The sequence below is a fragment of the Megalops cyprinoides genome, chromosome 20, assembly GCF_013368585.1.
Source record: "Megalops cyprinoides isolate fMegCyp1 chromosome 20, fMegCyp1.pri, whole genome shotgun sequence".
Classification (NCBI taxonomy): Eukaryota; Metazoa; Chordata; class Actinopteri; order Elopiformes; family Megalopidae; genus Megalops; species Megalops cyprinoides.
The window spans coordinates 28,245,286-28,385,005 of record NC_050602.1 but is presented as its reverse complement, the minus strand read 5'-3'; the positions used below and the strand labels follow the sequence as shown (position 1 = coordinate 28,385,005).

Below are 139,720 nucleotides of genomic sequence, written 5' to 3'. Positions count from 1 at the left end.
GGCCTAAATCTTAGCGTTTTGTAAGTATGGGGTATGTCCTGCCACTCATAAGTTGGATGATGAATACTTCACCTTGAGTGCAAGTTTTCCTGGAATATGTGCTTTAACAACTAAATCTGTTTATACATATCTTTTTGCTATCAGTGGCATTACTCCTACATAGAGGCTTTTAGAACAATAAAGGGCGGATTTCAAATATTCATCGTTTTGGTTGTAGTTTGATTAACTGTGATGGTTGTTATAATCAGTCTTTTAAAAACCCAGAGATGTTGAAATGAGTCGTCAGTGTGAAATAAACTTTGCATCACTTTAGTAGAGCACTTTAGTAGAGCAAAGTTGGGTACTAGTGATGAGGGGATTTAACACAGTGAAAACTACAGGAAGAGAAACAGGGAGAGAGCCCACGGGCGGAGCGTGCCGAGCAGCAGCTGACTGCCCTGCTCTTCCTGGACGCCGTGCCGCCAGCACATCACTGCTCTCCATCTTGGGTTTTCACACCCAGTCATTTCTAACCTGGCAAACTGTACAGGCAAACAGTCCATTACATCACACTATATTTACATAGCAGATGCTCTGTTCCAGAGAAACCTACAGAGCTTATGATATTCACACACTATCCATATATACAACTGGATAACATTCCCTCAGTGGTCGGCCATGATCTGCATGGTGAAAAGCGATAGGCCATCAGCTGGAGACCTGTTCAGTGCTCCCCTTCCCATTGGCTGTTACTCGCAGCGACAGAACAGCTGCAACCTCCCCTCTGGCCAGAAAGAGGATTTTGTTGCTCTAGTGTCTAATTTTGGAACAAAGTTGATGGGTAGTTGAGGATGAAATAATGGTGCTCCTCTACTGAGTATTTATGACAGTCTCACATAATTATGAAAAAACTCTTATGAGACGTTGTAGAGTTCTGTGATGTGCACTTTCAGGGTCATCAATGGAAACTTTATGATGAACAATGTGCTGCTTGTGGGTGAGGATGTGGTTCAGAAAAAAAACTAGTTAGCTAGCTGGCAAGCTAGCAATATAATACATACTTCACAATCACAGAGTTATATTGTATGGAAATTCATATAAAGGGAGAAACAAGGACTGCATGAATATAGACAAGCGCTTGCTGGTGCGGAACTTGGAGAAACAACCAATGAAAATGCAGACATTAAACAGGACCAATCAGGACACAATGTGGTTATAGGCCAAAGAGGTGGCTTTTATGTAACCAGCAGGTATTCTGCAGCCATTTCCTGAAGAATTAGCGCTGCAGTCACAGTTAGAGCTGAATAAACTAAAGTCATTAACCAGGGAGATGAGAGCCGGCAGCTGCAACTCCCTCCGAGGTTTGCTGTGGTCAGTGCTGTTAGCGCAGACGGGTGGTAAGTATAGAGGGACACCAATGTCACAGTACAGATTTATACTCTCTCATGTTATTATTTAAACTTTTTTACATTAGTCATATCATTCAAGCTATGTCTTTGCTCAGATTTCATTATATTCTTTAAAGCTGTTTTTTGATGTTATTTACATTGCGTCAGCAGGGTGTAGTGTATTAATTCCTGAATAGAAAAAGATTAAATTACCCATGACAAACAAAACCATTCTAATTATTTGCTTATAATTACTAATTATTACTCACTATTTATTACTATTTATTATGTTTACTAATTATATTCATTTTGATTGATTCAGATGAGTTAATTATTAATTACATTGAACTCAGTGTGAAATAGTGGTGCTCTGGACTAATTAAAGCCAATTATTTATAAAGGGTTTAAATTAAAGTTAAAACTGAAGATAGGCCAGCACTCTGGAGGCAAATCTGTCTGTCACAGTCCTGCAGTGTTTCAACTGATGAGGTATGTGCATGTGCGTGTCTGTATTTGTGTATGTGTGTGTTTGTGTGTGTGTGTGTGTGTGTGTGTGTGTGTGTGTGTGTGTGTGTGTGTGTGTGTGTGTGTGTGTGTGTGTTTGTGTGTGTGTGTATTAACACAGACAGCTGCAGCACCACTATCACAATGTTCCGGGACGAGAGGTATGTGGGACTGGGTCAGAACTTCTCGCTGATGTGCGAGTTCATCTGCATCCGGCCCTCCATCCGTCTGCAGTGGTACAAGGATAACCAATCACTGTCCAGCACCAGCAGCAACCAGCCCACCTACACCCTCCCCCTGCATGTGACCGGCGCCAGGCAGAACCACAGCGGCATCTACTACTGCCAGACCCAGCCGCCCGTCGCCACCGGCAACAACATGGTCATCGAGGTGGTGGGTGAGTCCTCGGCAACCTGCCCTAGAGTAATGCCGGGCCTGTGATATTATGCAACGTAATCAGAAGTTGATTAAATGTGTTCCATGTAGATTAAGTTCAGTATTCAAATATGTTTCTGCGGTGTGTAAATCTATATGGTCGTATATGTTTTATGATGATGAAGATTCTTCTTTTATTGTTATAAATCATTAATTTAATGGGTGAGTGGTTAAACTGTCCCTATGATTCACTAGAACGGGGGAGACAGTAGTACCCCAAGCTGTATCACCCCAAAGGAATAAAGACCTGGGACCCCGAGTGAAGCTCACACGCTCGCGCTGCAGGGCTCGCGCTGCAGGGCTCGCGCTGTCCGTCTCAGCTCTCACCCCTCCCTTTGCTCTCAGACCTGGCTCTGCATGTGTCCCACACGCTGGTGGAGCTGCTGGAGGGAGAGGCGCTGGAGCTCAACTGCACGGCTGTGTCTCCACTCAACGCCACCCTCTTCTGGGCGCGAGGAGACTGTGTCGACGGCCACAATGTTAGCAGCCGCAAGACGCTCCTCCTGTCCCCCGTCAGCGTGCAGGACAGCGGTGACTACCACTGCTGCGGCTCCATCCCAACCTTCACCCCCCTGCGCAAGGCCAGCAGGGTGCGGGTCACGGTCCACAGTGAGTGAGGAAGCCCTGGCTGCGTTCAGCCCTGCTTTCAGGCTGCGTTCAGCGCTGTGTTCAGGCTGCATTCAGGCTGTGTTCAGGCTGCATTCAGGCTGTGTTCAGCGCTGTGTTCAGGCTGCGTTCAGCGTTGTGTTCAGTCTGCGTTCAGGCTGCGTTCAGTCTGCGTTCAGCGTTGTGTTCAGTCTGTGTTCAGTCTGCGTTCAGGCTGCGTTCAGCGTTGTGTTCAGTCTGCGTTCAGTCTGCGTTCAGCATTGTGTTCAGTCTGCGTTCAGCGCTGTGTTCAGTCTGCGTTCAGTCTGCGTTCAGCGTTGTGTTCAGGCTGCGTTCAGCGTTGTGTTCAGGCTGCGTTCAGCGTTGTGTTCAGTCTGCGTTCAGGCTGCGTTCAGTCTGCGTTCAGCGCTGTGTTCAGTCTGCGTTCAGTCTGCGTTCAGGCTGCGTTCAGTCTGCGTTCAGCGCTGTGTTCAGTCTGCGTTCAGGCTGCGTTCAGTCTGCGTTCAGCGTTGTGTTCAGTGCTGCGTCTCAGCTCTCACCCCTCCCTTTGCTCTCAGACCTGGCTCTGCATGTGTCCCACACGCTGGTGGAGCTGCTGGAGGGAGAGGCGCTGGAGCTCAACTGCACGGCTGTGTCTCCACTCAACGCCACCCTCTTCTGGGCGCGAGGAGACTGTGTCGACGGCCACAATGTTAGCAGCCGCAAGACGCTCCTCCTGTCCCCCGTCAGCGTGCAGGACAGCGGTGACTACCACTGCTGCGGCTCCATCCCAACCTTCTCCCCCCTGCGCAAGGCCAGCAGGGTGCGGGTCACGGTCCACAGTGAGTGAGGAAGCCCTGGCTGCGTTCAGCCCTGCTTTCAGGCTGCGTTCAGCGCTGTGTTCAGTCTGCGTTCAGTCTGCGTTCAGCGTTGTGTTCAGTCTGTGTTCAGTCTGCGTTCAGGCTGCGTTCAGTCTGCGTTCAGCGTTGTGTTCAGTCTGCGTTCAGTCTGCGTTCAGTCTGCGTTCAGTCTGCGTTCAGTCTGCGTTCAGCGCTGTGTTCAGTCTGCGTTCAGTCTGCGTTCAGCGTTGTGTTCAGTCTGTGTTCAGTCTGTGTTCAGTCTGCGTTCAGCGCTGTGTTCAGTCTGCGTTCAGCGTTGTGGTCAGTCTGCGTTCAGGCTGCGTTCAGTCTGCGTTCAGCGTTGTGTTCAGTCTGCGTTCAGTCTGCGTTCAGTCTGCGTTCAGCGCTGTGTTCAGTCTGCGTTCAGGCTGCGTTCAGCCCTGCGTTCAGTCTGCGTTCAGCGTTGTGTTCAGTCTGCGTTCAGGCTGCGTTCAGGCTGCGTTCAGGCTGCGTTCAGGCTGCGTTCAGCGCTGTGTTCAGCCCTGCATTCAGGCTGCATTCAGCCCTGTGTTCAGGCTGCGTTCAGGCTGTGTGAATGTGAATAGTGAGTGTTTTGGCAGGAGGTTTGCTGTGTGATAGCCTGCAGCATGTTTGCTAACACTGGGCTCCTGTTTCTCCCCCTCAGGGTGCGGCTTCCTGCCCCATCAGCTGCTGCTGTATCTGCTGTCCAAAGCCCTTTGTGCTGCCGCTGTCATGCTGCTCGTGTTGTGCAGGGGGCGCTGTAGAGCTGTAAAATCTTCCAGTGCCTAGAATAGTTTCACCTGCACACACACACACACACACACACACACCCCAAAACACAACAGAGAGCAGAGACTTTCCGTTTCTTCCGTTCATTTCTGTAATTAGTTTAATTCTGCTGTAAATGTGTTTTATTATGTATAGAATTTGATCTTGACATTTATTGTTGCCATTTTGGAAAAATGTGAAATGACATTTTCTTCAGATTGTGATTCAAGAGTGTTTTGTCCTCCTCAGCACTGCACACCTTCAGCACTGCACACCTCCTCACTGCACACCTCAGCACTGTACACCTCCTCACTGTACACCTCCTCACTGCACACCTCAGCACTGCACACCTCCTCACTGCACACCTCCTCACTGCACACCTCCTCACTGTACACCTCCTCACTGCACACCTTCAGCACTGCACACCTCCTCACTGCACACCTCAGCACTGCACACCTCCTCACTGTACACCTCCTCACTGCACACCTCCTCACTGCACACCTCAGCACTGCACACCTCCTCACTGCACACCTCCTCACTGTACACCTCCTCACTGCACACCTCAGCACTGCCCTGCGTACTGACTTGGCAATGCATGACCACACACCGAAGACATGCTCAGGTGAAAGGTGCTGTAGGGCTGCACTCACACCTGGAAGGCAGGTGATGTTTCTGGGACTTAGTTTCATAGTTCTGTTTAATTCATTTTGAGCGGTCTTTAAGCAATGATAATGTTACTGTGCTGAGCACCAGGAGACCACAGTTTGGGTCCTTGTGGTTTCATAGTTTGAAATGAATTATCTGAACCTCTTCAGCCTATCAGCCATTTTGTCTCCACGAATTGATAATGAACACATACATTTTCAACCACAAATGACCAACTACTGGAATCATGACAGTTTTTATCCATTCAATTCATTGCAGAGACTAGCGTTTCTTCTTACTTCCACTAGAGGGCGAATTTAGTCCTTATTTATTTCTAAACAGCGATCGGTGACTTATCACCGTCAGCACTGGGTGGGGTTTTAGTTATGCAATCACCCTTGAGTGTTTTTACTTGTTTTATGTGAAAAGGAAAACAAAAAAAAATTGACAAATTGTGTTGAAAATTATAAAACAAGAATTTATTTTGAGACTTCAAACACAACTCTCAAGCACGTTAGAATTATGTACTACACTGAATATCACTGTAATTAAAATTATTTTATGCCACGTAGCTACCACCAGTGGCTATGTGGAATAAAATAACTTTAATTAATACCAAGAAGATGTAGTCACCGCGTAGCTACGACACCTTTTTCTCACCAATAACTCCCACCGTGGCAAAAATATTTAGGAAACTTTAAAAACAATTACGAACAACTTAGCCGTTATGCTTGTCTTTCAGTTTGGACATAAAATGATAAGGTGCTGTTTCCCCGTTTCCATGGCCACAGTTGATTCGCCGGTACGTACGCAGCAAACACCGCATGCGGGGCAAGGTTAGAAATACCGGAGGCATCCGCAGAAATACACACCGCCTAAGTATCCCTCACCGACCCTCCCAAACGTCAATCGTGCATGATCCTCTACAGACCTTTACAGAATAGGGCCGTGGGGCGATGAGTATCCCTCACCGACCCTCCCAAACGTCAATCGTGCATGATCCTCTACAGACCTTTACAGAATAGGGCCGTGGGGCGATGAGTATCCCTCACCGACCCTCCCAAACGTCAATCGTGCATGATCCTCTACACACCTTTACAGAACAGGGCCGTGGGGGCGATGAGTATCCCTCACCGACCCTCCCAAACGTCAATCGTGCATGATCCTCTACAGACCTTTACAGAATAGGGCCGTGGGGGCGATGGGCGGTGTGCCCCACGCGCCAGCCAGAGCCACACTGAGGAGAGAAACTCAGAGACTCAACCAACCCATGTGATCCAGCAACACAAAGAATATTCTCTAAGCCAAATAATGCCAGGCAGGCAGCAGTATGACTAGCCTGGTCAGTGTCACAGATTATATTGCCTAAAATTATATTGTTGCAGCCAGTGATATAGTGTTCATGTTTTTGCAAAATAGCACCATCTTCTGGTGGGGCCCGGCCCTATCGGCCCATAATATTAAAAAGCGTCGCTGAAAACCAAAAATCATACCCAACCCGAAATGCACCAAATTGTCGATCATCCAATTTAACAAAAATAAAATGATGACCTAGACTTCACTCGCCAGACAAATTACTCTTACTTCCCGTCTTTCAATCAACACATTGGTGGATGTGGTGTTGTCGAAAAGGCGTCTGGACTTCGGCTGCGATCCATCGGTCATCGTAAGGCGCTGCGTTAACGCCCCTGCAGATGGTTTTGTGCAGATAGATCTGATAGACCTGAAGCTGTACCACCGGGTGAGGCTGAAGCAGCGGCAGTTTCGAAGGGCTTCGCCTGGACTTAGCGAAAACCCGGGGTACAGACGCTGTGACGCAGGCGGATTCATTTCTCATGAATCATTCCGTGCTTTAAACATCACAGATCACACAAACTGCATTAGACAACGTCAATCTCTCTGCAGAATCTGTAGTATCCACCCATCAGAGCCGAACAAAGCATCGCATTGACTTCTACTGAAATCCATTTTTCTAATAGATTTCAATAGGAACTCAGCTGCCAAAGGCCGACTGGGACAAGCGAAGGGAGTTTTATAATGTTCGATAGGTGGCGCAATTTCGCCAAATATTTCAAATCAAAACGACAACAGTGAGCGCATACAGCGCTGCGTAACATCCACGCATTTAAATCTATGCAACAAGTAACAGTATGGAGTATTTATAAAAATATTCTTCAGGCAGGGTTTCCTGCTCCCTCGGGCAGCTGCAGCAAGGAGAGCAGCTCTTTAACACCCGAATGAGAAACATTACGCCGCTGCCATGACGTCACGCCGCAGGTTTTTGTGGAAATTGCTGGATTTGCTGCCCTAATTCTGCTCGAAACCTGCTGCAGCAGAGGGCGCAGACATTCCGAACATCAACACATCAAACGTCAAGCAGTGACAAAACAATGATTATGTATATAATCCAATATTGATTTTTATCGATTTAAGTGTCAGCAGCGTGGTGTTTCACATGCTGAGCGGGACTCACTCCTGCAGGGGGTCTGTAGCTTGGCGCAGCAGGCATTGGCAGGTGCGCAGGTATTGCAGAATTGGGATAACAACCTTTAAACGTGTACCTAATATGTTACTCTATGCTCTTTTTACTCGGGGTCAGTTCGTATTATAGAAATGTTATGAAACATTAATATACCCATGAATCACTGTGTTAGCCCATGACCGGTGCTGGTTCTCCGGCAGTACTGGGCGGAGTGGGGGAGAGGCCACCTGAGGGACAGGGTCACCTGCGCTGTCACTGGGGGTGTGGACACCTGCACGTGCCTGTTCACTCACCTGGCAGGTATCTGCTCCACACGTCTGCACACACACACACACACACACACACACACACGCACACACACTCACACACACGCACACACGCACACACACACGCACACACACACACACACACAGCAGGGAGGAATGCAAACCCTCCTGAAACCGCCGGAGGGGTGTCGTCAGTGCAGCCCTTGCATCAGTTTCATCGGCGACTCGTCATTTCCCGTTCACAGGTTAATGCACGTTTCCACTGTCTGCTGCTCCACCTCAGTAAGAGCGCTAACACAGGGCGCTAACGCAGGGAGCTAACACAGAGCACTAACGAACAGCGCTAACACAGGAAGCTAACGCAGGGAGCTAACACAGGGCACTAACGAACAGCGCTAACGCAGAGCACTAACACAGGGCGCTAACGAACACGCTAACGCAGGGAGCTAACACAGGGCATTAACGACACACATTAAAGAGAGATGAGAGTGGAAGATAGGGGATGGCTGTGGGGTAACACACTTGACTTTGGTGCAACAGGAGTGTGTGGAAACTAAACGAGTGTGTGTGAGTTTGGAGGGGGGTCTTCTGCAGTGTGTACTCAGTTTACCGCACGTGATTCTTCACTCTTGATCAGAACCTGGTCCTGCAGCCTGATGTTAAAGCACTTCTGAAGCAAAGCCAGGTGTGTGAGCAGCGTTTGTCACAGGTGTGTGCAACACTCCGAGCATGTGAAACTCAGGTGTTTTGAAGGACAGCAAAATGATGACAGACTGGGGGATTCTGGTTCAATGCCATTTTATTTTAAGTCTCAGAAAAATACCATACAAAATCCTGGCAACAGCGGTCTTAAATTTTGCTTGGAGTGACCTGCCATCAGTCACACGGTAGAGTTAAAGTGCTTTTTGAATAACTGCAAGTTGGGCATTGAAAATTGCATTTCCTTTTCCAACTTCTGCCCTGCACATGCCTTTGGAAACTGGGGGTGTAGAGGTAGTGGGGATACAGCAACAGAGATTAATACAAAAGGGCATTTTACACCCAAGAGAAGGGCAGGAGTCAGAGTGAGAAACACACACACACCTGTGTCCCCTTCCAAACAAACCACTTAAGGTAGAAACACGTCTGCAGAGAGTAGCTGTCCTGATGCTTTTCACCAGGGCAGAGGAACTGCAGTGTGAGCTTTGATGGAGAGCTGACCTCCATGACTTCACTGAACATTTGCTTTACCTGCTTAATTTACATGAGAAAATACAGTCTGGTGGTTTACACTGTCTCCTCCAGCCCCCCCCAAGCAAATGTACTGGACCAAAAAAAGAAAAAGCAGGTTTGTGGTAGCTGACCTACAGCCAGCCCCCCCTCTGAGGAGAGCTGCTTGTGTGGGTTGGGCAGGTTTACAATATGTCATTCATAACTAAAGAAAACATTAGTCTTTTTGAGAGCAAAGACCACTTAAACCAGTTTGTGCTTTGTCTAATTTTAGGGTAGTTTGGATTTTCTTTTGCACAAGGTAGTTTCCAAAACAAAACATGAGGAAACAACTGCTCATATATTAAAAAGTCTTACTATAAGACATAAATGACCCACAGAAATGCACTTGTAGAAATATTACAAAAAATAACAATCAGCATCCTCTTATCGTCACAGCTCGTTTTCACAGGAAACCTCTGACACGGCTGTGTGTCTGAGCACCGCGCTGAAATGCTGGCTACCCCACTTTAGAGTACTGGGGTGACCGAGACTTCACAGAGAACATTAGCATGAATCACACGGGCTTTTGGGGTGCCCCCCCCTACAGCCTCATCTCCCAAAACTCAGCCTTCCTCAGCAGGTACCATGCAGAAACTGCCTGAAGCCAGATGTAGAGGAAATAAGCTTCTGCTCAGAGTTAACGGCCCAAATCTATACACAAGAACAACTGGAAAACCAAAAATAGTCTGCCATGTTTTTTATCTTTTCTTCCTCTGCTGTCCTTCACTTACTTTCGCACTCAGTCTCTCCAGCCATATAAACACAGTTCATCAACATGAACCTTTTAAAACAACTTTTTTAAAAAAGGAAAAAACATCCGGTCTTCCACCCGAACAATTACAACAGTCCAAAATAAAAGCTTAGTAACAAACCATAGAAACAGCAGTGTGGCACATTGAATTTGACTTGGAGTTAACCATAGACAAAAATAAAAGTAAACATTTTTTAAAAACTTCTGTATTCCGACAGCTACACTTCCATAGAGGTTTATTTTCCTTCTGGAATGCTGTTTTCTCTTTAAATATAACACCCAATATCTCTCATACCATTTTAAATTTTTCCTCGATTATTATTGGGTCTTATTTTTGCAGGCTTCTGGAGACTGCAGGGCTTTAAGGACTGGCCATTTTGTGCCAAAATGAGCCACCATCTACCAACAATTATTGGCCCATGACTGTCAAAATGTGATTTGTCCTGGATTACAGCCAATCAGGGTCTGTGAAATACTCCTTCAGTTTTTTTTAAAGAAGCTGTTCCCTGAAGTAGTCATGTTTTCTTTTTTTTAACACCAACCAGTCTATGTGCCTACTGAGGTCAGAACCTTTCACATAAACAGAGATGAGACCAAACACAGGATTTTGACGTTCACTTTCACACCAACTGAAGCCACTCCGCGAGTGAAGTCAGGTTTCACACACCCAGCCAATCATCACTAGTCTTTGTGCGCTATGGAGAAGCATGGCCACGCCTCTAAGCCCTCATGCATTCATGGGCTGCATAGGTGATACAGGATGATACAGCAGCTCTTTGTACAACAGCCTGAGATTGGCTTCTGTTCCATTTCCAATTACCCTGAATATTTACCAAACAAGGTGTAGCTGAGTCAAATGAAAACAGAAGAGGCTCCAGTGAGCTGCGTGGCTCTGCCGGCTCAGTGCGACAGCCCTGCAGGTGTCCGGGGTTCGGGTGACTCCACTGCAGCCAAACAGACAGGAAGGGCAGGAGGTGGGGCGGGGAGGGAGTCTCCTCCCGCCGTGAGGATCCCGAGACCCGACACTGAGGCTGCGCCCGCGGCGCTCAGCTGCTGGGAAGTTCCAGCACGTTCCGGCACATTCCCCCTGCGATGGCAGCAGCTGGCAGCTGGTCAGCAGCTCATCGGGACACAGGCAGCAGGGGGGTGGGGGGGGGGGGGGGGTCACTCTCTGAGCAGTGAATCTGCCCAGTGGGGAAGACGTGATGGGAGTTAATGACCTTCAGGAGCGCAGGGGGTCCCAGCAACCCAGCGCCACGGCGATCAGAGGGTAGCGGCAGCCACAGTCCCTGCTGACCAAGGCAAGCGGAGCTCCTGCATCCCAGCCGCTGCATAAGAGAGGTGTCCATGCAGAGGGAGTCCACACGCCAACATACAAACATGACAACATTCCTGATGCTTTGCAAAACAGATTTTTTCTCTCAGTGTGAAATTCACAGTGGATCCAGTTACAACACATGGAAGCAGCACAACAGTTAGTCCTTTGGTGACTGAGCTCGCTTTAATTCTGTTTCTGTTGTCAAAAAAAAAAAAAAATGCACTTGTTAACCCCTCCCCCGCCTGGGCCAGTGTTTGTCAGTGTTCCGTGTGGTTGATTGGCTGCCGCTGAGAGCGTAGCTTCGAGATCCAGGCTGAGCTGTCCGCAGGCGGAGAGGGCGGGGCTCAGGCGCAGTCCCCGACGATGACCAGGGGTGCGAGGAGCTGGTGCAGCTGCGAGGCGGAGACCGGCGCCCCCTTCAGGACGCTGCTCCTCTGCCTGCGCTGGGCCAGCTTGGAGGTGGAGGGCGGGGACAGGCGCATGGAGCAGGAGCTCGCCGTGACGACCAGCGCAGCCTGCTGCTGCTCCGCCTCCTTCTCGCTCTCCTCTCGCTCGGCCAGCTGCCGCTTCACCGCCACCGCCTTCCCTGCGAAGTCCGTCAGGTCCCTGGCACTGCTGTTCCTGCAAGAGCAGAGAAGAGCTGTCACACCCAGCGCCCGCCTCAGATTACGCCCCGCCTCGGATTACGCCACCCAGCACCCGCCTCTGATTACGCCCCGCCTCTGATTACGCCACCCAGCGCCCGCCTCGGATTACGCCACCCAGCGCCCGCCTCGGATTACGCCACCCAGCGCCCGCCTCTGATTACGCCCCGCCTCGGATTACGCCACCCAGCGCCCGCCTCTGATTACGCCCCGCCTCTGATTACGCCACCCAGCGCCCGCCTCTGATTACGCCCCGCCTCTGATTACGCCACCCAGCGCCCGCCTCTGATTACGCCCCGCCTCTGATTACACCACCCAGCGCCCGCCTCGGATTACGCCACCCAGCGCCCGCCTCGGATTACGCCACCCAGCGCCCGCCTCTGATTACGCCCCGCCTCGGATTACGCCACCCAGCGCCCGCCTCGGATTACGCCACCCAGCGCCCGCCTCGGATTACGCCACCCAGCGCCCGCCTCTGATTACACCACCCAGCGCCCGCCTCTGATTACGCCCCGCCTCGGATTACGCCACCCAGCGCCCGCCTCTGATTACGCCACCCAGCACCCGCCTCTGATTACGCCACCCAGCACCCGCCTCTGATTACGCCACCCAGCGCCCGCCTCGGATTACGCCACCCAGCGCCCGCCTCGGATTACGCCACCCAGCGCCCGCCTCGGATTACGCCACCCAGCGCCCGCCTCTGATTACGCCCCGCCTCTGATTACGCCACCCAGCGCCCGCCTCGGATTACGCCACCCAGCGCCCGCCTCGGATTACGCCACCCAGCGCCCGCCTCGGATTACGCCCCGCTTCAGCAACAATAGAGCTGTGTCTTACCTCTGAAGCAGGTTGGATGTTGGCAGGGTGTTGGGAGCACACTGAAAGGAAGAAAAAACATTACATTAATAAAAAGCTGGTAGGCAGCAAGCAGTCTCACATAGACACACACACACACACACACACACACACACACACAGTGAGGACTACAGACACTCACCCCCTGGACCCACGGGTGCTGCAGCACCTGTGCTGCACTCAGCCGGTTCTTGGCGTCCCGCACCAGCAGCCGGGAGATGAGGTCTTTGGCAGAGGCAGAGATGTGGGCCCAGTCCTTCTCCGGAAACTCGTACTTCCCCTCCTGGATGCTCTCGAACAGCATGTTCTGCAGGAGAGGCGGCCTGTTAGCTCCCACTCACAGACGCGCTCTGAACGGCAGCGTGTGCGTGTGTGTGTGTGTGTGCATCGCCCGTACCTGGCAGCCGGCGCAGGGCTCGCCCCACTCCCAGCCGCAATTCCCCCCACAGCGGCCCACGAAGGGGGGGTAGCCGCTCAGCATGATGTACAGGATCACCCCCAGACTCCACAGGTCGCAGCGCTTGTCGTAGATGCTAGCCTCCTCGCTAAACGCCTCCACCACCTCCGGCGCCATGTACTCCGCCGAGCCACACTGCACAGAGAGAGAGTGCTGTCAGAGAGACACTCACTCACACTCACACTCACACTCACACTCACACTCACACTCACACTGCACAGAGAGAGCGTGCTGTCAGAGAGACACTCACTCACACTCACACACACACACGTGCGCGCACACTCACACTGCACAGAGAGAGAGTGCTGTCAGAGAGACACTCACTCACACTCACACTCACACTGCACAGAGAGAGCGTGCTGTCAGAGAGACACTCACTCACACTCACACACACACACGTGCGCGCACACTCACACTGCACAGAGAGAGAGTGCTGTCAGAGAGCGACACGCACACACACACACTCACTCTCACACACACTCTCACACACACTCTCACACACACTGCACAGAGAGAGCGCGCTGTCAGAGAGACACACACACACTAAACTAAACTAACTGGAACTAAAACTAAGAACCGTTTTTACTGCATCACACAGAAATTAGGCCAAGCATTCTGTGGCAAAACAGCAGCAAATCATAGCCCCAACTGCAGGGAGCTGTTACATAACACACAGACACACACACAGACATACACACACACACACACACAGCGCAAGGCGTGGCTTCACCGCTGGGCCTGAGAGTGGGTCAGGAGTTCAGCAGGGCACTGAGACACAGCCCTGCTTTCAGGCCGGCTGTGATTGGCTGGCCCCAGAGGGAGGAAACATTCCTGCTCCGTACTCCACTGCCGTCACCGTAACACACTGCCGTCACCGTAACACACTGCCGTCACCGTAACACACTGCCGTCACTGACAGTCCTGCTGCTGTCTCTCTCACCGCGGAACTGCCTCTCTCAGTATAAACCAGCACCTCAGGAGCATCAGAGCACCTGGCATTACCTTATGCGTCTGTTTAATCCAAGGTAAATAAGACTGAGAAACAAAGCAGAAGGGGTGTGTGTGTGTGTGTGTGTGTGTGTGTGTGTGTGTGTGTGTGTGTGTGTGTGTGTGTCCGTGTTCGCATAGCTGAATCTGAGGATCGGCAGCAGTGCCACTCCCTCAGAGAGGAGGCTGACATGCAGCAGAAAGCCCCCCCGCGACGCCGAGCCGCCAAAGCCCCCAGGCTGCGGGATCTGTGGGGCTTTCCTGGCCACTCTGACTCATGTGACCGAGTCACGCCACACTCTGCCCCGCTGACTCCGCCCCGCTGACTCCACCCTGCTGACAGGCAGAGTTTCCCCTGCTCGGCACAAACAGTGATTCCCAGAAACTCAGCCGTGGCTGGCGCAGCACCGCCTCATTACGTACCGCTCTGCAGGAAACAGCCTGCATGCACAGCCTTTCTTGCACCGGATCACTCTTTACAACACTTTCACAGCAGCTGCAGGAAGGTGAAACAGAACAAGCGTCTGGAAATATAGGAATAAAAGACTACAGCAGTGAAAGGAAAAGACGAAACGGAGATAAGATCAGGCGTGTGACAGAGTCAGAGCCCTGAACAAACAGCCCCACAGCCCCGCCCACACACCCACCCTCCTGCTGGCCAGCCAATCACAGCACAGTTGCTAGGCAGGGGAGAAGTGCTGGTGAAAGGGCTGATCTGTCTTTCTAACAACAAAGAAAAAATGCAGACATGCTCAGATCAGAGCGAGAGAGAAAGGGGGAGAGGGAGGCAGAGCGAGCGAGGGAGCGACACATTCAAACCACCCTAGCAAAAAAGCTTTGAAGTGGGCAGACGAGAGGGTAGCCTTAGCAGGCATTCAGAGCTGAGGCAGGGGAGTTAAACAGCTGCCTCTGTCACCCACACTCCAAACACACAAAGCCCCCCCGGTGCCGGGACACTCTCAGCCCCCCGACTGCAGACAGGGGAAAGTCAGTTCAGTATCACATTCTCCAGTCCACTTCTTAATGCCTCATTGACGAGCCACTGGTCCACAGGGATTAATGCATGTGTGCATTCACATCTGGTGGCTCAGTTCCCCTCACCTCACTCATTCACAGTTTTACTTGATTGAATTCTATCTAAAATCTGTTGTGAAATCCACAGGTGAAACTGCAGCTAAGACCCTGCAGACCTCTGCCTCTCACTGAGGGTGAGTAGCAGCCCTTTATGCTGGGAAATGCTATATTGGTAGTGGATCCAGTCAATCACTATCATAAGAGTAATGAACAGTTGGGGTCTCGTCCCTGCCATGTAAACCCCCCCACTACTACTAAGAGCCAAGAACAGTTCAGAGCCACAGCCTCCGAACGCCCGGTCCCAGCCACAAAATGCACCCCCGGAGCCCCAATACGCCCCCCCCCCCCCCCAGAGCCCCGCCCCATGGCTCACTCCTGCCTCTTCCCTCCTCAAGCTCAGTTTTCAAAGCCTTTAGGCCCACAGTTACATGAACTTCGCCCTTGGCAATCTGTGGGATAGATAATCACATGCATAAACCCATAAAACTTCAGATCTAACCTTGCAAAGACAGAAGAGATAAGACCAGGTGAGATATGGCAACACAGGCTGCCATTCCAACTCCCAGAGCTGCCAGGTGAGAACGGGGCAGCCTGGTTCTGACAGCCGTGACCCTGACCTGAGCCCTGCAGACTCCCTGAGCTGGCCAATGGAAAGGCTCCCCTCAGATGACACCAGCACAGGCGATAAGGACACCCTGTAAACATGCTGGGCTTATCTTCTGGAGAGGGACTGAGGACATCTGACCGCAGGTAACCTGCAGTACAGCCTGTCAGCATCACACTCTGCACCGGACCCGGACCCGGACACACACACACACACACACACACACACACACACACACACACACACACACACACACACACACACACACGCACAGCCGCACAGCACAGGGCTGCTGCAGCAGACTTACTGGGGTCAGCAGCTCTGGGGTGGAGATGGGAGAGCTGTCACTGTTCAGCTTGATCCCGCTGCCCAGGTCGAAATCACAGATCTTCACAGGAGAGATCTGCCCAGGAGGGAGAGAGACTCTTACAATGGAACTGCAATAACACGACCAGTGTGTAATCAGCCATACAGCTCAGACGGCCAAGCTTTACATGCCTGGATTGTTCCCTGCATACAGAGCTCTTCTCTGTGTTAAAGGCTCAGTTTCAGTCACTGAAGCCCAGGCGTGACTCACCCCCCGGGACTCACCCCCCGGGACTCACCCTGTCCTCGTGCTCACACAGGATGTTCTCTGGCTTCAGGTCTCTGTGCGCCATTCCTGCCAAGAGAAGTGAGGCAGTGTGTGAGCGGGAGAGAGGGAGAGGAAGAGAGAGGGAGAGAGGGAGGGAAAGAGAGAGAGAGAGAGAGAGAGAGAGAGAGAGGGAGGGAGGGAGAGGGAGGGAGAGGGAGGGAGAGGAAGAGAGAGGAAGAGAGAGGAAGAGAGAGGAAGAGAGAGGAAGAGAGAGGAAGAGAGAGGAAGAGAGAGAGAGGGAGAGAGAGGGAGAGAGAGGGAGAGAGAGGGAGAGAGAGGGAGAGAGAGGGAGAGAGAGGGAGAGAGAGAGAGAGAGAGGAAGAGAGAGAGAGGAAGAGAGAGAGAGGAAGAGAGAGAGAGGAAGAGAGAGCGCACAGGCTACACTCTAGGGCACAGGAGCGGGCCAGTGCTGGCCAGATATGTGCAGCTCACCCTTAGTGTGCAGGAAGTCGAGAGCGCTGGCGATGTCCTGCACCACAATGCTGGCCTCCTGCTCACTGAAGTGCCTCCTCTTATGGATGTGAGTCAAAACGGAGCCTGAGAAAGCGAGGTAGAGAGAGAGAGGTAGAGTGAGAGGGAATTCACTTCTTACCGTGTCAAACACCTGTGTCAAACATTTCACCTTAGCAGGAAAACATCTGCAGAAACAGGTGCTACACCAACATTTGTCGTTTTCACATCGAGTTTAATGTTAGATTTTGTTGTTCCAAATTAATCACTGAACAATTTTCTGTTCAGCAGACTCCAGCATGCTCAATATGGTGGTAAAAATGAGTTTCGGATTTGTGCGACGGAAGCTCACCTCCCCTCAGCTTCTCAAACACCAAGTAAAACTTATCTTCCTCCTCGAAGAACTCGACAAGCTCCAGAATGTTCCTGTGCAGAACAGATAGGAGTGGGAGTCAGACGAGCACGCCAGCGGGCAGCGAAAATCATCACACACATGTAACAAGCGTATGACTGCCTATAGCATGCATATCACACGCATGTAACGAGTGTATGACTGCCTATAGCGTGCATATCACACGCATGTAACGAGTGTATGACTGCCTATAGCGTGCATATCACACGCATGTAACTAGTGTATGACTGCCTATAGCGTGCATATCACACGCATGTAACTAGTGTATGACTGCCTATAGCGTGCATATCACACGCATGTAACGAGTGTATGACTGCCTATAGCGTGCATCCACGAGCACATGTTCAAACGATCCTGATGATATATGCGAGTCGCTGGCACAGTTTGCTGGTATGTAGCCTTTATATTTACAGCAGAAAGATATCCTCAGTGTCGTGCAACAGGAAGTTATTTAACCATCAACACATACATCAGCTGTAAGCTGTTTCACTGTAAATGTCAGCTAAGGAAAGTAAGCGAGTGTTAGAATGTGACTTGCTTGGTTCAGTGTGTCACTGTGACTCGCAGTTCTGTGTGTCACTGACTCGCAGTTCTGCGCTTGGTGTAGTGTGTTACTGTGACAGTGGCGTCGTACCTGTGACCCTGGCACTGGTACAGCATCTCCACCTCTCTGAATACACGGCTGCGACTGTGTCCGGGTCTCTTCTCGATGATCTGAAACACACAGGCAGAGCTCAGGGCAGCCGAAACACAGGCCTGGGGCCTCGGCTCCCACAGCCTAAAACTTTGAGGAGAAAAAATGTTTGTACATGAATGACAAGCCTATACTGCCAGACTTCTGCCTGCCTAGCGGCCGGTGTGTGTGTGCTGCGTGGGTGGCTCGGGCTGCCAGCTGGATTAGCGATGCCTTTGAAAAGCATCCGAGTGGCACAGAGCAGCAGAAGCCACCCCTGAGTCAGCAGGCCAGAGCCCGGCCCAGGCGGGGAAACACCGGCGGCACTCTGCAGAGGCTCAGACCGGCTCTGCGCTGCCCCACAATGCCTCCGGGTCCGGCTTTCGTTGCAGACACTAAGACCACGGCTACCCTGGTTTCTTTGACAGCTGGCAGGCCAGGTCTGCAGTCTCCAGGGAGACGCTGCAGGACACCCAGCCGGGCCTCCCGACACCCAGCCGGGCCAGCAGAGCCTCCCAGCACCCAGCCGAGACCAGCGAAGACCAGTAACCTGCCCTGAAACGCGTTGAGGCAACATCAACACAAACTGATCAAACAGCAGTACAAAGGAGCCTCCCAACGGGAAACGGGTTTGAGGAGGAGTCAGTGCAGCGTAACTCTGCGCTGGCGCTCCGAGGCCATCCGGCCAGTTCCCTTCATGCGCTGAGAAAAACAATGTCAAAGGAATTTCACAAGAAATCGCTTGAGGCATGAGAAGTTAGGCAAGCTGCCAGGAATGTGTAACGGCTGCCGTTCGGTCCCCAGTCCGTTTTAAAGGTGTTCAGATGGAGCAGAGAGAGGCCGTGTAACCCCACCCCCCCACACTTTGTGTTCTGGCAGAGCTACCAGTACATACTGTTCCCGCCATTGGAGGCCCTGCTGTCGAATGAGAGTAATGTGAGGGGGGTGGAGGGTGCCGCCCCTCGCATTTGATTGGTTGGCACACAGGGAGGCTGACATTTTATAAAGGAAGTTTCTGTGCTGAGCTAGCAGCATGTGCACACGCACAACAACAACAGTGAGCACATCGGCGCTGTGGGGCAGAGTCACACACCCCTGCTCTAACCACCATACAGTGCATACAGTGCATTCCCTACACTGCAGGCCACGAAGCACCCAACATTACATTCTTACATTACATTACTGGCATTTAGCTGACACTCTTACCCAGAGCGACTTCATCAGTTACAATGTTATCCATTTATACAGCTGGATATTTACTGAGGCAATTGGGAGTTAAGTACCTTGCCCAAGGGTACAACAGCAGTGCCCTGACGGGGAATCGAAGCGGCAACCTTTTGGTCACGAGTCCTGCTCCTTAACCACTACGCTTGAGCCATGAGTGGCTTATAAAATGTCAGATCTTCCTATTGATCGCCAGTGAGAAGGGCCAGCGTGTGTCAGGCCAGTTTAACCCGAGATGCCACCAGTGAGAAGGGCCAGCGTGAGGCCCTTGTGTCCGCAGTGCATGCTCCCGTGTGCTGCCACGTGAGTTACTCCACTCCACACGTTTGCAGAGGCTGATAAGAACCTTCCCTACAATGAAACCCACTGCATCAATCTGCCAGATACACTGGCTGATACTGATACACCTATCATCAAGTCAGTATAGAAACAATGCAAGTACTTGCTGAAGTTCACACTAGTTTCATTCCTGCCCTATATAGCAAACTCCCAACAAAAGGCCTTTGAGAATATTGCCCCATCTTACACCCTGTTCCACAGCCCCTCTACTAAGCGTGTGAATTCAATGCTGACATAGTGCGACTTGAGGCCGGGCCTACCTTCACTGCGTACTCTTTGTTGGTGATCAGGTTAATGCAGGTCTGGACTCTGGCATAGGCCCCCTCCCCCAAAACCTCCTCCTGTAGCCTGTACACATCTGAGAGCACAGAGCGAAACGCAGTCAGGAAACTGCCTTGCACAGCACCAGCAGTTATGCACAGGGAGATGGGGGAGAGTCATTTTCGGGACACAGACTTGCCTTCAAACCGTCCAGAGAAGCTGTCAGTCGCCCTGCATCTCTTCTTCTTCTTGTTCCTCTTTCTGGCGTCGGGGATGTCGATAGGCTGGCTGGAGGGCATATCTGCACCCAAAGGGAGAGCAGTGAGGCGCTGACAGAGAGCAGCAGATGCTGGAAGGTGGCAGCATTTCCTGAATCACAGACCAGCAGAACTGAAAAGCTGCTCACACTGACCTCAGACCTGCCAGCCCAAACGGATCACCTGCACTGGGTCTGGGCAGCAGAACTGAAAAGCTGCTCACACTGACCTCAGACCTGCCAGCCCAAACGGATCACCTGCACTGGGTCTGGGCTGAGAGAGCAGCCATGGGGGCCCCATCCCACCCCCACCCCAGCCCCCACCCCAGCCTCGTCTGTCTAACACCAAAGGTGATAAACAAGCAGGCAGTGCCAGCTCCACACCCTCAGCACAGCCTGGGCTGTGACACCGCAGGCCTTCAAGTTCCAACACATGGAAAGATGCCTGCGGTCAACAGCTGATTATCAATAAAACATCATTCTAAAAGGAAACTAACGCACACTTTCAAACTCACAAGAGCTTACCAGGTCTGGTGGGGCAGTCAAAATTGAAGGCTGACTCAAGGAGGTGTGACCCCGTTTTTGTGAATTCATCCGACTCGAAGGGGTTTTGACCCTGTAAATGAAAGGGCGAGCATTGTTCTGAAATGTGTTGCCTTCAGTTCAAAGCCTGCATCAGCTCCCCTTCAGCCATCACAACAACCGCACAGAAAGCTGAAGAGCCACTGGAGTTCACTTCAGTTTCACTGCAGCCTGGGTTTGATTGTTTAAGACACAATGACACTCCACAGTGGCCGAGTTCAGTTTGTAAATTAAATCCAGCATTTTCATAAACGGAATTATTTCAATTAATCATCTGAAATCAACACTATGTTACTATCTGATGTCTAACATCGTCACTATCAGCAAGGGGACTGAGGAACAGATAACAGGAACCAGAGCAAATCTGGACATGTCCATAACTCCCACTACAGCAGTTCCAAAGGAAAAACGAAAAGCGATGAGCAGGCCTGTCCCGGCACGGAAAGCGCTGATGTGCGGCTCACCTTAAAGGAACGGTGAAATCCCGTCATTTCCGTGATTTTGTTGTGGACCATTTTTTCCGAACTCTCCGGCTTCGTTACGCTGTGGGTGGCAAAAACTGCAACTGCTCCGAAATCACAATTTCAGAGAGACCGCAGAAATGCTCCCGGCGACGTCTGGACGATAGATGTTTGAGATGTTTTAACGGGATTCCTGCAGAAACCCAACAAAATGAAATTAGCTGGCGAACTGAAAGGTGTGCGGCAGCTCGCTGCGCTGGTCGGTTACAGTGTTGATGCAACCCGATAGCAATATTGCGCATTTAACTGCCTACTGTAGCTAACTCCCGTTAGCCAGCTAAGCTGACACACTGACCGTTACTGCCAGCGAACTAACTAAGGATACGCCATCAGCACTCATCATAAGATTTATTTTATTACAAGCAGGTAGTCGTTATCAACAAAGCAGATCTGCCAACTAATATTCATAAAGCGTGTTTATGTGCCGCTAGCCGCTACAGGCAGCTTCACAAAGCCGACAGCACTGTGCCTCTCAAGCATCCCTTTAAAACCCTCTGACTTTAGCCGATTCAATACAAAATGCTTTTTTTACCAGATAGGAAACGTTAGTTAGCTGCTAAACGCTGACCTGCAAGCTGACCTACCAGCTTTTGGCTTATAGGAAGCCAGTTAGCCAAGTTAGCCTGATCCTCAGTGCTATCCAGCTAACCTGTGCGCTTCGCGTTCTCACTGCAATCGGCTCCATGTCCAGCCGGACCGCCGAACATTCTCGCCAGGCGGCGTCACATAACGCCTGTCTTCCACTTTAGGTCTAAGTTGACTCATGGCAGTAACATACATTTAGGCTAGCTAACATTAGTTGCATAATTAAACGTTTAGTTTAGAGCGATCAGTACGTGTGTCTCACCCCGTTGCTATCCGTGTAGCTCCAGCCTTAACGCCGTTTGTTGATCCACTGCTTTAAAGCGCAGTTGGTGATGCTTCACAGTAAGTCCCGATGTTATGGAAGCTTCTACACGCCGTCGGACGGCCTTTATATAAGCTCCGTCCCATTCCCCGCCCACCCTCCGCAATAGCCCCGCCCTCTTTACGGTAAACACGCTCGAGACACTGGCAGAAGCGCACGTAGCGGTACACTGATGACGTCAGTGCGCGAGCTGGCCGAGCCCGGGCACAGCGCGTGCGCGCGCGGTGATTGGCTGCGGGGAGGGACAGAGTTTACAACCACAACAACACAGCCGAGTGCGTCGAGGAGACAACACACCTGCAGCTCAGTCATCAGTGCGTTTTAATTAAGAAACAAACATCTGTGCATCTGCGTTTGTTTCATACATCTGTAAATATATGCAGAATAATCACAGGTCAAGCCAGGGAAGAAAAACAAATTTCACTAAAGCCATGCGCAAACTATTGCATAACATTGCAGCCTGTGAAAACGTTGAAGTGCAAGTTACTGTCATTAATATTTCATTTCATTAGCATGGGTGGTAGGTGTGTACATATATGTAATAATTTAGATAAGGATTATGCTTACAGTCCTGTGTCAACTGCTCTTGCGGGACATATGTCAAAATATTAACTTGCATTAATAGTACAGTGTGTTATTTAGAAAAAATAAACAATTATACTGACAAGCTCTCTCCATCTACACACATCTATGTACAGTTCAATTATAGATATTTATGGGAAGTGTCTAACACTGCCTGCATTTTATACATGTTTGTTATTGCATTGGTTTTCTGTATTTTGCCATGGATACAGGGTTAAATTTTAGGCCTAACTTAATATATGGATTATATGATTAATATTTTTCTTGGTATACAATTGGAATCCACATCTGCGTTGAAGCTGTCTGTTCGAAACACTGTTAGACGTAATCTTTGTTTATTCCAGACAACAGTTTTTGCACACAAATGAATGATAACTAAAAACATTACCAACTTATCCACGAGGCCCACTATAAGCAGCTTATTTTAAACTGTGGTGATTGCCAATAAAAAGTGTCGTTCTTTCCCTTCCCTTTTTCCTCTTTTGTTTCTTGCATCACAGATGCATTTAACATAAGATGGAGAAACAGGGCAAGAAAAATGGACTGATCTGGGTCAGTTTCATAAGCGGATAAAAAATCAGAAAGACAAAATCCGAAAAGAGCCAGCTTTACTTCGAAATGCTACTGAATGCTTAAATTTCATACCGACAAACAAAACCCTGCTGGAGAGACAGCCAACATACACAGCCATGGAAACCCATTCATTTCACAGCATTAATGCAAAAAAAACAGCCCCTGATTTCATAATCCCAGCATAAGACGTTCAGGTCCTGCACTGCAGTGAGGTCCATGTGGCAGCAGGGGTTAACTGTTACGGTCTGTTTTCAGTCAAACTCACTCGGAGTTAATCTATAAATCCCTGCTGCCCTGCTAACATTGACCTATATTTCTGTTCTACACAGACCTGCTGTGAGCCATTACTCAGTGCATTCATGGATTTGAGGGGGAGAACATCTTGTGACCCCCTCCCTCCTTCTCCCCGATGGATACTGGCTGATGTACAGAGGTCATAAAACAGCAGCAGCTATTGCACAACCCCTGACTGCAGCATCAGATACAATTCCTGCATTGGACAAAAACAATAACCAGGTGCGCTGGCACAGCAGAGGACACCATTTTACAAAAGTTAATTTGGGAAACACTGAAATTTAATTTTGAAAGAATTCCTCTGAGTAAAAACTAGCAGCTGAGTTTAGAAGGAACGGGGGTTCAGAGGAATGGATTGGGGTGTCCAACAGCATTAGATGCAGTTTACCCCAGGACCCCCAAACTTGATCATTTTCGCTGAAAATATTGTCAAAGCTCTTAAGGGTAGGGTCCCAAAGAGACAACTTCAGCTGATGACATATGATTTTCCTGGGTCATTTCTGTGCTGAGAGATATTGTGACAGGCACAGAGAGTGCATGCCTGAGTGAGGAGCGCCAGGGAAGTCTGTGTATATTGAGTTTCCTCCCGTGCTGCACACAGCCTCCCCAGCTGACAGCCACTCATGGCCTTTTATGCAAATGTCTGCACTGCTTCGGACTTTCCTGGAAGTGAGCTGTCAGTGCGGAGAATTACAGCAGGGCCAGGCGGCCTCTCTTTAAGGGAACACCTCCCTCTCTTTTCAAAGCCCAGCTTATCTCTGTCCTTGGTAGAATATCACAGTTTTTGTTGTGTACATTAGCTTTTCAGTCAGTTTATCTGCACGGGACACCAAGTGTTGTCTGTGTCTGCAAAACACATTCCCTCGTGATATCACATGTGATAAGCAAATGGAATGTGTGTACTTGGGTGGGGCTTGCCCCCCACCCCCACCCCCACCCCTTACCTCCAATGTAACTGTAGCCAAGGGAACAACCCCTGCACAAACCAGACAAACAGCCAAACAAACAAAATAGCAATCCTCCATCTCACAACAGGTCTCCTTAATGTTGTGGACTGCATGCGCCCCAAAAAGCGTCATATGTTTGGACGGTAGATGAGGGATGAAAGTCACGCTCTTGTCTTCCTTTTTTGCTGTCTTTAATGTGTTTCCCTGCATCACGCGGCAGCACTGCTCCTCACCTTTTAAAGGTGTGATCCCAGCCGCATCAATGATGCTGGAAAAATCAACTTCAAGTGACAGGAGTGCATGTCAATAAATACAAAATGTCTGAGATTATTGTGTTTCGAGTTAGAAAAATGCTATTTGAAACTGTCCTCTTCATATATTTCACGTGTCAATGTATGGACTCTTTTCTTTAAAATGAAAAGTAGTGATATGAAAATAGTCACCGTACCAAACTGAACAAACAACATTCTAAACACGCACTTAATCAAAACACTTACATTTAATATTTTGACGATTTTTATACGTTCCAGAAACCGCATTTTGCCAGAGGGATATGTGCGCGCAATCAATATTGTATAACTGTACTTCTGAATTTTATTACCGTATAAAGAAAGGAATTTACGCATTACAAAAGGATTCAGACAACACAAACAAAGGCTTCTTTATTGTAGATCAGTGTGATGCAAGTCTGTGGCATTACGCTCCGGCCAGAGCATCAGAGCTTATGCGCCGATTCGGTATTCAAAAGTGGAAATGTACTACCTTTTCCGTAGTGAATATGAAAATCTACCCCTTTACGACCACTGAGATCCTGCCATTTAAAATCCCAGAAAGCGCATATATAATAACCACATTAACTGACAAACAGTAAATATGCATTAAATTGTACTGTGTAACTGAACCGTGAGCCGAAATGACCATTTAATGTCAATGGATATGCACTTCATGTCACGTAGCGCGTGCCATCAGGGGCGCAGTTGTGCTCCTTCACCGAGTTACATTACACATAAACATGGGTGTGCGGATGCGGCGCCTGGAAACCTCCCCGGCTTCCGCTGCTTTTTCTGCATGCATGCTGCACGGTGGGCGCTGGAGACACGCCTCTCGATGTATTGCTTTTATTTCTTCTTGAATATTCAGGAACATTCTGTTTGAGGAGGAAAACTGTGCCCCGACACGTCGCGCACGGACAAAGCCGAGGAGGGGGGTGGGGGGTTGGGGGGGGGGGGGGGGGCGGAGCGAGGCTCTTGGCAGAACATCCGCTTTGCTTAATCCGTTCCACATGCCTTTGACCTCCCCTGCAGTCATGAGTTAAAAGTGACACGCAGTTCAGGAATCCTCCTGAGCGAGGCAGCCGCCGCTCTCTGCAATGGAGCCACCACATTGCATCATATTGCATCAGTATTAGTCTGTCACGCTTGTCAGTATTATGTAATTCGCCACCCGGCAGTCAATGAAGACAGAATAAAGACACCTTATTATATCAACATCGGTCACAATGTTGCATATATAACAACAACAGCATATATAAAACAAAGTTTTACAAAGTTTTTTTGAGAGAATGAATGCGAAAATAATGGATAAGTTATGGGTTGATAGCACGCGGTTGTGTGACTGGCTGTGTGTGAGTTTGGGAGGACTCTTGAAGGAGGTGTGGAGTGTCTCTGTCTCTCAATTTCAGGCATGAAAAAGGGCTTTCCCATTTTTATTGAAAAAGTCAATGTATTATGTACATTTGCAATGAATTGGTGAAGTCAGACATGGTCTGCAAAGGGGTCCATCTTTGGTTTATGTAGTATTGTTTCAAAGCAGAGGTGATGGAAATGTCTTTGATGTTGCAGGTGATGGGTTCAGTGATGTTTGGAGTGTGTTGCTGAGATGTGAGAACTGCAGGTGGAAGCTGGAGGTTGCTGCTTCACTCTGGTCTTTCCTTTATTCTTGTGTGTTTCTGCAGTGAATGTGTCTGATCCATGTGTTGCTGGATCAGGGCTGGGGAGCAGTGCGGTGATGGTGGTGCAGGCAGGCCCTGCAGAGCAGAGAGGTGGGGCTGTTTGTGAGGTCTGCTGCAGGGGGGATACAGGTGCGGACTGGAGGTCAGCGTGGGGGGTGGTGAGCAGGTCTGGGCTGAGCCGTCCCACCCGCTTCATTAGAAAAACACCTGAAATGTTCTAGTTACTGCTCTAAAACAGATCTGGTTTTGAATTTAGTCATTTGATTGTGTTTTGTATATAATATTTGTATAAAATCAAACTTTGTTCTGTTGCTCCTGTTTCCTGTGTCTTTTGAATGCAGGAGTGTCGAGTGGTTCAATGGAGAGGAAAAATAGTCATGGTGAATCTTATTGGCTCAGATTTGTGTGGTTTGTGTTTATGGATGCTGTGGGAGGTTGACATAGTCTTCATGCAACAAGTGAATCTGGGGTCTACTGCTTCTCATTGCTTCCATCTTATATCACAAAATAAAGCTGAATCTAGAGATTTTGAATCTAAAGATGGTTATTATTTTGACAAATTCCAGGGATCTCTTGCTTCTGAGGTGCAACACCATGTAACACGAGTCCTCCATGTTTATTTTGGCTGTCTGGTGCTTTTGCAGATTTGTTATTTAAGAGGAGTACCAGGCACTGAACAAGTTTTCATCCACATTCAGTTCTGCATTGAGTCATCCAATGGGACACTATGAATACACATGGCGCCATCTTCTGGAGATATGTATATATATTTTTACCTTGAATTGTTTACATTCTATAGGCCAGTGACACAAACTGCTCAGGATCAATTTCTAAAATATGTTTTTTCAATAAAATATAATGTGAATACAACAGCAGTGAAGGTTTAAAGGAGGAAACCATCTTACTTTCCAATCTATTGGAAGGAGAAAGGGAGTGAATGGAGAGCAGTTACATCATTTAAATCACAGTTTGAAAGCAGTGAAAAAAATCTTTCAGTACTGATGTCTCTAGCAACTAAAGTGAAATATCTGAAATCGTCTAATCTGGAGGAAATATAATGAGTAACGATGAACACAAAATCTAGGCGACGTTTACAAGGCGTTACATCAATATAAGAAACAAAAAAAATACGTTTTGCTTTGCCATCCTCTCGCGATGATTGGATCCAAAATGGTGGCCAAACATCAGTGTGTGAAACACAGATGGACCTGCTCCCTTTCTGTTTAAATAATTGTTCTCTTTAAATAATCTTCCTTATTCAGCATAGTGTCGCGTACTAACCGAGCCGTGGAAATCGTTGTAAACGGTCTATGGTGAGTGATTCTGGATAAATGCCAATAATGTAATGTTATTAGCATTAGCGGTTTAGCCTATTAAATATTACAACGGTTGCCATAGATGTTATTGGCGTGATATTATTGTATTATTATTCTATTTCGCTGGATAACTAGCGATCAGCTACTCGCTGACTGCTACGAGAGCTGTTTAGCCATCTGGCTAGATGGCAGTTAGTAGCCACAGCAGTAAAGCTTTGACTGTATTGCAACAATGGAAACACCAGCTAACTTCTTGTCCCCGTCGTTAGCCTGCTAGCTGCTCACCATCCCTTTGTTTCCGCGTTAGCTGTGGGCCTGTGCACCTCTTACGCAGCTTTGTTTCAGATAATGACTCCGGTAGTTAGCTACTAACTTAGTAAGTTAGCTCGCTAGCTAGCCGGCTATTTAGCTTGGTGGTCTGAGAGTCACACCACCAGATCCACACCCACCTACCAGTTATACCGTTGCAGTTGGATGTAGTGCTGTTGTTTCCGTAAAAAGATCCATGTGTTTCAGATAGTCTGAGCTGGAGAAGCTGCTTTCCTGCCCCGGTTCTTCCCCCAGGTCCTCCCTGCCGGTGGCTACCCGGGCTGCAGGGATGTCTGCCGGCATCGCCGCCTGTGAACCCGCCCCCGCTCCGGGACCGCAAGCCTCCGCCAGCACGGCGGGTATGACAGCGACATAGAACACAGCTGCATGTTTGATCTGGTTAGGTTATCACAGAGCTAATGCTGCTCAGTTATGTCATTTTCTTTATTTTAGTGATTATATGTGTACTTAGCTTTAACCTTTCATTAATGCTCATTTTGTATCCGTGTGGGAACATCTTTGTATCAATCAACCAGATTCTAACCATGGTATAGAATTCCCCTAACTTTATATGACAAAATCAAGTTAATATTGCTTTTCTCTTACTTTAATAATACTCTGAGTTTTCCATTCACTGAAATTAAATGTGTTAATTGAAGTAAATGACAAAGGGGATTGTGTATACTGTTACTATCACCTGGCCCTCCATAGGATATTTATGATGTTGCCTACAGGAAGCCGATTGCCCTGTTCATTCTATGGCTGCAAGCAGTCCTTTACCGACATACAGCACCTGAACAAACACGCACAGAGCCACCAGATCCCCACACAGTCCCTCCCAGGTGAGTTTATATGAGCCCAGTTCCACAGTTCAGGGATGGAGAACTGTTCACATTGATTTCCAAAGGGTCCTCAGTGGTCTTCTCTGTAAAATGGGATTATGTCCTGATTTGGATATATTTAGAGCATTAGGTTGGGTGTTCTGTGCAAGCTAAATGAATGGATTTTGTTGATAACACTATCTCTCACTCAGCAACACATTCAGAGAAATGAGACTTGGTGGCTTGTAACTTGTCAGTGCACTAAGCCATAGGTTCTAGCCCAGTCAAACTAAGTCAGTGGTAAATATTTTAGGATCCTACTAACTGTAAATAGACCAATGCACAGTCATATGACAGTTTGCTTTCGCTCTAATGGACTGCTGTTCTCGGGCTCTTCGTCCAGGGAAGGTGTTCCACTGCTCATCCCTGGGCTGCAATGGCACTTTTCCCAGCATGCAACACCTGATGGAGCACATGAGGCACCACTACAAACCAAACCATTACTTCCTGTGAGTGATAACAGTGCCAGCAGCCGCTATGTCAGATTCAGCTCATTGCACACTGTGTTGTCAGGATTAAAGATGGGTTAGCTGATCCTGGATCAGGGCTCAGGGCACTTCCTCTCCCCTGTATGTGTGAACAGGTCAGTGGCATTGCTGCAGTGTGTGTTGGTGCCTTGTTAGTTAGTGTAGAGACTCGAGGTGTAGTTTGAAAAGCATTGATAAAGTCCTTGTGCAATGTTAATGCCAGTGCTTTATGTGGCTGTTGTCGTTGTTGTTGTCATGCTCCACCTGCAGGTGTGAGAGCTGCAGGGCCAAGCTGCGCTCCTACCGCGCTCTCTTCAAACACCTCCACACCTGTGCAAAGGTGGCCAAGAGCAAGGCTGCCAGAGCCGAGGAGCTGAACCCGGCCGTCTCGGCGCCGGAAGCAGCCGAGTCTGTGTCTGTATCTGCCGCTCCTGCCCTCGTCACCCCACACGCCGCTGACCCCTCCGGCGCCTTCCACAGCAGTGCGGAGGAGGAGCCGATGGATTTAGACCACGCCCCTCCCCCTGCCGTAGCCAGCCCTGTGGCCGCAGCCCCGCCCATCCCCAGTTTCCAGGCTCCGGTCAGCAGCCTCCTGCAGGACGCTGCCTCCACCCCTCCTCCCGGTTCCTTCTCTCTCCTGGAGCCCACAGTGTTCCCTGAGGACCCTCAGCACTTCCTCACGCAGACGCAGCCCGGAGCTCCGCCCAGCTCCCTCCCACCCGGCCCTGCCGCGCCCGGCCAGCAGCAGCGGCCAATCCGAGCTGTCGCCCCCATCTCCCCGGCCCCGCCCACTCCCCTGGGCTCCAATGCCGTCTGGAAGAAGAACCAAGGTGAATGAGTTGCATGCGTTTTTGCTGTTTCTGATTGGCTGGAATCAGAGCTGCATTTCTGCAGTCAGCAGCCTCCTCTAGCTGGAGGCAGTTCTCACAGTGCCTGAATGTGTGTGGGAGATGGAGTGCAGAGATTAGGCTGACCTCCTCCTTCTGTAATTCTCTCCTGATGTTTGATTTGTGCACACTTATACAGTACCTTATAGCTCTCAGTAGCTCTTTTTTTAAAAGTAACCCAGTTTAATTACTCATACTGTGTTTTCCCCAGCACGTGTTCTGAGATGGGGCAGCATCAGTCATTTCGGTGTTGAGTGAACTGTGTGTTTTGTCGTGTGCACTGTCCTGCCAGACACGCCCGGGCCCCTAGTGATCAGAAGGAACAGTCCTCCCAGCAGTCAGAGTATAAGTACAGGTGAAGTCCAGGTGAGGCACGGAGACCGCACACGCACAGACAGGGACAGCAGCTCGCTGTGCGGGGGCTTCGGGGGGGGGGGGGGGCGGGGCGCAGAACCCTCCCCCCTCTGCTTGGGTGCTCTGGGTCCTCCTCTGCCGCAGGGCTCCCGCCCATTCCCTGCAGAAGCCAATCGCTGCACTTTCCATCCTAAAGCCACTCCCCTGGGGAACGGGGCAACTCGCTGACCCCTGGCTGACCCGATAACAGCAGGGCCCCCGCCCTCCCCAGCCGCTCTCCAGGGCAGAGCCTGTGTGTTTGGGAGGGGTGCAGGGTGTGTGGCTTTGTGCTGGATGTCTGGCAGGTCCCGGCAGGAGTCTGCCTGCTGCCACCGCTTGCTATACACAGTTTCTGTTTACTAACAAAGAGAACGGCTGCAGAGAAACCACAGCTTAATCCTCAGCTTCAGTTAGTGTAGGACAACCCAACTGTTTCACAACAACTAACACTTCTACCTCTTTACCAAATCATTCATTATCAACCACTGTTTGCTTCTGTGAATGGATTAGCTGTGTTTCTCCACAGGCCAGGAAGACTTTTTTCTTGTTGCCTTAAGAATTCAGTACATAAGATGAATAGATGATGGTGAATCAGGGGAATTTTGTTGTTTTGTTTGCGATGGTATTTTGCATTGCTGCTTTGATATGAATAGTTTTTAGGGCAGTGGATGTGTTAGGCCTGTATGCATTGGTCTGAGCTGATGTTGCAGGATGGAGCTGGAAGTCAGGGTGCAGTGCTTTTGCTCGGGGACTCTGAGGGCCCTCAGAAAGAGGCGTCCTTCATGATGCCTTTCTCCCTCCCCCTGTCTGTGCTCCTCAGGACAGTCCTTCAGCAGCCGCATCCTGTGGGAGCACACCAGGGGGCGCTACAGCTGCCTGCAGTGCGGCCACTGCACCCCCTCCCGGCAAGAGATGACCGCCCACATCGAGGGCCAGCACCGGAGCCCTGCAGGGCGGCCCCACGGGGACACGGGTAAGACCCGGAGCGCCGTGCCGTAATGATCCTGCCGCTGGAGGCATGACGCAGGTGGGGCTTTTCCTTTAGACGGAGGATGTGTGCAGTGTGTGGTGCTGAACCGCTCCTGCATCTGTTTCACAGATGTCAGAGGGGCTTCTCCTCCCTTCCAGCCGAAAGCCTCATTGGACACAGACACCGCCACCGCCATCTACACCCAGCTCTGATTGGCTGTCCGCTGCGCACAGTCCGCCTCTGATGAGAGATCAAGTTCCTGGGACCGCGCTGTAGATTAACTGGTTAAACTGAAATCAGTCTTATACTCTCCTGACTCAGAGTTCCTGTAGATTATTGGGAAAGTCAGGAGAGCATATTTGGACTTGTATGAGTTACAAAATATGAATAAATGATTCAAGGACTTTTCCAGTTGTTTCTTGGTGGTAATTTCATAGCCTGGGAGTGTGTGTGCTGCATGTGTTCACACAGATATGCCCTGTTTATTCAGCACTGGCTACTTTTTGCGTTTGTCATTTTCTTTCTGCCTGTTTAAGAAGCAACTGGATTTACTTTGAAAATACTTGTTTAAAAGGTTTCCAGAATCCGGCTTCTTACACTGTTAGTACATTAAAAGTCTCCCATTTCTGATACTTTTCTGAAGGACATAGATGTAACCGTTTGATTTAAATATAAACAAAACTTGCAATGGGACTGTGTGAGTGTCTTCCTTTCTTTGGAGGGATGTCCTGGAAGAAGACCATACCCCACACCAGGGCTGTTTCAGGAGAGTCAGGTGTGGTTTGTGGTTTTGAGTGAATGGCCAGTTAGGGCTGAGAATGGATCTTATTTAATGAGCTGTACTTTTCTTCAGCCTTCGGTACAGGTGCACCCAGGGCACCTCAGAGGGGTGCTGGGGTACTTTACAGTTTTTTTGCTCTCAAAGCAAGATACTGCAGAGGGATCAGCACAGCAAGTTACCCAGTATAAGTTACCCAGTGTAAGTTGCCCAGTGTAAGTTATATGTAAGTAATATCCTTCTTTGATAACCGATGTGACATGCATTTATATGGGCCTTGATGTGCAGGGAAACTCCCCAGGGAGCAGAGTACTGACTGTCAGGTGTGCTGGGAAATGAAATGCAGAAGGCAGAAGTGTGGCCTTGTTACTCTCAGCTTCACAATGTAGGATAAATAACGTTCAGGTCAAACTTTGTCCGGAATAACAGCAGGCAAACAGCGGAATGAAAGCAGGAGAGCAGGAGAGGTACCCAGGGTTTGGCTGAACTCCATTCACCACAGCACACGAAGTGCAGACGAACAGAACCCCATTTAAGGGCTGTGTTTGTTCATTTGGGCATCTGATTTTTTCACATCCTTATACTCGATTATAAGCGTGAAGAAGTGCAGCTGAAATGGAGATCTACTTGGATATGTAACAATTACAGATTCACAATAATGTCTAAAACACTGTCTACATTCAACATTAGATGGTTTCTCTACACCAACACAACGCTGAACTGATGATATTCAATATTGAAGAGATCAATGACCATTCTTACATGATGGGATGTAAACTATATAAAATATATTTTTGTGAATATTTAATGTATGTTAAAGCTGTTCCATTTATTCTCATGTATACTAATTTTTATACATTTCCTATGAACTTAGTATGTGTGACACGTCCAAAAATCATTTTCAAAAATGCAGAAAAACTTAATCAGAACTTAGTAAACAGATAAATAAAATTCCTGTATTTCACAAATTCACACAAAATCAGCTGTCATTTATAGCAGAGAGTGAAGTTCTTAACTTCACCAACAAAGTTAAAAACTATGAGGATCTGTATGAAATTTTGAAAATGTGTATGACTGAAAAGGTTTTCCATCGAAGTGCTTTAAACAAAATTTTATATTAAAGGAGATACACTAATGTCTAATGAGTGTGCTAAGTGTACTAAAGCAGGTTTCACCATGAATGATGGTTTGAGTGTGATATGCTTGTCTTGCTGAGTTCCCTACAGATTAGTCACTGGAGTGAGAATTCTCATCTCCTGAGGCAGGGTGCTGGTCAGTGTGCCGTCTCTGTCCAGGCAGAGACAGAACAGTGGGTACGCGGGGGGGTTTAATTGGCAGTAGAAGGTGTAGAGGCCCTGGAGCAGCTCTGCATCGTAGAAGCTGAGTATCCCGCTGTCCACATCCAGAAACAGCCCTATTTTAACCGGGACTCTGCTGGCAGCAAAGCAGGAGGTTTGGCCATGGTGCTGTGTGCAGAACTGCTGTCTGCGCTGACTGTAGATCAGTACCCAGCAGGAGGCGCTGTTTTCCACGTGTGTGTGCCCACTCCCACAGGAAATGCCCAGGGCCCAGGAGGGGATGCCCCTCACCTCCACCTCCCAGTAGTGTGCTCCTCGGCTGAAGCCTGCGGAGCCCAGAGCACAGCAGCAGCTGCTCTGGGAGTCAGAGGCCTGCTCTCTGCTCTGCGCCTCCCTCTCTGCCCACAATGCACTGCGGTCTGCATTCATCCTCAGCTGAGGGTGCGCAGTCTTGGGATCAAACCGAATTTCTTCCCCTGAAAGATGGGAGAGAAGAGGCTGATTATATAAAGTGATGAAACAGAGGTAAGGGAAGGCTATACCAGCATGCGAAAGCGCTAAATCAAGGCGTAACTCCACCCGCGCATCACTAAATGACATCACTGAATTTCCACAGCAGTGATTGGTCACAGTGGTCACATTGGGTGGATCTTCATTCACAAATCCAGTCACAGAGCCACTGCACTGTTCTGCCCACACAATGCCATCTTCTGTAATGTAATCTATATTATATTCAAATATGTAATATAATATAAGATTCACTCAAAACAGTGTTATACTGGAAAACTTGCTCTGTGTCCTCGTACATACAGGATGTGTGGTATTCTTCTCCAGTATACATCAGTGTAATTCACATCACACAGGAGTCAGTGGAAGGTCATCCACAAAGGCACAAAGAATGACTCTTTCTTGCCTAATTGTCCTACATTTGTACCTGCAAATGATTTCTGCAGACTGTGGAAGAGAGGAGTGCTCCCTGCAAAAGCTGTGGGAGTGGGGTCTGACCCCCCCATCGCCGCCTGGATCTTGGAGGAGCAGAGCTCCGCCCTGGAGGAGGGGAGACACAGCTGATTGGTTTGTATTTTCCCTGACTGAAACCAGACAACACTGACCGTTCATTGTTGACTCGCGTGTTTAAATCAAAGTGCACAGCCTGTTCAGCCTAAAGTACCAAAATATGTGGAAAAATGTGTTGATACCATTTGCAGGTTCACAGTGAGGGTAGAGACATGAGGCTGCAGTGTTAACGTACACGTTCAGTGATGCAGCCTGTAAAGCAGGCCTCCTGTCCCAGGCATCTGCATCTGCTGTGAGCTAGCCTAGCGGTGTGTACACAGACATGCGGTATCTGCTGTGAGCTAGCCTAGCGGTGTGTGCACAGACATGCGGTATCTGCTGTGAGCTAGCCTAGCGGTGTGTGCACAGACATGCGGTATCTGCTGTGAGCTAGCCTAGCGGTGTGTACACAGACATGCAGTATCTGCTGTGAGCTAGCCTAGCGGTGTGTGCACAGACATGCGGTATCTGCTGTGAGCTAGCCTAGCGGTGTGTGCACAGACATGCGGTATCTGCTGTGAGCTAGCCTAGCGGTGTGTGCACAGACATGCGGTATCTGCTGTGAGCTAGCCTAGCAGTGTGTGCACAGACATGCAGTATCTGCTGTGAGCTAGCCTAGCAGTGTGTGCACAGACAGTTCTGACAGCTTAGCCTGGAATAAAGTGTAGGGATTATGCAGTAAGAAGTGAGTGAACTCTTTTCAGGAGAGACACAGACAGAGTCACAGGCACATTAGCAGGTTGGAATTAAAGAACTGGTCATAATTTAAAATGTTGATACACTTATGTTAGGTATTTGCATACATGATCAGCAATTTGGATTTGCCATCAGGAAAAATTTTCCAAATGTCAGACAAAAAAATTAACTTACCAGTCTTCATTTTCCAAAAGCTGTCAAAATTAAAAGAATTTCATTGGTTAATGGTTTCTTTCAGTACAGCAGCACCTTTATGTAGCAGCTGCAGTTCTTACATTCAACAAATACTCAGTTTGTTCATGAAAGAATATAGCAATGGAAAACCTCTGAATACAAATTTTCGATTTCAGAAATGTATCTTAAGCACCTGTTGCAGTGTGTAAGTGCCTGTGTACCTGTCCTTATCTGTACCTGCCGAAGTATGTGAGTGTGTGTGTGTGTGTGAGTGTATGTGGGTGTGTGTGTGTGTGTGTGTGTGTGTGTGTGAGTGTGTGAGTGTGAGTGTGTGAGTGTGTGTGTGTGTGTGTGTGTGTGTGTGTGTGAGTGTGTGTGTGTGTGTGAGTGTGTGTATGTGAGCGTGTGAGTGTGTGTGTGTGTGTGAGTGTGTGTGTGTGTGTGTGTATGTGAGCGTGTGAGTGTGTGTGTGTGTGTGAGTGTGTGTGTGTGTGTGTGTGTGTGTGTGTGAGTGTGAGTGTGTGTGTGTGAGTGTGTGTGAGTATGTGTGTGAGTGTGTGTATGTGAGCGTGTGAGTGTGTGTGTGTGTGTGAGTGTGTGTGTGTGTGTGTGTGTGTGTGTGTGTGAGTGTGTGTGTGTGAATGTGTGTGTGTGTGTGTGTGTGTGAGTGTGTGTGTGTGAGTGTGTGTACCTGTACCTGCAGCAGTGTGGCAGGGTCCTGCATGGCCTGGCTTTGCTGGATCTTCCTCTCTGCCTGCAGCAGTTTTCTCTGCACCTGCTGCAGCTTCTCCATTCGCTCCTCCATCCTCCTGCTCTCTGCCACCATGGCAACAGCCAGCCTCTTCTGCCACGCCTTCTCCTCCACCTCAACAAACATCCTGACTCTGCGCAGAAATCCTGAGTACTCCTGCTGCTGATTGGTCAGTCTGTCCTGGGGGGAGTGATTTAGATGTTCAGTTGCAATGATTATTTTTTGCTCATCATTAGATCCTAACATTATTAGTGCAGATATTCTGTTTCAGCAATTTGACTGTTGTATGTGGAATGCAATAATTAAAGACAAAGAAAATGGTGTACATTGTACTTTGTGTTATTGCTGACATTATGGACACATATCCACAGTTATTCGTTATCCTGAATTATGTGTCAGCGGATTGGTACCTTTGAAACGGAAGCAGCCTCTTCCAGCTTCTGCAGCCCATCTGTGATTTCAGCCAGGCTGTCTCTGATGCCGCCCAGTTTGACCTGGAAAGCCTCCTAGAAACAAGAAACACAGAAAGGGCAGCATACAGGTAATGCCACTAATCACCAGCTTATATTAATAATTGGGGTGACAGCCTGGTTTGAGTTAAGGTGATCACATTCACTTTAAATGAGTTTAAACTTTCACTTACTGCTGTGACTCAGGCTAACTAGCGTGGATTCCTTTAACGCAGTTAGGACTCTTTCTGTCTTCCATGTTAAAAGTGTCACTGTGGCAAAGTGCCAGGGATGGTCTTTTTTTACTGGAGGATAGCTGGTGAGAACAGTAGTTTCATTTCTGTCTTGTTTTGGTGTGTGAAAAGAGAAAAGGGCCACACCTGCAAAGCCCCTCAGGCAGTGAACAGCAAGCTGGGCCGTTAGCTAGCCGGCCTGGTGAAGACAAGAGGCCACACCTGGGGTCATTAGCACCTGCCTGCAGGTGTGCCTGAGGGGTGACTGCTGTCCAAGCTTGTGAAGGGCTCTTAGGCTTTGAGAGGCAGCAGAAATGACCAACAGCAGCACCAGCTCTGCCCCAGTGCCACCACTCACATCATACATCTGTATCAACGTGCTGATACTCTCTGGTGCTGGATAACAACATTAGCATCTGCTAAATGCATGTAATGTAATGTGATGTAATTGGATGTAATGGAAATACATGTGAGATTTCACTACTGATAAATGATATCAATCAAGGTCATTTTTCAAAAAAACTGCAGCAAATGGCACTGCTGAGAAAAATATGTAGCCTTTTACTCTTAATTACGGCAAAGGGAAATATTTATGGACTCTTCAAGAAAAAATATTGAATTAAAAAAGGTTGTTATTTTTTTTAAGTCAGGTCTATGATTATATTGGTTTGATATCAGGATTGTTTGTAACAGTTATTATGCTATCAAACACTACATTTAGGAATCATTTTAGGTATCATTCTGAATGCTGTGATATTCAAGCAAACCAGTAACTTCTGCAGGGATATAGTAGCATGTGTTTCATGACAGCAGAGACTGTGAACTCACCTTCACAGAGTTCATGGCGTCTGCTAACTTCACAACATTATGACCATTCAGATGAGGGTTCTCTGAGGGCAGCATGCAGTACACGCACAGGAGTGCGCAGTCTGTCTCGCAGTAAAGCTCCACTTCCCTCCCATGCTGTTTGCACAGTCTGCCTGCGTCTGGCCTGGGCTCCACCAGCATGTGTTTGCGGAGGAATTCATTCTCCAGGTGGGGGATAATGTGAACGGTGCAGTAGGACTCTGCGCAGTGGATGCAGCTTCTCTCTGCAGGCAGCGGCTCCTGGCCTTTGCACACAGTGCAGGCTACACCCTTCGCCCGCCCTCCATGGAGCTTTTCAATGATGTTGCACAGAACCGAATTCTTCTTCAGGTCAATCCCGGTTTCACAGGGCGCCAGGCACAGGGGACAGGAGAAGAGGGACCTGGTCTCTCTGGCTTTCTGACAGCCTCCATCAGCAGATCTTTTCAGCAGATTGACACATTCTTCACAGTAGTTATGTCCACAAGGCAGAGTCACAGGTTGAACAAAAGTGTCACGACAAACAGCACAAATCAGCTCATCGTCGACAGCCACTGATTCCATGTTATTTAAGCTTTGTTCACTGGCAGAGAGTGGATGAGCACTGTGAAGAGCCTTACTGATGAGCGCTGTGAAGAGCCTTACTGATGAGTGCTGTTTTGCGTGTGGTGCCAAATCCCTGCATGGTGAATATGTAGCCATCGCCATCATGAACCAGCTCAGCTGTCCAATCAAAGGGCTTTAAATCATCCACAAACATGTTATTGGTCACATGACTGCATTCCAGTTTTAAACTTCTGATAATCTGACAGTTGGACACATTTATTTATAGCAAGTTATCTTGCTGTCACCAGTTTGGATTCAAGAGCTCAGGAGACACGACCTCACCAAACCTCTCCGGGATGCAATTGAATTGGTGCTGCATCTTAAGACCAACACAGATAAAACATAATTGAATTAAATATTGAACACAACAAAATGTTTACCTTGAATTGTAAATTGTTTCAGATTTTGCTAAGATTTCACTAAGAAATGACCACTTTTGTTGTTAAAATGAACATTCTATTGAGGTTTTTAAAAGTAGCAGCAAACTTCATCACTTCACCAAAATGTATTAAACATACTGTACATGAGAACTGCTGTTCAAATAAGTCATTTTCTGCACAGATATTTCCATTATTTACAATAACTTCTGCATTGTTTTGACTTCATCCTCTCCAAAAAGTTTCACAAAAGACAAATACCAGATCGGCATCATTATGGATGAAAGAAATCCATGTATGTTGATCTTGCCACATTTATTGTACTAGTAATGATAAGTGAAGGTGCTTATGATGCAGAGTAATTTTAATCACATTTTTGTCTTAGTTTTCCTGTCAAGAATTTCCAATCAAGAGGATCTGAAAAATACCTTAATTAGCCTTTGATTATGTTTAGTAATATATAATATATAATACGATTGTTACTATCTGTAAATCTGGATAGAAGATTCTCTTTTCTAGCTGAGCCTTACAGCTAGTTATCCGTTTTCCCTCATCAAACTGTAGGCTACTTGCGTGCAGAATGATTCTAAAGCCTGTTCTGTTGTGATCTGCTGTGAATTGACCACATGTCGTTGAAAATGAGCCTGTTTTAGACCATTTTGTCTCTGCATTGTTATCTTATTTGAAGTGGACCAAGACGCGTCCGGACGCCGAGAAACACCTAACAACCAGGGCACGCTGGGACTGTGTGTGTTTACGTTCATAGCGTGGGTACCGCAGCCAATCACAGTCCGAACAACAAACGCAGGAGTTTAAAAAATAACCAATCGGCGCGCTCTACGTCATTTTTCCAAAGTACATGAAACGGTATCACAGAGAGCGTTAATCGCTCAGTAAGATTGTGAAATAGCACTTCATTTATATTTATTTTTAACAGTTCCGTTTTAGGTAGTCAATAAACTTGAAAAATGAGAGTTCCGGTATTTGAATTTTACAACGGCATAGACTAATCTTCACTGCAGCGTTTAGATTAAGATATCTTGTCAGTTTTGATCGCTTCTCTTTTGGAATCAGCTGTTGAATTTATTGTTTTGCGAAGTGGACACAGTGCGAATGATTTGGAGTGTTACACATAGGTAAAATGTCTGCAGTTATATTTTTGCATATGAACACATATGTTCAATGATGTGGATCGCTTTATTGCTTTCTTGTGCCTAAGGAAAACAATTTAGTACGATAGGTTCAGTGGACCTAAAGTTAGCGAGACCGCTACCTAGTTTGTTAGCTGTGATAGCGACCTAGTCAGTTACATGTTATTTTAACAACACGCTTGTTAACGTTAGCCGTAGTTTTTTGGATTGTGCATTTCAGTACAAGTGAATACAAAACTGCCATTAAGCTTCCGTAAAGCGTCCCAAAGGCCGGGTCCCGGAAGGATGGCCAGCTGGCGAGCCACCTTAATCTGTAGTGGCGATCCTACCTATGCAGTGCTAGTCTGGCTGCCTAGCAAACTGTTTGCTGAGCATAAACTTGGTGTTACTTTGGCTTGCGATGTGCGAGTCGCATGTGAATGACGTTGATTTTCTCGTTGCAGTATGAAGGATGAAGGCTCATTGTCCCCCGTCCATGTACTTGTAGATGAGGTCACTCCGGTGCACGTGCACGTGCAGAGAAGCCGGTCTTTGCCTTCTTTCTCCGGGGTGAGACTGCAGCGGTGATGCTGTACAAACTGATCATTTGGTGAAATTTGGATCTGCATCTGATCCTGGCAGCAGCATTTACAATAAAAAGTTAAGACAACCATTAACGTAAAAGCAAGACTTTTCCACAGCAGGGAGTGTAGTGAACAGCAACAAGGCAATTTACAGTAATGCACCAAGACATGTGTAGACCTTGGTGTAATCCAGCTGCAGCATTCGCTGCTATTCAGTGCATGCTTTTTATTTTAATGTATATGGTTTTCTTTATTCAGCAGAGAAACTCGAAAAAATCAAGTATTACACCAAAACAAGCAGATCGGATCTGCTCCGTTATCCAGGCCAGTGACTGGGGCTTCGGTCAGGAAGAAGCTGCTGCTGCACAGGCCGCTGAATCCCGGCACCCCCGCGGGGAGCACAGCAATACGGTAACATTCATTTCACAGTACACAACAGAAGGGGTCGCAAATGTTTGGTTAAAATGTGCTGTGTGCATCTGTATCAGTGTTTCATGTGTGGCTCCATCCCCCGACTTTAATTACTTTTATTCATGTAAATGCAGCAATTTGGACAATTAGAGTATCTAAGCAATTTGCTTAGATACACTACATTTCTTTAACAGCATAGAATAATTCTAAGGTTGTATTGAAATGTATCGTATTGCATTGTATCAAAGTGACTTCATATACAGTATATTACATAAGATTGTATCATTGCTTAGGTATCGATATTGTTTGCTTGTCACACCCCTGTAACTGATGCATGTGAGTGACACTGAGGAGGTGGCACAGCGTCAGTGCGGCTAATGCTGGCATACCTGTGCAGTCTGCAGAGAGAGGCACTGAGCTTTCCTCTGAGGATGCATCTCTGAGTCCGGTGGACGGGTCCAGGATGCAGGCAGAGGAGGAGGCTCAGTGTTCTGCCGGTCGGGATGGTACCAGCTGGACTGGGAAGCGCAGCCTGAAGCACACAGACCCAAACCGCAGACACACACAGCTGGAGCAGAGCAGGTCAGAGTGTGTGTCAGAAGGGGCCGCTTGTGTCGGCGAGATCTGATCCGACTAAAGAAGTCATTTTATCAGCAGTTCAGAGTTGCAGTACAGTACCACCACGCTGAATATGAAAATCCTTTCTGTTCAATCGTAAGAAAAAAATAACACCACTATGACCTAGTTCTTCCTTCAGGTGTTTAATCTGTCTTTCGTAAGTATAACTATGATTTCTGGCTTTATTATCTATTACTTAATTATCTGAATGACTATCATAATAATTATAATAATTATTATCTATTATTTATATTACTGTTTTTGTAATGCTCAGATTGTTTGCATCTGAGTGGGAAATAATTAGTGTGTTTACAATCACCAGGAGACAGAGGATGTGTTTCTTTTCAGGTTTGAGGTGCTGTCACTGTTTGCGAATGAAGTCTTGACTGCGGAGTTTAGCTGTCCTGCTTTGGCTTCGTTCAGGTCCAGCTGCGAGGACTTCAGCCCTGAAAACAGGGCGTGTCTGCTGAGCACCCTGATGGACGCGGAGAGGGCTGCCAGCGCAGCGGCAGTACAGCTGATGTCATTTAAAGAGGCTCTGGGGGATGATCTCAATGTAAGTGAAAGTAATATTGTTACATTTTAAAGTGCAAACGCCGATGTTTTGCTTTCAGGGTTTTGGCAGTTCTTACCAGATTATTAATTACAGGATTAATAAGGATGATGATGTGTTCAATTTGAAATGTTTGTTATATATTTTGCCTTTTGTTTTTTAATTTGAAAGGATTCGAGATTAACTGCTGTGGATGACAAACGGATGTCAAGACAAAAGAACCTTCTGTTGGAAAAGCTGGAGGTTTTTAAAACCGTAAACAAATGTGTTCGGCAGCAGCTGAAGGAATTCCAGAATCAGGAGGTTTGTGTTTCAGTGAACGGACCACATCGGACCACAACGGACCACATCAGACTGATGAGCTCTCTAATGGTTCCTGTTTCTCTTTCTCTTTAGGCGAGTCGACTCGAGACTGACAGATACATTGATGTGTTACTGAAGAAACTGACTTTTGCGGAGACTGAAAACCTGGTGAGAATCTCAACAGGAATGACAAAGACAGGTGTAATAAAGCTTCCTGCATCTTTGGTGTCAGTATAAAGTTTATTTCCAGCAAAGTAAAAAACCTACAGATACAGAATGACCATCAGATACAATACCATTTAGAATGACTGATACATTGATAATTATTTAAATCATGAAATGTCATAATTAACTGAGGATTTGTTTGATTTTAAATGTAAGGATTGCTTGATTGCCTGAAAACTGAAGCAGATATGAGTATGTCTCATGTGCTGTCAGCTGTTTTCCACAGCGTCTGCTGTGACTCCTGTCAGCCATGTTTACTTAGAGAAATAAAGGTCCTAACCCTCTCAAATGAGTGTCTTGGAGGTTTGAACTCTGTAGCCTTATTGATGTGTGAAATTTCTCAGAAACACTTGGCATTTTATCTTTTACATTCTGGCGATACTTCTGTGTTCTCCAAAGTAACTTTTAGGTCCTTAGAATTCAAGTCCTGTAAACCTGCTTTAATCCACCTGTGCTAAGAATCAGAAACATTGAAACAAAGTCTTGATCTTATTTGCAGTTATATGTGTTCTTATTATGCTTTTTCAGAACATCTGTGTTTTTCTCCTTGAGGAGGATGTGTTTGCTTTCCCCTGTGTCTGTGCATGATGTAGGCCAGGGTGCTCAGAACTCTCACCTCTGTGTTCTTCCCAGCGTTTAAAAAGAGACCTCAGTGAGAAAGAGGTTAGAGTTGAGGAACTGGCAGAGTTACGCCAGAAAGAATTGGTAAGAAATGTAATTATTACACAATGATAACAATAAAATAATAATAATGTGTGCTACTGTTGTTGAAGTGATTGGGCAAGACCTGGTCTAAAGCCTCTCTGTGCTGCTGCTCTCTCCTCTCTGTGCTGCTGCTGCTCTCTCCTCTCTCTGCTGCTCTCTCCTCTCTCTCTGCTGCTGCTGCTCTCTCCTCTCTCTCTGCTTCTCTACAGGAGAAGATGGAGACTGCGGTGCATCAGGCAAAGACAGGGGAGAGCACTCGAGCCCACCTACAGGGACAACTTCGCCACAAGGAATCAGAGAACAGCAGGCTGAGCGTACAGCTACGGGTATGAGGAGGAGACGAACTGCTGAGCAGTGGGAGAGAAGCTGCAGCCAAGATCATGATTCTGCACTGAACTATTGTCATACTTATCATGATGTGAATGACATTTCTCAGGCTGATTCATTAATGTCTGTTTTGATGGTTTTACAGAGGATACGCAGGACATTTAAGGGCTTTTTCTGAGTTTTAATCAAAGTGGCCAGTCAGACGGAACATGGGAAAACGTGCTTTGTCAAAATATGTAAGATAACATGTTATTACAGGGTTTGGAGAGAACCATGGCGGAACAGAAGCTTGAAATTGAAAGACTGAAATGTGAGATTGCCTCATGTGTGGAGAAGGGAAGAGAGGAGAAGGAGGCGCTGAAGAAAGCCACCCGAGCACAGAAGCAGAGAGCAGAGCGCTTCGAGGCAGCCGTGGAGAAGCTGTACGATCAGCTGAGAGAGAAGGTGAGCGAGGCGGGCGCGGTGAGCGAGGCGGGTGCGGTGAGCGAGGCGGCCGCGGTGAGCGAGGCCGCGAGGCGGGTGCGGTGAGCGAGGCGGTCGCGGTGAGCGAGGCTGAGAGCCCAAGATGGGGACCGGAGGGCGGGGTGGGGGTGGGGAGGGGACCAGAGGGCAGTGCAGGGGGGGTCAGTAACAGACTGAGGCTTTAATCTGAAGGGTGCAGGTTCAGGGCCCAGGTGGGGTGTTTCTTTTGGATGGTACCAGTGAGTCCAGCTGTACACAGAAACCATCCTAAGTGACAATGCTTGCCCTGAAAAAGGAACTGAAATGACAGTAATAAGTTGTTGGTGGGACCTCTGATCTTGTTGCACATGCAGGATGTGAAGGTGGCTGAAGCCCAGGCCGAGGTGGAGGCGCTAAAGAGGCAGCAGGAAGGAGCCCAAGAGGAGCGAGCACCACTGGAGGCCCAGATAACCCTCCTGAAAACGTGAGCGCAGGACGGACCCCAGGCAGGCCGAGCTCTCAGTGCAGAGGAGGGCAGTAGAAGCTGCATCCACATCCACCCGTTATGTAGTCCACTCCCGCATTATCATACTGTAGCCAGCTAATGTAGCTAGTTAGCAGTTCACTGTATCCTATGTACACTGCACTAGAATTGCACTATTATGTATGGGTGGGAATCAATACTGTGCCTTTTAGGTTAGTTGTCTAATATTGGAAGTACATATGCAGAAAGGAAGCTATATTTTCAGAAATGGCGTTAGAGGGACCCAGTCCCTCTGTTTTCATATAAAGTGACATGATGTGGTCATCGTAATGCACATGTATGAGCTGATGTGCACAATATGTATTCATCATCTCCTTATTAAAGCCAAATTTCAGACGTGACGGAGCAGCTGCAGAAAGAGAGAGACAGTGTCAGGACAGCTAATGAGGACCTCCTGCAGAAAGTGGAAAAACTCAACTCAGAAAATGCAAATCTCTGCCTTGAAAACGCAGCTTTGAAGGTCAGTGTGGAGGCACCAATGCGTGCAGTGTAACGTGTCTGCAGATCCTTAAAGGTCCTTTGAACATGCAGTCCATGTGGGGTATATCTCCCTGCTCTTACGCTCCCTGACTGCGGCGTTTTCTCCGCCTCTCGCTGCTGTGTCTCGCAGGCCTCGGTCCGGGACCTGGAGGAGAGGGTACGGTCTTCAGCGGCCGAACTGGAGGACCGAGCGGCAGTTTCCCAGAAACACAAAGACCTCGCTGAGAATTATCAAATTCAGGTAGTAATATTATCAGTATTCTGTGACTGCACAGGTGAACACTAAACCTGAGCTTCAGAATTCTTTGGCTGAGAGCTAATGTTGCCATGGGAACAGCCTGAGCAGCAGAGGCTGCAGGGAAAGCAGGGGTTTAAATAGCCAGTTAGCTGCGAGGATTCGGCTGCCTGGTTTGAGAGCCATTTAGGGAATGTAACAAGGACATTTTGGATTGGATGAGGGACCTGTAGTGACCACTCTGAGTCAGGACCTTAGTTTAATATCTCCCCAGTAGGTCCAGCCCTTTGCAGCCTCAGGGACAGTGTGGGTGTGAGCAGGAGGCTGGTGGGACCGAGAGCTCCGGTCAGGGACAGCGCTGTGTCTGTGGAACCGAAGCTTTTCCTGAGCGATGACTGTTTTTCAGAGGAGCTGCAGCCGTCCGCCGTTGCTCTGTAATGCTGCCTTTCCTCTGTCAGGTGGCAGATCTGCAGCCGTCCGCCGTTGCTCTGTAACGCTGCCTTTCCTCTGTCAGGTGGCAGATCTGCAGCCGTCCGCCGTTGCTCTGTAATGCTGCCTTTCCTCTGTCAGGTGGCATATCTGCAGCAGTCCGCCGTTGCTCTGTAATGCTGCCTTTCCTCTGTCAGGTGGCAGATCTGCAGCCGTCCGCCGTTGCTCTGTAACGCTGCCTTTCCTCTGTCAGGTGGCAGATCTGCAGAAGGAAGTGTGTGAGCTGAAAGCATGCCGAGACAGTCTTCGGAAAGAGACTGAGACAGCAAGAGAGGGCAAAGATGCAGAGATGGAAAAGGTAAGTCCCTAAAATGGCCTTTTAATCCCAATAGGAGGGGCGTTTTTCTGCCTTTTCTCACTCATGTGGGATACTGTGATAGATCAGGGTTTGATAGATAACGTATCAATAACATTGGATACTTTTTCATTTTAATGATCTGTTTGTAGTTCATAATTTGTATGTAAATGAAATGTTTATTTAAATACTTGAATATGAGTAATATACATCAGTTGTGCTGTAGGAATTATTCATAAATAACTGACATAGCTGACATTCCTCGTCAGAACTTTTCTACTAAGCACTCAACACTGTACACCACTCTGTGGGGAAGCTGTCTCTCTGTAAGCGTGTCACTCAGACTCCATCCACACGGTAAAGGGACAGGCAGTGTGGGACCTCTGTCACAGACTCCATCCACACGGTAAGGGGACAGGCAGTGTGGGACCTCTGTCACAGACTCCATCCACACGGTAAAGGGACAGGCAGTGTGGGACCTCTGTCACAGACTCCATCCACACGGTAAGGGGACAGGCAGTGTGGGACCTCTGTCATCACTGTTTTGCTGCCTGTTTCTCCCGCATGTGGTCAGACCAGTTCAGCACCAGCCAGCCAGCCAGCCAGCCAGTCACTCAGTCAGCCAGCCAGCCAGCCACTCAGTCAGTCAGTCACTCAGCCAGCCAGCCAGTCAGTCAGCCAGCCAGCCAGCCAGTCAGTCAGCCAGTCAGTCAGCCAGCCAGTCAGTCAGCCAGTCAGCCAGCCAGTCAGCCAGCCAGTCAGCCAGCCACTCAGTCAGTCACTCAGTCACTCAGTCAGTCACTCAGTCAGTCAGTCAGTCACTCAGTCAGTAGGAGAGGCTACATTTCCTCAGTGTAGCTACATTTCTCGGGATGCCTCCACCATCAGCAGCCACAGTATGTGTTCCTCTCTGTTGGACTCCTCTGTCATGTGATCTGCCAGGTGTGCCAGGTGTACCTCCACCTGTGCTCGTATGGAAAAGGTTTCTGATCAAAGTCCAGATGCCCTTTCATATCAAAGCAACACGGCAGCTTTGTAGATCAATGGCAGAGGGCTCTGGTGCAGCGTCTGAGAGGGAGAAAACTGGTCTGTTTTTTTAAAAAATTTTTTGCTCACTTGAAGTCAGCCAGAACTGGAAAAAAGAAGCTCAGTGATGCACACAAAGGAGGTAACTCCATGAGTGTCCAGCCAGATACCGAACAAAGATTATCTTATAAAGGTGTAAGAATATATGGCAGGTGATGGAGAGGTGGAGTTTAGTTTCAGGTACATGGAGTTTCTGGACCTGACAAGGGGTGGAGCTTCATGTTCAGAGTCACAGTAAGTGCATTCAGAGTAGTGTAGCTAATGAGAGGGGTGATGCGGCGTGGCCAGTCTGGACATGGAGGTGAGAGTCAGCGCGTGCTCTGTGACTCTCCACGCGCCGTGCGGACAGCAGGTGAGGAGGAGGAGGAGAGCGCTAGCTAACGCTGTGCCGCGCTCGGAACAGGTGCGAAGGCAGCTGGAGCCGCGTGTGGAGGAGCTGCAGGTGCATCCCGGGTTGCTGAGCGCGGCTGAGCGGCGTTTGCAGGACTCTGCGGAGAGCCTGGCGCTGGCAGAGACGACTGCAGCACACAGGGCCCAGACTGCCGAGCATCTGCAGGTCAAGGTGCATACGGCCCGCGAGCGGGAGTGGCCTCCTGTGAGGAAACCCCCCCAACACACGCCCCCACCCCTAGCACGTTCAGCCTGTGAGCATGTGTAGGAAATGCCTGCTGTAGCACCATCTCTGCATAGATTTGGGCTCTGGCTCACAAGCCGATGACCATGTGGATGACCTGTCCCTTTGTGTGAACCTGTCACCTGCTGCTCCCAGTGTGCTGTGGTCTAGAAACACTGCATTTTACCCTGAAAATACAGCGCAATCTCATGACAACATGTTTTATTCCAGATAGACAAGCAAATGGAGCAACTGAGATCGTCTCTGGAAATGAAGAACTCCCTAAATGAGGCAAACGCTCAGCTGCAGCTGAGAATAGACTCCATGCAGAGGTATTGTCACCAGTTACAGTCTCAGACCTCAGTGCTGTAAAAGGAGGACTCTCAGGGAAAGTGACTGATGTGGGAAATGGGGTTGCAGGAGGATGGAGGAGGTGCAGCTGGAGAACAGGGAGCTGATTCACAGGCTGTCTGTCCAGGAGGAGGCGCTGCAGTACAGTGGCAGACTGGTGGAGCAGCGCTCAGCCGACTGCCACACCCTGACCCGGCAGCTGGAAACCGCCCTCACCGACGTCAGACAGGAGGTGATGGAACCCCCCCCCCCCCCCACAAATCTCCTGCCCCGCAGGGGGCAGTAAACTGATCTCAGTACAGCAGATTATGATCAGCTCGTCAGGGTGATGGACAGCAGGGTTTCGTCAGCCTCCCTCTGTCACTGATCCTAGTGATACAAGATACTCTCTCTGAAATGCACGAGGTGTCACATGACCACAGCTTCCAGAGCAACAGTTACCATGGTTTAAATTCCCTGAGAGCAAGGGTGGCGTTTCTGTATCACATAAATGATGACAGGTATCATCCATCATGTTTTAGTCACATGTATTATCACGTAAATCTTTCTAGTACACTTTTTTGTATAGCATCTTCTTTCATTCTGTGATGGAAGCCAGGTTGGAAATCAGACATGACATTGTCGGCTTACGATAAGTGAAGTCCTTCTGTACAGGATTCTCTTCTCTCCTGGCTGGTAGAGAGAACAGCTGTTTGTTTTGCTTGCTCTTTGTTATACTGCAGTTTCAGTCTGAGTCTGAGTGTCTGCGTCTGCAGAGCGGTTTTTCAGAGCAGTGCCCTGCGTCGTGGGCCGGTTTCCCGTGCTCAGCGTTACTCTTGCAGGGACAGCAGTATCTCTGTGCTGCTGTATCTCACTGCTCCGTGCTCTGCTTCTTGGGAAGGTCTCCAGAGTGAGGGAAAATGCTGGGGCCAGAGAGAGACTCCTGCAGAGTAAAATCCTGGAGCTGGAGACGGAGAGGGACAGACGAGCCAAAGAGCTGAAACTGCTGAAGCAGAGCAAAGAGTCTGTGAGTATGAACAGCTGCTGTCCGTATCTCCACCTGCCCTCTGAGCCTGTCTGTCACCTGTGAGTTTGTCCATCTGTGTGATAGGTGTGATAGACGCTGCTGAGTGCTGAGGTTTATCTGTCTCCGTTTCGGGGTGAGCAGCACAGCTCATTCCACACAGCGGGTCACACAGCTGGCTGCTGTAGGGTCAGAGGTTAAGGGTCAGGGGTCACACAGCTGGCTGCTGTAGGGTTGGGGTCAGGGGTTAAGGGTTAGGGGGGGTCACACAGTTGGCTGCTGTAGGGTTAGGGTCAGAGGTTAAGGGTTAGGGGGGTCACACAGCTGGCTGCTGTAGGGTTAGGGTCAGAGGTTAAGGGTTAGGGGGGGTCACACAGCTGGCTGCTGTAGGGTCAGGGGTTAGGGCTAGGGGGTCACACAGCTGGCTGCTTTCTGACGCTTTTTATTTAAGGGCACAGCAGCAGTGTGACCGTATGACTTTAAGGGTTTGTTCCCTGCCAGCTCTTTTACATTGTATTACTGTCATTTAGCAGACGTTCTTATTCAGAGCAACTTACACAGGCTACAGTTTTTATGTAAAAAAATTCAGAGTGGGCTGAATGGGAGGCAGAGCCGCTCTCTGAGTGCTGAGAGGCAGAGGGAATAAACTGACTGTCAAAAGGAACATTTAGCAGTTAAATATATCAAACAAACTGTCTGTCTTTTCTTCTCAGGTTGAAAAGCATTATGAGGTACGTTTAAAAGAACTGCAGCTAAGTTTGGACCAATCAGAAAGCCATAAACGGAGCATTCAGAACTATGTGGATTTTCTCAAAAACTCCTACGCAACCATGTTTGAAGAGGGCTTCTCATCAGATCTAGGACTATCTTCCTTTTTAAAGTAAGACTGTGAATTTTCCGTGTGTCTTAAGACGAGAAAATAGTTTATGATATGACAATGTGTGAATTGTATGACTGCGATTCGTTTTTAACAAAAATAATGGTCAAAATGCTGACGTTTTGGATTTGGGTTGGATGGATGTAAGCCATATCTTTAAATGTTAGTTGCACTTTATGAACAATGAAATAAATGTTTTATTCAGACCATATTGTGGTTAGTTGTTTTTCAAGGTTCACAAAAAGCATAACACAAGTAGCTCAGAGAATGCTGCATATGTAACTTTTGACATAATGATGTGGGTGGTGATATAGTTACATAGGTAGCATCCTGTAGATACTTCAGTGAAAACTGTATTCTACATGTAGGTATGCTGCACACCCCTGTGCCCACGCACACACACGCACACACACGCACGCACGCGCACGCACACACACACACACACACACACACACACGCACGCGCACACACACACACACACACAGGGTTCTGTCCCATTTGAATGTTCTGTTCTTCATGGCTTTACAGACTTTGACCCACCACCTTTTACACAACTTCACAGTCAAGACAACACTTTTTATTGTCTGGAATTTAGAAAAATTGGGACTTGTTTCAGTCTTTGGCAAACACAACATGGGCTAAACAGATGTTTGAGTTTTTAGTAAATGTTTTTCTTCTTAAAAATAATTGGATAATTTAGCTTGTGGTGCCCAAAAAATAATTACTGAATACATTAGTGGAATATTCGTGGAAAATAGTCACAACACGTTGGAAACCTTCATGCAAAAGTGTTTTTTCATCCGCCAATCGCATGTTTGCTGTTGTGCCCGTAAGGCGCCACATACTGCTGCTGTAGTAACATATATAACCACGCAGTGGCGCTAGCAGGCAGTGAAGAGCAGAGCCGCGTACGGCTCTGGTGAAGAGCTACTGTCGCAAAGACCGAACTGAAATACGGCAGTCCTGCCATGTGGGTTTGCGGTGCGGTGTTTTGGGAGCTTCAACTGGATACGATCTCAGGTTGCGAACGCATTAACGATGGAAAGCTCCGTGGTTGCTGAAAACTGCCCTGACAGTCCCGACGAAGGAAAGGAAGTGAACGGAAAGAAGCGGAAAATATCTTTGACAAAGTGGGTTTGTCCGACAGATCGAAGTTTGGTTCATAACAACATTAAACTCGGCACTGTGCCACCCGCATCTCCGGAAAGCCGGGTAAACTAGTAACATTAGCTAACCAGCTCTAGATGAATCCTTTCTAATTGTAAGGTTAAAGTGTTATCTAACTGGCTAACTTTAACATTACCGCTGAAGGCACCGTTGGTTAGTACATGTTTGCGGTCAATATAATAAGCTAGCTACTCGGCTGGTTTGTTGCATGATTAAAGAAGACCACAACTAGCTAACGTTATCTTAGAAAAGTGTCCCAGCTTGTTTGGTCACCAGGTTGCTCACTGTAGCTGGCTAGATAGCCGAGTGGTTAGTTAACCAGATGATGCATTACCAGCGGGGTTAAGCGTCGGATTGTGTTTGCACCTACAGCTGCGGAACATGCGGTACCGAAGCGGCGAGATACCGGTGTCCCGGGTGTCTGAAGCACTCCTGCAGGTGAGACCCAAAGCGTGGGCGCATGTCTGCGGGCTCATGGACAATAATGATGTTCAGAACACAAACTACTAAAATGAAACTCACAGATCTAGAGAACATGAACTCAGATCATCTTTGCTGTTAAATGATTGTGCGGCTCGTTTTTCAGCCTCCCGTGTGTGAAGAAACACAAAACGGAATCAGGGTGCAGCGGAGTGCGGGATAAGACCGCCTTTGTGCCGGTGTCCCAGTTTGATGAAATGAACCTCCTCAGCGGTGAGGCCCTTTATCCCCCTGCTCTGTCTGTCTGTCTGCTCAGCGGTGCTGTCTGTGTGAATCGTTTGTGTTCAGATTACAGGTTTCTGGAGGACACAGCCAGACTGGCGGACAGCGTGCACAGAGATCCTCTTGTGCTAAAGACGCAGATCAGCAAACACGTAAGTCCGTCCGCTGGAGCTAAAGGTTGATCTGACCTGAGGTCCGGATGTCCCTATAGCAGGCAAGATGAGCTCTGATCCCTGCTCATGTGCTGTGTGCGGTCTCTTTGTAGGCTAAAATCCTGAAGCAGAAAGCTCTCAAATGCAACGTGTTGCTGAAACTCCTCCCTCCAGGTTTCTCCAGGAGACGCGAGAACTCCACTTACTTCAACAAAAAGTAAGACTCCTTCCTGAGAACAAAACACTTATTACAATTGACTATATAGTACATGCTGGATGACTTGTAGCAGACTAAGTGGTTTGGAATGCTCAGAAATTGATAGTCCAGTGTGAACAATAAGCATTTGAGTGTGGTGTTCTTTGAGGGAAAGTTATACTGAAGAGCATCCCAGGATTCATAGTTCTTCGGTGATATACAATGAACTGCATCGTGGGACTTGTATTTGTTTAGTGTTTGAAATTCTCAGGGGCAGTCTGACCCATAAGGAGGAGAAAGGTAGTATCAGCAAGGAAAAACACACACTGAATAGATGTGTGTGTGTATGATGTGTGTATGTGTACATGGTGTGTGTGTGTGTGTGTTCATACTGGGTTACTCTTGTAGATAAAGGATCTTATGTAGTTCTATTACCTGCAGTTTTCAGTGCCTTGCTTTAGGTATGAATCCTGCAGGTAATTTTATATACAATGTTTTTGTATTTTATTTAGTGTGTTGTTTGCTGCATTGGAATGCAGCAGGATTACCTGTATGTGCTCTCTCTCTCTCTCTCTCTCTCTCTCTCTCCCTCCCTCTCTCGCTGTGATTTCTCTCTCACTCTTTCTCTCTCTCTCTCTCTTTCTTTGAGGTATTGCTGAGGTCTTTGTTCAGGAATTGTTGGTGAATAGACACTTGCTTTCCACATTGTCCCTGTAAGGCTGTGCTCATATATCTGTCTCGCAGACAGTGACGTGTGACTCTGAGAGTTTGTGTGGGACAGAGTGACAGGGCTGGACGCTGGCGAGCTGGGTGACCTCACCTGCAGTGTGGTCTGCACCTTGAGCCCTTTTTCCACAGGAAGGTCGTTTCCGCTGCTGTGATCACCAGCCTTGGAGGCAGCTTTATCACACCTGGCTTCCTGTGTATTTCTGCCTCCTCTGTCTGCGATGCCTGAACCAGACCTGATCAAACGCTTTCCTTTCTCAGCTAAGCTTCGCACAGACCTGTGCTAACGCTCACTCATTCCTCTGCTGAGATGCGTCCAGGCCTGTCCAAATTCGCCCTCATTCCTCAGCAGAGCTGTGTGTAGACCAGGGAAACCTCTTATTCCTCATCTAGACCTGACCAAACGCTCCCTCATTCCTACGCTGAGCCAGACTGAGCAGCCAGGGGCAGGTCACGGCCTTTACAGGGTCTCGTCACATTCCTTGGCCTGACCTTCGGTTGCGTTCTTGCTGTACCGCTGTAGCAGTGCATGACCTCTGCACTTCCCCCTCTCGCCTGCAGGGAGCAGCAGTTCTTCTGGCACCTGAAACTCCTGTTTCCCCAAAGCAGTGCAGAGTACACCGAGAGAAGGTGAGCATTTCGGCCTCATGACATCTCCTCTCATTTTCTGATGAACTCTGATGTTTCTGATTCTGCTGCAGGTCTCATTGTGGGGTTCCTGGGTTTGGGTGTTTGGAGTGTGGGGGATTGTGTCGTCAGTCAGCAGCGTATGACGGGTCTGTGATCTCATCCTTGCTGCTCGGTGTTTTCCAGGGTCCCAGACAGCCGAACTCTTCAGCAGATCCTCACACCGTACATCCACCCCTCAGAGTCCGACCCTGTGAAACGACAAAGGTATGGCAACCGCAGGACGTCCTGTCTCCGTCCGTCTGTCAGTCTCTCTGTCTGTCTGTCTTTGTCTCCAGCTTTTCTGTCCTCTGATCCCAGTCCTTTCTGTCTCCATGCATCTCTAGGTGTTTTAATGGCAGTCCAATTCCAAGCATGCTTTACAAACTGCGAGCTTACAAACACACTGTGCATGCTCCAAACAGACTTCTCACGACTCGCTTCCCTTAAAGCTCTTAACACAATGCGCACACCCCTACACACACCTAACCGCCGCACTTCCCCGGTCCCCGTCCTGTGGGGGTGAAAGGGCAGGTTATGTAATTGTTCTCAGTAACAGATGAGAACGATGCAGTTCAGAGAGGGGAGGAGGTAGGGGAGTGAGTCCCAGCTGGTAACAGACAGAAAACGGCAGTTATTGGAGTGTCCTCTGAACGCTGCTGCACCGATGCTCGGCTCGGCACTGTGAGTGATGCTCTGCTTGCTGCGCCTGTGTGGCTCATACGCTCTTGTGTTTCAGGTTGAAGGTGTTCACCCGCACGCCGCCGCAGCATGTGAAGGTCTTCATGAAAGCAGAAAACAGAAAGTCGAACTCTGTCAGGTAAGATTGGTTTTACCGTGCAGCCTGTGCTCAGAACACAGTTTTAATGTGCAGCCTGTGCTCAGAACACGCAGTTTTAATGTGCAGCCTGTGCTCAGAACACGCAGTTTTAATGTGCAGCCTGTGCTCAGAACACGCAGTTTTAATGTGCAGCCTGTGCTCAGAACACGCAGTTTTAATGTGCAGCCTGTGCTCAGAACACAGTTTTAATGTGCAGCCTGTGCTCAGAACACACAGTTTTAATGTGCAGCCTGTGCTCAGAACACGCAGTTCTATTCCTTTCTGACCTGTTAATCTGATCTCTGATCAGTTCCTGAAGGTGCATGTGCATCCTTGCAGAACATGCAGACCTCGTATTAAAGTATCTGTGAAAGTTTATTTATTGCAAGACAGACCTTATTATCTGAGGAGGCTGCAGCAAAATGTGTGCAATGGTGGTGTAAGTGCTGCATCTCAGGATGTCCTGCGGAGGTCACTTCCTGGAGGGTTTGGTAGAGTTCCTGTTCCACTATGGAGATGCATGCACTCGTGTGCCCCGTAGTGCATGATGCATACTGCATATGAACATCCAGCACAGTCTGCATTCTCTGCTGAATCTTTTAGTACACAAGCACACAGGATGTGTCATTTGTTAATGCACGTCTACATCATGATTGTACGTTAACAACCTTTGTTATCCTGAAACACTCATACTGGTTCCTGTGTGAATGTGCCGTCAGGATTGCTACTCAGTTTCGTTGTACTCTGTGCAATGACAATAAAGGAATCTATCCATCTATCTATCTAAAGGTAGCTTTAGCTAAAGGTAGCTTAAGTTCTTCCTTTGCAGAGAACTCAGCTGCTCAGGTTTCCAGAGGACCACAGCAGATACCACAGCAGATACATGCTGGATAAGAACTAACAGCAGTAAACTGTAAACAGCTGTTTGTTGATTCAGATCTGCTTCGTGAAGCTGCAGTCCCGAGGTGAAAGGTTGTGTTGCCTCTGCTTACCTCGTGTTGGACAGGGTACACGGCTGTACTGCCTGGACCTTCTTCTTGGCGACCTTTTCCTTAGTGTCAGAATGTTGGGAAGCGGGTGTCTCACAGCTGGGACCGGGGTACACTCTCACTGCTCCTCTGGGTTGAACCCCCCTGAGAGCAGCTGCTCTGGACCTCCGGATGACTGTAGAGTGTCTGCAGCTGATCGTTCTGCCCGTCCCATTCATCAGTGTAACTGCGGGAAAACTGTTTGGAAATGACACCTTCCCTGAGTGCCCCAGTAGGGTCACAGGCTGGCTTATGATTGGTTTCATTCATAGGGATATTTTCAGTATATCAGAGTATTTCAGCAAGCCCAGACATGGTCTTATCTAGATCATAGTTTTAAGGCTGAGTTTCACATTCTTCCAGCTTTAGAAACAGCTTTTTCTTCTGCAAGTAAATTGGCTGCATTTTCAACATGTTAATTTTTATTATTTAACATTTAAAGGCAGTGTTTGTTGTACAGCATGTCAAATATTGGTTCATATGTGGTTTTGTTTTGTTTGGTTACTGAACAGTACACTGTTTGATTGTTGGTGATTAAGGTATCATGAGCTGGACCTTAAGAAGAGCCTTCTTGAAAACCTGAAGAATAAAGTCATTATTGAGTATCCAGTCCTTCACATTGTCCTGAAGGATCACTGTGAAAATTACACTCTTCTTGGACAAGGTAACAGATGCCAACTCTCCTGGTTTAATAAGAAGGGTTGTGTGAGATCATTTTTCACCTGTTTCAGTCTCACTTTTAAACATTGTCTCTTGTTAGTAGTTATAAAGGAGATGGACAGCTACAGTCTGCTGCACAGCACTGACTGGAGTAACATGATAGAGTGGATTTGTGGAGGCAGAAGCAGCACAGTCAGATGAGTGTCTGGAACAGTGAGGGGTGAATTATTTCACCATGTGTGAGTGCAGGCAGGGAGTCAGACCTCCTGTGTGTGACTGCAGGTGTCCTTTACTGTACCCGTTTCCTGGTTTTGGCAGAGCCTGGCGCGGGACAGGGTGTTGCCGTGGAAACACCACTGCGTGGTGGTGTGGTGGGAGATGTGTCAGCTAATGCCAAAGCCAGCGTGAAAGAGCGGAAGGAGGATGATGATGAGGAAGATGAAATGGAGGATGGGGAAATTCGAGATGAGGAAGAGGACGCGTGAAATGGCTGATGGGTAGCCTGGGTGGAAAGGGCAGGAAAGACTGATGGTTTTATGGTCAAATGGAAACTGCTCTTTATAGGAAGCCAGTCTGTTCTGCTTCTGTAGCGTTAGCGGTGATATGATTGATGTATTAAATCCATTAATCACACTAACACAAACCTCTAACTCCAAGACTTTAAAGTGTGAGAATTCACTTTAAGCACAATAAATTCACAAAAAAAACTGTTTTTACACAATGTACAAATTTACTCCCATTGCCATGTTGTGAGAGTTTGTCGTGATATTTTCATCACTTAATAATAATGAATGTTATTGAGTTTTTTAGCTTTTTATTTTATTTTCCCCTCTGGAAGGCATTGTCATAGTTTGTATTAGAAAATTAATTACTGTATGATCTAAAGTTGTAACTGAGGACTAAAAAGTGCAATTAAATTTTTTCCAGGAAAAATCATTTTATTGTGTTCTTTTGAAATGCTGTCATTTTCGAGTGGCTGTTATCTGAATCTTGCCTTCAGGGTGTAGTTGTACTGTTAAAATAACAGTGCTTTGAATATTAACGCAGTGTTAATGCCATCAGTTTCTAAAAACAGTGGCTGAGACATTCAGCTTCCGAGTGCACTTTTCTTTCAAACGAGTTTCATCGTTGGCAGGAAGTGGCCCTCGGAGGCTGCGATGAGGGAGAGGTTCTGACTGTAAGGGCCACTATAGTAGAGTTTGTCCGGTTTCCTGCTTGATGAAGTTGTGAGTCTGTAACCCTGCTTTCACGTTTGTCAGAAATGACCCAGAATCTCATTGCCTCCATTTTGCTGTGGTGCTGGAAAGATTGAAGTTTCTGCATGGCAGATGGATGAAACTACTGGCATTGTCTGCTGCTCTAGCTCTCCATTATCCTACATTACGCAGGGGTTATGTTATCATTCAAGGACGTTTCATTATTTCTTAATGTTTCGGAGGGTTGCAGTGGTTAGTCAGCGTTATACTTTTATGCTTTATTTGCTTTCATTGGCAGCAGGTAGTTTGCAGTGAGAGGACAGCATTCAATTCAGAGAGAGACAATGCACAGTATCACACAGTTATATGTGCATGTGTATATATGTATAAATTTCTTTTTTACTCATTTTTCACTTATTTCCTCAATCTTTTCTGTCTGTCTAAGTAAAAGAGCAAAGCTGAGCTAAATACTGGAGTAAGTACAGAGCCCTTTGAAGGAGTCGCGAGCGACCTCATGTTTCAGAAGGACAGCTTTACTGGGTAAGAGCACAGGATGAACAGCAAGGGGACCTGGGAGAGATTTGTGCTGAATGTTTATCCTGCTGACCTGTTATCCAGAGCTATGTAAAGTAAACTCGTAGTTGTTTAAATACCACGTTTGACTTCCATCAGAAACAATACCGACTCTCACCAAGGGCTCTATTGCCTGTGTTCTGCAGGACGGCCACCAGGGGGTGCTCTGTTTGGCCATGTGTCAGACTGCAGTGCTGTTGCAATAATTGCTCTTGGCTAAAGTACCTAATAACAGTATAACAGAATGATTACAGCTATGAGGTAAGGCTGTCGTGGCTTCCAGCATGCTGTAATGGTTACTTCTACCCTGCTGCGTACATTCAGTGAAGCTAAAACCTTAATGCCTTTCTCATATAAACACGTCTTGTTTCAATGGGTGATGTCATTGGTTCAGACTTCCTTACAGGGCAGTTAAATGCTATCCTGCTCCTTTGCATTGTACTGCATATGAACTGCATACGTCACTCACTACAGCCCCAGACTCTGCCGGGAAGCAGCTCTTTCACGTGCAGGGCGCAGCCTTCATTTTAAGATGACATCCATCTGATTTTCTCCGAGAGTAATTGTTTTGCCCAGAATTCAAACTTTTGATGGGGAATTTAAAGCAAGACTTCTTACTCTTCAGGTTAGTCATAATGTTCCAACCTGAGACATGGACATGAAAGCTTCAGAGGATTTTCTCATAGGTGCAGTTTTATTTTTATTTGCAATGGATTCAAACGCAGATAAAATCTGTTGCTGGAGTCCCAGCTGTGACCTGCCTCAGCAACTAGATTTTCTCTGTCTCTCCAACTGGAGTAAGAGTATCAATTGAAACATGATTCATAAATAAATCATTTTTATTTGTATCATAAAATTAAATTATTTTACAGCTTATTCCAGTATCACATCAAAATAAAGAAGCTACATGCTACATTTATGATAAATAATACAAATTAAAATAATAATATAAATTCTGTATAACATATCTCTGCTTTCTTTTTAGTAGCTGCCACAAGACATGAAAATTTCTTTGCACATCAGGAAAGACTGAGACCAGGGTCTGTACATCAAGAAAGACTGAGACCAGGGTTTGTACATCAGGAAAGACTGAGACCAGGGTTTACTGAACCAGGTGACAGCGGCCTTGTCTTAGGTTTGTATCATAACATACAAACAGGTCAATATTAACTCGTTCTACAAATTAAATAACATATTGCTCCATAACGAAGCTGTCAGTAATGCTCCAGTATTATGAAGCGATTCCTTTGGAACAGGAAATGATGCTGAAATCACTTCCAGCAGTACAGTGCATTTCGTATTAGTCTCCGTGTCCGTGAGCCCCGGAGCAGCCAGTCGGCTGCAGGCGTCCCCTCAGTCTCTGAGCTTGCGGATATCGTTGAGCAGCGGGTACCGGGGGTAGGAGGCTTCGCTGGCGTGGGGGCAGTCCAACGTGCACTTGCAGGACTGGATCAACATCACGTTCTTCTTCACGATCTCACCATCCTCACAACGGAACCGGACCGGAACTGTGCGGGTCCGCAGCGGGCTGCAGCACCGGCCGTCTGCACAGGTGCCGCACAGCCGGAGCCGGAGCTGGCTGATGCTGGAGCAGCCGGCGTAGCGGAGGGTCTCGGCCCGGGGGGCCCGAGTGGGGCGGCTGCATCTCCCGCCCTTCTGCCAGAGGAAGACAAGCTTAATGAGGGGCAGCGTGCTGAAGATCCTGTGCCTGACAGCAGGTTTCATGCTGTGTGTTGCGTGTTGCGTGTTGCATGTTGTGTGTGTGTGTGTTGTGTGGGGGGGTGCTTACCTTTGTGCTGGCAGCTGTGGGCGGGGCGCAGGAGTGCACCTGGCACAGACGTGTCTCCCTCACCACTCTGCAGTCTTCGTTGTCGTTGGAGACTCTGGTGGAGACGCCAATCCCACAGGTCCTGGAGCACTGCGACCAGGCGGTCGTCTGAACAGCACACTTCTGCCTTTCAAACATCCGGCTCTCAGCCGGGACTCCAAAAGCTGAAAAAACAGTGACAGGTTTGCAAAGTGCCTGCTTATTATTACTATAATTATTATTACGCCTGCTTATTATTAAGGTGGACAAGGAAGCAGATGTCAGTTGAGCAGAGCTGTATAGATAGGCCCTCACCAGGCAGAGACTTGAGTGGCGCTTTGGCCAGGTCGGTGAGCAGGTGTCTCTTGGTGAGGTCGTTCTCAGAGGCTATGCTGCTGTCCTTGCTGAGGGGTTTGTGGGTGGCGTCGTCGCAGTGCCACTCCTCACAGCAGCGTCCGGGGACCTTGAGCAGCCGGGGGTGGGCACACCCGCGCCGGGGCAGTGAGAGCTCCTGCGGACACAGTGTGCTGCAGCCCACAGCTCCGTCCATGCAGGTGCACTGGTGCTTGCAGTTCGGCTGGAAGGTTTCGCCGTTTTGGTAAATTTTGCTGTTGTACTCACAGGGTCTTCCTTCTGATTTGGCTGTGAATGGATAGGATAATATTTACAGTATTAATCACAGTGCCACCAGTCCCTCGACTCACACAGCAGCCCTTATATTAAATCCTCTTCACGGTTCATGCCTTGTATGTTGCTGATATGTTAACTGACTTCCTTGTCCTTTGAAATGACATTCATTTACGCCAGATTGAATCGGGGAAATGCATAGACTGCTCGACATCCATCATATTCTGCCGTTAGGGAAGCAGGAGAAGCTGTCATACCCCGGCAGATGCCCTTCGACGCGCCCCTGCTGGCCCCGAAGTTGCACTGCAGCCCCTTGCCGTGGTCGCATGGCTGCGCCAGGCTGCAGTCCTCGTTCAGCTGTCTCGCGCAAACCTTGCAGCAGCCGCATCCGTCCAGCGCGAGGCTCACCCCGGGCGCGCACCTCGGCGCCTCCCGCGGGCACGCGCACTCTGACGGGCACGAGGGAAACGCCTGCGAAAGGACAGAAAGGCACGTGACGGTCTTTTAAATTAAATTTAGTCTCCATCACATTTTGTGTAGGTTGTTGAAATGTAACCGGATCTTACGGTTAAATTTATTACCAACTGCTACTTTATGAGCTTAGACAGAGAGTTGTCAGTGATCTACACTGTTTATCTCTGTCGTCATTGAAACAAACTGCAAACATCTGTAATAGGCAGGTACGCAGTGTAATCTTTAAATGAACATTAAAACAACATACCAAGCTGAGGCTTCCCATGGAAAGGACTAATAAGAACATCTCCATCGTCGCGCTTTTTCCCGTTTCAAAAACACAGAGCTTAAGTGAGTAGTTGTCTTAGTCTTGTTTATAGTTGGTTTAATTTCTAATGTGAGATCTGGCCGTAAGTGCAGACTGCAGAGGATCAGACGCGTTGCTCTTTTATATAGCGGGAGAAAGGTGACGTAGCTCTTGGCTCAGAGTTGAAAAGTTCTGAAACTATGCATGGAATTTTCTTGGCGCGTAGTCCCTCCAAGCGGAGCACCACACTGTCTGACTTTCTTCTAAACGAATTCTCTCCTTGCACTCAATGTTTTTTTACTTTATCAATCTCATTCCTATCCTCAAAAATCAAAGTCATGAAATATACTGTATGCATCTGCGACATGGCAAAGCAGAAATCCCCCATAATTATTCCGTTGCTCTACAATCAGACGCGCACCACCTAAACGTCCCTGAAAACGATGAGTCAGTGAGCATTTGAAACATGACAGAGAGAAGGTGGAAGCTGATCCATGATGCTGTGCATGGCTCCCAGCGGGGACTTCAGCAGGTACGCGGTGGCGACTGCTTCTCGGGTTGTGATCTTTCATTCCACTGCGCCAGACGATTGCAGTTGTGAAGCGATCTCCATATGTGACAACATTGCCATATTTGCTGTGACAGCAACATGCATTATTTACATATTTCCACTGCAGCTAGCCAGCCAAGCCTTCGCCACAGCTGAAAGGGTCGCTAAATATGCGCAACATAAAGGAAATTCCTTAATGTTCTCAGGGTTAATTTAGATTTCACGTCCATGATCTGCCCATCACTACTTATAAACAAAAACTCAGTAGTAAGCCAATTTACATGCAGGTATTAGTTTGAAGAAAAAGATTTAAAATGGAAATTACTGTAGTTTTGAAAACAGCGTAGTATCGAATATATATAATATATATATATATAAATGCAGAGCGCCTGAAACACAGTGATTGATATTCTGCCAATTTGCATGCACCGTAATACGACGTAAGAGCCACAACTTTGGTGTCTTTTGTAATTTATGAGTGCAGTTGATCATGTCAGACGTCAAATGATCGATGTGACTGGATTAGTGGGTATTCGTGTTATAAGGTGGGCATCTGAATCCGCGTACGCCTTTCCTGTTCATGATGTACGTGGAAATGAGCCTTTCTGCGGAGTCAGATCCAAGTAACTGACTCTAGTTGCGTATGATTGGCTGGAAAACGTGCTTAATTATGACGTATACAGCATGAAGTTCATGCTTTCATACAGTTTTTGTGAATGTATCAAATAACCATATTAAATATGCCCTGAATCCGGTAGTGTTGTTGTTACGTATATACTGATATGTTTTAAACAGAGACAGGTTCTTGTTCTCTAACCTTAAACCCACGCAGTCTGTTTGTAACCCACTGCATAGCTGATTTGCGCTCTATGGATCAAAGATCACACAGCAGCTTAACATGTTATCAGACTTTTGATGAAGCTGAAATTATGTTTTTGGATTGTCTCGCTATTCTCCCCTGGTTTTGTTCCCCTGTCACAGAGGTGGTTTCTGGTCTCACATGGCCAAGTGTTTATGGACTTCCACATACATGTTATACCTGACTTACTCCAGCAATTCTCAGGTCACGAGAGGGCAAGATCAGAGAGGCACATGATCAGTTTTGCTGACTCCCCGTCTCTAACTTGGCCAGCAATGCATGGATTTCGATGAAACTTGAACAGCCTATCCTGAGTACCCTTCAGATCTCTATCAATAAAAGGTCAAGGTCAGAGAAGCTTCAAGTTTTTGATTTCTAGTCTGTAACTGGGTCCGTAATGCATAGATTTCAATTGTTCCTCTTTAACCATAAGAGTTAATTAGTCAAGGTTGCAGATGAAGGTCACACTTGATAAATGATTCAGTTATACCATTCCTATTACATGTGCATTGCAGTGCTCAAACAGCTAATACTGAGATTAGTACTAGTACATAATGCATTTACCATGGATGCCTTTATAGGTTATGCATTGTGAAAGTGTTAGTAAGCAAATATGTGGCCTATGTATAACTTCCATTTTTTGGTGTTACTGTCCTGATTCCTGTGGGTTTTACATGTGTGGCTGTCCTCGTACCCAGAGGGACTGTCCCTCATGCAGGAATCACAGTCTGCTGTGGCAGTTACATCACATCCTGTTTTTTCTGGATTCATTCACATGACATTTACAGTTCAACACTTCAGATTTAACTCAACAGCACCAGTTAACATCTGTTAGCATCAGTTAGCATATGTGGTTTAGCACGTCTGATTTAACTCATCACACCAGGCTGTAACATTGCTGTGCCAGTTTGTAGAATGCTGCTTGTCCCCCATGGACCCGTTTCTGATGTATTTCTATGGAAATTCTCCTTTAGTGGTACTGTATGGCCCAGATTTCTGTTTACAGGATGGGAGAGCAGTGAGCTGTGAGCCTGTGGAAGGGCTCTGGGGGTGAAGGTGGAGCGTGGGGCTCCTGGAATGCTGTGAGCAGAGTAATTGAGTGGATCTGGAACAAGAAAAGACAGAGCAGTCCTGGGGAGAGGAGGAATGCACCGAGCACAGCCCCAAGCAACATTCCACACAGCCCTGACCGAGGCTTCCTCACACAGCAGCATGGAAAATGCCTGCTCCACACTCCTGGGGTACAACATAAATTATCAGGAAAAACCTTTCCAACAGCCTCTTATCTGTAAGGCTTCCAGCTTGATAATCAATCAAAATGTTCCATGTTCTGTATATAGCTGAAATGTTTTGTTTATTTGAGTGACTGGCAGCATTCATAGATGTACTCAGAAATAGACCTGTTTATTTCAATGAAATCACGTTCTGCTGATTGTCTGATGCAGCCTTTGCTCTAGTTGTGTTTAAGTGCAGACCCCTCTGCGGTGTGTCCCAATGTATTTGTAACTTTCAGTTTGAAAGAACACAAATTTTCTGATGGTCCAACCTGTGGACAGAGGCTGTTCTTCATGTGTTCTTCTCAGGTTTATGTATCTAGTGGAGGTTTGGCAGTTGTTAGTTGTTTTATTTGGGTGTCTTATGAATGACATGTAGGCTATAGGGCTACACAAGCCAATCTGTTCTACTGTTGAAATGGAGGTTTGATCTGAAGTCACTAAGAATTCAGAGCAAGCAGTAGAAGATTTTATTTGCAAATACTTTAGAAAATTGAAGATACATGTGACTATAACACTGCATTTATATAGTGCTTTTCTACTCATTTGAGTACTCAAAGCGCTTTACAGTTACATGCCTCGCATCTACCTACTAGTGGCAGCGGCTGCCATACAAGGTACCAACTGGCCACAGGGAGCAGTTGGGGGTTCAGTGTCTTGCTCAAGGACACTTCAACACTCTACACCAGGAGGAGCCAGATTTGAACCTTCTAATCCCCAGTCGGCTGCTCTACCACCCGAGCCACTGTCGCTCTGAATGAGCTTAGCTAACATCTTGGAGGATAGCCCTGTCTGACCATGAGCTGTGTTTTAGGGCTTCCAATCAAAAACTCTTGCTGCAAGAGATAACTGTTAACAGGCTGAGGGCATGGAGGCCAGCACCACAGATACTCTATGATGACCAGATAACCAGCACCGGTGTGGCCTCTGTCCTGTCTCACTGTTTATGGTCTGTGTTAGACCAAATCCTTTAAGAATGTTCACAATGAGCCAGCAAATTAGCATGCTTTTACACTCAGTGATGGCAGGGGCAGAAATTTACTATGCTATGGTGTGTGATGACATTGCGTCCTTCTGTGTGAAGGTCGAAGATCAATGGGATCAAGCGACCAATTCCTAAGAGATCCCGTGAGCCTGGAAGCCCTCAGCGGGACGCCGCTCTGTGATGGGGTGTGGCAGAGGGGGAGAAGAGCAGGAAGGCAGCACCTCACCATCACCTTTCTGCACCTGTGTGCCTGTACCAGCCAATACACCTGTGCCAGCCAATGCCAAAACTGCACTTCATCAAGCCGGAAGCCTAACTTCTTTAAACATCCAGTCAGCAATGATTAACTGCTTACTGATTTACACATCACAGTTAGCAATTAATTGTGTATTTTCCTTGCTGTTGGTCAGTATCGGTGTTGATCTGAGTGGCAGGCTGGCATGGCCATAGCCACCTGGCTGCCACCCCCTGTGTGGGGGGGTGGAGGTCAGACAGGTGAAACAGGTGTGCAGTCGGAATGTCATTCTGAAAGTCCCTTTCCTGATGTCCCCTTTACCTCTCCCTTCATCAGGGCCTAACGTCGGGGTGGGGTCGCAGCCACTTCCCTTCACTTGTGGGGGGGGGACGTCCCGAGAGCCGGGGGTTTGTGAGTTCTGATTCCCAGAATGAGGTCATGAGGAAGGTAGAGGAATTGGCCCCAGGTGAGTGCTGTGCAGCAGGTGCTGGAATACCTGAACCCTGAAATCTGAAAAGAAATCAGCATGGATGGTACATCCACAGAGTGACATCTCAGGCCAGTTTAAACATTTCAGGGTGTTTCCTCTGAGGTGAAAGAACAGTTTGTTGATTTCCTCGTGTGGGTCTGTCCCTGAACCCTCAAAACGTGTTAGGAATTTCAACACCCTGAGTAAACGTGAACATTTGGTTCAGATTTATTAGTCGTCTATTGCAGAATGTCTTGATGTGATTTTTTTGCGTAATATATTGCTACATTTCATTTTATCACAACCTTTCCCTTGTCTCATGCTGTATTTCCTTCCAGGTTAATCTGATAGGCCTGCTAAAGCTTGAGGCAGCCATGAGTGTGCCACAGATTAGATATAGCTGCTCCTATAGGGAAACTGACCCATCAAAGTCCTGTTAACCTGTAGACTTTAGGTCACTGTTACAGACACAGGTGAACACAGGTGAGTGAAAGTGAAATTTGTGTAATATAGCAGACATGGTTGACTGACAGATTAGGTGAAAGAGCTGCAGGTTTATGTGGAGCCAGACCCCAGCTGGTGATATGCAGTTCTGTTGGGGGTGGATATGTAAATTGCTTCTTCTCAGTATATTTCAGTTCTTAAAGTTTCAAAAGTAAAGTTCCCAGATACTGGAGAATGAAGGAATGAGGAAGGAACAGAGACCAGAGGGCTTCAGTAAAGCTGAAGTAAAACTGTTTGTATTCCCTGTTTTCTGCATAATGCGCCTGAGGTTTATTGAATGGAAGTATTTAAGTGTTCAGGTGTTGGTGTTGGTCCGGACTGCAGCCCCTCCCAGGGGCCCTCAGCCTTTTCTGAGTCTGTTCTCACAGCCGGGTGAGAGTGAGACAGCCTGACAGACAGCCCTCTGGAGGAGACAGCCTGACGGACAGCCCTCTGGAGCCACCCTAACAGTATTGTTCAGTGACCCATCGCTACCGAGTGATAAGAAAAGCAAAATTATCTAACACAGTTAACAATAACTTACTTTTATTACCTTCAGGATCTGTAGTGTTCCACACTTGAAAAATACTGTGATTTCAGCTGCGTCTGCACCAGGTTTGAAGTGTCTTTTCTGAGTCTGTTTTGAGTTTCTCAGGACTGCTGCACTACAGTTTGGAATGAGAATGGGTTCATCAATGTAGCTCAAAACTACCGGAGATGTAAGGATCCATGAGAATTCACCCCGCCCTGTGTGACTGTCCCCCCTGAGCTGCATTCTGACTGATGTGTGCACATTTATAAAATGTTTCTTTTCTCGGGGTGCAGACTGTATTAGCTTGGCTGTGAAGACTTACAGCAGTCACAGGGAGTGTGGTCAGTGAAGGAGAAGGTTTATGGGGAGACGATTGGCTCGGTTTTGTTATGTAAGTCAGTTTCCATGGTGTAACGGTATGTGCTAATTTTTCCATTGAATCCCTCTCTAAAGAGGAGTGGGGAGGGGGGGAATTTGGGAGGGGGGTTGGGGAATTCGGGGGGGTACAGTCCTGATGACGGGGTTTGCTGGCGCTCCACCTGGAAAATAATACTGTACACAGTCACAGGGCAGCAGAGGCTGTGTGCTCTCCCAGAAACAGCACCTTTTACCAGCTTCACTTCAGGGCTTCATGAGTCTGACCTCTGAACACCAGCAGAGTTTAAAACCTTACCAGGCCAGAGAGGAAAACACTCTCCCACATAAATGGAGCATCTGCCTCTGCTGTTTAGACAATCAAATCTAATGCATGATTTGTCAGGACCTGAAACTAAGGATGCACTGAAACCAGAATTTGGGGAATGTTATGTTTTTAAATAAGTGTTTTGATTCAAATATTTCAGCCCGAAATGGGGTTTACCGATGGGGATAACGTGTAGATACCATGACACTAGCAAAACTATAGCAGTATATCTGTATGTAAATATAGCGCATTCTATATAGTGAGGAGGCTTTACTAATCACAGAAGAAGAAGAAATTGATTCAAACTAAGAAATGCAAAACTGGGTTTTTAATTTTGGAATTAAACAAGGCAGTAACAAGGAGAGCCGTAACTCCGTGCTGATCTCTGTGAGATAACACATCAGAAAGTCTCACCCTTTTCGATCTTCACATGAGCCAATTACTTCTTTTGGAATCTGTCTCTTTAATTTTCCAAATTCCACTGAAAGGAAAGCGGTCTGCTGAGCAGCTGATGCGTGTGCCTGTATAGTGCCAGCCAGTGGAGCCAGAGGCACCCTGAGCAGCGCAGGGTCCGGGGTCCGGGGTCCGGGGTCAGGGCATTTCCCAGCTCGGGTCCTGGGGGGTGTGTATGTCCAATTCAAGCCTAATCGCTGAGGTTTGCCTGAGCTGTGTTTAACACAGTCTGAGAGGGAAGCTGCTGAAAGCTCTATGAGAAAGAAATGTGCTGTTGGTGGTGAGCTAGAAAAAGTATTAAAAAAATCTGCCCCTTTCTGTGTTCATTTTGGGACCACTTATAATATAATATAATATAATCAGTGACACAACCCACCATATTTTGCAACACGTAAAACAATTCCTGTGTTGCATATGTCTTAAGAATCTCCATGCATAAAGAATCACCCAAACTGCCAAATGGAAAGCATTTACAAACTGGACTGAAACCAGGTTGCTCTATAGCCGCATGTTTGCCCTCATCTCAGACAGCTGCGTTAGAGTGGAGAGAGCTTTACACACAGGCTGTGCTGTGCAGCAGGAGCTACGCAGAGGCTGTGGGTTATGAATGGAGCCAGAGGCTGGTGAGGTAACCAGTGACTGTACATCACATAATGCATCAGCCAAAAATATGAAATACAGACTTTTTATGGGTGAGACGCAGGGATGTGAGCGGGCAGGACAGCGCTGGTGTGGGCCTGCGGTGACTCCTTGCATCAGCGCGTTTTACTGCGTTCCGCGGGGTTTCCTCTCCGGAAGGCAGAATGAGCACACAGCCTGTGCTGCCTGCGTCTGTGCTGTGAGGCAGCTTCTCTCCTGCACGAGCTCCAGCCGAGCTGCGCGTGCCATGACCGCGAGGGTCAGGACCAAGTGCGTTCCCCGCATCAATGCGGGCACGGTCAGCGTGGTCACGGTCAGCGCGGGCGCGGTCACGGTCAGCGCGGGCGCGGTCACGGTCAACGCGGGCGCGGTCACAGTCAGCGTGGGCACGGTCAGCGTGGTCACGGTCAGCGCGGGCGCGGTCACGGTCAGCGCGGGCGCGGTCACGGTCAGCGCGGGCGCGGTCAGCGTGGTCAGCGTGAGTGTGGTCAGCACGGGTGTGGTCAGCACGGTCACGGTCACTGCGCAGTGCCAGCACAGCTCCTGCGGAGGTGTATCTGCAGAGACAGGTGAGTGCCAGAGCTTTAGGTGCTTGGAAGAGTATGTGGCTTCATGAAGCTTTCAGGTGGAAATGTCTGCAGGGAGAGTGAGGATAAACCAGGTCATGGATGTTTGGGCTGAATGTGGCCTGTTTTTCACTCCTCAGGTATAATTCCAGTCAGGTGAGATGTGAAGGTGGGGAGGGGCTTCAGGCTCTCACTGTTCCCAGATCAGGGACTCAGTGCTCGGGCTGTCTGAATGCAGGGGTGTGGCTTCATGTCACACCTGCAAGAGATCAGACTCAGGTGTCATGGGGAAAACTGTCAGTACAGATGTCGTGTCATGCCGCTGTCTCCAACAGTTTAACTATTTGTTGGAAACTCAGAGCTCCCCACACACACGCACACGCACACACACACACACACACACACACACACGCACACACACACACACACACACACACACACACACACACAATGCCCTTGAAGCTTTAAATATAAAAAACAGTTGGTAAAAACAGATGGGTCAAAATGTCAAACAGAATGCTTGAGGCTCCTTTTAGTCTCCAGCACTGTACAAACATTGTGTGTGTGTGCGCGTGTGTGTGTGTGTGTGTGTGTGTGTGTGTGCGTGCGTGTGTGCGTGTGCGTGTGAGTGTGTGTGTGTGTGTGTGTGTGTGTGTGTGTGTGCGTGCGTGTGTGTGTGTGAGAGTACAGCATTCTAGTTTCTGCATGCTGCAGTTGAGGTGTGTGTGGCTTAAGGAAGTTTATTCAACTTTTAAAAGTGATTTTGTTCCTGAGAAAGCCCTCCTCAGTCTTTACAAGAATGTTTTTGGGTCAAATTCCAGTTAAACAAAGATGATGATCAATGACATGTTTTTTCCAGCTGAGGGAAGGATTTTTTCAGTCAGGCCCTCTTTATGTGAAACTCTACAAGCTCATTGGTCAGGATGGCTGTTATTGGCTGAATCTAGGACATTTTCCTGCTGGAAGGATGACATCATGTTTTCTGTGGAACTGAGCGTGCACATGTTTTATATACTGACCAGAGTAAGTGTAGATATATTTGTACTGAAAAATTAAATTCAGATGGAGATGTTAACTGGATCCGCTCTAAACAAACGTCATTAGCACATATTTTGAATAGATAAAAACTGGCCTTTGCCTTCAAAGAGACTCTATTCCCTGAGGTGTATCTGTGGAGGTTTGAGTGGTGAATGTAGCTTAAAATGCCTCATAACTTTTGCAGGGGTCAGAACGTGTCACCTTGGGCCCTTGCCGTGTGCAGTGTTGCGTGATGCTGTAGAATGCCTTCCTCGTGATGTCACTGTTACTCCATGTTCTGGAAGGTTCCTCCCACTAATGTTCCCCACATAATCGACCCACTTCCTCTCCAGTGATTGTTAAACTGTGTGCTGCTTCTGGTGCTCCTGTCCGATTGCTCTGACAGGGCTCCTCTCACTATTCACAGGGTCACTGAGCAGCAACACAGACAGAGAGGAGGAGGTGAACGAAGGCTGACTGACGGTGCCATGTTTCAGCGGACAGCACAGGCACTCCGTGGACCTGCCCAACAGCGCAGCCAGACACGCGGCACCCGCCCCTCTGCTGAAACGCACCTCGCTGAGCGTTTATAGGAAGCCTGTGGGGAAAGTGTTTAGTCCCATGCAGGTAAAGCACCTTCCCTCAGTCAGGGAGAGGGAGGGGCCGTGGCAGCTCTGATCATGTGACTTGCTTTCAGCATCTGCACATGGATCATCCAGGTCCTCATTCCTGAATCTCCCTGGCTTGATCCAGTGATCCTGCCAGTGCCTCTGAATTTCACATAAAAACGTAAAAACCCGTCGGTGACAGACAGGAGCTCAGCTCAGACATGCATCAGCAGGAGCGGGAGTCTCCCGCTCAGCGCAGTTTTGCGAGAGTGGGTCTATCTCTCCCCACAGCTGGAGCTCAGGCCTGCCTCCCACTGATACTCCACACCTACAGTGCGGTCACACTGTACAGCCCAAGAAAGCTTAAAAGTTTAAAAGCATCAAGTGTACAGATATTTCATAAGATTACGCAACTTTTTCCCATCATTTTTTGTCCTGCTTTTATGGCCTTTCTAAGTGGGTAAGAGGAGGGGGCAGGATGGCTGCACGGTGGCAGGGGGCCAGGGGAATTTCACTGATCACATGCAGATACACACACTGGCTGCAACTCTGCGCTCACGTGTGTCTCTTTTAAAGATATAAACGGAAAGTTGTGGATCTGAGGATATAAATACATTTCTGATGTGCATTTTTTTAGCATTTTCGTAATGGTAAATGTGAGAAAATGATCAGAGGCTGCCGTCTGTAAAACCAACGGTATGCTGTCTTTGGTGGGTTGATGAGTAAATAGTTGCACTATGCGCTTTGCCAGCTCTCGCTGCCGCTGTGATCAGCACGGCTTTCCTGCAACAGGATCCTTCCAGTCTAAACTGAAATGTACAAAAGGTGCATATTCTTTCATTTTGATTAATGACAGTGAGGTCAACATGCAAATGATAATCTGTAAATAGCAACTCCACCACCCTCTGTCTTTCTTATATCATAGTTATATATCACCTGCGCATCAGTCTTTGTGTGAGTGAGAAGCAGTTTAATTTGATCTAAATTGAAGGAACTAAACTGAATGGTAGATTTTATTCTTATTAAATGAAAGATATACATTGACATAAGATAGAGAGAGGGCTTAATTTATGTTGGGAATGTTGTTTTGTCAATTGGGCTTGGGTTGGGACAGTGAATTTTGACCATGTGTGGAGTGTAGAGGGGTTTATTGTAGAATGTTATTGTTTGATGGTATTGATGATCGATATTGTTTGGGTGGGTGTGTGACATTGAGGGGTGCGGTGTTCGGGAAACAGGGATAACACTAATGCACACACTGGGAGGGCAAGGACCGGGGTGTCAGGAACAGTCACATGACTGACAAGCAGCAGAGAAAATCACTTCCAGATCATGGAGTCTGCATCTGGTTTATTACCAGAGTAAAGCCATTTTACAAATAGAGAACAGCTACAGAATTACTTCAATATCTCAAGTTTGGAGGGGAGAAAGCAGAAGTCCTGGCTCCATGATTTTCAGAGCTCTTTGCTTTAACTATCCCAAACCTGGGGATCAGGCAGACGATGACTGTGTACACTGGCAATCTCAAAGGAGCCTGAGTGACTCAGAACATCCTCTCCATGACAACAAAACTAACAGGTTGGAGGAAAACATTAATTACTCTTGCATATGGCATTTTTTAAAATCCATCCCAGCTACAAGTACAGCATGTGTAATATGTGGTTTGAGGACGAGCTGAAACACGTTGATAAACAGCTTATTGGACAGGATCATCCTTCATCCTTCATTTCACACAAAACAGAGCAAACCAGGAGAGGACCAGCTGAGAGCAGCGTGGGCTGGTAGGCACTGTGGGGTACATGAGCGCTGCTCCTCCCTGCCCCCCCCCCCCCTCCCTCACAGGTATTTCCATGAACAACTCAGTCACTGCCAATGCTGTTCCTGTCACACTCACATGTGGTGTCAGTTGTGTGATTTCTGTGTGACCGCCAGGTCTCTGTGTGGATATAAGCAGTATAGTCAGGGAATTTAGTTGAGGTTGTGAGCTTGAATCCCAGGTGTTGTACCATTCATAATGTCGGTATTGCCTGCAGCTGTCCCTTCTGTGTGATCCTCCCCTGCCCAAAATCTCACCACTAAATTATCCCTCTCCCAGCACACCCATCTGCCTAACTGTGGAATTCCGCGCCTTGTTACAGTCTGCGGAGTCTCCGCTCATAACCTGCTGCCCTCAGCAATGCTACTGCACTGCCCCCACACCTGTCAGCCTTTCACCTATATAAAAATATAATATAATATAATATAATATGACTCACCAGACAACAGAATTTCATGTATGTACCTGACATGAAGAAATCTCAGTCAGATCTCAGTTCCCGGGGAAGTGACGTGGCAGAAACCTGTTCCCAGATCAGTGACTGCAGCAGCCTGGACTGCTCGTGGTGGTGGGGATACGCTGGGGAATTCCAGGCCATTATTCAGAACAATATGCTGCTTCAGCTGTGGAGTGTCTCTCTCCGCATACACATCTCTCTCAGGTGTGAGTCAGGACTCAAGCTCCTGTGATTATCTCTGTGATCTCAGTTTTAATTACAGGGTCACAGACAGTCTGAGGCACTACAGAGCCCTCACAGGCTGCTGGAGAGACTGTCTGTGGGACAGCCTGCCACACCGCTGTATTTCTGCAGAAAGTGTCTCAGACACGTAACTTTCAATGATATGACTGACAATAACTTTCGATATCCCCCAAGAGGTTAAGAAATGTATCTCAAATTGAATGTTGGCTTACCTGCACAGGTTTGTAAAACATTCACAATCAAATTGTTTCCACATCACTAACCCCTATCAGTTGAAAAGATTTAAATGACATTACATAATCTAAAACAGGCCACAATGACACATCCATTAGTGAAAGGTAAAACCCTTTGTATGATAAATTATACTTCGGATTGCTGTCATGTCCACGTGCTGTTTGTCTGCTGGGCACTGATGGGTTTAACACTTCAATTCTCCCTGCTGCTGGTCAAGACAGCGGCGATTTGAGTGTACTCACAGACAGATCTCAGCGTGATCCTTTTGACTGAATTCATCTCCCGGAGAGTTACCTTCATAAGCTCTCAGAATTTTTTGTTGTTTCCCAAATTGAGTAAATTCTCTCACCAATGACAAAGAAAATGATGTATCATTATGTTATTTAATAGCCAGTTTTACAAATACTAAATGAAAAATAGCGTTATTTCCTGTTGACAGATGTTTAGATTAAACACGGAGACATTTTATTCAGAAAAGGATCTTGTTAACCATCTTGTTAACTCGCACCATTATGTCGGCCAACATATTTTGGTCTGATTCATGAGAATGATCTCACCGCGTCAGCTCCGACACAGGCTGTGCGCGAAGGCAGCCGTGGCTCTGGTGCGGAGCTCGTAAAGTCTCAAGCGAAGCAGATCTGGACTCCAGGTCACAGAGTATGAAGTCATTCTGGCTGATCGCTCAGGCTGATTTCATCTCTGTCACGATAACCATTAAGAAAAAAGTACAAATTACACCATCGAAAAAAATGACTAAAATGCAAATATTTATACAGGTTTTTACATGGTGTAATACTATTAGGTGCTTTAAATGCTATAGTACAAAATGAATACCTTATTAATATAGCCAAATAATCTACAAGCGTTTCAATCGTTCAATTCCTTTAAAAAATACATAGAAAAAAGAATGTACAGTACTGTATGTGAATCACTATATTGTATGTGATATCTGTATGTGTTTCTCTGAACAACTATAAGTATGAGTTTTAACTTTTGTTTTTTATTTGAATGCAGCAAAGCAATTTCGGTACTGATGATTAGTAACAAATAGATTTTGCTACAAAAAGTTTCAACTTGACGTCGGATTTGCGGTTGTATTTTTTTTATCAATACAGTCAGAAAATGCAGTATATTTGTTTTTCAGTCCGGATATTCAGAGGTCAGTTCTCGGGAGAGGAAATTCGAAGCTTGAAATGACACAATGACACGGCGTTTTGATTAGAGCGCTCTCTAGTGGCTCTAAGTCCTTGGGCGCAAGAGGCTCTACAATAATCTTTCTCACACCTTTCTGAGCTATAGTAGAAAGAGCTTTACAAAACAAACGCAATACAAGAGATATTAAAATAATGACACGAAAGGCACGTAAGACAATAGAAATTATAGAAATTGACATAATGACAATATATTAAAGGGACCGGATCATAAACCACGAAGAGAACATGCTAAAGGAGACCGATAAGAGAACAGTTTAAAAGCGTGTTTTGGAATGGTGTGAAGAGGACACTGAATTAGCTGCTCTAATATTTACTAGCCTGTTCCGTGGGAGCTCTGATTTGACAGGGTGAGACCCGGCACATAGATTGTCACCTATGTTTAAAGGTGTTATTGAGGTTCTTGTCTGATCTGTTCTGCATGCGCTGTCGTGGTAAACTTTGTAAACCGCTCTGGATAAAATGAGTAAGTTTAAATGTGAACAATAAAAGGCCTATTATTCGTTGTGTGACGATTCTCTCCCGTCTCGTACAACTGGACCTGTTTGTAGTTGTGTTACAGTAGATTGATACCAGTTTCCACAGATTGCCAGTTTTGCGAGGAATTTCAACAAAAAAAGAAGAACAATTGTAATCGTGTATCCTTAAGCAAGTCGTTCACAATTAAAAATAACTTTTATGGTGTTCCGGAGCATTCAGTGGCGTTTACCTGGCCAAATGGCAGACAAACCCTGAATTAGCAATCAATTTTCCGCATTCTGAACAGAGTTTGACACTCTACGACATAGTTTCCAAAATAGTGTTTATTACTCTAGCGTGTCAAACAGTAAAACCTCCTGTTGCAGTACTTCCATTGTTTGATGTACAGTCGCGGTTGAGTTCCTCCTGCCGGAGAGCAAAATCCCCTTTTTCGGTCTTACTCATCAGTAATAACCGCCTGCGCGTCACACCGCCGGTGGAAGCAGGAAGTAACCTGCTGCACTTCACTTCTCTCCTCACTGAAATTACGGAGATATCAGAGTTTTCAGAGGGCTGGCACACGGAACCTTCCGATATGTTATAATAATCGTTTATCACACAAAAGTAGGACCGAAGACAGGCTGTCGCACCTTGCTAACAGCTAACGCTGAACTTGTGTGAGCGCACGGCCGCGGTTGTTGGCTCGCTGCCTGCAGTGGTGTTGTACATAAGACCCCGGAAGAAGCGCGTCGGCCGGATCGCGATGGACGTCCCGCAGCTGACGGAGGACGAAATGGCGGAGATAAAGAAGGAGGTGGGTTCGGCGCGCCTGCGGACGGCTTTGCTTTTCAGTTTGTTGCCGAACAGTCGGCGCAGCGCGCGGGCAGAGAGCAGCGCGCGCAGACGGGCTCGCGATAGGCGACATGCTGCATTTGCCACGCGTGCGCGCTGGGGCATCGCGCGGGCGCAGAGGTGCGCGAGGGCAGCGCTCAGGTGGGGGACACATCGCGCTCGCGCCACACCCTGCGCGCGGGTCCGCTTCCGCTCCCAGCTGCAGAAGCGCGTGGCGCTGCAGCACAGGCAGGTAACGCTGCAGGGCAGGGCCGCCTCGCTGGCCTGCGTATCCGTTCCCACCTCCGCTCCCAGCTGCAGAAGCGCCGGGCGCTGCAGCACAGGCAGGTAACGCTGCAGCACAGGCAGGTAACGCTGCAGGGCAGGGCCGCCTCGCTGGCCTGCGTATCCGTTCCCACCTCCGCTCCCAGCTGCAGAAGCGCCGGGCGCTGCAGCACAGGCAGGTAACGCTGCAGCACAGGCAGGTAACGCTGCAGGGCAGGGCCGCCTCGCTGGCCTGCGTATCCGTTCCCACCTCCGCTCCCAGCTGCAGAAGCGCCGGGCGCTGCAGCACAGGCAGGTAACGCTGCAGGGCAGGGCCGCCTCGCTGGCCTGCGTATCCGTTCCCACCTGTCCCACACACAACTAGTATGAAGAAAAGACTCTGCTTGGCATTATGCGGTATTTTAACCTCAAAGTGAATTACTCGCAATACAACAGCAAGTTTAAACGTTACGTATTTGTGTCCGGCGTAAGGTTTCATTTTTTGATGCAATTTGACATTTTAGTAGTACGTACATTATCGTTCACTCTGGGGGAAAAAAGTGATTTATAGGACGTGTTTTGTGAGGACACAATATCATCACCATAAATACTAAATAAGCATAGACCTGCCTCTCCTCTACTGATCAGTTTGTGGAATAGTCTTTTACCTTTTACCAAAAGTGAAACCTTATGGAAGTTGTGTGTACCTTACATAAACTGCAACAGCACTTGAAATTATTTGACATGAATATTTGCGGGCTTTGTATAACTGAATAAAGAAACAGTGTTCTAAACAATTTTTATCTATATGCCAAATAGGAGAAAATTGAATAAATTGTGAGTGAGTGGAATATTTACCTAGCTAAACGATTACAAATTCAAGATTTTACAGATCTCAGACAGGCAAGTGAAATGTGAGCCATTTACATTTAGATTTCATATGAATGTGAGTACTTGTGTGGGAGTACATACGGTACATACACACCTGCAGAAATGGGTTTCACTGACATAGCCATAGAATGGTTTCAGTGCACAACAATGGCAAGTTACTCCCACACACTTTATATGTGTATTATGTGTAGTAATAATTAACACCATCAGTTTGATTACACTGATACTAATAGGGGAACATATACATGGGCTGTTTGTACAAAGCATGTTTGTGCTGTGAAGTCATTGCACGGTAAGTCAGTGTGTTAAGAGGTGTATTTTAACAGTACAACAAATACATCAGTATCATAAACAGATGTCTGGGTTTATATTACAAAGGGAGCAAATAATTGGTATTATTGGTATCGTTATTATTTTCTCTCTTCTCCTGATAACTTGTATTGGGCCTTGCTGGCAAGAAATGGGAGATGGTTTTTATTTAAATGATGACCAAGTAATATATACTATATAAGGTGACAGAGCAGGAGAGATTGGCAGGATTTGATCAAACACGTATGGTTTAGGACTGCTGCTTTCCAGGATTGTACTGTTTCATGTAACATCAAGAATGTGAAAGACCACATCCGCTGTAGATGGGAAAAATAAGCACATGGCCAGCTTGTGTTTCAAAATACAGGAAGCACTGGGCAGCACTGTGTCACACTCAGTGACACCTATATTTATACATCTGTATCTGCTGCTCTGTGGAGGGCATTTGGCCACTTGTGTATGGGAGTAAAGCTGCAGCTTTGCAGGAAATGGTTGTTTTCTGAATGCATTTATGCTTGTGATGTCATGAGCTTTTGCAGTATATCTTACAGGTTAGAGAATACTCTGCGGATGAAACACACAGGCAGTCAGATATACACAGGGTCACACACACACACACGCACACACACACACACACACACACACGCACACACACAAAGGAATAATCCCACTTTAACAGACACGATAGTAAATTATTAGAAATGAACAAACACAATTGCCAATGAAATAAATGATGGACAAATGTAGATATGGAAATGTAGTGATGGGATCACACCTCCACTGTACGCAGTACGTAGTGCATGTTAATATATGTTAATAATTATAAACACTAATAATGTGGATGGGCAGTAGCAGTTGTACTTATCCTCTCTGTAATTCACATATCATAAAACATATAAAAAGCAGTTTATGTTTATGTGTGTGTCAGTACAGCCCTGTGAATGTGTGTGTGTAAGTACAGTCCTGTGAATGTGTGTGTGTAAGCACAGCCCTGTGAATGTGTGTGTGTCAGTACAGCCCTGTGAATGTGTGTGTGTCAGTACAGCCCTATGAACGTGTGTGTGTGTGTGTGTGTGTCAGTACAGCCCTGTGAACATGTGTGTGTCAGTACAGCCCTGTGAACATGTGTGTGTGTCAGTACAGCCCTGTGAACATGTGTGTGTGTCTGTCAGTACAGCCCTGTGAATTTGTGTGTGTCAGTACAGCCCTGTGAACATGTGTGTGTCAGTACAGCCCTGTGAACATGTGTGTGTGTCAGTACAGCCCTGTGAATGTGTGTGTCAGTACAGCCCTGTGAATGAGTGTGTGTCAGTACAGCCCTGTGAACATGTGTGTGTGTCAGTACAGCCCTGTGAATGTGTGTGTGTCAGTACAGCCCTGTGAATGTGTGTGTGTCAGTACGGCTCTGTCCTTTTTGCAGGTCCTTGAGAGACTGCGGCCGTATCTCTGTGATAAAATCATTGCGGATCGGCACTTTGATTACCTGAGATCCAGAAAGATCCTGTCTAGAGAGGACACAGAAGAGATCAGCTGCAGATCCACTCACAGGAAGCGTACCGGGAAGCTGCTGGACTACCTGGCTGAGAACCCGCGCGGCCTGGACACCCTCATCGAGTCCATCCAGCTCAGCCGATCCTCCAACTTCATCATCACCAAAATCACCGACGAGGTGCAGAAAGTGAAAAACGAGAGAATCGAGTCCTTAAAAGGTACAGTTTCACCGCTGAGTGCACTGATACTACTGCATAAATGAGTAAATGAAAGAGATATGCTAAAATTCTCAAATGAAGGTGCAGAACTGTCTGACCTGTCATGAAACCTGCTGTGACCTGTTACAAAGTCAGTGGCAGTATGTTATGACCTGTTATGACCTGTTACAGCCAGTGGCAGCATGCTATGACCTGTTATGACCTGTTACAGCCAGTGGCAGCATGCTATGACCTGCTATGACCTGTTACAGCCAGTGGCAGCATGCTATGACCTGTTATGACCTGTTACAGCCAGTGGCAGCATGCTATGACCTGCTATGACGTGTCTTTGTCTGTTGCGGGTTTTCCCTGCAGCTGGCGCATCCTGTAGTGGATACCTGCCAACAAAGTGCATGGGGGCGACAAACGACCTGTCCAGGACGTTCTCCAATGAGTCCAACTACACGAAGGCGTGTAACTCCACCCTGCTGTACCACCCGGAGAGCGAGTGGAGCTCCAGCGCAGGGGACATGCTGAACCTGCCCTGCGTGTCCAGCTCGGAGCGGGACCTGCTGGACAGCGCCAGCGTAGCCCCGTCCTCGGCGTCTGGCCTGCCCAAACCCGGCGACCCCGGGGCCCCTCAGCTGCCGGGGGAGCTGCAGGCTGAGCCCGAGGAGCCCAGCAGCAGCGGCAGCAGCAACCCCAACTTCCAGCCTCTGCGATCCCGCTCGATGACCCCCCCACACCGGAGCCTGCAGTCACCCTACTCCCACTGCCCCCCCCACTCCCACTGACCCCCCATTCACACTGCCCCCCCCACTCACACTGACCCCCCCACTCACACTGAACCCCCCACTCACACTGCCCCCCCCCCCCCCCCCCACTCACACTGCCCCCCCCCCCCCCCCACTCACACTGTCATAGTCTGATACCCACAGTGCTGTGCTCCATACTGTCAGGTTTGATATCCATAAAACTTTATGACAGTGTTTTTTTTGTTTTGTTGCTGGGGATTCCTGCATGTACAGTGGATCTGGTATGTATAAATCTGGTATCAACATGTTTCAGCCTGTTTCACAGTAAGGTAATCTCCAGATTCAGTTCAACCATATTGCACTTCTGCACCTGTGCTGTGTTCTTAGTAACACATGAAACCAGTGAATGTGCTTTCATTAATAACAGCAGCCCACAATATTGTCAATAACAGCAGCCAATCAAATATGGAACACATAACACTTGCAGAGTGCATTGTGATTGAAATTATGCCTAAGAATTGTTATTTTTAATGTTTTAATATACATATACATATACATATACATACACATATACATATGTATGCCTCTTATGATATTTTTTCTTTGGGTATTTTGTTTGTAAATATGACACTGGAATCTGGGAAACTACTTTTAAGTATTTAATATTCAAAATCTGGTGAAACTTCTAGCTGACAGGTTGCCATAGATAGGCACATGTGGATGTGTATTTATAAGTACTATTTAGTTTTAGTTAGTATTTAGTTTTATAAAATTAAAGAAAAGACAATAATAAAGGATGTGATGAAATTTTAGCCATGAGAGTCATTGTTTAAATAGTCTTGGCCTCTCGATGTGCTATTTTCTTTTTTTTTTAATTTCATACTATTTAATTTTCCCTTTTTCCTTACATTCTCCTTCTCTGATGCAGGAAAAAGCTGAAAACTTTGGCAGTGAACATTTTATCCCCTAAACTGGTGCTTATGTTTTGGGTGTTTGTTTAATACCTCATTTTTTTACTGGGGAAAAATTCTGTCAAAGTCACACATTATCTGTCAGTCATCTGTCAGTCATGTCCTGAGATGTCAGCAATCAAGCGCGCACACCACAGATTCTAAAGGAAGCTTTTCAAAGTAGACCGAGCAAACTTTCCAAACTTGTAAGAAGTGTGGAGATTTTTCTGTTGTTTAATGCAGTTGAGTTAGAGCCAAAGCCACACAGACTCTGCCATGGCTGGGAGCAGGCCCACATGCAGGCCCATCTCCACAGACACTGCCATGGCTGGGAGCAGGCCCACATGCAGGCCCATCTCCACAGACTCTGCCATGGCTGGGAGCAGGCCCACATGCAGGCCCATCTCCACAGACACTGCCATGGCTGGGAGCAGGCCCACATGCAGGCCCATCTCCACAGAGACTGCCATGGCTGGGAGCAGGCCCACATGCAGGCCCATCTCCACAGACACTGCCATGGCTGGGAGCAGGCCCACATGCAGGCCCATCTCCACAGAGACTGCCATGGCTGGGAGCAGGCCCACATGCAGGCCCATCTCCACAGAGACTGCCATGGCTGGGAGCAGGCCCACATGCAGGCCCATCTCCACAGACACTGCCATGGCTGGGAGCAGGCCCACATGCAGGCCCATCTCCACAGAGACTGCCATGGCTGGGAGCAGGCCCACATGCAGGCCCATCTCCACAGACACTGCGTCACATGGCCGCTGTGCTCTCCATCACTCTGCTGACATTAACATCAGACAATCAGAGAATATCAGAGATTCTGTAGCTATAAAAAATAAATAAAAACAACATGAGTATATGCCAGGTAACCCAGATCAGTGATTTCTGCAGACCTCAGGACCCCTGACACTCTAACTAACATTTCTCATGAGTTTGTGAGTACCATGTCAAACGGACACTTTCCTCGAAGTAAAATCTGAAATAATCGTGTACTTTTTCTTAGTATAGGACTTTGTGTCAAAGTTGTCCCTCTTCCCCCTGGCATGTTACCTGACCGTTAGTCTGGTCATACAGGGAGCACAGATGTTATGATGATGTGAAATAATTCATTTGAACTGTATCTGTATTGTTTTTTGCCATATTGTGTGTTGTATAAAGCATTCAGACCTGTAAATTTCTGTGTCAATTTCTAAGTCAAGTCTGTTTGTGTCTGTGATGTGATTAACATTTAAACCTAATATAATCAATTAGGTAGTCTATATCCATTCATGTAGCTGCTGGGATAAACTGTTATGTTGGGAGTATTTCAGGAATTTGTTTTTCACTTATGCTTTGAATCACTTCTTGTCATTGTATTTTCATATTCAATTGATATACATTATGTTTTGTCCCCTTTAAAGATCGAACTCTGATGTAGTGAAGTCACTGTTCTCATGCCAAAGGTAGAGAATCAATGGACTCAGAGAGCATTACAGTCATTATTACAGACATGAAACGTTACCACAGTAACACAAACAGTATTAATTTTAACCTGTAACAGAAATTACAAGCAACAATAATAATATTACAAACAATAATCAGTAACACAAATAGTAATTAATGTTACAAACAATATTGAGTATTATAAACAATAATCAGTTACACACACATAATAACATCAGCCACCATTCTTCAGAAATAAATGTCATGGGTTTTGAGATTTTCCCAGATACACTTAAGTTTTATCTCGTCTCCTGTGAGTGACCGTGTGTGATGTCGCCTCCAAGACCCCTTCAAATTCACTCATTGATTAAACCACGTTTTTTCAACTTTACTTGTGAATTGCGTGTTTAGACCCTAACTCTTCATCTTGAGCTATACGTTTACTTTCCACTGAATAGTTTTATTGAAGAATTTAAGGCATAAATACTAGGTTGATCCTGGAGTAACGCATTTTTACTACACACGGCCCGTGCGTGCATCGGGGCCTGCGTGTTTTTTTTTTGTCAGCGGTCTTTAATTTTTTGACGATATGAATTCAGTATGTAAATTATGGGCCTGTTTCTGACCTGATGCACATGGCGCGGGATTGGTATTTATTCATATGCCTGACACGCGCACCTCCGCTGAACACGTGCCCCTGCGCTCCTCGGTCGGCCCGTCGGTCGATACACGAGAAAATCTGCGAGAAAATTACATTTCACAAAGACATTTTCCTCAGTGGAAGATTTTCGAAATACTTCTCTTCAAAATCCCAACCCTGATACAAAACCTGAAACACAGTGATCATTGTCGTGACCCAAAACTGTTACGGTGCTCTTCTAAACAGTTCGTCTACAAACTGGAGTGCGTAGTTTATATAAATTATATTTTCACAGTTTTAGCTACTGTAGTTTTGTCGGGCCATTGACGAGCATAAAGGCGACGGACTAGCAAACAGTTTCTTCTTAAAGTTGGACAGCAGGCAAATCAGGGCTCTGTGCGGCTTAAACACACACGTTCTGAGGCACTAACACTTTGTTTCGAAAAACTGAGATTATGGTTATTAATAAGATATATTGTAAATGATGCATTGACTTGGGCCATTCACATAGCCGTATGTACGGTGTATATGCGCCCGTGCTTGCGTCGTGACTTGAGTGAGTATATAGCGCCCTACATCTCGCCATATCCCACCACACGAGAGAAGGTATTTCAGTGCTGTAGCGACCGTGGTGTAGGTCTTAGCGATGCAATGTTAATGAAGTGCAATCTTTGTAAGAAACTCCAAACTGAAATGAATTTCAAACAGAGGTCGTCTTGGTGCATGCATCTCTCCTCTGCTCATCGCGACGCTTTCTTCAGTTTGGCAGATCTGTTTCCTGCTGGGATGACAGTCTCCACTCCGCGGTGACTGGAGCGCAGTGACGGACACAACCTGGCAGCGTCGCGCCACAACGATAACCGTGTGTCTGCTGCTTTACCCGGCAAGTTATTCTCATAATTATTGGAGTATTTTAAGGATACAGGTAGGAACCCTAAACTACAACTGCTGAAATAACATGCTACATATAATACGGCAGGAGACAGAATGTTCACCATGGAGATAACAGAGGTGTACTAGGGTATCACAAGTCGTATTAGATTTCTGGTGCATGTTACAGAGCTAGCCGACTTCACATATGCTAATTGTCAGCATATTCTTTTTGAGCAGTTGAAGGATCAGGGATGTTGTGTTAATGCACTGTTTTAGTACCCGTCCGTTGAAAACTTCATTATTATGCAGACTCATTAAACGTACAGAAAGTGTATAACTCGACCTGGATTAGCAAAACTATAAAACGCGCAGCGCTATCCCGAGGGTGAGAATGAAAGTAGGATGTAGCTGGGTAGTCTTAAACCTGATGGAATGAAACTAAACACCTAGCAGAGCTACCCGATATAAAACAGACTGGGACTGACCTGGCGACTCACCTGTTTCAGTCTGTTGAAGTGTGTTCTTCACAGCAGTAGGCCTAGATAACTTCTACAGTGTTATGATGGCCTTCATTTTTCCTTTAAATTCGGGAGTTAGCTTTAATGAAACATGGGAAGCAGAGGAGTTTTACGCTCACACTTTTCCTTGATGTAAACTGTACTCAGTAATGCATCCTTACATCAGTCCGCTATCAGGACACGTCACACACGGCAAAATGTCCAGCTGGCTCATCCATGTACCTTGTAAATAGACGTGATTCGTTTGTAGTTGTCTTGAACAATATATACTTCGCATCATGTATTTGGAATAATTTAGTTGACGACACTGCTTTAAGTATTTCAGCGTTTGGGTTTTCATGAGTCTGAGATGCTTATCAGTCATCGGAATGTCAGAGAAGGTCTGAGAATGAAGTCAGGCTGGTTTCTGAGCTAAAGGAATGACTGGAATGATACATTTTACTCAGTGCAGTCTAATATCTCTGAACACCTGCTCATCTTTCAGAAAAAAGTGTACGCTGAATTTAAAATAAAACCTTTAAAGGAGACACTGTTATCGTGGTGTGCAACATCCTTAAATAAAAATATAGTTGTCAGTAGTAACCCGAGTTTCAGCACATTTCCGTCATAAAACCGTTTCAGGGCGCGCAGAATGACTGTGCGTTGTCCGGGACTGCGCGGCAGCGCTAAAACAGGAGCTTACAGGAGACCTGCTCTCATTCGCAGGGATGGACGGACAGACGCCCCCCGGCTTCCCCTGTCTGTGGGCTAAGCGTGACGGGGAGCCAGACTCAGAGGCCGTGGATAATTTCCGCAGGAAGCTCAAATACTATTTCATGAATCCCTGCGATAAATTCAGAGCACGAGGACGAAAACCATGGAAACTTATGCTTCAGATCCTTAAGATCTGCCTCATTACAATTCAGGTAAGGGTTTCTAAAGAGATCTTTTAAAAATAAAGAGTAAGACTGTATGTCATTGTAATTTCAAATTTAATGGTTTAATGCACTTGTGTACCTTGTCTGGCCAACTGTTGAAACTTGGTCATGCAGCACTTCTAACTTTGTGACTGCATGTATAGCATTTGCTTGTGTTGTACTCTGTCTCACTTGTAAATCGCTTTGGATAAAAGTGTCTGCCAAATGAATAAATGTAATGTAAATGTAATCTGTGCAGTAGAATAGATCAGTGAGCTCTAACCTCTGCAAGTACTGGTCTAACTTGTGAACACATCTCTGCTTTCAGCTGGTGTCATTTGGACTCAGTAATCAGATGATGGTCACATTTAAAGAGGAGAACCTTATGGCTTTCAGACACCTCTTTCTGAAAGGATACACTGACCGCAGCCTGGACTCGTATGCTGTGTACACCAGGAAAGAAGTGTATGACCACATCGACTTTATCCTTCATCAGGTGCTGACAAAGTCAAGACACGCTCTTACTCTTCTGGAAATGCCCTGTGAACAGTGAAGGGTGCTGTAACTGTTTAGGGTAAATTTATCGTGTACCGACAGTGTTAATCACATCATGTATGAACAGTGTGTACCTGTGTACACAGGTTTTAATGATATAAATCTGCATACTGGAGAAAAGGCACCTGTGAAGTGGGTGTGTCTGAAGATAGGGCCTCACCTGCTTAGAAAAACAACCAGAATTCTACAGTCCGACTGTGACATGATGATGCTATCTGTACGGGAACATCCACCTCTTACAATTTATGTTTTGCAAAATTTGGATTTATTACATGAATATACTAGCTTTTGGTAAGTGTTTTTAAATGGAAAATAACAGAGTGAAATGCTGTTTAATCACAAACTTAAGAGAACTTGATATTTCCTCGAAATAATGCCTTCAGATATACTAAATTGCTATGTTGCTTCATTTTGGCATCAGATATTGGGCTGATGTAGTGCATGCTTTTATGATATATGTATGGTGTTTTGTCTGGTGGCTGTAAAAAGCTTGAATGATTCACAGTGCTGTCATCAGTAGCTGTGGAGTGGAACACAGTCATGAGGTCTAACACAGCTCTGTTGACATGACTGTCTTTAGTCTGGTGGAATCAGAAGGAGATATTTAGGTCTGTGTGGTGGAGCCTCCAGCCGAGAATTATCCCCAAATTATTCCTGATCCAAGTTGTTATAAATAATGATGACATCAGAGTGCTGCATGTTTGTGTCCTGTGTGACATTCATTCAGTTATATACACACACATTTAATGGTAGCAGAAATGACAGATGGGACGAATTTCAAGCGTATTGTGAGTAGAGGAAGCCTCCGGGTTCCTCTGTTCTTTTTACACTCTGAGAGAAACCACAGTACAGCCCCTGTTCATTTAAGGGCATTGTGGTTAATTTCATCTGGGTTTATTGTTTGCCAATGTCAGGACTCAGCTGAATACCTTGTTCTTCTTACGGAAATCCAGTTCATGGGTTGTTTTCCAGCACTGTGTTGGAAAAAATAGCTGTTGTTCCGTCAATCACTGAAAGCACTTCCTCCAAATAAAGTTTGCTTTTCTTCCCCTCCGAAACAAACTGTAATGCCAATATGAGCCATAACAGTAAAGAAATCAGAATTCAGCAAAGACAAAGACGTGTTCCTGCTCACGGTGCCCTTATCCTGCAGAGCCTCTTTCCAGCTGCTCACTTACACATCCATTTTTGATTGTTTTGTGCAGTACACAAGCCTTCAGAATCTGACTGCGGGTAACCATGCCTACGAGATGACTGGTGGCACGGCCACGCCCCTCTCTCTGTGCCAGAATTTCTACCGAGACGGCAGCATCTTTCCCGGCAACGACTCTTTCCACATCGACCCCCACATTGAGACGGGTAGGGCTCCCAGCACCCGCCTGCGCCCGGCTGCAGAGGACAGCAGGCCTGCGGCTGGAACGTCTGACGGGCTGGGGCCGGTGACTGGAAAAACACACAGCGGAGGAAATGACCACAAAAAACCACTTGAGAGTCACATGGTGTGAATGTGCGGTTTGGATGCTGTAATGATCTGTGTGTCTCCTTCTGACAGAGTGCACAGATGTGTACCCCTTCCAGCCGCTGACACTCCCCCTTTCAGCAGGAGAGCAGCTGAATTTCACTCTGGACTTCAAGAGGTACTTTCTCTGAGTCAGTAACGCTGTTAGCATATGCCCACATTAGCGCTCTCCTTATAGTGAAAACTACAGTGCTTAAAATTCAAACATTCCTGGAATATACTCATTCATCTTTGGTTTTTTGCATCCGTCCACTTTAAGGTTGCTCTCTGTAACTGTTTACTTCAAGTTGAAGGCCATCAATCTGCAGACCGTGCGCCACCACGAGCTGCCAGACTGCTACGACTTCTCCATCACTGTGAGTCACGCGTGGAAAACTCTGTCCTCGTACGGACAGCCTACAGCGCATAATGAAAGAGGACCAACCCGGTGCTCCACTGGGAAGTTTATTTGGAGAAATGACCTTGTTTATTTGTTAGGTAACCAGAGCTGTGGAGCTACCTTGCATGTCGGGATGTTGTGTTCATTTCCCTTACCTGCCATATGCTGCACGGTGTCTCTGCAGATAACCTTCGATAACCGAGCCCACAGTGGAAGAATAAGAGTCACTTTACACAATGATGTCAGCATCACGGAGTGTAAGGACTGGAATGTGACAGGAGCCTGTGAGTACTGCACCCCTCACTCACGTCTTTGTTTTCTGTGCACACCTGCAGCCAGAGAGGGATGCAGCTGAAGCATGTTTTAAACGCTGGCTCTGTGTATTACGGTCTGATCACCCACCCTTCAGTATCCCCTCTGGTAGCTCAGTTTTATTAAGAATTTCCTTTCTAGCATTTAGTTTACATGTAATTTATGTGCATATTTAGAATTTTGTCTGAATTTTATGTATCTGCATGTCTGGTGCTTCCAGCCCTGTTATCTCAGTGTCATAGGCTACGCTAACAGTTCTGATTTCTGCTTGGCTTGTAGCAGGTGTTGCTGTTTTTCACTTGTCTGGGTCTCATCTTTTCAGCTGGCGGAAGCATCCAGTCCCTGCTGCTTTTTGACTCCCTCGTTATCTTGGCCTGCATGGGGTCCTTCATCCTGTGTGTCCGCTCTGTCATCACTGGGCTGCAGCTGCAGGCTGTAAGCATGCTAAAACCGGCTTAACTGTACTATGACCATGCTAACCATGCTTAAGTGTACTGTCAGTTTCAATGACCATGCTAGGAAGTTAGCACTGCTCTGTGTATATGAGGACTGTACTGTATAGAGCAGTTGTGATACAGTGATGTTGGTGCTGTGGTCTGTGAGTGACGGCTGTCTTGTGAAGGAAGCTGTGGCCTGTGGGGATGGGAGACAGTGCTCCACCCTGGAGAGATGTGGCTTCATTTCTCTTATGGAATTTTATTTATTTTTATTTTAAAAACTATGTTCTATGAAGCCTGGCTGTGCTTCCACTTTCTATGACCTTGTGTCAGTAATACATACTCATGACAAATTTAGTCTGCAAATACTAAAGGTTAATATTAAAAGGTATTTATGATGTCTGAAGCAAAAGAACTATGTGTACTGTGACATCACGGCCTGAGAGCTGCTGGTAACAGTTCTGTAGTGTATAGTATTGCAGCACTTTTAAAAAGAAAGAAACACTGCAAACCATTGCATAATATGAATGTATTTCCCTGTCAGTTTTCACATGTTGCATATTTGAGTTTTAGTTGTAAGAGTTTGGGGGTAGTTTAGTTTAGTTAGAAGTTAGTAGCTTGTTAGCTGTAGTCGGAGTTGACATTAGCCAGAAGTACTGGATTGTGGTTCTTCTGTGGAGAAAAATATAGACAGTCTAGTACCTTTGACAAATTTGCCATTAATGCTGATTTTGTTCATCAGAGTTTATAGCTCACTTCTTAATCTATTCCATTAGGAATGTCCTGCCAAGGTTCAAACTGTTATTTAAAGTGTTCATCTTTAATCTTCTATTCACATTCAGGAGTACGCTGCCTTTTTCCAAATTCACCGTGGGAAAAAGGTGTCCTGGTCAGACAGAATGGAGTTTGTGAATGGCTGGTACATCCTGATCATCATTAGTGATTCGTTAACTATTGCTGGCTCTGTTCTCAAAATGGAAATCCAGACGAAGGTTAGTTCTGTGGCTGTTCCAGTCAGCCACTCTCAACCTTTGCCATAATATGAAAGTAGTCCCAGTAACTGAGGGAGTGATCATCTGAAGCCTTCTTTCATTCATAAGGGTAGGAAAGTCCCATGCTTCTGTCTCTTCGGTTCCTTGGCTTTGTGATATTGCATTATCTGTAAGACTTGGAAAGCTTCAGGCCAGCTAATTGGGGAATGGCTAACTCAGCTCCCAGTGGTCACCTGTGTATCTCAGCTTTATGTTTGCCCTTTGACCTCAGCACCTTTGCCATGAGATGCTGACCAATTCTGACCAACTCCTGTTCATCTCCCATGCAGCTCTGGGACACCTTTAATTTCAGTGTGTAGAACTTTAACACCTGCTCTTTGCTTTTCTTCCAGAATTTAACGAATTACGACGTCTGTAGCATTTTACTGGGCACAGCTACAATGCTGGTTTGGGTTGGAGTGATCCGGTATCTTGGCTTTTTTGAGAAATATAACGTAAGGCATTTTGTCTGAATACACACGTACTGACTTCAGTCTGCATGTAAATTGGAAAAGACTGCAAAAACAAACTTGAATTATTTTGACTTTAATCTTCACCTGTCTGTAAATGTTTCCCAGGTGTAAAGGGTTAAAGTATATACTCTTGCTCGTAGATTCTCATCCTCACCCTGAGAGCAGCGTTCCCGCTTGTGGTTCGGTTCTGCTGCTGTGCGGGTATGATCTACCTAGGCTACTGCTTCTGCGGCTGGATCGTCCTGGGACCTTACCACAGCAAGGTGAGCGCAGGATGGGAGAAAAGGACATTTCTCACATTAACACCTGACACATAGACTTTATGGAAAATCACAAAAATACATAAGGCTACAGTCTTATGTCCCAAACGCTTTCCGCTCTCCACCCTCTTTCGAACAGGAAAAGCAGTCGTGTTTTTAAGGGTGTTGTGTTTTTCATACAGAGCGTTATGTTTTTCCTCTTCAAGTTCCAAACCCTGAACACAGTGTCGGAGTGCCTGTTCTCCCTCATCAACGGAGATGACATGTTCCGCACTTTCAGAGGGGTTCACCAGAAGAACTACCTGGTGTGGCTGTTCAGCAGGCTGTACCTCTACTCCTTTATCTCGCTCTTCGTCTACATGGTGCTCAGCCTCTTCATCGCCCTCATCACAGACACCTATGAGACCATTAAGGTGAGTCTATCTGAGTTTGATGACTTTATGATGCCATTCCCCAGGAGACGGATCAGGGTTTGTAATGACTGTTTCCCCAACAGCGGCAACAGAAGCAGGGTGGAGTTGCACTGTCAGAACTGCAGGCGTTTATAGAGGAGTGTAAGGACCCGCCCAGCTCTGGGAGATACAGGAAGCCGCCCACCTCCTGCCTGTCCTGCTGCTGCCTGCTGTGAGCCCTCTTCTGCTCTCTGTGAAAGCCAACACATCCTACAATTACAGAGGGGTTTACTGATGGATGTGGGTTATGTTATTTAGTGAAGTTGTTATGGTTGGTATGCATTACAGTGTTTTTAGACATGCAGGTTAAATACTTTAAATTGTGTTTTAGGTTAATTTGATTTAATTTGTTATGGTTTATATTTACCATTTTCAATTGATTTATTCTGTATACTTTACCAGATCTTACATCTGACAGTACAATATAAAACATGCATTTGCTGTTGCAATTTCAAATAAGCAGCTCTACTGATAATATCTAAAATGTTTTCTGTTTTACCTCTAATTTTCTGGTGATTAATAATTACTTGCAGAAGGCCATTCTTTTGTAACAAGCTTTTGTAACATCTAGAAAGCATTAAGGAAGAATTTATTCAGCGTTATTGATTTTTGAGGTTTTCCTTGCAGGTCAGATGAAGCCAAGGAAAGGCTGTTATGCTGAGAGGAGACGGGAAAAATCCACTGGTAGCAGATCCAAAGCCGCCTCACACAATGACTCCATGCACAACCACTGCAGTTAATGAAGGAAGAATATAGATTCCAAAACATCTGAAAATATTTGCTCCATATTTGTCTAATATTTGTGAAGATGAAAGAAGGAAAGATGGAGAATAATAAAAAATTGATGAAGCCTAGAGGTCCTGATGGTTTTACTGTCTAAGCATGTATTTACATATGGATATTGTGAAGACACTGATCTGCACTCATCTCCAACCTCATGCGTGGTAAGCTACGTTTTATTTCACTACAGAGATAATGTGGAGCAACTGCTTTGAAGTTTCATGTTGCTATTACTGTTATTACTTAAATGAAGGGATAAGGTTCCGTATGGATTTCAATTCTGATTAAGAGTCCACAGAAGACCTCAACACCTCACCTGTGCCAAGGCAATATTGTTTATCCACACATAAATTTAACGGGTTATGCGTAGGATGACATATTCTGTGTGGAGGATGCACAAAGGCCACCTGTGCATTTGTTTCTCGCTTGAAGTGCGGAGTTAGACTCCCGGAACGCTAGGTGGCAGCCGTGCGCCTTCCAGCCGCGCCCTGAACAGGGCTCTCCGCGCATGCGCACCACTGTTCACGCCCGAACGTGCCGAACTCGCTGAAACCGGAAGCGCCGGATCGGGCTGCGGCCGCTTTTCTTTCTTTGTAGCTTCGAAAACAAGCAAGATGTCGGGATCATCCAACCTCGTCGTGATGAAGAAAGTCGTCCAGCAGTTGCGTTTTGAAGCGAACATCAACAGAGTTAAGGTATGGATCACAGCAGTCAAACATTAATTTGAACACAGCGGGTAAAAAACTGTAAATGCAGCGTTTCCGAGGCTGGGCGGGGTAAGCAGACCCGGCGCACAGGCGTCCGGATCCCGCGGAGCCGCTCCGCGTTTCCCGGCGACCCGCTGGGTGGCTGGCGAGGAAGATCGCTGTTTGTTTGGCTGAAATTATCGCTAGCTCATTGTTCTTGATATTAAGAGTTGTTAAGATGAAGTTCCAATAAGTGAAGTTAAGATTAATAGCGTTTTCTAGTTAATTAGGTGGACTAGTTGTTTGGTTAACAAGGCACATTATAGCTAGCAGCTGCTAAAGAACTAGCTGCTCAACTGAGCTGATACAAAGGATACTAACCGGCTAGGGATCTGTTATCTTTTACCATCTGAAAATTGGTCATTTTCCTATGTTTCCTACGTTACCTTGCAACCTAACTTGCCTGGTTTGTGGGTGTGGTAGGGTAGTTTAGTTACTAACCAAGTTAGCCTAGGTAGGTAGCTAATGTGTAGCTAAACCGCATTGAGTCTTCATTAGTTTGGTGAAGGGGGTGTGGGTAGGTTTACTTCTGTAGCTAATCTAACTAGTCCAGCTAACTATTTAATCTAACTAGTCCATTTAGCAAGAAAATAAGTATCTGGCGATAGAGCCGGATTTCTGAGCTGCATCTGGTGTCCCCGTCTGTGCTGCTTATGAAGTAGCTGGTGTGTTTAGATGTTTTTACAAGTATAGATGCTTTGATCTCTCTGAAGATCCGTTCTGGAAGAATAGTTGGAGGTTTTACACTAATCCATGTAAATTTTCACAGTTTTTACATGGAGATTTCTATAGTTGTGCCACTTCATAGGTTAGACTGACTTTTCAACACCCAATTTAGGATTCCTTGTTTAACTGTTACAGGCCCGGTTTCACAGATAATTTGAATGTGTATATTTCTAATATGTTAACCTTAAAATCTCATTTGATATAGTGCATTTTACTAAGAATTTGTTGGAGCGCTTTGCAAGCAAACACATAACCAAGCAAGTACAGACAGGACAGATTACGGGACAGTTTCGGGAAATGTGTCAGAGAATTGATACAGTGTAAACCTTATATTAAAGGTTGTGTAAAAAAAAAAGTCGTCTTGAAATGAGGGAATCCGACACTCCGCTAAAGACAGTGAAGGTACCGGAGCCTCGGTCCGGACCTCGGGCTGTGGGTTCACCAAAATGTGTCTATGAACGCCGTGAGGTTTATTTGGGAAATTTTGGAGAGTTTGTGTAAAAAGGGCTGTTTTAAGGTTTATCAGTGGAAGGTGGTATCCCGCAGGCCCTGAGGAGTGGTTATGGAGTGTGGATGGCGAGTGCTCCCACCGCCCCGGTGACTTTACAGGATTTGGATGACAGTTCTTAAGTGAGAAGGCTTCATTTCTTTGGTGTAAATCGTTATTGTCTGGAAACTAAATAAAAAAATAAAGCACTAACCAGGAAAACCACACTTGTTTATCTGTTGATGCTGAATTGGAGTTTTCAGGTGCTGTATCCCAAACTACACCAGTGAACTACGCCTGTTGTCTGAAGCATTAAATACATTTTGAATGTGCGCTCCTCCTGTGTTAATGGGTTTTGATGCGCTTTGGCGCCCCCTGCAGGTGTCTCAGGCAGCCGCAGACCTGCAGCAGTTCTGTCTGCAGAACGCGCAGCAGGACGCCCTGCTGACCGGCGTGTCCTCCAGCACCAACCCCTTCAGACCGCAGAAAGTGTGCGCCTTCCTGTGACCACGCCCAACGGTAGGCCACATTCCCTCCCCACAGCGGGAAACGGGGCTTCTGACTGAATCTTCCTGAGGGGTGGTGATTATTCAATGTGCTACATCCACAGCATCCCGTGAAGCTCTCAGGTTTTCTGTAACATGAATGTCTGTGTCTTTGTTTTGTAGGCCTTTTAACCCGCTGTTACAGGTGTTATGTGGGAAACCCAGAACTTTCCAACCTCTGGAGTTTGGAAAAGGGAGCAAAGGAGCCACATATTTGCTTTACCTCATTACTGCTAACTGCCACTTCTTTTTTTAACCAGTTGTGAAATTTGTAATAAATCTTTAAGTTCTGAGTGTCTGAAATTATGAACCACTATAGATGTGGAGGGAACAGATTATTGGAGAAAAGTTTGCTATTGGAACGATTGGAATAAAGTAATTTATTGTGCCTTAATACGTGAAAACTTGTCAAATTTCAACACTTTTATAACATGGAATAAAGCCTTGTAGAATCTGTTTACATGCCTGTTGTCTTTATTGGAAAGCACCACTCAGCTGAGTGTCAGAGTTGGCACAGGAATCCGTGCAAAGGTTACAACGCAACACCTGCTGACATCTTACAGGGTCAAAGGTCGGAGTTTTAATCACCAGAAAAACGGACATTGAGTAATTTGTTCTACACAGGAGCAGAAAGCTGGGCGTTCTCGTTTACTGGGGTAAATGCACTGTGTGTTGGCCTCGTTTACGGCCCGTTACCACTGAGCTTGTCACCATGAGGAAGTGGAGGAGGGTGATGTGGTGCTTTCACTGCAGCGTGATGGAGAGGGTGGTGCTCAGGGTGGGGGCTCTTTGGTTCCCTTTTCTGACACAACTGATGTCCCCCAGTTATTAGACAGAAGTGCTTTTTTGTTGTCAAACATCTGCAGTAATATTCAACATGCAGTGAATGCTGGCGGAAATGGCATTTCAGCTGCCATCGTTTAACTGAGGAAAAATGCAAACAGCAAGATACAGACAGCACAACATCCCACTGTCACAGTACAGGCTATCAAATGAATAAACATCTGCAGCATTATTTACATACAGAAACTTCACCTGTTACCATGGACACCAGAATCCCGTCCCAGCTCCGGCTTCACGAAGCATTCACGTTAAACACACCAAATTATTTAAAGGTTTTGATCTCAGCTGTACATGTAAACGCACCGGCGAGGGGACGCTGGCTGACCGCAGAGTGTCAGAGCACGGCGTGAGACTCCCTGGGGCAGCAAAACTGAGGTACACGGTGTTTTAAAAGGCTCAGGGCTGCAGCTGAATACACACCACAGAAATAACACCGTTACACTCATAATGCAGTATGAGACTTACTTCAGCACAAACGACCAGACTGCTCTGGTTCTAGCTGCTCACACTAGAAACGTAAAGAAAAGCCAGACACACATGAGAGAGCACCATTTAAATACCTGCAAATTTCAAACCTGGCAATGTTGCGCTTCACTGTACAAACTCAGAGTTCCTCTCCCCTGAGCAACATCACGGTTATAACATGCAGGAGAAGTTTCTTTGACACGTTACGAAATACTTCAGAACTTATTAAAAAAACTAGTCTGAAAATCGACAAATTTCACCCATATGCTAGGGGTCTTAGCTTCAAAAGCATCTTGCACACTTCAAGTTTGACAGTATAGTGTAATACTTGTAAAAATATAAAACAGTGGGTCAATTCTGACAGGACCAAAAAAACCACAGCCTCAGTTTCAGAAACTTGTGATTTTCAAAGAGTCATTTTACCCTTTTCATAGTGAAAGGACCCATGAGATGCCTGATAACACTGAACACCCCCTCAGTGTGGGGGCTGTGCTGCCCTGCCCCCCCCCCATCCTGTGCGCGGGAGGGCAGCACCATCAGACCCATCTGCCACCAACACGATCTCAGCCTGCAGCTCAGGTGTGTGATCTTACAGACAGGTGATCTCAGATCACAGCGTCTCACACACACCATGTTCACATACTCTCCTCCAGGAATACGGGTCTTTGAGTTTATTTAAAGATAATATCCATGCATGGTCTGTTATTTAAAGACGATGTCCATGTGTGGTCTGTTCGGGTGCTCTTCAGGATGTAGTAACAGCGACCCCATGTGGTCAAAACAAAAAACCTCGAGTGAAGAGAAAAAAAATCCAAGATGAGCCCCCCTTCTCCCTTACAGAAGAAACAGGGATGACCGGAGAGACATCAGCTCCTGTGAGTGCTGTTTCCTCAGCTGCTGTTCAGCTAAACTTGCACAAGACACAGACATCGTCCAGGCAGAGTCTGTTTGTCTGTGTTGCTCCGTCTCTCGGGACAGACTCTTACCGAGCCACCTCCACCAGTGATTGTCCTCCTCATTCCACCTGCAGGTGGTGCTATGCAGCGCTGTTCTTCAGGTGCTGGGTCTGTAGCTGTTTCACATGGTACTCGTAGATCTTCAGTGCGGGACCCAGCTTGATTGACAGCCCGGTCAGGACGTCATTACGCGTCATCAGCAGCAGGGATTTGCCGTCTATTTCCTGCAGGAAACAGCGAGTGTGTGAGAGTCAAACCCGCAGGAAACAGCGAGTGTGTGAGAGTCAAACCCGCAGGAAACAGCGAGTGTGTGAGAGTCAAACCCGCAGGGAACAGCGAGTGTGTGAGAATCAAACCTGCAGGCGTGTTTCAGATTAACTTTAAAAACAATGAAATCAGAAAAAACTGTGCCAACAGGCTAAACTGTACATACTTGTAACATAATGCATTTGATGCTTATATACAAACAGAAGTGCCATGCGTGTATCTATGAAATACACAGTGTGTATCTGTGGGGGGGGGGTTCCTGTGTGTAAAAGAGAAATATTCCAATGCAAAATTTTACATTCCTTTCATAGCAACTACCCGACATGTACTCAGTAAACACCGAACAACACTTTCTGTGACTGCTGCAGCAACTCCAAAGAGTACTGCTGCTCATTACTGCCATTTAGGCCAGGCTGCCTCGGGGTGTCTGTGTGTGCTGCCTGTGTGTGTGTGTGTGTGTGTGTGAGGGTGAGAGTTGGAGTGTGTGTGTGCACGCGTGAGAGTGAGTGTGTGTGTGTGTGTGTGCATGTGAGAGGGAGTGTGTGTGTGAGGGTGAGAGTTGGAGTGTGTATGTGTGTGTGTGCGTGTGAGAGTGAGTGAGTGAGTGAGTGAGTGAGTGAGTGAGTGAGTGAGTGAGTGTGTGTGTGTGAGTGAGTGTGTGCATGTGAGAGGGAGTGTGTGTGTGTGTATATATGTGTGAGGGTGAGAGCGGGAGTGTGTGTGTGCGCGCGTGAGAGTGAGTGTGTGTGTGTGTGTGCGCATGTGAGAGGGAGTGTGTGTGTGTGTGTGTGTGTGTGTGTGTGTGTGTGTGTGTGAGCGAGCATGTGTGAGGATGTGTGTGTGTGTGTGTGTGTGAGCGAGCATGTGTGAGGATGTGTGTTGTCTGTGTGTGTGTGTGTGTGAGCGAGCTTGTGTGTGTGTGTGTGTGTGTGTGTGTGTGTGTGAGCGAGCATGTGTGAGGATGTGTGTGTGTGTGTGTGTGTGTGTGTGTATGTGTGAGGGTGAGAGCACGTGTGAGAGTGGGTGTGTGTGTGTGTGTGTGTGTGTGTGTGTGTGTGTGTGTGTGTGTGTGTGTGTGTGTGTGTGATAGAGGGTGAAAAGGCTCTGTGGTACCTGGTCCTGGAAGGCAGCGGCCTGTTCCTCAAAGCCAGCAGCTCTGAAATACTCCACCACATCAGCTACAGCCCAGTGGGCGGGGTCAGGAAGCCGCCCGTTCCCCACAAGACTGCAGGGTGACAGGGAGATCTTACTGTTACACCCTCCACACACAGTGCTTCCCGGTCATTCACACTGAAACCCAGCAAGGACAGATTTACCAAACACAAACACACACCATCAGCACGCTGAACCTCAGTTATCATCCTTTCACAGTTTATAAAGGTGTATCATATTCTGTCCTCTTCCATTAATCCACAACATTCAAAGGTAGTTACACAGAATTATACTGTGACCAGGGTTTAAAACAAAGGCATTTGATCGCTTACGCTCTGGTGTCCACTGAGCCATTGGTCTTGTTCTCCATGACAGCTGCAAAGGAAAAGGTGAGCACTGTAAGTCCAGCAGGATCGCCTCTCCGCAGCTCCCAGGATCTGAGCTCCGAATGGGTGGATAAAGGTGGTGTTCAACTTTAAACAACAATGTTCTGATATTTAACTTTCAGATAATATTCAGATAAACTCTCTGAACAGAATAAATGTATTCATACAGTATTTTTATACAATCCTCAATTAATGAATTTTCATGAGCCATTTCTTCATTTATTGGAACGTCCACATGCCAATGACTTTTGATATGAGTGCTACAACACCAAGGAGCCCTTGGCCCTGAGGGGCTCAGCTGCACAGCTGTATCTCAGACACTGAGACTAACACACAGCCAAGAGCTCAGAGGAAGAGATCTACACCTGCTGGGCCGAGGCAAAAATGGACAAGAAAATCAACTGGATACAGACAACTGTAGAGATCTATACAGTCTGTTTACAGGTGATCTTTGAGACCATCATCAACAAGAGTGAGTAAACTATGAAAATGACCAGTTTCCAGAGACCGAGACCCCTGACAAGCTGGCTCTGTGCTGGGTTTGTGATTTCTGAACAGGCACCTCAAAGTCATTTCACATGATTTTTTGTTTGATTGTTCCTGATTGTTTCTGCACTGATGCACATAAAGACCCAGTTGCTTAGCAACATAGCACAGTAACGCTCAGTGGTGTACAACAATAGTGGAAATCATCACCTGTGTAATTGATTACAGTACACCACAGCAATCAATAATCAATCATTACAGAAGAAGTTAGGGGGCAGGACTGTCCAGAAACAGGTCCACACAGCAAGCGTGAACAGAAGTGTCCTTGGAGGGTCATATGTGTAATTCCACTGAAAATAATGAACAAGCACTTAGAAATGTACACTGTAAGGTACATCGTAATGTTCACGTAGCACTGTAGCACTTTATCAAATGTACACCAAAGCATATAATGCACACAGGGCAGTTCTGTCTCCTGCTTCAGCTCCATTCTTTTTACTCTCTACTCAATCTTTTTATCTTTTATTTCAGTTGAAAACTGTAAATACCTACCACACCCTAAATATCCTCAACCTCTAATAAACTTATATTTTTAATTTCAACAGTATAAATGTGTACATGGCCATAAATATGCGTAGCAGCGTGTGCTCATCAGCTAACACTCTGTCAGCAGAAACACACTCATGTACCTCTTTTGCACGTGTGTGCGCGTGTGTGTGTGCGTGTGAATGTGCTAAAATAACATGCTGTTCTTTGCACATGAAGGTGTGCCACGGCTGCCTCTGGCCCACCTGTGCTGTACTCCAGCCTTTCAGCCACACGTTATATAACCTGCTTCCATAAAAGGCAGGCAGTGTTCTGCAGGGTCCAGGCCTACACACATGCAAATGCTGTGCACTGATGATTCTCACTGCAGCAAACAGCAGTCATTTCAGGACACCACTTACACCAAACGCCTTCTGCTGAGTGTCTGACTCGCCCTTCCTCCCTCACACCCCTGTAACTTTCTGGACCAAAGCACATTTACAGACTTAAAAAAATCTTTCCAGCTTTCCATTTTCCATCTTAAGAGCCTCTTCTGTCCCAGGTTCCCCGTCTGAACAGAGTGGGAATGAGTCTGGGTCTGAGATGTGTAGAATCATCAGCATTGCTCTGTGCTGGGAGCAGTCATCGCTGGCCCCTGTGATGGTTTTTCTTTGTGGTTTGCACTGCACAGCACTCTAAAGAGGCCAGTATAATGACCATCGTTGGATGAGCTGCATGATGAGTGTGAAACACAGAGAAAGTGACCAGCTCTGACATACAGAACAGACGTGTCAACCTCCCCCACTCAAGCGTGCTTTTACACACCGCTTGTTTATACACAAAAAAATTGTGAAAAATGGAGGTTTGAACTCCAGGCCTCCCTAATTTATTAAATACAGCTTTCACAGGTTTGAAGGAAATTTAAATATACTACTAAGGTTTACTAAAGTACTACGAATATTTAGTGACATGGTAGTTATGCTGATATTGTTGAAGTCTTAGCAAACTGTATTTAATTACACACACACACACACACACACACCTGCACAGGTATGGGGTAAAGGGCCTAACTCTCAGCGCTGTATAGGTATGGGGTAAAGGGCCTAACTCTCAGCGCTGTATAGGTATGGGGTAAAGGGTCTAACTCTCAGCGCTGTATAGGTATGGGGTAAAGGGTCTAACTCTCAGCGCTGTATAGGTATGGGGTAAAGGTTCTAACTCTCAGTGCTGTATAGGTATGGGGTAAAGGGCCTAACTCTCAGCGCTGTACAGGTGTGAGGTAAAGGGTCTAACTGTCAGTGCTGTACAGGTGTGAGGTAAAGGGCCTGACTGTCAGTGCTGTACAGGTGTGAGGTAAAGGGCCTGACTGTCAGTGCTGTACAGGTGTGGGGTAAAGGGCCTGACTGTCAGTGCTGTACAGGTGTGGGGTAAAGGGCCTGACTGTCAGTGCTGTACAGGTGTGGGGTAAAGGGCCTGACTGTCAGTGCTGTACAGGTGTGGGGTTAAGGATACGCACCGTGCCGTGGCTCTCAGCATGGGTCGGGCGTGTGGGGCGGTCAGTGTCGGAGCGTTTGCGCACGCCGGCGGGGTCCGCAGGAACATTGCTTCGTCTGCGTCTCTCTACAGCTCATTTCCTCCCCAGCTCCTGGGTATAGCACTGCTGCACAAACACACAGCCTGCAGTGAGACAGGCGGGCGGGTGGCGGCCATGACACACAGCCTGCAGTGAGACAGGCGGGCGGCGGCCATGACACACAGCCTGCAGTGAGACAGGTGGGCGGGCGGCGGCCATGACACACAGCCTGCAGTGAGACAGGCGGGCGGCGGCCATGACACACAGCCTGCAGTGAGACAGGCGGGTGGGCGGCGGGTGGGTGGGTGGCAGCCATGTGGAGCCGCGGGAAGCACACCCTCATCTTACCTTACATCACATCACATTATTAGGCAATTTCCGTTTTGGATCAATAAAGTGCTACTTATTATTGTCATTTAGCAGATGCTTACAGAGCGACTTACACAGCGCATCTAATAAAGTGGCTCGAAAAGTTGCACAAACAAGACACCCCTAATCACACATGAACTAGCATCAGTGCCAAAGATAGTGCTGAAATCACAATTGTGAGTCTAGGTACACATATAAGTGCAAAACAATATGTACAACCTAAGTACTCTATCATTACAAAATATAATGATCATGTTTGTCTCTTTCATGTAATTGCACATGAAAAAGACAAACTTGAGCTTGAACCTGAATTGCCGCTGTAAATATCGTGCTGTATTTACATGTAAAAACTGTCACCTGTGTACATTGCTGTAGATAAGATTGTCTGCGTAGCAACTAAATGTAAATGTATAGAAATGACATCATTCAGAATCATCTATCATACTATCAGACTTTCAGGAAAGAACAAAAACCACACACCAGGCCAATTTACAGCTGGCCTTCTGTCAATTTCAGTCATCTACATAAGCATGGCTCAGTCAGCAGCGGCCGTGATCACTGACTCGCAGGCTGGATGTGATACAGAGGGAAAATGCTCATTGACAGAAGTCGCTTGTTAGTTTCTGTTCGGAATTATTCATCATGAAATAGTTAGAAAAACAAATTTAAAAACCAGTTCAAATAATACAACCATTAAATATCAATTAGCAACCGTGCGTCGGACGATCGACACAGTCTCGATGTTTTAGTCGGCCGGTTCTTACAACGGACAAGGCTCAAATGCATATTCAATCCAAATTAATATCAAGCATGAAACGTTTTTATACAGACGACATTCTTGCTTGGACTGACATAAACCAGCGGCATTTCAGTCCCAGTGATTTGTACAGATACGTTGTCTCTGACAGACTCGGGTTACATTCTCACCATTTCCACATTCTCCACTTTCCCTCATCCACTTTGCCATGGCAACGAAAAAGAGTCATCAAAATGAGCAGGAAATGGTAGCCGACAACACTGCAGAAATTTTACAAATGGCAAGCGTGTAATTATTACGTTATTGTCATTCGTTTCAATTTAAAATGTTTCAGTTTCCACCCCAGTTAATCTGGGAAATGCTACACAGCAAGAGCGTGTACTAGCACCCCATTCATAGTGGAAAATTCCAAATATGCACGTGGTTTATGCAGTTTCAATAACTGAGTCAAAACTGGCGCAAGAACAAATTTAAAAGGCTAAATAGTCACATAAAAACATGTAATATAAGCGACAGTGCATTTACATTTTGCAGATCATAACCCACTTTTTAAAGTGTCATTCAGAATTGCAAGGCTTGCGCAGGAACGACAGGAACAGCTGAATGGGAGAATATTTTCAACAGACACATAACTATGGGAAGCGGGAAATGGACAGCTTGAAAAATACTAACATTATTGCTATTAGCATTTTAAACAACACCTAACGTGTAACGCCACCTCGGCATGATTGTGCTGCATTAATTGAAATGGTCTAGATAGCTAGCTAGCATTCAAACCAAGCATGATGTCTAAGGCAGCTAGCTCAAATCGACACAATCTTCTTTAGCAGACCTCAACATGAACAAGCCCAAAACTGATCGTCATGCTACGCCTTCGTCTTATTTTAATAAAATCAGCAGCTCCGTGGACTGCTAGCTATCCCGCTGTTAGCTATCTAGCTAGCATCTTACATTTGCCAGTCTGAATAGCTAGCCAGCTACCTAGGTGATCCATAGTGGACTTAAATATCCACACATCGTGGACTGTTAAGAGAAAAGAGTACACACATTGCCCATATTTTTTTAAGATGAAATTAATATAGCTAGATACTCACCTTATTTTCTTATAAATGTACTGCCGCTTGCTTGCGACCTAGCCAGCTAGCTACATAAACAGAATCTACGAATGGCACCCTCTCAGAACTGACCACAACAACCAATAAAAAAATCGTGTGACGTAGCCAATCACAAAAGGCGCTGCTTCGCTGTGGCTTCTGGGCATTGTGGTTTATAGCTGAATGCTGAGGTACGGCTGTGGAAGGAGTGTGAGGCGACCCAGCTGGTTACCAGTCTTTGCGTATTTTTAAAATCGGTTTTGGTGAAACTGAAAGCACGTACCCGTTCTCAGAGCTCAGCATAATCGGAAACGAAGCTGAAAGAACCATCATCCAGCTTGTGTAAAATAACCATCGCGCTGTTCGTTCACGATTAGCCACCGCCACTCTCACTTATTTTATATGCATTTAAAGCTTGTTTGAAGAGTATGTCCTCTGATTGACGTTCTTACACTATTTAACACGTAGCCTCCCCCCCTCAATGCGACAAAAACCTCCTGACCTCTGTTCCGGATGCACAATATAGAATGCAGCTGGACCTCTTGGCTATAAGAAACTGTTCCGAGTTCATCGTTTTGGATTGATCATGCGGATTCAGTTTTTTTCTGTGATTATTTTAGCTCTGAATTAAGTGAGTTAATACAACAAAATAAAGGTAGGAAGCAGAGGTGGTGTGGTGGTACAGCAGTGTTGTGTCCAAATAAAATTAAAGAATAGACAGAACAGACAATTCCTGGAGAACCATGAAAAGATCTGATGCCATATTTCCACTTCTGTGCCTTAAAATGATGTGCAACAACAGCAGGAGTTGGTAATGCTTTCCATCCTCTGTGAACTTCAGTCCCACATGATTGCTGCTCCACAGCAAGTCCTTCCTCTCACACAGGGACAGTGTTTAGTGTAGTGACCATGTTGTACTCCAACACTGCAACGAGACTCAGTGTGACAGTGTGTGCTGTGAACAGCGCGTCTCTGCTGCTGCTATATGGGCAGGGCTTTGTATCAACACCAAACTGTGAAGAAACTGGTTTTCACAGTTGCAAATAAGTACTATTTAAAGCAAGTATTGACTCTGAGCACCATTAGAAAGGAACAAACACAGCTAAATGTTCTTCTGCAGAACTAGCAGCTGCAGAGGTCATCAGAGCCACATTTCAGCAATTTCCCAGTGGCCAAAGGCTGCTGACATACCTGCTTTCAAAGCCCATTATGCTCACAGCCTCACCCCCCCAATGAACACGTGCCAACTGAGACACACCACTAGAAAGGGTAGTACTGACAAATATACTTCAAATATGGAACAACATCATATGTATGTACAATTTCATGTCATCATATTATACTGCTGCTTATATTAATGCTTCCTTTCAGGTAGGGCTTTTAGTGGAAAAAAAGGTATAAATGCTGAATGAATGAATTTAGAGTGAAGGCAAATCTCATAACTTATCACACTGTGCATAACACAACTAACCTCCACTAAAACCTTTTACATATTCAAAATGTAACGTCAGTGATTTGTGTCTATTGTGGTTTTACACTGATGGGGGATGAAAAATAAATGACAAGTCAATGTATTAATTTCACAATAAATTGTCTGGTACGTGACAACAGGGGTAAGCCATAAGATTGCCTGTCCCATAATACGCTGTGTTCCAAAGGGAAACGCTGACAGGGATCTCCAGCATTTACAAATGTCTGTCTTTGAATGATGTTACCATGGAAATTGTTACATACAGTACAACAGCATGTACCACATCTAAATAAAATACAAAAGACTAACATTTTCATACAAAGGGTTTTCTGTTCATTTATTAATGTGACGTATATATAATTTGTTACATAAAATCTGCTACAGCAAAGTATTTTATACTTCCCTTTGCACATACAGGTAAATACAGATGGACAAAAACTTCTTTCAGTGTCAGCCTTCTAATGACATTGTGCAAAATATCCAACAAACTAAATACATAAAGAATGGATGGCTGAGGCCGTAGCGCTAATGTAAGACGGCTATAGAGGAGGACTATAAAACTGCTTCCCTCTGCCAGGAGTGCCATGTAGTTCAGAGCTGTCAGGGCCACCAACACTATGGCCATACACACACACACCGGTGCGATCCTTCAGTACCTTTTCACACCCACGAGACTGAAACCTGTCACAGAATGCCTTACCTATGCCCTCTGAACCATTTAAAACATTTCAGACAGCATGTTTCTAATATGTATAAATAAAAACAGAAATATGAGAAACGATGCAGCAGCGTCCTCTGAAAGCGGCTGAAGACTGAAGTGGAGAGACAGAAGGTGCCGGAAGTTTCCCCATGTCAGCCTTGTCCTTTAGGTCAGTGTGTACATGGACCTCACAATCACATATTCTCAACGTCATACACACCCCTACATGCAGCAACTACATTCTGTCATAAACATGAAAGAAATCAGGATAGAAATGCAGAGGTAAAAATGGAAAAATATTGAAATTTGGCAGTTTTACATCTCTGGAGAACTCTGTAAAACAGCTTCAGCATTTAACTCATAACAGAGCTGGAGATGTTACCACCGTCAGGTTTACCACCATTGTTCCACAGGCTAAACTACACATCCATCTTACCTGTTTACTGTATAGCAAACATCAGAACTGAGGTTTTGGAAAAATATCATTTCAACATGGACAAACAGTGGTGATGCAAAAGGCTATTATTTTAGGTTCCTAATTTTCTGGTGCACCTGAAACTTTCTTAATTACCAAAACTTTCCTTCTTTAGCAAAATGATTTCATACATGATTTAAAGGTGTTGAAAGTGAAAATAAACTATATGAGTTGATATAGTTGTAAAACACAAAGATCTACCTGCTGAGGGTTTCCTGCCCGTGAGCAGCAGGTTCAGGCCTGGATCTGCTGGTTGGAGGGAAGGGGTTTCTGGGACAGACAGAGAGAGCTTTGGCCCTCTCTCATCCTGCTGTCCCTCTCTCTAATTTTGGTCATGCTTTCAACACGCAAAGTGTTTTAATCTTATTTGATCAAGACAGATATGCACAAACAACAAGTTCTACTTCTGAAAGATGCCAAAAAGTCGCCAATATTCTGGTCTGAGCTAAGAGAGGGTTTGGATTAAAAAAACCTTCAGACATGTAACAGACAAAAAAAAGAGCTGAAAGACCTACTGCGACACCGACCTCTCCCCTGACCCAGATCACGCTGGCAGGACCAATCAGCCTGTGTCACCGCCTTCACATGGGATGTCAGTTTTTTTTTCCTTTTTGAAGTTGTTCTTTTTTTCTGAAAAATACACCTGTTTTTTTAAAGAGGGGCTAAAACAACATTCAATAACACGACTGTTTGGAAACTGAAAAAGAGGAAGGAGAGTGGTGTGTCTGCATAAATGTGTGTGTGTGTGTGAGTGAGTGCTAGCGGCAGAGCAGGCCCCGGGGGGGGGGCTCGCTCGGCCCGGTGGAATGAGGGGTCAGGGTCACTGTTACGATACGACGCTCTCAGCTCCACGTTCACCACGCTACCACCTCGCTGTCACGTGACCTCACTCTCACACTCTAAAACTCAGCAAACTCCTTCGCACATTTTTCTGTGACAGAGACGCGAATGTCCTCCTCCTCGTAGTCGTCGAAGTTGCTGGTGTCTCCGGGGCCTCTGCACTTTGGTATGAAAGGAGCCTCCACCTGCAGGGAAACAGAGCATTGAGCTGCAGGTCCAGCCTCACATCAGCGCCCCCTGCTGGACCTCACATGCCACCTCTCCATCCTTTGGTTGTGGAGAGGGGTGTTCCATCAAATTTTTATAGCTTCCTGCTGTAGCTAAACTTGGGAGTGTGGGCTGTATCATAGTTTTTATTTTCCCCACAATAAAATCAAAAAACAAAAAAAATCTAAATTTTCATTTGAAGCATTAGAACTGAGCTACTGAAGACTGAAACGTGTAAGATGTCTCGCTGTCTGCTTCAGCTGAGGTCCCTGAAGGTGTTAATGACCTCATTTTTCAAGTGTATTTAGGTCACACACAATGGAGGCACTCGACCTCCTCTTTGCTGTCCTGAGGATGACAATCACAGCTTTACAAAGCCAGACAGCTGAGAGCAGAATGTGGAGCTGTAGCACTAAAAGTTGAGTCTTCCTCAGCCAGACTGATATGCAGCCAAAACAAGCATTCCTCTAAACATTTAGGGTTCAAAGTAGGATGAAATGAAAATGAAAAATGCACCCGCTATTCCAACACTGACAGGGAACTATGTAAGCACCTTAAAACACACAAAAATACAAATTTATATAGAGTTTTTAATCTGCTACTGCTACTGTTTTTCTCCACCTTTCGCTCGTAGATGGCGATCCAGTCCGTGGTGGCGAACCACTTGTGGTTTTTGATGTCATTGACACCGTTCTTCAGGTTTCCGTAGCGCTTGGTCAGGTCCACCTGCAGCAGGTTCCTCAGCAGGTCCTTCAGGTCCGAGCTGAAGTGCGACGGGAATCGTACCTACGGCACAGAGTCACCCATCAGCCCTACCTGTGTAACACTCAGAAAACACAGCACAACACCTACAGCACAGAGTCACCCATCAACCCTACCTGTGTAACACTCAGAAAACACAGCACAACACCTACAGCACAGAGTCACCCATCAACCCTACCTGTGTAACACTCAGAAAACACAGCACAACACCTACAGCACAGAGTCACCCATCAACCCTACCTGTGTAACACTCAGAAAACACAGCACAACACCTACAGCACAGAGTCACCCAAAAACCCTGCCCTTACAGCACTCAGAAAACACAGTGGAGTCACCCTTTAACCCCATGCTCACTGTATGCTAACCCGCCAGACTGAGAGACCGCAGCGCATCGTTTCACTCAAAAGCAGTCAGAAAGCTCAGTGTTTGTGTCTTGGACACTGACTGGCCGTCATGGTCTATAAAGTCTGACAGGTTATAAGCCGCACAGCCCCTCAGAACATCGGCACGATCCGGTAAAACTGCAGCTCGCCTTCGTCCCTTACACTGCCCTGTGCTTCCGCTGCACACAGCCAGTCCCTTCTGAAACACATGCCTGCAAGACTGCAGCTGGGCGCTTTAACACAGCGTTACGGCTCTGACATGGCAAAGTTAAAAAAACTAAACGCTGCTGCTTTGGAAAACAAGGAAAATATATATTGAAATGATGTGCTTATTAATACTACACATTCCTTAAATGCCAGTAACTAACACAAGCTGCAATGGCAGTAAATACTACAAGATGCATAACTTCAGTTATGAACAAAGTTTCAAAGGCTGAGCTGAGCATATCAGTGAAACTATCTGTGGTGTTTGTCTAGGTACAGTCCAAAAATACTGCAATACTACGTTATACTGCAGACTAACAGTGTTTTACAGGACTGGCTGAAATCTACTAAGTGGCCTTCATGATGCCGTGGTGTTGCCTACCTTTCCGGATACGATTTTCTCGTAGATCTGAATGGGCTGGTCAGCGAAAAACGGGGGGTATCCTGCCGCCATCTCGTATATGAGCACGCCCAGTGCCCACCAGTCCACTGCCTTGTTATAGCCCTGAGAGAGAGGCAGACGCGCTCACAGGAAACAGGAAGCAGCAGCACTCAAAGCCCGCCCCCCCGTCCCGTCAAAGCCGTGCCGGGCCGTGCTGGGCCATGCCAGGCCGTGCTCAGCTCACCTTGCTCAGAATGATTTCGGGGGCCAGGTATTCTGGGGTTCCACACAACGTCCAGGTCCTGCCTTTTACTCTCTTTGCAAAGCCGAAGTCTGTGACCTGAGACACAGGGACGTAATGAGAACCACATTCAGAAAACACCCACCGCTAACACTCACATGGGGAGTCTGTTTATAGAATTCAGTAAACACGCTATTATACGTTATCTCTATAATACAGACATCTACACTGAGGAGGGAGCAGACAGAGCTGTGGTCCCACACCTGGATGTAGCCGTGCTGGTCGATTAAAAGGTTCTCAGGTTTCAGGTCTCTGTAGATTAGGTCGAGAGAGTGCAGGTACTCGAACGTCAGGACTATCTGAGCTGCATAAAACCGAGCGTGAGGTTCACTGTAGTGAGAGAGAGAGAGAGAGAGAGAGAGAGAGAGAGAGAGAGAGAGAGAGAGAGAGAGAGAGAGAGAGAGAGAGCGTGACCTGCGTTCCTGCGGTAGCAACAGAAAAGAGTCACCAATAAACACACAGCATGGGCAGGTAGGAAGGAGGGTGACTTTAATAATATCTGACCCACTGAGGTACTCCGTGGCCTTTACAATCAAACAGGCATTTAAAACACACTTTCACTGACCTGAACCTTCCAATCCGTCTAAGATGTGAAAACATTTCTCCACCTGGAACATACTCCATCACCATGTATAAATTGGAATTGTCCTGGGATGAAGGAAACAAAAAAAAGCTTTAAACGGCTCTCCTACAACACTAGCGTCTGCTGTGAAATCACATCATATTCGCGCTGTTATTCCCGCAGTGCAGTGTGTACCAGCAGCACTCCGACACAGCAGCCGCACTCCACACTGCCGTCACTGAGAGCGCGCTGAAACAGCACAGCTGCTGGCAGAAACGCCGCTCAGTGCAGAGGGGATGGACCGGCTTACAGGTTTCCCACAGTAGGATATTTACAGGTCAGGGTTACAGGTGGCTCTGTTGAGGTTAAGCACCCTGCTGGGGTGTAAAACACGCCCTCTCCCTCCGAGTTACACCCTGAGCTCCTTCACAGCTCACACCCTGCCAGGATGCTTTAACCCTGTCACGGAAAACACCCCAACCAAGCTCTCCGAGCATGCTCACGCAGCAGGTACAATAAGTCCAAACCACATTTAGCTTTAGATATCTGCTGTAACAAGTACAGACAACATTAAATAAACGTTTGGCAAACATTGAGCAGCAGGGTACCTTGAAGGCGTACTCCAGCCGCACCAGGAAAGGGAAGGACACCGCCTGCAGAATCCTCTTCTCATTCAGCGTGTGCTCTATCTGTTTCAGCTTCACCACCTGCACGCGCAGAGCTCAGCTTTAACACACACACGGTCTCACACACACACACACGCCCTCACACACACACACACACACACACGGTCTCACACACACACACACACACGCACGCTCACACACACACACGCTCACACACACACACGCCCTCACGCACGGTCTCACACACGCCCTCACACACACACACACGCCCTCACACACGCCCTCACACACGCCCTCACACACGCCCTCACACACGGTCTCACACACGCCCTCACACACGCCCTCACACACGGTCTCACACACGGTCTCACACACACACACACGCCCTCACGCACGCCCTCACGCACGCCCTCACGCACGGTCTCACGCACGGTCTCACACACGCCCTCACACACGCCCTCACACACGCCCTCACACACGGTCTCACACACGGTCTCACACACGGTCTCACACACGGTCTCACACACGGTCTCACGCACGCCCTCACGCACGCCCTCACACACACACACACGGTCTCACACACACACACACGGTCTCACACACGCCCTCACACACGGTCTCACACACGCCCTCACACACGCCCTCACACACGCCCTCACACACGGTCTCACGCACGCCCTCACACACGCGCTCACACACGCGCTCACACACGCGCTCACACACGCGCTCACACACGCCCTCACACACGCCCTCACACACGGTCTCACACACGGTCTCACACACGGTCTCACACACGGTCTCACACACGGTCTCACACACGGTCTCACACACGCGCTCACACACGCGCTCACACACGTGCTCACACACGGTCTCACGCACGGTCTCACACACGCCCTCACACACGCTCTCACATACAAACACTCATATATGCTCACACACGCTCTCACACACACACACACACACACACACACGTATGCTCACACACACGCTCACACACACGCGCTCGCTCTCCATGCCAGAATGCTCCTCTCGCCTGGAGAGGCAGACACTTGCGCACCTTCTGCTTGTCCAGGATCTTCATGGCGTAGTACTGCTCTGTGCCCCTGTGTTTCACCAGCATGACTCTGCCGAAGGAGCCTGTGCCCAGAGTCTTCAGCCTCTCAAAGTCATCTAACCCCGTGGTGCTCTGCAGCGGAGTGACAGCCATCACACGCAGCTCACACACACAGAGCTCACACACACACACAGAGCTCACACACACAGAGCTCACACACACACACAGAGTTCACACACAGAGCTCACACACACACACAGAGCTCACACACACACACAGAGCTCACACACACACACAGAGCTCACACACACACAAAGCTCACACACACACAGAGCTCACACACACACAGAGCTCACACACACACAGAGCTCACACACACACAAAGCTCACACACACAGAGCTCACACACACACACAGAGCTCACACACACACAGAGCTCACACACACAAAGAGCTCACACACACACAGAGCTCACACACACAAAGAGCTCACACACACACAGCTCACACACACACAGCTCACACACACACACAGAGCTCACACACACACACAGAGCTCACACACACACACAGAGCTCACACACACACAAAGCTCACACACACACAGAGCTCACACACACACACAGAGCTCACACACACACAGAGCTCACACACACACAAAGCTCACACACACAGAGCTCACACACACACACAGAGCTCACACACACACAGAGCTCACACACACACAGAGCTCACACACACACAGAGCTCACACACACAAAGAGCTCACACACACACAGCTCACACACACACAGCTCACACACACACAGCTCACACACACACACACAGCTCACACACACACACACAGCTCACACACACACACACAGCTCACACACACACAGCTCACACACACACAGCTCACACACACACAGCTCACACACACACACACACAGCTCACACACACAGAGCTCACACACACAGAGCTCACACACACAGAGCTCACACACACACACAGCTCACACACACACAGCTCACACACACACAGCTCACACACACACACACAGCTCACACACACACACAGCTCACACACACACACACACAGCTCACACACACACAGCTCACACACACAGAGCTCACACACACAGAGCTCACACACACACACAGCTCACACACACACAGCTCACACACACACAGCTCACACACACACAGCTCACACACACACACACAGCTCACACACACACAGCTCACACACACACACACAGCTCACACACACACACACAGCTCACACACACACAGCTCACACGTGGCTCCCACACACAGAGCTCACACACACACACAGAGCTCACACACACAGCGCTCACACACACAGAGCTCACACACACACACAGCTCACACACACACAGCTCACACACACACAGCTCACACACACACAGAGCTCACACACACACAGCTCACACACACACAGCTCACACGCGGCTCCCACACACAGAGCTCACACACACACACAGAGCTCACACGCGGCTCCCACACACACAGTTCACACACACAGAGCTCAAACGCGGCTCTCACATACAGAGCTCACACACACAGGCATCACTTAAGCAGACAGGCTTATGAGCACAAGATGAGCCAAGGCCTCCTACCTGTGGTGGACATTCCCATTTTCTTAAGAAGTCCTCTTTGGCTTTGGCTAAAAACTCTTTCACTGAAAGGGAAAGGGAGGAGAGTCAGGGCTGTGGAGCTGTGCCTCTGGAAGCACAGGATTCACAAACACAGAAATTGGGTCTAATGTAGTGGGGAGTCTGTGGAGTATACTGACAGATACTGAAATCAATGAAAGCACAGAGAAACTCCCATCTACATTAAACAGTCCACCAAGTCGAATGAATAAACTAAATAAAAACAAAAGTATATTTTTTCCCTTTTTAAAAAAGTGGACACAACAAGGCAGGCATTCTCATCAGTGATGCCAAGAGCTCTGCAGATGGTACAGACAGACCAATCAGGAGCAAGGGGGGTAAAAGGAATAGCTGGACAGATGGACCAATCAGAAGGAAGGGGGGGGGGGTAACAAGAATAGCTGGACAGATGGACCAATCAGAAGGAAGGGGGGGGGGTAACAGGAATAGCTGGACAGATGGACCAATCAGAAGGAAGGGGTTGGGGTAACAGGAATAGCTGGACAGATGGACCAATCAGAAGGAAGGGGGGGGTAACAGGAATAGCTGGATAGATGGACCAATCAGGAGGAAGGGGGGTAACAGGAAAGGCTGGACAGATGGACCAATGGAGAGGAAGAGTAACAGGAAAGGCTGGACAGATGGACCAATGGAGAGGAAGAGTAACAGGAAAGGCTGGACAGATGGACCAATGGGGAGGAAGAGTAACAGGAAAGGCTGGACAGATGGACCAATGGGGAGGAAAGGGCAGAAGCGGGATGCAGAGAGACTGTTACAGCAGCATGCAGCTGTTGTGCATCACTGTCAGGGTAGGAGAGAACGGACTCAGAAAAGGACAGAGTGTTACTGCCATTTCAGGCACTCTACAGCTCTTCAGAAAACAAAGCAGGCTGCAGACGTCCAACGTCACAGAACTGACCCGCCCAAGTAGTTTAGGAAAATCTCTTTTATATGCAGATCCTACATTAATGAGGCATGTTGTGAAATGCTTTGCGTTAAATGTGTTAACACAGCAAAGGGGGGCAAAGCTGTGCTTTCTGTGACGTTGGACAGGCAGAGACAGAATGAGCGTACCAAAAGTCTCTATAGATCACCCAGGGATTCAGGAACACCCACACGGATGGGATGATGAAGAGGAGAGAAAGAGAGAAAGTTTATGTTTTTACAACAAGCACATCAAGTATACAAACAGTGGATTAGATGCAATGAACAGTACAGGTGGCTAACGGCAGAATGGTAGGAAGGAGAGGAAAGCCAGTTAGCTTTATGGAACAGTTTGGCTTCGTACTTTAATGAAATTTCTGACTGACGGTCAACTCATGTCTGAAATCCTAAATTCAGGATGTTTTTAATGTATCAGCCTGCACCCACACGCATGATTCAGCATTCCCCACTGCATCCTGTCAGCCTCAGGGTCAGTTACACCAAACCACCCACAGCAACTCCATGGAAGGCAAACACAATAGGACAAATAAGCATGAGTTTAAGACATATTCTACTGCAACAATCCAGAAGATTCCATGCAGGACAGCCTTAGAAGAGAAAAGTTAGGTAATGTTTTTGGCTGTTGTTTTCTCAGCTGTCACTGTCCTTTTTTATAAGAGAGTGGATACAGTAAGATGTACGGAATAATTAAAATGAAACATTAGTTTGATGGCGAGGCTGAGAGACTGGGAGCTGACGGGCAGAGTGCTGTGAGAGAGCGCGGTGTGATACCACCACAATGCGCAGAGGAGCACAGCTGAGATACATACTCCAATCACAGTGCTCGTGTATTGACTGGCAGTAACTCTACCCAATTAAAACTGAAGTACAAAACAACCACAAATGACAAGTCTTCCAATATCTGTAAAATTCTCAGGCTTTTTTCTGTATTTCTCCCAAAACACCTGTCACAGAGAAATGCAGAGATGTACGACCACTTATCTATGCGAGAGTGCGTGAACAGGTGGGGCGAGGCCGTCGGGACCAGCTGGCCTGATGTCAGGGAGCCCTAAAACCCAACCACACCCCTCTGTTCAACGACTCCGTCTTCCTTTCCACCAGCTACAGCTCACCGTTATTAAAGTGAACACAGAAATGCAACAGATCTGAGAAAGCTGTTTCTCCACCGGTATCCAGCTCTAATCATTTGAAGACACCTGGTCTGGAAAAGGTGAACGAAAACAAAAAATGTGAGCACTGAAGGGCCAAACCAGGCGACACCAAAATCGGAACTCTTGACTGCGGTTCCCTTTAGACTCGGTTGGGAAGATCTGCGGGTAAAATGGTGGCTGAGAGCAGAGAGGTTATGGTGGACCCTGCTGGCTGCCATAACACCAACATTTCCTCTGTCGATCTCTGACTTTCACTGCAGGACTTTATTCATCTGTACTGTAAATCTCTCACATGTCAGCTGCATTGCTAATCACTTTAAATGAATGGTAGCCACATTTATTGGTTTTGGAATATACGGTGAGCAGTACCAGCAGGGACACAAGTGACCTGTTTTTGCATAAACACTGCAGTATAACAGTGTCCCTGTTTTAGCCTAAACACACGCAACGCTCCTACTTAGAGGGACGAGATGCCTGCACTGAGACCAGCACTGAGACCTTGATAAATGTAAAATCAGAATTTGCTTTAAGCGTCGAACAGGGCTCTGCCACAGAGTGCACGGCTCACTGCTGTCACAGTGAGAAATCAGCCGTGAAACCCGCAAACGCTGAGATGCAGCTACTGCTTCAGAATTCACTTTCACTTCAGCTTCAGCTGTGCACTCAAACTACAGTTACAGTTAGAGTCTGAGACGGTGCTGCTACGGGCTCCTGCACTGCAACTTCATACAGCATTTCACTCTGAGAAAATTAAACACGGACAAAACCAAACTCTCTCACAGCCGTGCACACTGCCTGTGTGCTGAAACTCAGCAACTCCAATCACAAGTTTAACCAGGAAAATCTGCTTGAAAGTCGAACTGTACAATGTTCTGCATGCTGCCGAATCACAAACCCAACACAGACACACCCCACTCTTCCATAAAAGGTTAGAATAACAGCACCTATAGATCTGTTCGCTGAACCCCCCCGCCCCCTCCTGACGCTGCCCCGAGCTGTGACCTGTAATGGCCTGCTCCAGGTGCCCGCTCTCGCACCCTGACCCGCTCTGAGACGCTCTGACACGCTGCGTCGGCAGCTGAAGACCGATTAGCCCATTAACCCCGCGCACTCACTCCATCTGTCCCACTGGGGGGTGGGGTGCAGGGCCTCGGGCCCCTCTCCGTCCCCGCGCTGCTCCGGGGGTCCCCGCTGTCTGTGGAAGAAGCGGCTGGCCAGGTGGTCCAGCCTGTGCAGAGAGAAGCTTGCCGCTGCGCTCGGCTCCATCTCTGGCACGTCCGGCTCAGAGCGCCGCTGTTTCCTGTTTGCAGCGCACGGCCTGCCCCGGGTCACCGCAGCGCGGCGCTTCCTGCCAGCGACAACAGCCACCGCGTTTCTGCAACTCCCAGAGAGCTCCCAGCACAGCAGCCACACACCGACACACAGCGCAAACACCCAGAGAGCTCCCAGCACAGCAGCCACACACCGACACACAGCGCAAACACCCAGAGAGCTCCCAGCACAGCAGCCACACACCGACACACAGCGCAAACACCCAGAGAGCTCCCAGCACAGCAGCCACACACCGACACACAGCGCAAACACCCAGAGAGCTCCCAGCACAGCAGCCACACACCGACACACAGCGCAAACACCCAGAGAGCTCCCAGCACAGCAGCCACACACAGCGCAAACACCCAGAGAGCTCCCAGCACAGCAGCCACACACCGACACACAGCGCAAACACCCAGAGAGCTCCCAGCACAGCAGCCACACACCGACACACTGCGCTCGGCTCCTGGCCTGCGTCCACACAGCGCAAACGAAACGCGCAGTCCACACAGCGCAAACGCGACACGCAGTCCACACAGCGCTGTCCACACAGCGCAAACGCGACACGCTGTCCACACAGCGCTGTCCACACAGCGCAAACGCGACACGCTGTCCACACAGCGCAAACGCGGCACGCTGTCCACACAGCGCAAACGCGACACGCAGTCCACACAGCGCTGTCCACACAGCGCAAACGCGACACGCTGTCCACACAGCGCTGATACAGATGGTTACAGATCTGACTGCATACAGACAGCCGCCACGAACGCTGCAGAGCCACTGCGCTGCACCCATCACATCCACGCAGACGCCTCACCTCCACGGCAGAACCACTGCGCTGCACCCATCACATCCACGCAGACGCCTCACCTCCACGGCAGAACCACTGCGCTGCACCCATCACATCCACGCAGACGCTGCACATACGGTCACACCGGTGTGATTAGCCGTTTAGCGTGTATGCTAAAAACCAATGCGATTAGAAAACTAGATTGGAAAAATTCTAGCTAATTTTAGCTTTGAGGAAACAGCAATTTAACATTAGAAAATATAGCAAATGCTAACTGAAAACTGAGAATCTTAATAACACAAATGAAAACATAATGAACCATGTAACGTAACACGCGTGCTACATAGCATAAAAAATAAGTTATAAGTCATAAGGCTATGTACGAAAGGGTTAAATTAGCCTTGTAAATAGACTTTTTGCCTGCATTATATCTATAGTATTAGTAAATCTGCCCAGATTACCCAAGTTACCCATTTCAAGTGGTTTGCCATGTTCGATGTTGTTGAATGATAAGTGAATTCTTGCATACAATTTGCATTTAACTTTGTTAGGGTTGTCCTTCAAAAGCTCGAAATGCTGCCATACTTCAGACTTCTTCTGAGACATGGTTATAGTTATAGCTAGCCTAGTTTACCAACCACTCCACCTCAGGTTTCAGCTTCTCTCATCAGTTCACCACCAGCACATGTTGTCACGTGGAGTTTTTTTTAGCAAGCGCGCCAGCTAGCCCTGCTAAAATATAAAAATATATGTAGGATTCCCCTCATTTATAATTGCTCATTGAAATGTTATCCCTGTGCATTTTTGTAAGCTTCTATCTATTTCATCCTGTTACTGTAATGCACACTGACTGACAAAAAAAAACAACAACACTGCTCGACTTGAATAATCTCAGTCGACTGACGGGTCTCCAACAGATGATTCGACTTGTCGACTTTCAGGGGGGCATAATACTGGGGTAATCCTGCCCTCTGCTGATCATTCCAGGCACCACAACAGCTGTTTCTGTAGAGAAAAGTTCATGCCATACCTGAGGGACAGGCTCACACCTGATCCAGCTGCAAGTTTCAGAACACAGTCAGCCCTGGGGCTCAGGCAGTGAGCACCTCCACAGCACAGCACCTCCACAGCACAGCTCCTCCACAGCACAGCTCCTACACAGCACAGCTCCTACACAGCACAGCACAGCTTCTCCGCAGCACAGCACCTCCATAGCACTGCTCCTCCACAGCACAGCACCTCCACAGCACAGCTCCTCCACAGCACAGCTCCTACACAGCACAGCTCCTACACAGCACAGCACAGCTTCTCCGCAGCACAGCACCTCCATAGCACTGCTCCTACACAGCACTGCACCTCCGCAGCACAGCACCTCCGCAGCACAGGTCCTCCGCAGCACAGGTCCTCCGCAGCACAGGTCCTCCGCAGCACAGGTCCTCCGCAGCACAGCACCTACACAGCACTGCACCTACACAGCACTGCACCTCCATAGCACTGCTCCTACACAGCACTGCACCTCCATAGCACTGCTCCTACACAGCACTGCACCTCCATAGCACTGCTCCTACACAGCACTGCACCTCCATAGCACTGCTCCTACACAGCACTGCTCCTACACAGCACTGCACCTCCATAGCACTGCTCCTACACAGCACTGCTCCTACACAGCACTGCACCTCCATAGCACCTCCACTGCACTGCACCAGACCTTTTCCCTTTACACCATATATCACACTCCAGATAACAGTGTGATCTTTTAATATCCCCCATATACCTTTCATAGCAAAGCCATCAGCAATGACGTCAGACTAAGCGCTCTCCTCTGCTGCAGCAGTCAGCGGTGAGTCTGTCTCAGAGTGGAGCTGCATGCGTGCCGTCACTCACAGCAGAGAGCCACCACACATTCTCACATTAGGACAGTTAGGGTCCTGGCACACACAGGTGAGCCCAAAATCTTCCTCAGGACTGACACGGACTGAGTGGGCACAGAGGATCCGGGCCACGCTGCAGGCCACAGTGTACTAATTATAAAGACTTAGGAAGCATTACTATGTTTATAAAGATTTAGAAAATGTTGTGACGATTATAATGATTTAGAAAACATCACTAAGATTATGAAGATTTTGAAAATATATCTATGATTATGAAGAATTCTCATTTGCAAGTCACAGCCCCCATGCTACTCAACACCACCACATCCAACTCTAATAAGATCCCCGTAACCCGGACACCACCACTCTGCTGACACATCCCCAACAGTCAGCTCACAGGAAGTGATCTGGCTCAGCTCCCATGCAAAATTCAAGGCTGAATGAGGGGCCTGACTTCTTACCTGCCAAAATAAAAGCCTTAAAACCTACACTTGGTATTAAAAAGGGAGCCAATGTTAGACTTTGAGTAAGAGGACACTGATGGCACCAGGGCAGTGTGTCAGCTAACAGAGGCTTAGACTTTACTGCTCACTTCTACTGCAGCCAAGCTGGTCAGCCAGGGAAATCTCTCTCTCTCTCTCTCTCTCTATCACACACACACACACACACACACACACACACACACACACACACACACACACACACACACACACACACACAGCCTTTCCCACCAAGGAATGCCTTAAAGCCATGACTCTCAGGTGAGTATATGACTGTTGCCATGGCGAGTTGACCCCCCTCACAGCTTGATGTGATGCCCTTCACTGGAAGTGCAGAAATATGGAACTTTTGCAAAAACATGGCTAGCAAAGTAATCTGTTATTATTCTTACTACTATATTTAACTGATGTTATGAAATTTTACAATGTACAATGTGAAAATGCAAATATCACGTTCTATGAGCACACAGGGAATCTACTGCCAGGAGTGAAGATTCCACAACGAAACTGCATGTGAACTTTGTTTAGCTAGTAAGATTTTCCATGTTTCCATTCAGAGTGACACACTCACACACACTCACACACACACACTCACTGTAAATTAGCTATCAGCACAAAGTGCCAATTAATACAGACATAGCGCTGACTGCGTCAAGCCCTGCAAAGCCTGTAAGTGCCTTTATCCCCTGTGACGGAGTCGGTGACACAGCAGGCCCTCTCAGTTATCCTGTGACGGAGTCGGTGACACAGCAGGCCCTCTCAGTTATCCTGTGACAGAGTCGGTGACACAGCAGGCCCTCTCAGTTATCCTGTGACGGAGTCGGTGACACAGCAGGCCCTCTCAGTTATCCTGTGACGGAGTCGGTGACACACCAGGCCCTCTCAGACCTTCAGCCTGAAGGTAAACAGAGGGGGTTCTGAGGCTTAAGCAAACAGCGGCGGAATAAACGTCACCTGGAGCTGAAGTTTTCACTGCTTTTATGAATGAATGCAGAGCATCAGCGTCTCTGGCCATATTAGGGAAGGACACTGAGCCGAGCTGCATAAGCAGCAGGCTGTCAGTGCGGGAGATAAGGCCAGCTCCACACAGCGCACAGCACACAGCGCACAGCGCACAGCACACTCACAGCGCACAGCACACTCACAGCGCACAGCACACTCACAGCGCACAGCACACACACAGCGCACAGCGCACACACAGCGCACAGCACACTCACAGCGCACAGCACACACACACCACACACACACAGCCAGTATGCACAGCTCTCTCTCTCACACACAGCACACAGAACACACACGCTGACACAAGTATACACACACGCACACGTACACACAACCAAACAAGCATCTCCCAACTTACTCATTTCAGCTCCTCAGACATCTTCCAAATGAGTGATGTCACTCCAAACTTTCAACTAAAACTAATCCGTGTAGTTCTAAAAGAGCTGTTACAGCTGGAAGGGAAGAGGCTCAGGACACATGCTGCCTGTGAGACCGGAGGCAGAGAGGAGGAGAGTGGGGAGGAGAGGAGGAGAGGAGGAAGAGAGTGGGGAGGAGAGGAGAGGAAGAGGAGAGTGGGGGCGGAGAGGGGGAGAGGAGGAGGAGAGTGGGGAGGAAACGAGGAAGAGAGTGGGGGCGGAGAGGGGGAGAGGAGGAGGAGAGTGGGGAGGAGAGGAGGAAGAGAGTGGGGAGGAGAGGAGAGGAAGAGGAGAGTGGGGGCGGAGAGGGGGAGAGGAGGAGGAGAGTGGGGAGGAGAGGAGGAAGAGAGTGGGGAGGAGAGGAGGAAGAGAGTGGGGAGGAGAGGAGAGGAAGAGGAGAGTGGGGGCGGAGAGGGGGAGAGGAGGAGGAGAGTGGGGAGGAAACGAGGAAGAGTGGGGGCGGAGAGGGGGAGGAGAGGGGGAGAGGAGGAGAGGAGGAGAGGAGGAGGAGAGTGGGGAGGAGAGGAGAGGGAGAGGAGGAGAGGAGAGGAGGAGGAGAGCGGGGGCAGAGAGGAGAGGAAAGGAGAGGAGGAGAGCGGGGAGGAGAGCAGTGCCTCTCCATGTTCCAGCATCACTGCATACACTGGGAAAAAACCAGGGGTCACTTCCTGTGACATCATGTGTGACACCACACTCCAATTCCATGTTCTGGAGGCTGGCCCCTCCCTTCGGCTGTATTTTAACCTACCAATAATTCCTTTATTATAGCTCACGGCATGTGAAATATTATTCACCTTTTACATTTGCTGAAAGTTCATGCTTATTAATTGCATAATAATTTTACTTATTAAATGTACAAGACTAGCAATATTTCTGTAACTGCACATTTGACTGCTTGTTTTGAGGTTCTGTGGGGTTCTACTACAAAACAAGACCCACTTTTAACTGTGTTCTTCCCCGGAGCCTGGCTGTACACAGCTGAGAGGATTCCAACACACTCTTTAGCGTTGTGAAAAGACTCATCATAACATTTACTGATTCTGTTAAGGTTTACCAACTTCGTGATTATTAGGACATACTATGAAGGACCAAGATACCCCCTTAGGAAACTTTTCATTATTTCAGGACAGAAGGGAAGACAGGGAGACTTTTTATTTAAAGTTAAAAAAAGACACACAAAATTATCTACAATTACACATTTTCAAAAATTAAGAAAACCACAACCATTTGTAACACATTCCAAGGTCTAACAATGTATCTCACAAACTCCAGTCTCTCTTGAGACACTGCTTTGTGCTGTTAAATTCCTCCACAGAGACAGCAGACAACACGTGTAATGGATCTTCGCTCACTGACACTTGGAGGCTGGGTTGAAGAATTGCCTTCTAGGACTCTAACAGTAAGGTTTATATGCTCTCAGACAGCAGGGCCTCACAGACATACCTCACTATGCAGGACCTGTCCATTTGTAAAACAATGTTTGTCCCTGACAAATGCAACCAGGATTATAATTAAGACAGACAAAAGTAGCTCGAAAGGTAAACTATCATCACAAATATATCCATGTTTCAAAAGTTTTATATATGTGTACGAAGTAACATTGATTTACTGTCAGTTACTGTCCACCTGATGACAGTTCATTGCTTAGCAACACAACTGTGCATTCTGTCTAAGCTACAGGAGTACCCAGTTCTGAATATCCATTTAAGCGTATGTAGCCGTATTACACAACTTTAGAACTTCTTAGTAAACATCAGAGTAAGAAATACAATGCAATCACTAATATATGCTTCTTCTGTGAAATAACAATGAATACAGTACTGTACAGATTACAATTACAGTGACACAGATAAAATTATGAATGGCACTACTGAAGTGGAGGAATTAGCTTTATAACAAGCAACGTTCATTTGCAGATGTACTTCAATAATTTCACCTAAACGTCTTCAGAACATAGCCTACTGTAGGTACAGTTTAAAAAAGGTTAGCCGATGTAAGGTCCTGACTGTCTGAGGTGGTACACTCTTCAGAGAGAGATCTCAGTGAAGTTTATGAAGAGGAAGCATGGTATTCTGCTTTTCCACACTCCGCCACACCACACGCGTGGAAATGGAGAAGCGCGGCTACTGTGGGTCATTTCACGGCCCCGGAGCTCCCTGCCCATCAGACCCTCCAAACATCACCACCCGGCCTGACCAAACATCCACACCAACTACTAGCACAGCCTGGAGAGACAAAGTGTTTCCCTTACATGAAATTACAGCCATTTATCACCACTTCATACGTTTATTTTCATTGCCGTTTTAGACGTAATGTCCCCGATGAATTAAGTGCACTGTGAAGTTCCCTTATCATAATAATAAGTCACTCGCTGTAATTATTAACCTTGTCCTTCATTTACAAGCCTCCGGTCCCCATCTGTGCTGATAACACCGCGTCTCCCGCAGTTAGTGAAGCTACTTTCAGCTGTTTTTCTCTGACTTTCAGAGCTGCTTTCAAGGAATCAGCTTTAGCTCTTCCTTCCGCCACAAAACAGCTGGACGTTGAAGGCAACTCCGACATAGTTAGCCAATCTAGCCACTTCTAATGACAACGTACGGAATGTAAATTAAAACAAGCAGCTGACTAACAACAAACACGTACCGTTAGCAGCATGTAAACCCTTCGAAAGGCCTAAAACCTGCCGCTAATTAGCACAGCAGAAGCATTAGCTAGCTACACCAGCCCTTTATCTAACTACACAAGCCATTTAGCTAGCTACACCAACGCTTTAAGGAGCTACACCAGCCATTTAGCTAACTATACCAGCTATTTAGCTAGCTACATCGCAAGCACATCAGCAAGGCAGGTAGCTTTCAACACCAGCAGGCTGCTAACTCAGCTAGCTGCAGTTCAGTCTTTACTCTATTACAGTAACATATTTTCTCTATTGTAACCAGCTAACATTACGCAGTTGTTCTCCAGCAGGACTGAAGGTGCGGACCAGCCTGCTAGGCAGTCTGTCTAAATAGGTAACGTCAGCTAAGTTAGCAAACGCTAACGGTATTTCAGTGTCAGGTATCCAGCGCTACCGCTAGCTGCATGTTATCAAAACAACAGGCCTCCCTCCTCAGAACTGTCCTCATATGTGACATAAAGGAAAATGAGATCAAAATTCATTAAAACAGGACTACTGGACTGTTAACGGAGGCGATGACAGCAGCAGTGAAATACGTTTCTGCGGCCTGCGAATAATCTGAGATGACACTTATACAACTGCTAGCGAGCAGGATAATGTTTTCGGGGTGGGGGTGTTGGGGTGATCTCCACCTGGATACAGAGCTAGCGAGCTGCCCGGGGCGGCCTGATGATCTTTATCCCGGAATCCCTGTATTTTAAGGACCTATGTAATGCAGCTGCTAACCTTAACTAGCTGGCTGGCTAATAATAATCTTTTCCCAACTAGCAACATAACCTAGCAAACATTTTGCTAAAATAACATTTGATTTCAGTAAAAAACCACTCCTGTTTGGCTCTTGGCAATTCCTTTAGCGTGCTCGCTAACTGCCCACTTAGCTAACTCCCAGGAAGCTAGCTCCCTGTTTATGTTAGATTAGCATGCCAGCTGTTAGCTAGCTGCATGTTTATGCTGACCCCGAAAGGCTTTGCTGTAACAGATTACCATGCTAACTGTTAGCTGGCTAACAGCTCCCAGTCTGTGTGCCTGCGTCAGGGGGCAGGAATGAATGAGCGTGTGTCCTCCCCCCGGCCCGTCCTGCCGCACACAGACCCTGCCGGACACTCGGCCGGGTGTGATGGTGCCCCGCAGGGCCGATCGGACTCACCGCTCTCTAGCTCGTTGCCTTTCTTGGCGGTGGCAGCGTTTCCCATCGTAAGGAAGACCCGGCAGAGGCTCTGAGTGCGGGAGATGGCGGCTGCGCTGGCTGCAAGGGCTTCCCCGTTATATTCCGTGTCTTCAGCCTAACAATCTATATATCTCTGTATATATACGGCCAGAAGCAGCGGTGAAAGGGGATGCAGAGCTGCGTTTTGTCGGCCCCTTTCTGTGTGCTGGAGACGGGGAGACTGTGGTTTATCTCGCTGGCATGCAGCTAGCGGCTCCCAGCTAAAACACACTTTCCCCTCTGCCTCCACTGTTCATCCCCATCCGCCAATCAGCGCGCACCGGCAATGACACAGCCGGAACTGCAGCGCCACCTGCCGGTCACTGAGGCCGAGCGTGAGCTGCGGGTGCGCGGCAGCACGGCACTCTGCGATCGATGTGAAAATAATCTCTGACAGCATCGTGTTTGGATGTCAAAGGTCAATCATTAACAATAATAACATACTAATAACATCTATATATGAACCAGTCTGGCTGTGCATCACACTGAAATTCTTTCTGTCATTCTTGAAGCTACAAGTGTTCTCATTGCTGGATAAATTTGAACGTTCTTGAAGGGACAGAAAAGCACTGGAGCACAGACAGCACCAGAACTCCCAGCTATCACCAGGAGTGCAGGAGCTGGTCGTAGTAGGATATCTTCTTGTTCTTCTAACTATGTATTTATGAGGAAGAGTTCAAAGATTACATCAGCATAAATCATTTCTGTAAGATTATATACACATGGAGTAACCTTCCTCTCTTAGAGTTCTCTATTTTATTTATTTATTTATTTTGCCTTTTACCCATTTTCTCCCTGACTTTGGAAATGCCATCTGTATATGTTCAGTTTGCCTTACTGAACTATAACATTCTCTGCACTTGCACAGGACTGCTAAGCGCGATGTTTGTCACACTACAAGTCCCACAGTGCTTCACTGGGGGGCAAACATTGAATGGAGGATTGGAACAGTCCTTCTAATGTCATCTGAATGACTCATAAGTACCTGACTAGATGCTTACATTACATTCATTCATTACATTTTCATTCATTTAGCAGATGCTCTTATCCAGAGTGACTTCCAGCATAAAAGAACAGAAGTGTATCCATTCAAGCTGATTAACAGGCAGTGCAGTCCTACACCACTACCCAGACTGGCCAGCAGGGGACACTGTTTAGCTATGAAATGAGCTCCACGGCAACCTTCCTCTGCCATGTCCCCTGGTCAACTTTTTCCATTACTGTGGACTCCTGGTCATTGTTGGCTTGCGATCAACCTTTTACTGGTTAAGCCACTCAGAAGCCCCTGTATCACATATTTTTTTATTTTGTATCGTAATTACTCAAAATGAAAAGTGTATATGCTGAGTTTATGTGCATCCAAATTGTGTAGATACATGCAGACATCATTGGATATTGCAACAAAACTGTTGAGCAAATGAATAACAGGGGGACATTGTGCTGATTTTCTGGGGGGCAGCAGAGACTGTAGTAGAACTGCAGACGACTGGATTAAAAAGGCAGGCCACCTGCCCAAGGCTGCAGGTGTAGCAGAAAAAAATAAGTTTGATTAATTATAAAGTGTGCCAGCTCAGATGGCGGAAAAGCATTTACTATTGGGAAAATAACAGGAAACCACAGGAGATGCAAACCATGCGGAGGTGGCCTCAGATTCCAAGCAAATTGGCAACATGTGTTTCTGGAACACATTTATATTTCAAGCACCATGGAGTTATTAAGAAAGAATCTCTCTCAACGCTGCATCTAGCAATAAACACCCCCAAAATTATTAGGCATAACTGTTACAGTCTATTAAACATGAGCATTTTGGAGTGTTTATTACAGTATGTGGTGTTCTGAGAGGTTTTCCTCATGGCATTGCTGTAGATAATGGTACCAGAGGAAGAGCCAGGAAGGGTTCGGTGGCTGCTGTTACTCCTTTTCCTTCTCCCCTTCTCCTCATCCCTCTCCCTCCACATGCTGAATGGTCTCTATAGCGATCATCATGAGCAGCGGAATGAAATGAAACCAACTCACACGGAAGTAAATAGAGGCAGACTGATAGAAATGATTTTGAGACTCAACAATAAATGAATAAAATGCATACATTTTTTTTCTAAGCTGTAAGATTTACATCATATCTATGTATCTAAGGGTTATCTATCTATCTATCTACAATTTATGGATTGATTATTTGTTTATTTAAATATGATGGTTTTGGACTTCCATATGAAAGCCTCCAGAGTTCCTAATGAGACAAACATACATCATGGGTATTATGGATTAAGGATCTGAATCCACATTAATTATGGGAGAGTGTTACAGTTCTGTGCTGTGGTGGCAACAGGTCACTGCGCTAAAATACAGGCTCATATGACACACAGAATGCTGTGGCCTCTATTTCAATATGAACTCTGCAGTCACAGCAGCACGGGAAGCTGTCAGAGAGCAGTGAGCAGGTACACAGAGTGCCTTCCGTGCACTCAGCCATCCAGGCCGGGGTTTCTGTCTCCCCAGGAGGATGGGGCCTGTGAAAATCTGACCTAAATTTCTGTTGGGCTCTGTTTCCAACCTCAGCCAGAAGGATGTGAATACCCCTGAGACCACTGTCCTTTCAGCATCGTGCAGAAACCCGCTTAAGCATATGGTTTAAATGTGTTTATTTTAGCAGAGTCATAGCAGATCGGGTCTCAGACTGCACTCACTCAATGAGAAAAGGCCATGCAGTGAGAGCCTCTGGCTGTCATGCAGACATGCAGTTCTGCATGTGAGGAAATACCATCCGTAAGGGCAATGGCCGCTCCTCACTGCTAATGACACAGAGCGTGAAGTAGGAGTGAATATTCCATGTAAATTATTCCAAATATGTCTGATAATAAAAATACCACACTAAGCAGCATAGCCTCCTCCTCCATGCACCCCTGCTCCATATACCCTTCCCTCTTCTCCAAACTCCTTCCCTCCACTCCTGTCTGATTTCTCTCAACTCCAAACTCCCACTTTGTCCATACTCCTGCCCCTTCTACTCCATACTCCTGCCCCTTCTACTCCATACTCCTGCCCCCTCTACTCCATACTCCTGCCCCTTCTACTCCATACTCCTGCCCCCTCTACTCCATACTCCTGCCCCTTCTACTCCATACTCCTGCCCCTTCTACTCCATACTCCTGCCCCCTCTACTCCATACTCCTGCCCTCTCTACTGCATACTCCTGCCCCCTCTCTGTCCTCCTACCCTGGCTCCATACTACTGCTTACTGACACATACTTCTCCCTCTGACTTCACCACAATATGAAAGAAGAAAATCACGGTAAAATGATTTTTTTTGTTTTAAATCACTTGAAGTCTCTGGAACGGTGCTTTGCTGGCCTGCGCACCAATTTCCCCTATGGAAATGATTCATCTTAAATATGATTGTGGAGATGAAGGAAAGAAGGAGATTAAACCTCAAGCCAATTTCATTCTGAAGGAGGGCTGTGGAAGGATATACTGTGACAGAAATGTCAGACTCAGTTTCAGTCCTGCGAGGGAGCCTTTCAAGAGAGAGGATGATTACACTTCCCATCCGGTAATTACGCAGTAAAGTCAGTGCCATTGTGAGTCAGGGATTCGTATTTCTGCCCAATCACAAACACAGCTGATTCATTCCAAAGAGCAGCCCAAACAGAACTCTGGTCAGAGAGCAAATTCAGAACAGAAGTCTGAGCTGGGAAAGGCAGACTCTTCAGTAAATATCTGCCGCCGTGCCCCTCTCACGAGCATCAGACGCTGCCATTTTACCATCTCTCAGATGCAGGAAGGAAAATGGAGGCCAGGCAGAGCAATGACTCTGATTAAAGTAAAGGCCTTCCTTGTGTTCCCTGGTTGGTCTGCTGTGCCCATGCTGGCTGAAGCATTAGCGTTCTGCTCTGAAACACTGCTGGGGGGTGTAAACTCACAGGTGGAGCAACATCCACATATTTCAGTGCTCTACTGATGGTTTGATCACTCCGGATAAAGGCCTATGCTAAATGATAAAAAGTAAATGTAAATGATTTGACTCACAGATCTGCTCTGAAGTGACAACATATTAAATGTTTTTGAAAAGGTGTGCGGCAACTTTGGTAAGGGTTAAGTTTCCACCACAAGGGGGCAATATTACTGCACCCTAGAAGCTCCCAGGTACAGTATGGTCGCATGGTGAGCTAGAACTGTTATAATACAGTGTATTAGAGCAACACATTGTAATGTGATATCCTCAGGTAGCTATCATTAGGACAAAGCAGGTGGAGTGGCGGGACTGTGTCCGGGGGCAACAGGAATCTCCTCACGCCTCTGCAGAGGAGAGAAGAGAGAGGCGTGTTAGCCTGTCAGTCAAACTGAGTGTCCCCCCCGCTGTGCTCCCCGTCTCTCCCACTGTACAGACAGCAGTCAGTCTGGGCCACTGCGGCTGTGATTCCCCCTGCACTCAGCTCTATGACAGGGAGCTGATGACAGGCAGGAAGGTGGGCTCTATCGGCCTGGGAGGTGAAACACACTGCTGCCCTCACTGCCAGCTGACACAAGCCCACTCACTCATTCACTCACTCACTCACTCACTCACTCATGCACTCACTCACTCACGCACTCACTCACTCACTCACTCACTCACTCACTCACTCACTCACGCACTCACTCACTCACTCACTCACTCACGCACTCACTCACGCACTCACTCACTTACTCACTCACTCACTCACACACTTACTCACTCACTCACTCACTCACTCACTCATTCACTCACTCACGCACTCACTCACTCACTCACTCACTCACTCACTCACTCACTCATTCACTCACTCACTCACTCACTCACGCATTCACTCACTCACTCACTCACTCACTCACTCATTCACTCACTCATTCACTCACTCACTCACTCACTCACTCACGCACTCACTCACTCATTCACTCACTCACTCATTCACTCACTCACTCACTCACTCATTCACTCACTCACTCACGCACTCACTCATGCACTCACTCACACATTACACAATCAGTAAAAATGAACACAATAGTTTGTGACAGATTTTTCCATATGTTGTGTAGAAGAGAAAACAAAGTATTTCCAGAACACTTCAGTGCTTTCGGTTTTTCTTCATTCCTCCTTTGTATCTGTGCCACAAAGTTAAATTCAGCCGTAGACTTTGGCTGGACGGACAAGCTGAAGGGCTATCAATGAACACAGCCAGGAAACCAGTGAGTGGAGGTAGTTACACATAAATTCTCTTCTATTGGCTAACTCTCTACTTTCCCTTTGGTGGATCCTTGTTATTCCTCCAGGCCAGCAGAGACCACTGTCTCCGGAGGTGTGTCATGTACGCTGTGTAATGGTGTTCATGATGCTCCTTTGATGCAGCTGGCTGGTGGTGCCTCCCGTATCAGAGCACCATAGGTCTGGACCAGCCTGGTGAGAGGACACTCCCAAAATCAGTCTGTCAAATGCTCACTGACAATGCAATCATATGGACACTGGACAACATGGGTCAAGTACCATATACACAAAAACCTAGGTAGGGAGTTACCCGTCAACTGTTATCCAGGAATTATATTTCATTATGTTGGTTAAAGACTTGTAATCGTCCTGTTCCCATAATACTGCATTTTACATTAACCCTCAGGCACTATATGAGTGGTTGGTTGTTGGGATGAAACATGATGTCTTCATATGACCATGAGGGGAGCCTTGCCTTCATACTGCCCTGAAGGCAAAGTCTTTTAAAACTGTATTCACTGCAGGGGGTTCCAGCTACACGGCCACACAGACCCTCTCCTGCTTCCACATGATTGGCTTTTAAAGCATTCCATGGTTACTCCCCCAGACAAAGCAAAAAGCTGCCCTTTAGATGGTTTTAGTGGTGGTTAAAGTCTGTGAGAAACTCCAGGCCCACAAAGAGGAGGACAGGGAGACCCACTGCTTTCAGGATTAGTGGCTTTCATGTTTCTGTCCCTGACCGCATACTCCAGCCATCCAAATTTGGTTAATATGTCAGACGGCTCCTCCCAGCTCCTGGCTCCGCCCCAGACTGTGTGGAAAGCCATCCACAGGAGTCTGACTTCCTCTGACTGAACAGCAGAAGCATCGCTGTTGACTGCATACTGGCCAGTGTAATGTTGTCCATATACCACCTGAACAAACTTTTCTTATGCATCTGGAGGCTGATATCTCCACGTATCCAGGTTGCTTCTGATTGATTGGAGGAATGGGGCCAGAGGACTGCTCTGCCTTACAAGGGACCTGAAGGAGAGGGAGTCAGTCAGCTCTGTTTGCCATTACCCAGCTCGTAATATTGTCATAGCAAATGGTAATCCAGTGGAAAATTCATTTTCTCTGCCACCCTGTCCGGGAAGCCAAAGTTAACCCTGCCAAAAGTCTTCTCCTGTTCGCAGCTGAGTCAGGCCAAGTGGGGTTCAGTCTGTCACGAGGAGCTGGCCTTGCCTTCCAAATATGGGCACAGGCGTTTGGTTTCGCCGTCTTGCAGCTTTTTTTCCCTCCAGAACAAGCCGTGCCCAATCGGATGCTAAGGCCTAACAGCTTGAGAAAACCCACATCTGCTGTATGTTTCACTTACGTGAGTCACCCTGAAAGTCTTGATGGTATTTATTGACAGGCAGCTAAGCAGTGCCCACAGGAGTGCAGGAGAAATGAAACAAATCGAGTCATACAAGCCATTCACAGACGGCCAGAACACCATCACTGCGTCTGCTGGAAAAAGCAGGGTGTGATGGAGAGGTCAGGTGGGATACAGGCCTCTCTTTTGTTTGGATGTAAATGCCTATCACTCAGCACATGAAGCATCATTTCCTAATAAACACAATTATTACGCATTCTCCTCTCTGGGATTAGTGGAGTTGTCCTTTCATTTTTTATAGAAATTGGCCACATTTTCGTATTTATTTGACTCTATATTTCTAATAATTTAGAATTAACGTTACCATTAAATTATTCATGATGTTCAGTGTGATATAAATGTTACATTTACTTTTCAGTTGCTTTTGTAGACTTATACCAAGGTTCCTCTTGAGGGCACCTTGGTATGACTCTAGAGGGCAGTATTCACTTACTTTATGAACAGCTCAGGGGTAAATTGTAGCTACATGAATTTAAGTTGCACATATTTATCTGAACATCTCCCCGAATGGTATATCAGATCTGGAGGATGAGGTTCTGTTTGCTCTGCAGATTGATCTTAAATGAGAGCTGTGAGTGATGTCAGCCATCTTTGTGTGACCCTGGCGATGACAGGAGTGACCTCATCGCAGGGGTGGCATCGTTCCTTGGGCTTTGGAAGAACCTCCCAGGTGACAGATGCATTATGGGAGAAACTGGAACGGGAGTTACAAACAGGAAAGAAGAGGAGTCAAAGAGCCTGTGTTTAACAGAGTCACAGAAAGGACAGGCAGGCTGGTATGGAGTAAGATGAGGGAAAGAGAGGAGTCACAGAGGCTGTGAGTAAGAGAATGGTATAGAACTACAAACAGCGGAGGGAAAAAGTCACAGAGATTGTGTGTAACAGTGAGTCACACACAGGAGAGGAATCACAGAAACTACATGTATCAGGCTGCTACAGAATGACAGGAGAGGAGAGGAGTCACAGAGGTGCGTGTAATGGACTGTTAGGAGTCAGAGACATTTTTCTTTTTTACGTCAAAACCAGAGTTCTAAGCATCTGTAGTTTCCCCCGCACATATTTCTTACAGATCGTCAGGAAAAACTGTGATCAGATTTAGTTTGTACCTATTTTCCTTCACTGTTGCCATTTTAAAAATGTGAGAGAAAGACAGGAAACTGTTATCCTTTGATCTGACATTTTTATTGAATGCCTATGCAGCCTCACCCACCAGCCCACCAATCAAAGATGCCAGAGGAAACCAGGACAAGGTTTAAAGAGCCCCAGGAGCTCGTTAGCTGTGAATGTGCCAATCGGAGAGGCCAGCACAGCTGACAGTCCCACTCACTCAACAGGAGAAACTGACACAGCAGCTAATCACACAGAGACATGAAACAGAAACAAATACGCAACCCAGATTATGCTGGGCAACATAATTAGCGACTGTCCAAGGCATGTTTCAGCTAATCATGTTTGAAGGGAATGTAAATTAAAACAGTGCTTTCCTGCATGGGGATGAGAAGCAGGATAAATAGAGGCCCTTTGCTAATTGCCTGATGCTCTGAATCCACACTGAGGAATGAGAGCAGCTCTCCGTGCTAGCAGCTTCTGCAGGTAGATAAGAGTTGTGTCTGTGGTATTATCTGTAGCCCAACAGCTCGACAACGTCTGTGATTTAACACACTGTACTGCATGTCCTGGGCCTCAGCCCGCCACAGTTGTTATGTAAATGCCTGACAGTGATGCTACGCTAATGCTAATACCACCTTTGTGGCAGGATTAGCTCCCAGACAGGCGTCTCTCCCCTGCCCAGAGTACATGACCCTCCCCTGAGCCCCACACAAAAGCGGCCTTTTAACTGCGCATACATGCCTACCAGTGAGTAACTGCACAGTCAGGTGGCAGGATTATGAGTCGGCAAAGCGAATAGGAGGTGGAGCGCATGATGTCAGAGCTCTGTGGCATCTGTGAGCTGCGCAGAGTAACGTGGGTAAGGCTTTTCCTCAATCGGCCGATCAGCATGTCTGAATGCGCTCATATACCCAGCCTGTAACACTCTTTCACACCAGGCCTGTAATGCACCTCTGTAACAGGTCTGCCATGAACCACACATTACAGGTATAATACATTACGAGCTGCTTATTATACTGGGGCGGTAACCCAAAAAGAAGCGTAGCAGCACCATCGGTCCCCTGGGTAATGCTGATCTATCATGTAAATCACGAGCAGTCTGGGGGGTGTGACATATATTTTCTTACACATATCAGGTACCTGTCAATATTTTGTTATACTGATGTCTTACTCTTCTCTGTGTGAATTCCATTCTTTTATTATTATATATTATTTCATGATATTTTCATGAACACAGTAAAAGTGATGGTATGTAGCTCGCTAATTCATTAAGTTAGTGGAAACAGACCAATCAAGACAATTTCTCTGTTTCTCTCCCTCTCTCTCTCTCTGTATATATAAATGTCAGAGATATATGTGATGTGATGATGAGCCTGAACTGCCTTGACCTTTGACCTTTGATTGTCCTGATAAGTGTCCCTGTGCACCCCACAGCTCTGGCCAGTCAGAGACATGTTTCATACATGTTTCATAACACTGACACAGATCGACTTCTTTGAATATGGAGAGTGGCAGAAGCTGTGTGCTGCTGTGGTGGGTCAGGGAGATTATGGAGAGTGGCAGAAGCTGTGTGCTGCTGCGGTGGGTCAGGGAGATTTATGTTTCTGTATTTCAGGATGAAATGTGAAGCCAGCAGGAGCAGTGAGGGGTTAGAGAGGATGGGGGGAGATGGGCTGGCGGGGGGGGCTGTAGGCCTGTGAGGCCGACAGCTCTCTCACTCTACTCTCCCTCCCCATGTCACACTATCTCTTTGTACATCCTCCTTTCCTTCTCTCTCTCCCTCCCTCTTCATCTCTTGACTCCCCCTCACTCTCTTTTATCTAGACTTCATGACTATATGAACCTACAGTATGTCCATGATTACGTCCAGCTCATAAATCGCGGAAAGAAAACAGAGCTGAATTAGCTGATGAATCACAGAGACAGCTGCTTTATCACGACGTGAAATGAACATTCACTTGAGGGAACTCTCTGCAGGGAAGGAGAGATGTTCTCATGCTCCGCGCTGGCAGAGGAGCACAGGGAGCTGTTTGGAGTTGAGAAAAAGTCTTCATTGTTTCATTAATCAGTGAAAAGTCAACAAGCTCCCCGCCACCCCTCAGACCCGCGGGCCGTGTAACTCCCCTCCTCTGTCCTCCGCAGGGAGGGAAAATTCTCTTCAGAGAGGGATAGATGAGGTCTCCATTCACGATGACATCATCCCTCCAGATTCTGCTGGCTGCCCTCAGAGCGCTCCAAGGTGGGGAGAGAAGAGACTGCAGCCCCAAGGCCTCTGGGGGAAAGCAGCATGCAGGAGCGCCCCCCTGAGGCCTGTGTGTGACACTGTGTGTAATACTGCGCGCACTGTATCTGCGGGGAAGACCGCAGCGTTGGGACCCGGGACGCCACCAGTGCAGCCTCTGCATTCTGAAGGCTGTGATGTGAAGGCATGCGATTCCTCCCCTGGCGCTCTCTGGAATGCAGGGTCTTTTATCTGCTGCTCCGGGAGGGAGACTCACAGCTCGGCCTGTCTGCGTCTGAGGCTCACACAGGCCGAGTTACAGGAGAAAACACGGATCTGTGCTCGCCTGCATCAGATCCCATTGTCCTCGTGATGGGAATTCGCCGGTGGACAGTCACATGCAGGTGGGGTGTGCTGAGGGAGCCCGCTGATCTCCTGTGCAGGTTTAATGAGCGCTTTGCCCTCAGATGGTCTTGTGACCTCCTCCTCACCCCCCCCTCCAGTCACAGCACAGTGCAGATTTACTGTGAGACTCAAACCCCCTCCCCCAGGGCCACCTGGGATGCCGCAGGAATCTGTCTTCCTTTAAAGGGAAAAACGCTTTTGGATCGCAGGGAGATTCGTTGAAAAGAAACTAAATTCATCTTCAAGTTCCAGAACATTCTACTGTCTTTCAGCAACAAAAAAATCTAATTATCTGTGGAGGAAGATGAACATCATTTTGGTGCCACTCTGTGTGCAAATATTTACTGTAATAGTGTTTATTCTAATGCCCTATTATGCAGTGTGGTAGAGTGTTGTGTTTGGAGAAAGGATTCTCTGTGAGCTCAAGGATTTCTGCTGTTGAGGCTTTGACTTTACCGTCATTCAGAGCCCATCTGGATTGGACTACGCTAAGCTCTGTACGGCAGTAAACCTGGCGGAGTCCAGGCGGCTGCTGTCTGTACAGATACAGCCCACAGTGCAGGTCTCACAGCACTGACCCACCAAGGACAGTGAGGTCAGTGCTGTCCTGCTGTCTGTGCTGAAGGTGGCGGCAATGCAGGGATCAGTGCTGAATAAAAGCCCCTTTCATTGACTAAGCCATCAGCTGGGCTGCTGATGTCACATAAAACTCAGATCACTTCCCAGCCAGCAATGTTACCATTCACTGATCCCCTCCTCCTGTGGGCTCAGCCTCTCTGTCTGCATCAGTCTGGCTCTCCATCTGCTCACCAACACAAACATCCACCAATCAGATGCTCATCTTGGCAGTTAGTCCCACCTCCCTGCACGGCAGCACCAGCAGGGGGCGCTGCAACAGTGGGCGGGGCCTGAGCAGATGCATGCGGTGCCTCTTCCTGGTGGGAATGCCCTGGCTCTGTCTCTCTCTGACCTTGCCACACCTGCCTGTCTGGTTTCCACAGTGATCACCGCACAGGTGTGCCCACCTGGGTGCCCTCAGAGAGGAAACGCAGAGCTGTCAACCCCCTCCCCCCGGAGAGAGGCAGTGCTCAGACGGCCCATCACAGCCTGACTGAGCTTAATGACCGCCTTCTCTTTGAAGTGCCCAGACAGTGTCTCCACGCTGAGTGCTCCACAAAACACACAGGGAATTTTTCAAAAATGAGTAACTCAGGGAATATTCATCTTTATTTAGCTTAATTTTCCCCAGGCATTGCTTTTTGTCTGTGGAAGAATCCCTGCTGAACATGTGGGGAATAGTGCAGACCTTGCAGCCATGGAGAGAGAGAGAGAGAGAGAGAGAGAGAGAGGGAGAGAGAGAGAGAGAGAGAGAGAGAGAGAGAGAGAGAGAGAGAGAGAGAGGGAGAGAGAGAGAGAGAGCGAGAGAGGGAGGGAGAGAGCGAGAGAGCTCTAGGAGAAGATCTAAAACCAAGTCTTCAGGATATGCTGCAGTTTAAAGCACTACAATCCCAGGGCTGAACCCTGAAATGAGTGCTCCCATTCAGCTGGTTTCAGAGCTCACTAACCTAGGAACGCCTACTATTGTATACCAAAACTCAATCCAGATCTGCTTCTAAATGACAAATCAGAATCAACCAAATTATGAAACAAACCAAAAACATTTGGACAGAGAGACTAAATTACTAGCTTAACTGCTAACAGACAAAAGACCCTTAGACAAAATGACTCACTGGCAGAGATGCAATGCAGAGCCAGTGACCAAGCACAGACTGGAAAGCACAGCCTCACTGCGGAGAAGGACGCACAGCAGGAAACATGGCTACCAAAAGAAGAAAGGATCTGTACATGTGCTAACCTGAAGCCCTGTATATGCACATGTATGTATACCTTCCTGTATGCTTATGGTAATAAATATGGTAATATATGCCTCTTAGAACACCTGCATATTGGAAGCATGAGAAGCACATGCTGAATGTGGTTAATCACAAACACAGATTTTAACTGCTAAAACGTATTTGGAAATTAGCTGGGGGGGGGGGGGGGTACTCACACACTCACACACTCACACAGTACTCACACACACGCTGCAGGTTCACTGCAGGTTGGTCAAGCTCCTGTTACCAGGCTTTTTACAAGCAAACGGGAAGAGATAATACCTTAGTAAGAGGCCGGCTTTACTGCGGTCTTCTGCAGTGATCAGACAGCTGTCAGAGGAGTGGAGCAGGAGCACAGCTGTCCGTGAGAGTCGTCCTGAGCATGCACTCCGCAACCAGGGCAGTAAAGATAATAATGCAGATCAAACAGGCTGACCTGACATCACGCATCACTTCCTCAGAGCGTGTTTACCCGCCACTGACGTGCGAGCAGGGAGTGGGGGGAGGCACACAGACACGGGCTCTGATGATGCTCTGTTCTGCCAAACCGTTTGAAGTGTTTCGCCGGGGTTATTAATGCTTGAGCCTTCTATAAGACAGTCATTCCAGGGCAGTGTGCCCCTCAAGACACTTCTGCTCAGACACATAGAATACAGTCAAACTGCCTCAGTAAACAGCCGACTTACCCAACTTACCATCTCTTTACTCTTCCTTTTAATTATCTTTCTGAATGGTATTTGCAGTTATTCCTGTATTTTTATTGCTTTTAAACTGCCTATATTATTTTGTGGTGTTCTTTAATGACTATTTAACTGCTATATAACTATTCTCTTATTTAGAAAGCATTTTGAATATCATATGAGAAAATCACCTTTGTAATAAAGTTTATTTTTTATTGTTATTGTTATCATAATCATACTAATTAATGTTGGGCGGCAGTGTAGCATAGTGGTTAAGGAGCAGGACTCGTAACTGAAAGGTTGCCGGTTCGATCCCCGCTGGGACACTGCTGCTGTACCCTTGGGCAAGGTACTTAACGCACAGTTGCCTCAGTAAATATCCAGCTGTATAAATGGATAACATTGTAAAGAACTGTAACCTATGTAAGTCGCTTTGGATAAAAGCGTCTGCTAAATGAATAAATGAATAAATGTAAATGTAATGTTCTTTCAATTCTAAAACAGCACCTCATCTATGCAAATGTCGCAGCTTGGAGGGGCAGCTGTAGTGGGATTGGCTGTGGGGCAGCTGTAGTGGGAGGGGCTGTGGGGCAGCTGTAGTGGGATTGGCTGTGGGGCAGCTGTAGTGGGATTGGCTGTGGGGCAGCTGTAGTGGGAGGGGCTGTGGGGGCAGCTGTAGTGGGATTGGCTGTGGGGCAGCTGTAGTTGGATTGGCTGTGGGGCAGCTGTAGTGGGAGGGGCCATTGGGTTGGTAAATTTGTGGTGGACTCCCTGGCTGTTGTCTTTGGGGCTACTATATTGAGGTCCTTCTAAGAAGCTGGAGCTGACAGACACACAGATCTTGGCTTTCTCGGGGTTTTGTATTGATTAAAATGTTTAGCACAGGTGGGATTCTGTTACATAGGATGACTCCCAGTGGAGTGTTTTAAAGCTCACGCTGTTGGTGATAACATCTGATCACTGTTCTCCATGGGTCACCATTCTTCCCTGAAACAGACACAGCACAGTGATGTACAGCTCAGCCAACACAGCACAGTGAACTACAGCACAGCGATCTGCTCTGCCACAGAATACCCTGCATACAGTACATGCATTTAAAATAAGTCAAAAGCTGATATTGCATAGCCGTACAGACATATTTTACAAAATTGACAGATTACAAATGTGTTTTCTTGGCACTCCTAACTCATCCAGGAGCATTTAAAGCTCATTTAAAGCAATTTGGTGAAAAATTAATCTCGAAGACGGTTTTATAAATAATTCATGAATTTTATCAGATATCCTTGAGCGATCTTCATGAACAAAAAAAATTATTGAAACCTCTTTTCCATATACTGTTATGCTGTTTACATATTACACAGCTGGCACTACTGAGCATATGTTCTGGTTATGTTATTGATATTTAGAATAATTTAACTTTTGAGTTACCATCCTCTAAGCATCTGTGGAAGAGGTCAGTGTAAAAGTTTCACAGAGTGAGGTGATCTCTGCATCAGCTTCAGCCTCATTCCTCATGCTGTGTGACGTACCGGAGCACACTGACCCCATTACTGACCCCCTTACTGACCTCATTACTGACCCCAGCACCTCACTGACCCCATTACTGACCCCAGCACCTCACTGACCCCATTACTGACCCCAGAGCCACACTGACCCCATTACTGACCCCAGCACCTCACTGACCTCATTACTGACCCCATTACTGACCCCAGAGCCACACCGACCCCATTACTGACCCCATTACTGACCCCAGAGCCACACTGACCCCATTACTGACCCCAGCACCTCACTGACCTCATTACTGACCCCATTACTGACCCCAGAGCCACACCGACCCCATTACTGACCCCATTACTGACCCCAGCACCTCACTGACCCCATTACTGACCCCATTACTGACCCCAGCACTTCACTGACCCCAACACTGACCTCATTACTGACCCCATTACTGACCCCATTACTGACCCCAGCACTTCACTGACCCCATTACTGACCCCAGCACCTCACTGACCCCAAAACTGACCTCATTACTAACCCCATTACTGACCCCCTTACTGACCCCATTACTGACCCCAGAGCCACACTGACCCCAACACTGACCTCATTACTGACCCCAGAGCCACACTGACCCCAACACTGTCCTCATTACTGACCCCAGCACTGACCCCAGCACCACAGCACTGACCCCAACACTGACCTCATTACTGACCCCAGAGCCACACTGACCCCAACACTGTCCTCATTACTGACCCCAGCACTGACCCCAGCACCACAGCACTGACCCCAACACTGACCTCATTACTGATCCCATTACTGACCCCAGCACCTCACTGACCCCAGCACCACAGCACTGACCCCACACTGAGGGCCCTGAGGTCTCCCGGAAAGGGACGGGGAATGAGGGGCTGCCAGAAACAGCATCAGGTGCCTCTCCCTGTGTAATCACAGCTTCTGAATCAGGCTCCTGTCTGACCGCTCCGCCTCCACCTTCACCCATCAGAGCATCGGTTACTCTGGGAATGCATCAACCCTGCTTTCACACCACCATAGCTTTACTTCCAGAATTCATTTTTTGCAAAAGTAAAACACATTACCACAAAAATGCTAACATTTCATGT

At 47.2% G+C, this 139,720-nt stretch overlaps 11 protein-coding genes across 18 annotated transcripts; 6 read left to right on the top strand and 5 right to left on the bottom strand.

Annotated features, from left to right (window-relative positions):
- Window positions 1–8,693: 8,693 nt before the first annotated feature.
- LOC118795515 (MAP kinase-interacting serine/threonine-protein kinase 2-like) lies at window positions 8,694–22,138 on the bottom strand. The gene is made up of 14 exons (XM_036554051.1): window positions 22,053–22,138; window positions 21,149–21,338; window positions 20,628–20,718; window positions 20,046–20,147; window positions 19,846–19,943; window positions 17,984–18,063; window positions 17,290–17,363; window positions 16,920–17,024; window positions 16,459–16,514; window positions 16,161–16,256; window positions 13,129–13,323; window positions 12,874–13,038; window positions 12,714–12,754; window positions 8,694–11,853 (listed from the first exon to the last, which is right to left on the bottom strand). Exons 2-14 carry the CDS (start codon window positions 21,197–21,199, stop codon window positions 11,577–11,579), a joined length of 1,431 nt encoding a protein of 476 aa, XP_036409944.1. The 5' UTR covers window positions 21,200–21,338; window positions 22,053–22,138; the 3' UTR covers window positions 8,694–11,576.
- Window positions 22,139–27,623: 5,485 nt separating this feature from the next.
- znf414 (zinc finger protein 414) lies at window positions 27,624–32,322 on the top strand. Of its 5 annotated transcripts, XR_005005823.1 has the most exons (8): window positions 27,624–27,772; window positions 28,296–28,443; window positions 28,819–28,926; window positions 29,309–29,414; window positions 29,703–30,262; window positions 30,612–30,685; window positions 31,533–31,685; window positions 31,812–31,890. XR_005005823.1 is itself a non-coding variant. In XM_036554407.1 (7 exons), exons 2-7 carry the CDS (start codon window positions 28,374–28,376, stop codon window positions 31,892–31,894), a joined length of 1,080 nt encoding a protein of 359 aa, XP_036410300.1. In that variant the 5' UTR covers window positions 27,624–27,772; window positions 28,340–28,373; the 3' UTR covers window positions 31,895–32,322. The 5 variants fall into 5 exon arrangements, 4 of the variants coding, with proteins under 4 accessions (XP_036410300.1, XP_036410297.1, XP_036410298.1 ...); XM_036554407.1 differs by lacking the exon at window positions 30,612–30,685 and having other exon boundaries at window positions 28,340–28,443; window positions 31,812–32,322; XM_036554404.1 differs by lacking the exon at window positions 30,612–30,685 and having other exon boundaries at window positions 31,812–32,322.
- A 1,358-nt stretch (window positions 32,323–33,680) lies between these two features.
- LOC118795447 (probable E3 ubiquitin-protein ligase TRIM8) lies at window positions 33,681–38,527 on the bottom strand. The gene is made up of 4 exons (XM_036553910.1): window positions 37,946–38,527; window positions 36,846–36,941; window positions 36,460–36,615; window positions 33,681–34,193 (listed from the first exon to the last, which is right to left on the bottom strand). The coding sequence occupies exons 1-4, from the start codon at window positions 38,525–38,527 to the stop codon at window positions 33,681–33,683; spliced, it is 1,347 nt and encodes a 448-aa protein (XP_036409803.1).
- Window positions 38,528–40,011: 1,484 nt separating this feature from the next.
- On the top strand, window positions 40,012–50,223 carry LOC118795446 (outer dense fiber protein 2-like). The gene is made up of 19 exons (XM_036553908.1): window positions 40,012–40,082; window positions 40,541–40,646; window positions 40,919–41,071; window positions 41,469–41,653; window positions 42,113–42,245; window positions 42,414–42,545; window positions 42,639–42,713; window positions 43,404–43,475; window positions 43,685–43,801; window positions 44,061–44,246; window positions 44,618–44,727; window positions 45,112–45,247; window positions 45,398–45,508; window positions 46,185–46,289; window positions 47,776–47,934; window positions 48,217–48,317; window positions 48,406–48,568; window positions 49,217–49,342; window positions 50,053–50,223. Exons 1-19 carry the CDS (start codon window positions 40,060–40,062, stop codon window positions 50,221–50,223), a joined length of 2,364 nt encoding a protein of 787 aa, XP_036409801.1. The 5' UTR covers window positions 40,012–40,059.
- Window positions 50,224–51,182: 959 nt separating this feature from the next.
- On the top strand, window positions 51,183–56,826 carry znhit6 (zinc finger HIT-type containing 6). Its single transcript, XM_036554978.1, has 10 exons — window positions 51,183–51,346; window positions 51,756–51,821; window positions 51,970–52,076; window positions 52,152–52,237; window positions 52,351–52,454; window positions 53,721–53,789; window positions 53,973–54,053; window positions 54,565–54,645; window positions 56,213–56,337; window positions 56,652–56,826. Exons 1-10 carry the CDS (start codon window positions 51,255–51,257, stop codon window positions 56,816–56,818), a joined length of 978 nt encoding a protein of 325 aa, XP_036410871.1. The 5' UTR covers window positions 51,183–51,254; the 3' UTR covers window positions 56,819–56,826.
- Window positions 56,827–59,099: 2,273 nt separating this feature from the next.
- LOC118795834 (CCN family member 1-like) lies at window positions 59,100–61,332 on the bottom strand. The gene is made up of 5 exons (XM_036554580.1): window positions 61,258–61,332; window positions 60,794–61,007; window positions 60,225–60,551; window positions 59,892–60,094; window positions 59,100–59,758 (listed from the first exon to the last, which is right to left on the bottom strand). Exons 1-5 carry the CDS (start codon window positions 61,300–61,302, stop codon window positions 59,456–59,458), a joined length of 1,092 nt encoding a protein of 363 aa, XP_036410473.1. The 5' UTR covers window positions 61,303–61,332; the 3' UTR covers window positions 59,100–59,455.
- A 14,226-nt stretch (window positions 61,333–75,558) lies between these two features.
- On the top strand, window positions 75,559–79,845 carry bcl10 (BCL10 immune signaling adaptor). Its single transcript, XM_036553907.1, has 3 exons — window positions 75,559–75,882; window positions 78,784–79,072; window positions 79,427–79,845. Exons 1-3 carry the CDS (start codon window positions 75,832–75,834, stop codon window positions 79,843–79,845), a joined length of 759 nt encoding a protein of 252 aa, XP_036409800.1. The 5' UTR covers window positions 75,559–75,831.
- Window positions 79,846–83,502: 3,657 nt separating this feature from the next.
- LOC118795807 (mucolipin-3-like) lies at window positions 83,503–91,374 on the top strand. 2 transcript variants are annotated; one of them, XM_036554540.1, is made up of 14 exons: window positions 83,503–83,707; window positions 84,921–85,120; window positions 85,440–85,607; window positions 86,872–87,025; window positions 87,219–87,303; window positions 87,445–87,541; window positions 87,749–87,848; window positions 88,199–88,311; window positions 89,156–89,305; window positions 89,698–89,799; window positions 89,958–90,080; window positions 90,284–90,490; window positions 90,574–90,701; window positions 91,157–91,374. In XM_036554540.1, the coding sequence occupies exons 2-14, from the start codon at window positions 84,923–84,925 to the stop codon at window positions 91,188–91,190; spliced, it is 1,659 nt and encodes a 552-aa protein (XP_036410433.1). In that variant the 5' UTR covers window positions 83,503–83,707; window positions 84,921–84,922; the 3' UTR covers window positions 91,191–91,374. The 2 variants fall into 2 exon arrangements, with proteins under 2 accessions (XP_036410433.1, XP_036410434.1); XM_036554541.1 differs by having other exon boundaries at window positions 83,503–83,749.
- A 475-nt stretch (window positions 91,375–91,849) lies between these two features.
- Window positions 91,850–94,259, top strand: LOC118795853 (guanine nucleotide-binding protein G(I)/G(S)/G(O) subunit gamma-5-like). The gene is made up of 3 exons (XM_036554602.1): window positions 91,850–92,004; window positions 93,650–93,787; window positions 93,937–94,259. Exons 1-2 carry the CDS (start codon window positions 91,924–91,926, stop codon window positions 93,773–93,775), a joined length of 207 nt encoding a protein of 68 aa, XP_036410495.1. The 5' UTR covers window positions 91,850–91,923; the 3' UTR covers window positions 93,776–93,787; window positions 93,937–94,259.
- Window positions 94,260–95,402: 1,143 nt separating this feature from the next.
- On the bottom strand, window positions 95,403–102,769 carry LOC118795852 (sterile alpha motif domain-containing protein 13-like). Of its 2 annotated transcripts, none has more exons than XM_036554600.1 (5): window positions 102,687–102,769; window positions 100,410–100,553; window positions 97,829–97,871; window positions 97,458–97,569; window positions 95,403–96,301 (listed from the first exon to the last, which is right to left on the bottom strand). In XM_036554600.1, exons 3-5 carry the CDS (start codon window positions 97,864–97,866, stop codon window positions 96,158–96,160), a joined length of 294 nt encoding a protein of 97 aa, XP_036410493.1. In that variant the 5' UTR covers window positions 97,867–97,871; window positions 100,410–100,553; window positions 102,687–102,769; the 3' UTR covers window positions 95,403–96,157. The 2 variants fall into 2 exon arrangements, with proteins under 2 accessions (XP_036410493.1, XP_036410494.1); XM_036554601.1 differs by having other exon boundaries at window positions 100,410–100,550.
- Window positions 102,770–104,510: 1,741 nt separating this feature from the next.
- On the bottom strand, window positions 104,511–124,423 carry prkacbb (protein kinase, cAMP-dependent, catalytic, beta b). Of its 2 annotated transcripts, XM_036554114.1 has the most exons (11): window positions 124,121–124,423; window positions 113,385–113,393; window positions 112,275–112,336; window positions 110,657–110,785; window positions 109,582–109,680; window positions 108,977–109,059; window positions 108,615–108,741; window positions 108,355–108,450; window positions 108,111–108,233; window positions 107,001–107,165; window positions 104,511–106,357 (listed from the first exon to the last, which is right to left on the bottom strand). In XM_036554114.1, the coding sequence occupies exons 1-11, from the start codon at window positions 124,164–124,166 to the stop codon at window positions 106,232–106,234; spliced, it is 1,065 nt and encodes a 354-aa protein (XP_036410007.1). In that variant the 5' UTR covers window positions 124,167–124,423; the 3' UTR covers window positions 104,511–106,231. The 2 variants fall into 2 exon arrangements, with proteins under 2 accessions (XP_036410007.1, XP_036410008.1); XM_036554115.1 differs by lacking the exon at window positions 113,385–113,393.
- Window positions 124,424–139,720: the final 15,297 nt, after the last annotated feature.

Excerpts from the sequence above, each read along its gene's own strand:
- prkacbb (XM_036554114.1), bottom strand. The coding sequence starts at position 124,166 with ATGGGAAACGCTGCCACCGCCAAGAAAGGCAACGAGCTAGAGAGCG. Across the intron at positions 108,234-108,354 it reads CCGAAATCATTCTGAGCAAG|GGCTATAACAAGGCAGTGGA; the intron begins GTGAGCTGAGCA and ends CCTCTCTCTCAG. Across the intron at positions 107,166-108,110 it reads AGAAAATCGTATCCGGAAAG|GTACGATTCCCGTCGCACTT; the intron begins GTAGGCAACACC and ends TCTGTGCCGTAG.
- znf414 (XM_036554404.1), top strand. Across the intron at positions 28,927-29,308 it reads CCCCACACAGTCCCTCCCAG|GGAAGGTGTTCCACTGCTCA; the intron begins GTGAGTTTATAT and ends CTCTTCGTCCAG. Across the intron at positions 31,686-31,811 it reads GCGGCCCCACGGGGACACGG|ATGTCAGAGGGGCTTCTCCT; the intron begins GTAAGACCCGGA and ends TCTGTTTCACAG.
- LOC118795834 (XM_036554580.1), bottom strand. The coding sequence starts at position 61,302 with ATGGAGATGTTCTTATTAGTCCTTTCCATGGGAAGCCTCAGCTTG. Across the intron at positions 61,008-61,257 it reads CCATGGGAAGCCTCAGCTTG|GCGTTTCCCTCGTGCCCGTC; the intron begins GTATGTTGTTTT and ends GTCCTTTCGCAG. Across the intron at positions 59,759-59,891 it reads CCACAGCTGCCAGCACAAAG|AAGGGCGGGAGATGCAGCCG; the intron begins GTAAGCACCCCC and ends TTCCTCTGGCAG.
- bcl10 (XM_036553907.1), top strand. The coding sequence starts at position 75,832 with ATGGACGTCCCGCAGCTGACGGAGGACGAAATGGCGGAGATAAAGAAG. Across the intron at positions 75,883-78,783 it reads TGGCGGAGATAAAGAAGGAG|GTCCTTGAGAGACTGCGGCC; the intron begins GTGGGTTCGGCG and ends TCCTTTTTGCAG. Across the intron at positions 79,073-79,426 it reads GAGAATCGAGTCCTTAAAAG|CTGGCGCATCCTGTAGTGGA; the intron begins GTACAGTTTCAC and ends TTTTCCCTGCAG.
- LOC118795446 (XM_036553908.1), top strand. The coding sequence starts at position 40,060 with ATGATTTGGAGTGTTACACATAG. Across the intron at positions 43,476-43,684 it reads AGTTACGCCAGAAAGAATTG|GAGAAGATGGAGACTGCGGT; the intron begins GTAAGAAATGTA and ends GCTTCTCTACAG. Across the intron at positions 45,248-45,397 it reads TTGAAAACGCAGCTTTGAAG|GCCTCGGTCCGGGACCTGGA; the intron begins GTCAGTGTGGAG and ends TGTGTCTCGCAG.
- LOC118795852 (XM_036554600.1), bottom strand. The coding sequence starts at position 97,866 with ATGGAGAACAAGACCAATGGCTCAGTGGACACCAGAGC. Across the intron at positions 97,570-97,828 it reads GGCTCAGTGGACACCAGAGC|TCTTGTGGGGAACGGGCGGC; the intron begins GTAAGCGATCAA and ends GTCACCCTGCAG. Across the intron at positions 96,302-97,457 it reads CCGCTGCCTTCCAGGACCAG|GAAATAGACGGCAAATCCCT; the intron begins GTACCACAGAGC and ends TGTTTCCTGCAG.
- LOC118795807 (XM_036554540.1), top strand. The coding sequence starts at position 84,923 with ATGGACGGACAGACGCCCCCCGGCTTCCCCTGTCTGTGGGCTAAGCGT. Across the intron at positions 87,026-87,218 it reads CGACCCCCACATTGAGACGG|AGTGCACAGATGTGTACCCC; the intron begins GTAGGGCTCCCA and ends TCCTTCTGACAG. Across the intron at positions 90,702-91,156 it reads CTGTCCTGCTGCTGCCTGCT|GTCAGATGAAGCCAAGGAAA; the intron begins GTGAGCCCTCTT and ends TTTTCCTTGCAG.
- LOC118795853 (XM_036554602.1), top strand. The coding sequence starts at position 91,924 with ATGTCGGGATCATCCAACCTCGTCGTGATGAAGAAAGTCGTCCAGCAG. Across the intron at positions 92,005-93,649 it reads CGAACATCAACAGAGTTAAG|GTGTCTCAGGCAGCCGCAGA; the intron begins GTATGGATCACA and ends CGCCCCCTGCAG.
- znhit6 (XM_036554978.1), top strand. The coding sequence starts at position 51,255 with ATGGAAAGCTCCGTGGTTGCTGAAAACTGCCCTGACAGTCCCGACGAA. Across the intron at positions 54,054-54,564 it reads GACCCTGTGAAACGACAAAG|GTTGAAGGTGTTCACCCGCA; the intron begins GTATGGCAACCG and ends CTTGTGTTTCAG. Across the intron at positions 54,646-56,212 it reads AGAAAGTCGAACTCTGTCAG|GTATCATGAGCTGGACCTTA; the intron begins GTAAGATTGGTT and ends TTGGTGATTAAG.
- LOC118795447 (XM_036553910.1), bottom strand. The coding sequence starts at position 38,527 with ATGGAATCAGTGGCTGTCGACGATGAGCTGATTTGTGCTGTTTGTCGT. Across the intron at positions 36,942-37,945 it reads ACGCCATGAACTCTGTGAAG|GAGGCTTTCCAGGTCAAACT; the intron begins GTGAGTTCACAG and ends TCTTGTTTCTAG. Across the intron at positions 36,616-36,845 it reads AGGCTGCTTCCGTTTCAAAG|GACAGACTGACCAATCAGCA; the intron begins GTACCAATCCGC and ends CACTCCCCCCAG.
- LOC118795515 (XM_036554051.1), bottom strand. The coding sequence starts at position 21,199 with ATGGTCCACAACAAAATCACGGAAATGACGGGATTTCACCGTTCCTTT. Across the intron at positions 16,257-16,458 it reads TGTGTGAGCACGAGGACAGG|ATCTCTCCTGTGAAGATCTG; the intron begins GTGAGTCCCGGG and ends CCTCCTGGGCAG. Across the intron at positions 12,755-12,873 it reads AGCACCCGTGGGTCCAGGGG|TGTGCTCCCAACACCCTGCC; the intron begins GTGAGTGTCTGT and ends TCTTCCTTTCAG.